Below are 144,179 nucleotides of genomic sequence, written 5' to 3'. Positions count from 1 at the left end.
TGCCGAGAGACAACTAAACCCATGCATCACGAATACTGCGCCCGCGCTGCCTAGAGCCCATGCTCCACAACAAGAGAAGTCACCAGGAGGGGAAGCCCTCGCATCGGCTCCAGAGAGTAGCCCCCACTCGCCGCAACTAGAGAAAGCCTTCGTGTAGCAACAAACACACAGCGCAGCCAAAAAAAATGATAAAACAAAATGAGTATATTAATAGTTCCTATCTCAAAGAGTTGTGAAAATCATATGATGCAGCAATTGTAAGAAATACTTAGAAAGCTAGTGGAAGTAAATGTTAGCTACGTAAGTGTTTGCTCTGATTAACTTTTGATATAGGTATATTCATTCATGCATTCCACAAACATTTCTGAATTGTCTATTCTGCACCAGATGCTGATCTAGGCACTGAACCTCGACAGCAAATAAGACAGACAAGGTCCCATAGGGTTTCTACTCTCACCTCAACAGAGTAATGGGCTCCTTTAGGAAAGAGAGTATCTAACACAATTTTGTATCTCCCATGGTGCTTTGCACAAGACAGACGATAGGTGTTTGGAAGGAAATTATAAGTGGAAGAAAAACAGACATAATTCAAAAATCTTGCACTCTTTGGCAAAGAAAATACCAATTATGTAGACACATCAATTCTATTCTTCTAAGAAAATCTGGAATCTAGTCACTTTACATTTCTTAAAAGGACTTCTTGGTAATTGAAAATGTAAAGGATTATATGAAGTTTCCACTGCAGCATGCCATGTTTTGCTCATGATACAGAGGGAAGCATGGCATGGAGCACACTTCAGCCAGGTGAGCCCAGATCACCTTGGGTTTTGTGGTTGTTCACTCTGGAGCACCTTCAATTAGCAGGCTTGGCTCAGCTCTCAGCCTTAGAGCCACAGGAGAAAATCACATGGCCAAAGTGACTGCAGAGGCCAGTGAGCCCCAGGAATGCTTAGCCAAGGAGTTTTGCTTCTCTAAGGCTGGAGTTACTAATAGAACACATGCCCATCCAAGACAGTAATTTATTTAATTTTGATTCACTCAACGTAAGTTCAGCTCAGTTGAGTCGCTCAGTTGTGTCCAACTCTTTGCAACCCCATGGACGGCAGTGCCCCCATGGACTGCAGGACACCAGGCCTCCCTGTCCATCACCAACTCCTGGAGTTTACTCAAACTCATGTCCATTGAGTTGGTGATGCCATCCAATCATCTCATCCTCTGTCATCCCCTTCTCCTCCCACCTTCAATCTTTCCCAGCATCAGGGTCTTTTCTAATGAGTATTCATATCAGGTGACCAAACTATTGGAGCTTCAGCTTCAGCATCAGTCCTTCCAGTGAATATTCAGGACTGATTTCCTTTAAGATGGACTGGTTGGATCTCCTTGCAGTCTAAGGGACTCTCAAGAGTCTTCTCCAACACCACAGTTCAAAAGCATCAATTCTCCTGAGCTCAACTCTCTTTATGGTCCAACTCTCACATCCATACATGACTACTGGAAAAATCATATCTTTGACTAGACGGACCTTTGTCGGCAAAGTAATGTCTCTATTTTTTAATATGCTGTCTAGGTTTGTCATAGTTTTTCTTCCAAGGGCAAGCATCTTTTAATTTCATGGCTGCAGTCACCATCTGCAGTGATTTTGGAGCCCAAGAAAATAAAGTGTGTCACTGTTTCCATCGTTTCCCCATCTATTAGCTATGAAGTGATGGGATTGGATGCCATGATCTTAGTTTTTTGAATGTTGAGTTTTAAGCCAGCTTTTTCACTCTCCTCTTTCACTTTCAAGAGGCTCTTGAGCTCCTCCTCCCTTTCTGCCAAAAGGGTGGTGTCATCTGCATATCTGAGGTTATTAATATTTCTCCTGGCAATCATGATTCCATCACTCTACATACTAAATAAGAATCAGATATTTTCTTTTCTTTAAAAAAAAGAACTTTAGGGGTTTTTACTCTAATTATAAAAATATGCTTTGTTCAATGAAAGAAATTGAAAACTACAATGTTGCACACCTACACAGAGTTTCTAAAGAGCAAGTTTGGGGACTTCCCTGCTGCTGCTGCTGCTGCTGCTAAGTCGCTTCAGTCGTGTCCGACTCTGTGCGACCCCATAGACGGCAGCCCAACAGGCTCCGCCGTCCCTGGGATTCTCCAGGCAAGAACACTGGAGTGGGTTGCCATTTCCTTCTCCAATGCATGAAAGTGAAAGGTGAAAGTGAAGTCGCTCAGTCGTGTCCAACTCTTAGCGACCCCATGGACTGCAGCCCACCAGGCTCCTCCATCCACGGGATTTTCCAGGCGAGAGTACTGGAGCGGGGTGCCATTGCCTTCTCCAATGCATGCACGCATGCTAAGCCACTTCAGTAGTGTCAGACTCTGTGCGACCCCATGGACAGCAGCCCACCAGGCTCCTCTATCCACAGGATTCTCTAGGCAAGAATACTGGAGTGGGTTGCCATTTCCTTCTCCCTGGTGGGTCAATGGTTAAGGATCCACACTTCCAATGCAGGGGTGTGGGTTCAATCCCTGGTTGGGGAACTAAGATCCCACATGCCAGATGGTACAGCAGGAAAAAAAAAAGAAAGAAACCCAATGGTAAAGAGCAAGTTTTGAGAATTTTGGAGAAACTTAGATGGCCTGGGAAATCGAGTGCCCTGGGTTCTAATTTTGATTGCACATTAAGTATCTGGTTAAACTTAAGCATGGAAAACTGGGCCACAGTTCCTACATCTATAAAATAAGAGCTCTTAGGTGCCCCTTCTACCTCTGATTTTTTAATTACTTATTAAATAATCATCTACCATGTACCTATTCTTTCACACAGTAGTAAAAACAACCTTGTATGATAGTTGCACTTTATGATGAGAAGGCTTAGAGAAGCTTGTTTATTTACCCAAGGCAAAGGATTCAGGTCAAAGATGTGATTTACGGGTATCTTCTAAGTCACACCGTTTTCTTACCAAACTACGGCTGCCTTTAATTTACTAGTGTGTAAAATGGCTCTGGGTTAGAGAAGAAAAAATGGGCCTGGAAATTCCCTGGCAGTCCAGTGGTTAGGACTCTGCACTTTCCCTGCCAAAAGAGAGAGAGACAGAGAGAGAGAGATGGACAGAGGGAGAAAGGGAGGGGAGGGAGGAAGAAAGGCCCTGATAACAAAACCTCTTGCCTACTTGACCCTTTTGCCCAATATTAGTTCTGCTCTGTCACTTCCCGGTAGGAAATACTCTAGGTTTTACATTTGTGAAGTGAATAGGTTAAAAAGTTGAGTCTGACCTAGAAACAATCTCTGAGTTTCATTAACTGGACATTCAGAAGGTGTGCTCTGAAATAGTCTTTCCCTTCTTTCTTCTTGTGCCCAAGTGATGGTAGAGACATGTAATCAGGAAACAAGAGAACATGCAGATCAAATCCAACCACAACAATCTCCCAGGAACCATTAGACATATCAGTCATTGCCAGTTATACCTACAGCCCCAGCAAAAGCAAGATATCCATCCATTTGACCTGTGAAAGGAATAGTCCCTTAATTACCACTAAAGTTTGGTTTTAAGGGCGAAGATCTGTCTTATGGCCCGTCCTTGTCATTGGACTACCATATGGCATGGCCATAATAAATGTTTACCCAAACAGACCAGAATGACAGTTCTAGGAATCTGAATAATGAAATACAGAAAAATCAGGTCATTTGGTAGCCAGAGAAGATACTGGATGTATACAGTATCTTCATATGGACTTCATATGGTGTCTTCATATAAAAGAAGCTTCCCAGGTGACTCAGTGGTAAAGAATTCACCTTTCAATACAGGAGACATGCAGGAGGCACCAGTTGGATCCCTGGGATGGGAAGGTCCCCTGGAGGAGAAAATGGCAACCTACTCCAGTCTTCTTGCTTGGAGAATCCCATAGACAGAGGAGACTGGCCGGCTACAGTCCATGGGTTGCAAAGAGTCGGACCCGACTGAGTGACTGAGCAACTGAGCATGTGTGCACGCACGTGCACACACACACACACACACACACACACACTTCATATTAAAGTTGGGCACCCAAAGCAAAATTAACAGATCCCTGTTTTGAGGATCCCAGACTTGTGCTAGACTCCAAGTCATTTCCCAGTTCCTGTTCCATTTCCTAAAGCACTTCTACTATGACCCCGGTACTTGAGTTTCTGAGACACTGTTTTTCCAAACAATATACGTATTGTTTGAAACTTTACATTAAAACTTTTAAAATTATTGGAAGAAATGATGCTCTAGTCTTTACAACCAAAAGAGGTGAATAAAACTACACAATTATTTTATTATATTCAGTTCAATTCAGTCGCTCAGTCGTGTCCAACTCTTTGCGACCCCATGAATCACAGCACGCCAGGCCTCCCTGTCCATCACCATCTCCAGGAGTTCACTCAAACTCACGTCCATCGAGTCGGTGATGCCATCCAGCCATCTCATCCTCTGTCGTCCCCTTTTCCTCCTGCCCCCAATCCCTCCCAGCATCAGAGTCTTTTCCAATGAGTTAACTCTTCGCATGAGGTGGCCAAAGTACTGGAGTTTCAGCTTTAGCATCATTCCTTCCAAAGAAATCCCAGGGCTGATCTCCTTCAGAAAGGACTGGTTGGATCTCCTTGCAGTCCAAGGGACTTGCAAGAGTCTTCTCTAACACCACAGTTCAAAAGCATACTACTAAATTCTATTTAGTACAATAAATAAAGTCTATTGGGTAGATGATCAAGCTATTTCGTTATACTATATGCTACTAAATTCTGTTATGTCAAATAAGACTGAAATTAATACGAATTTGGCACCTGGCCTGCTGCTCTCAAGGCCTAATTTATAATTGCTGTATTATACTGCCTGTCATTCTTTTGGCTAGTCAGACTGGCTCAATGATAATCATTGAGAATCTTAAAAATTCAGTAGGACATACCAGGAAGAAACATCTAGTACCATGTTTTATCTATCAGCCTAAAGATCACTTTTTTCTAAAGCCAATTCCATATTCTCTGGGAGCAAATTTTGGGCATTTGGTTTCAATCTGTCTATACCTTCTATACTAATAAGAACCTGGATTTTTTTCAATTGCAGTGAAACTATATATAAAAATATGTCTACTGACTATTTATGAAAGTAACAAATATTCTCACAGTAGGTCAAGCAATCTTCTCTTTAGAGAAATTTTTTGGCCAATAAAGTTGAGTCTAAGGGTTTCCAACCTCTGCAAGGCATTCAGCCCTGTAAATTTCATTTCCATCAACAACAATGAGTTCTGCATACCTTAGGAAAGAACAAAACACTTGGTTCCTTCCTTGTATTCTGACTCTGCATGCCCCTACTGCATCTAGCTTTTCTGACGCTCATCGGAACCTTCCTCACACGTTTTAATTTAATGTTACCATGTCGCTCATTGGCTCCTTAACTGCCAACCCCCAGTGCAGGTTAAACCCCGTAAGAGGTCTCCAGTTGCTTTACAAGGATGATGAGCAATTCTCACCCTGCACTACAGCCAACAAAAATGTTGGGCCTTTTTACAAGCAGCAGAAGTCCCAGAACGCCCCACGGTTCCATGGCATAATATATGCAGAAAGGTAATAAAAAGTTTTACGACTCTGCGTAAGCCAGCCGATCTCAGTAACGCCCCCAGGCAGGTAAACCTGGTGTGTCCTCACTCAGCCTCATGGCTTGCCAATGTTAACCGATGGCACTTAGACTCAAGCGCTATTTCAGATAACCGCTTGTGCCAGGCCCTACATGAGTGCATTTATATCTAATTGTTATCTTATCTAAGAAAGCAGGAGAATTCTGTATTTGAAACATGAAAGCTAAGTATTTTAATGAATGGGATGTTTTTAATACCCTTGGCAAACCCAGAAATATACATGCCACCTCTCACTGGGAAAGAAACAGGACTTTTTGCTTATAGATGTTCAACTGGATATTAGCTTCTGGTAGCTGTCTTCCATCCAATCTAAGTGTTCCTTAAGAAACTTTCCCTACGGGCTTCTCCAGTGGCTCAGAGTGGTAAAGAATCTGCCTGCCAATGCAGAAGACATGGGTTTGGTCCCTGGGCCAGGAAGATCCCACATGTCACAGAGCAACTAAGCCCATGGCCACAACTACTGAGCCTGTGCTCTACAGCTGCAAGTACAGAGCCCATGTGCCGCGATTACTAAAGCCCTTGCACCCTAGAGAGCATGCTCTGCAAGAAGAGAAGCCACTGCAATGAGAAGCCCTCACACCCAAAGAGCAGCCCCCACTCACAACTAGAGAAAAGCTGCACAGCAACAAAGACCCAGAACAGCCAGATATAAAAATTAATTTAAAAACTTTCCCTACTCCCTGAACATGTGATCAGTATACACAGGACTATTATCAGAAAGTGGGGAAATCTTTTCAAAGGTTACCATTTCATTATATACCCCTTTAGATGGTCAGTACTTACACCCAGCAGGAGAGGCTGGCTGTGGTAACTCCTCCAAAATAAAGTGGAGAACTGGAGGTGGGGAAACATGATCCAAATAATAGAAGGAGAAATTCACCCACTAAGGATAATTTACAACAGTCACTCACTTTTACTGAAATTTTAATGCTTGTATAAATTTCCTTAATAGGCAGATTTGCTCAGGTTGAGGGTCAAACCATGAACATCCTGTCCTAGACGTTCATCCCTGAAATGTCATGAAATGTCCAGAAGGGAAAGTCTTTATCTTTTATCAAACATTCATCATTTTGCTTTTGCATTTGTATAACTCTATATGCATGTAAAAGGAATATATTTGTGTGTGTATATATAATGTATATATATATATATACACATAGTATATGTATATATTACAAATATATTTTTTATGTTTTATACATATGATATATACATAATATATGAATATATGACATTTGTTATATATGCATAATTATGTACACATACACGTAATATTTATTACTGATATACTATATATACGTATGTATTTTTTCCTAATACAGTTTTTTCTTCACTGAACTCTAAGGTAATCACCATCCAAAATATAATTGCTCACAGATTCTGTTTAGTTTCCTAAGATTTCTTGATCCTACAAACATGAATCTGATCCAGGAAATTGTACTGCTTAGATGCCTTCATGAAACATTGACGGAATTTCAAAAGAAATTCTGTTTCTTCAGAAAAAGAAGGATGTGATGTACATGAGGTCTTTGTGAGAAGGTAAAAAGATCCAAGTGATTCACAACTATCCTTAACTGCCTGCAGGTAAAATGGCATATCTCTCCAAAATATTGAAGCTGTCATTTCCATGTTCCTAAACCACATAGAAATTCACCGAGGTCTAGGGAGCTCAGTCATTCATCTGATTACATGTTCTGTTGTCATCCAGATACATTTGTGTTAGTGAATCCATAAGTTTTAGATTTTTTCTAATGGCTTCGATTGAATGATTTCATCCAGGCATGCTGCCTCTTCTTTTTAATTCTAAGGCTTTACTGTGAGTATTCTGATAGCAGGGTAAAAAACATGTTTTTTTAATCTTACCCTAAAAATTACTTAAAGTTAAGATTTTCATAGTAACAGTGTCTTAGTAGTTATAGACCACCTTTCCTTTCTTGGAAATAAAGCAACAAAACACATGTAAAGAGCATGTTCACCCACTGCAGAAAGCACCACCTTTCTCCCTGCAAAAATGCCACCGTTAAGCTGCCAACAGTATTCCCCACAATCCCTTTGGCTTTTCCTCCAGATCTTCTTTCAAACTCTTACCACAGTTGAACTTGACATTATGGAGATCAGGCTCTAGGAGGATGTAACTATAAAAAAATGGAGATATTAATTTTAAAAAGCATTAAATGTATATAGATAAAACTGTTAACTTTTCTTGACTGCATTTGCATATTCATTATTCACTAGTATATTAACTGGCATGTAAATAATCTATATTTCGTTAACTGCATCATTAATAGCATTATCTAGAGCAGCGCTATCCAATACAAACATAATGTGACCCACTGATATCTGTAAGTTAAATGTTTTCATTTCACATTCAAAAAGTGAAAATAAATAGAAATTTAATACTATTTTGTTTTACCCAGGATGTCCAAAACAGTAACACTTCAACATGTGATCAATATTTTAAAATTATTAATGAGATATTTTATGGTCTTCTTTACAATTCACAGTATATTTTACACTTGCGGCATATCTCATTTCATAGACACTGAATTTTCAGGCCTCAGGAGCCCCAGGTGGGTGGATGGTGCAGGTCTAAAGGATGCTGGATTTTAAAAGAGCTGCACAAGCCCTGTATGCCCACTACCAGCTCCCTCAGCTTTCCACTGGGGGCCAGTACAAGTTAGCACTTCAAATTAGCCCACCTTTTACATCCGCCATGCTGTGCCTTTAGAGATTTGAAACTAGCACCCAAAGTTTAAATCGCTTTTCATTGGTATTAGTTGTACCATGTTAAGAAAATAAACTCAGTGATGATTAATGTATTATTCCCCTATTGCTACTTTAACAAATTACCACAAACTTAGTGGCTTAAAACAACATAAATCTACTCTTTTACAATTCAGGAGATCAGAAACCTAAAATGGGTTGGCAGGGCTGCATTCCTTCTGGAGTCTCCAGGGGAGAATCCATTTCCATTTCCAGCTTCTAGGGCTCACCTGTGTTCCTTGACTTGTTGACATCCTCCATTTAAATTTTTTTTTTTTTTTTTGCCCCACTGCTGGGCATGTAGAATCTTAGTTCCCCAACCAAGGATTGAACCTGCCCCTCCTGCATTGGAAGCATGGAGTCTTAACTACTGGGCTACCAGGGAAGTCCCTGTCCTCCATTTTCAAAACCAGCATCTTCAAATCTTTCTCTCAATCTGCTGCATCCATCACGACATTTCCTTTGCCTACTCTGACTCTGACCCCTCCCTCTTATAAAGAACTTTTTGACTATTTTGAATGCACTTGGATAATGTAAGATAATCTCCTAGTAGGAAGAACACTAATTTAATCACCTGTGTAAAGAATTGATATTTTTCAACTGTTGTGTTGAAGAAGATTCCTGAGAGTCCCTTGGAATGCAAGGAGATCCAACCAGTCCATCCTAAAGGAAATCAGTCCTAAATATTCATTGGAAGGACTGATGCTGAAGCTGAATCTCCAATACTTTGGCCACCTGATGCAAAGAACTGACTCATTGGGAAAGACCCTGATGCTGGGAAAGATTGAAGGCAGGAAGAGAAGGGGACAACAGAGGATGAGATGGTTGGATGGCATCACAGACACAATGAACATGAGTTTGAGTAGGCTCCGGAAGTTGGTGAGGGACCAGGAAGCCTGGCATTTTGCAGTCCATGGGGTCGCAAAGAGTCAGACATGACTGAACTGAACTGAAAGTCCCCTTTTGCCAGGTAAGTCCCCTTTTTCACAGATTCTGGGAAGTATAATGTGAACAGGCTTCCCTTGTAGCTCAGTTGGTAAAGAATCTGCCTGCAATGCAGGAATCTGCCTTCAATGCACGAGACCCAGGTTTGATTTGTGGGTTGGGAGGATCCCCTGGAGCAGGAAATGGCAACCCACTCCAGTATTCTTGCCTGGAAAATCCCATGGACAGAGGAGCCTGGTGGGCTACAGTCCAAGAGGTTGTAAGAGTCAGACACGACTTAGAGACTAAATCACCAACCACAGAATGTGGACATCTTTGGGGAACCGTTATCCTGTCCATGGGGTTGCTAAGAGTCGGACACAACTGAGCATCCCTTTCACTTTTCACTTTCATGCATTGGAGAAGGAAATGGCAACCCACTCCAGTGTTCTTGCCTGGAGAATCCCAGGGATGGGGGAGCCTGGTGGGCTGCCGTCTATGGGGTCGCGCAGAGTCAGACACGACTGAAGTGACTTAGCAGTAGCAGTATCCTGTCCACCACGATTAAATATGTGCAACTTAGGTCTACAGGTAAAATTCTTTCACAACACATTTAGTTATGACATCCATCTACATGGGCTTCCCGGGTGGCTCAGCAGCAAAGAATCTTCATGGAATGCAAGAGATACAGGAGACACGGGTTCAGTCCCTGGGTCAGGAAGATCCCCTGGAGGAGGAAATAGCAACCCACTCCAGTATTCTTGCCTGGAGAATCCCATGGACTGAGGAGCCTTGCAGTGGGCTATAGTCCGCAGAGTCTCAAAGAGTTGGGCATGACAGAAGCGACTCATAGATCTATATGTGACAAGAACTAGCTAGGTCCTAGATGAATCCTTACTGTTTCAAGCAATATTTCAAAAGCATAAATACATAGTACAATAAATGTTAGACATGTGCTCAGCATTTGTTTTTAATAAGGATTTGGCAGTCTAGAAGTAATTTAAGCTGGAAGCTTGTACTTTTTGATCACCTTCACCCAATTTAAAAGGTACAAAAGGTCAAAAGGTGCAAACTTCCACTTTAAATTACCTCTAAAACCTGCCAAATCCTACTTATTAAAAACATTACACAGAGTGAGGTAAGTCAGAAAGAGAAAGATACATATCGTATATGAACACATATACATAGAATCTAGAAAGATGGTACCAATGCGTTTATTTGCAGGGCAGCAGTGGAGAAACAGACATAGAGAACAGACATGGACATGGGGGAGAGGGAAGGAGAGGGTGAGATATATGCAGAGAGTAAATGGAAACTTACATTACCATATGTAAAATAGATAGCCAGGGGAATTTGCTGTGTGATTCAAGGAATAGGGGCTCTGTTACAACCTAGAGGAATTGGGTGGGGAGGGAGATGGGAGGGAGGTTCAAAAGGGAGGGGATATCTGTATACTTATGGCTGACTCATGTTGAGGTTTGACAGAAAACAACAAAATTCTGTAAAGCAATTATCCTTCAATTAAAAAATAAATTAATAGCAACCCACTCCAGTATTCTTGTCTAAGCAATCCCATGGACAGAGGAGCCTGCTGGGCTACAGTCTATGGGATTGCAAAGAGTCTGACACGACTAAGCAACTAACACTTTGACTTTTGAATGATTTTCACAAAACAGTGGGGTCCCAGATCCTTCTAGTGGCAACAAGGTAGTCACATCCAGAAAACATTTTCTCTCTTTCTTTTTTTTTTTTTTTGCTGCACCATGCAGCTTTTGGAGTCTTAGTTTCCTGACCAGGTACTGAACCCAGACCCTAGGCAATGAAAGCACAGAACCCCAACCACTGGACCGCCACAGAATTCCTCCAGTGAACATTTTCATGGTGCGGATTCAACTATATGCACACTCAGCAAAAAAAAGAACGTTAACAATTTTAATAGTGCATACCATTTTGCTTTCTGTTTTTCAGTTGTTTAGACGTACGTTCTGTGTGTATTAGGTAAGTGGTACAGGAAAGTTTGTGTTTCTGCATCCTCGTTTCAGTTCCCGTGTGCCCATCATGGTGTGCGCATCTCATCTTCTTGCGTGTGATTCTAGTGTCTGAAGATAAGTGTTATTCATACAAGTGGCCCTTTCAAAGCCAGTCACAGAATTCATCTGGTGTTTAACTGGAAAAAAAACAAACCAACCCTCAGTCTCTTCTACTGCTTCTGGAAAAACTGCCTCTGTTAGACTTACTGACAGATGATGTCTGGGTCTCGGTCACAACCCATGGCTGATGGAATCTGAAGGTAATTTTAACATTGGGCTAGTCCATCAATTGGGAAAGCAAACCACTCTAGATATTTCAGAGGATTTAAAATGGGGATTTAGGTTATGAAATTGTTCATAGGATGAAGGGGCAAATGGGAGAGGCTGAACTGCCCAGTGATGGGGAACTGAGGGGAAGCAGTTACAGCCGCCCGGAGCAGCTCAGATGCACACGCCCTGGTGCTGACTTGGCAGACTCTGGGCTGTCTGCTCCTGCAGGAGCCTGTGCACGTGTGTCTGCTTAGAACACAACGGCTTCCACCTCCCTCCTACTGCCTTGCCTCCCACAGGTGCCTCCCATGGACGGCCCCTTAGCAGAACCCTGCTGGCAAGGGAAATCAAGTCCCCAGGCTTCTAGCCTCTTCTGTACAGGGGGGAGCATAGAAAAGGAGGTGTGGGTGAACAACATCCCATGCCATGATGTCCCCCTCTGGGCCAAGATACAACACCCCCTCTCCTGAGTATTCTCTGATGTTGTTCATGTACCACCATGATGTGCGATGTTGGTTAATTCATCCACAAAGCTAGACATTCTCCCAAACTTGCCATCATGGGAGAAGGAAGAATACAGAGAACGAGTTTTAGGAGTCCTTGGTCACCTGGACCAAGTATATCCCCAGACCTATCACGGTGTTGTGCACATAATAGACACTCAATAAATATTCAGGAGACAAATGAGTATTTTCTTTTCAACAAGTGTTTTGCCCTAGTCACCTCCTTCTGTCTATCAGACATACCAATCTTCATACTGATGGGAATATGAATTACATGTTCCTTCTGGGAGACAAGGGCTTCTCTTGTGGCTCATCTGGTAAAGAATCCACCTGCCATGTGGGAAACCTGGGTTCAATCCCTGGGTTGGGAAGATCCCCTGGAGAAGGGAAAGGCTACCCACTCCAGTATTCTGGGCTAGAGAATTCCGTGGACTGTATGGTGCATAGGGTTGCAAAGAGTCGGACACACTGAGCGACTTTCACTTCTGGAGGACAACCTGATAGAATACATCAGAGCCTTCAGAATGTATATATTCTGAGTGTCTAAATAGGTCCTCTGGGGGCAGGATGCCTTCAAGGAGACCAAGAAAAGCCAGGTGGGATGTCCACTGTGCAGCAGACAAAGAATGTGAACTAATTGGAAGGCAAAGGCCAGTTCTGCTGTGTCCTCCAGAAACTGCAACACCAGGCAGTGCCACCCAAGACCATGTTTGCCCCCCAGGTCGTGGTGGGGCTGGAACCTTATAGACCAAAGTGGGACAAGGAGGCACCTCTCTGACTCCTCCCTGGTGCGGGCGTCTGAAGCGACCCAGGAAGTCACGGAGGCTCAGAGGAAGAGAAAGGATGAAGGAAGCAGAGTCAGAATGGAGCAACACCAGAAGGTCAGGGGCTGCGGTTGTCTTTGAAGATGAAGAGGCCACCAGCCAAGAAATACAGGAGGCCTCTAGGAACCAGGAAAGGGAGGAAGTGAATTCTTCCCCAGAATGCCAAGGAGGAACACAGCCTTGATGACACCTTGATTTTAGAGACCCATGTCAGACTGCCGACCTGCAGAACTGTAGCATAATAATTTGTGCCTTTTAAAGCCACTATGCTCACAGCAATCTGTGATGGCATCAACAGGAAACTCCTGCCCTGCCAGCTCTCTCCCCTGTCCCGGAAACCCCAGCGGACTCAGAGGCACAGGCTCTCCATGCCAGGCTTCAAGACCACCAGTGCTCCCTGTGCTGACCCTGCCCCTCTGTGGGTAATCGGGAAGAGGTTCCAGTCAGCCTATGGGGAGTTCAGAGTTCTACCCCGGGCCCCAGCAGGGAACAGGTCTGCCAGCTGCTGCGTGTGGAAAAGAGCACTTGTGCTTTGAAGTCTGAAGGGCCTGAATCCAAATCCTGAATTTTCCCTTTACTAAGTGCGTGACTGTGGACAAGACACATAACCTCTTGGTGCCTCAGTTTCCTTCTGTGTAAACTGGGGAGAGTGGTACACGCCTTAGAAGACTGTTCAATTAAACAAGTTCACACAGGTAAAGTGCTTAGAACAGTGCCTGGCAAAATATGCCCAAAAATGTGAAAAAAAGAAAATAATTAAAAATAAAGAGATAAAAATAAATGCCAGGCATTTAGGTTCTGGATGTAATATACAACACGATGACTATAGACAATCACACCATAGTGAATATTTGAAAGTCACTAAGAGAGTAGATCTTAAAAGTTCTCAATACAAGAAAAAAAGTGCGTGACTGTGAAGTGATCGATGTTAACTAGACTGATGGTGGTGATCATTTCCCAATACACACATATCTCAAATCATTAAGTCATTCATCTTAAACTTATACAATGTTATATGGCAATTATGTCTCAACAAAACTGGGAAAAAAGAAATAACTTATATTTATGCTCTGGCAACACAAGGAGAAGGCGATGGCACCCCACTCCAGTACTCTTGCCTGGAAAATCCCATGGACGGAGGGGCCTGGTGGGCTGCAGTCCATGGGGTCGCTAAAAGTCGGACATGACTGAGTGACTTCACTTTCACTTTTCACTTTCATGCATTGGAGAAGAAAATGGCAACTCACTCCAGTGTTCTTGCCTGGAGAATCCCAGGGATGGGGGAGCCTGGTGGGCTGCCGTCTATGGGGTTGCACAGAGTCAGACACGACTGAAGCGACACAGCAGCAGCAGCAACAACACAAGGAAAGTCAAGATAATAGGTACCTGAATCAAGGCTAGAGAGAAAAATCCTGCACATCTGTATTACCTATTTTTAAGCTGCTTTTCCAAATTTGCCAGGGCATATCTTCACTCACACTCTCAGTTAATTAGTGCCACTTCTAGCATAAGTGAGCCATAAAAGTATATTTTCCCACAAGAATGTAATAAAGTTTCTGATTGGCATCCTGTTCTTTGATAAATTTATGCCACAAAGGAGAAAACATTTAAAATCAAATCAACAAATAGTTGAGAATAATATGAGGAAGGCATAGAGTCCAGCTGAGAATACTTCATAACTTAAACTATAATTTCAACTTTCTTAAGAATAACAGCTACTTGAAGAATTTCATTAGCAATTATACAGGCAAATGATTTTACTTACAAACTGTTAATTGATCCTGCTGGAATGCAGTTCTTTGAAGGCTGTCTTTTCAGCTTAACCATCTTCTGAGATTCTATTAATACACTAAAAGAGGCAGTAATTGAAATTGTAAAACACGTGCTCCTGAGCAGCCTGGAACACCATCTGAACAATCTAGTCCTTGGGGGGTATATTGGTAAGCTAAGGCTACCATAACAAAATACCAGTGACTGAATGGCTTAAACATTTATTTCTCATAGTTCCAGAGAATGAAAGCCGGAGATCAGAGTGCCAGCCTGGTTAAGTTCCGGTGAGAGCTTTCTTCCTGACTTATGGCTGGCTGGCTTCTCAGGAGGCTTCCAGGTGGCACTAGTGATAAATAACCTGCCTGCCAATGCAGGAGATGGCAAGAGATGTGGTTCAGTCCCTGGATTGGGAAGATCCCCTGGAGGAGGGCATGGCAACCCACTCCAGTATTCTTGCCTGGAGAATCCCATGGACAGAGGAGCCTGGCGGGGCTACAGTCCATAGGGTTGCACAGAGTCGGACACGACTGAAGTGACTTAGCACGCATAACTAAAAACAAATCAAAATAGGGCTATTTCGAAACTATGACTTTACAGCTTGCTTACGCTCCCCTTTCTGGAGGAGGGCATGGCAACCCACTCCAGTGTTCTTGCCTGGAGAATCCCGTGGACATAGGAGCTTGGTGGGCTATGGTCCATAGGGTCGCAAAGAGTTGGACATGACAGAAGTGACTTGGCATGCACACACATCTTCTCAGGATATACTTACATGACAGGGGGAGAGTGGAAGACAGCAAACTCTCTGATGTCTCTTCTTGTTGTGTTTAGTTGCTAAGTTGTGTCTGACTCTTTTATGACCCTATGGACTTTAGCCCACCAGGCTTCTCTGTCCATGGGATTTTCCAGGCAAGAATAGTGGAGTGGGTTGCCATTTCCTTTTCCAGGGAATCTTCCTGACCCAGGGATTGAACCCACGTCTCTTATGTCACCTGCATTGGCAGGCGGGTTCTTTACCACTGAACCACCTGGGAAGCTGATGTCTCTTCTTATAAGGACGTTAATCCCATCATGAAGGCCTGCTCTCTCAAGACCTCCTCTGAACCTAATTACCTCCAAATACCATCACATCGAGGGTTATGGTTTCTTCGTGAGAACTGTGGGGAGGTGAGGATGCCACACTTTGGTCCACAGGCGGGCATACACAAGATGCAGGCAAAGAAGAGTCTTGGAGTGGCAGTGTATGTTTCGGCAACACCAAAGTCAGCCCTTTAGTCGACCTCGATGTCTTCCAGACCGGGATGAAGTAAATGTGATTACTGCTGAAAGCTCGTATGTCTAGATCTCTAAACATTGTTTCAATGTGCTACCTCCAAAGGGTGTTTTCTACCCAAAGGTGCAGCTTTGTAGTTAAACAATTACATCTTGAAATGATGTAACAGAGAAGAACAAACCTGACTCCATATTACATCTATTCCTTTAGCTCCAATCTTTGTGCTCTGTTGCCCGTGCTTAGTCCTGCTGGTTCTGCACCTTTAGCAAAAAGAAAAAAAAAAAAAGGTTGCCTATAGCCTGAAATGTGCTGCCCAGCTGGTGCTAGTGGTCAAGAACCTGCCAGCCAATGCAGGAGACTTAAGAGATGCAGGTTTGATCCCTGGGTCAGGAAAATCCCCTGCAGGAGGAAAAGACAACCCACTCCAGTATTCTTGCCTGGAGAAGTCCATGGACAGAGGAGCCTGGTGGGGTACAGTCCATAGAGTTGCAAAAAGTCAGTCACAAATAAAGCAACTTAGCATACAGGCTCCCATATCCTGAATTATACAGAACAGTCCATTCTCAAGGCTCTGACCTTTAAAGGTATAACACTTTCCCATTCATATAGAGATAAAATGCTGCAGAACAGAAAATAACATTTGTCTTGTTTATAGGAACATTGTGACCAGACCTTCCTGTGGACAGCTGCAAAAGCAAAGAATTCTAGCACCTAAGAGTTTGCAACTTTATAAAAGAGGCCTGAATTCTAACTCAGATAAGATGGTTCTTGGGTTCTAGTCCACCACCTTCTCAGATGGATGGCTTTCTGAGGAAAGTTGCTATTCCTTGAACTTGTCTCTAGATTTTTTTGGCTTGTTTTGCCGGAAGCGAAGGAGATGGGAATACCATACCACCTGACATGCTTCTTGAGAAAGCTGAATGCAGGTCAGGAAGCAACAGTTAGAACTAGACATGGAACAACAGACTAGTTCCAAATAGGAAAAGAAGTACGTCAAGACTGTATATTGTCACCCTGCTTATTTAACTTATATGCAGAGTACATCATGAGAAACACTGGGCTGGAGGAAGCACAAGCTGGAATCAAGATTGCCAGGAGAAATATCAGTAACCTCAGATGACACCAGAAGAAAGTGAAGAAGTGGCAGAAAGTGAAGAAGAACTAAAGAGCCTCTTGATGAAAGAGAAAGAGGAGGGTGAAAGAGTTGGCTTAAAGCTCAACATTCAGAAAACTAAGATCATGGCATCCGGTCCCATCACTTCATGGCAAATAGAGGGGGAAACAGTGGAAATAGTGGCTGACTTTATTTTGGGGGGCTCTAAAATCACTGCAGATGGTGATTGCAGCCATGAAATTAAAAGACGCTTACTCCTTGGAAGGAAAGTTATGACCAACCTAGACAGCATATTAAAAAGCAGAGACATTACTTTGCCAACAAAGGTCCGTCTAGTCAAGGCTATGGTTTTTCCAGTAGTCATATATGAATGTGAGAGTTGGACTGTGAAGAAAGCTGAGCGCCAAAGAATTGATGCTTTTGAACTGTGGTGTTGAAGAAGACTCTTGAGAAGTCCCTTGGACTGCAAGGAGATCCAACCAGTCCATTCTAAAGGAGATCAGTCCTGGGTGTTTAGTGGAAGGACTGATGCTGAAGCTGAAACTCCAATCCTTTGGCCACCTGATGCAAAGAGCTGACTCATTTGAAAAGACCCTGATGCTGGGAAAGATTGAGGGCAGGAGGAGAAGGGGATGAGAGAGGATGAGATGGTTGGATGGCATCACCGACTCAATAGACATGGATTTGGGTAAACTCCGGGAGTTGGTGATGGACAGGGAGGCTTGGTGTGCTGCGGTTCATGGGGTCACAAAGAGTCGGACACGACTGAGAGACTGATTTGAACTGATATAAGCTTGCTGTGTGCTAAACTGTTCATGGGATTCTCCAGGCAAGAATACTGGAGTGGGTTGCCATACCCTCTTCCAGGGGATCTTCCCGATCCAGGGATAGAACCCTTGTCTATTAGGCAGGTGGGTTCTTTACCACTAGAGCCACCTGGGAAGCCCTGTGTGAGCTTGGGACTTGGTTGAAAATGTCTGTAGAGATTGAGCTTTCTTGAATTGGTATCTCTACGGAGAAGCCAAAAGCTAGGTAGGAATATGACTTTCTTACCAAACTTCACTTTTTAAAATATTCTTATTTTTCTTGAAATGGAAAAGGATAAGATAAAGTTTCATAAGCCAGGGAAAGGATGCAGTTTATGATACCTGAACTAAAATATCACTGTACAGAAAAGAAAAAGTCAATGATGAATATCCACGATGATCACTTTTATGAAAACTTAGTTTCAAGAAGATACTGAATTTTACTCAGGATTAGTCTTTAAAAAAAAAAAAAAGGTAGTTATTAACCACAGAGATTAACTGGAAAGGTTTATTTCTGTGCTTTATTCTGTATAAACACAATGTGATTATGCTTTCTGTTGTGAATTTCAGTAAAACATTATTTAAGACTACAGCAAGGGTGCCATTAAAATGTGAATATTAACTTTCCAATAATTTCTAGAAATTGAAATGGAATCTGTTTGGCACTAACATGACATTTTGACACCAATGAAAATATTTTATGTAGTTATGTAAGCGATAAAAATAAATGTTTTATAAAAACTTATCCAGAAGGACTTACAACTAGGAAAAACAATCATAATTAACAAGATTTCATAAAGTACGCAGCAGCCAAAGATAACTTTTAGACCAGCTGAAGGTGATGAGGTCATTGCTTGTCCTAAGTTCATAAGATCTGAGCACCTGTAGCGATTCCTTTTAAAAGCACTTAAAAGAATTAATTTTCCAACCATGGACAGGCTGATGGTCTCCCTCTTTTATGTGACTTTGTATTGTGCCAAAGTAATGGAATTGAATGCATGCTTCAACTTTGCTAGCAGCCGTTCCTATGGTACAGAAGTAAACGTGTAAACCCTACCCGAAGCAGCTGGAAAAAAAGACATGAATCTACTATTTCTGAATTTATTATGGAGCTTAGATTTTGTTTCCAAGATAGAATGTGTCCAAAGCAACCAAATTTAAGAAGAGAGTTGTGAAATCATCCAGTAGATGAGTAACCATCTTGACAATTCAACTGGCTAACGCAAACAGAACTGTATTGGCAGGTAACCCACTGCTTACTGCGCTGGCTGTGCGGTATTGAATTTTTTTAAAAACATTTTTAACCAAGATTATTATAGCATGAGAATATTAACAACAGCAATGTCAGAAGGACAAAAACCAGTTTTGTCAAGCATACACGTGCTCAGTCATGTCTGAGTCTTTGTGACCCCATGGACTGTAGCCCACCAGGCTCCTTTGTCCATGGGATTTTCCAGGCAAGAATACTGGAGTGGATTGCCAATTCCTAAACTTACAAGGTATACTGAGGATTATTAAATCAATAATAATTATGATAATAGTAATATAACAGAAGGCATTTCATTAACATGCTTATCTTCTGATTCTACATTTAACTGTCATTTTCATAAAAATATTTAAAATTACACTTTTAAATCTAACCAAATACATACACACACACACACACATATATATATATATAGTTTCACATTTTGATTTTTTTTAAAGCGGTTTTAGATTCAGAGAAAATTGAGTAGGAAGTACACAATTTAAATATATGTAATGTATGAAACTGAAGCTGAAGCTCCAATACTTTGGCCATCTGATGCCAAGAACTGACTTGTTGGAAAAGACCCTGATGCTGGGAAAGACTGAAGGCAGGAGGAGAAGGGGATGACAGAGGATGAGATAGTTGGATGGCATCACCAACTCAATGGACATGAGTTTGAGCAAGCTCTGGGAGATGGTGAAGGACAGGGGAGCCTGGCATCCTGCAGTCAGTGGGGTCCCAAAGATTTGGACACGACTGAGCTACTGAACAAAAACCAAATGTATGTGTATACATTACAATCCTGCTGATCCAGTCTGGGTTGAATCCCAGGAAATTTCTGTAAAAGATCAGAAAAATCTATCTGTAAGAAAATTAATTACAGTGATTGCCGAGGTCCAGCCCCAGCTGATCCAGGGTATTCGAAGGGGAGACGGAGTAGGCGACCTATTTATTTATTTAGAGATATAAAGAATAATAGAAAGAGGATAGCTCAGTAGGAAAATTCAGTGGAGAAAAGAAGCTGAGTAGCTTGGTTTACGCGGAAAATCAAAATAACCCGTGACACCAGGTTAGCTCTGACCACGGAGGCCGCAGGCGCCCTCTCGAATAGCGGAAGGTGCTCCACCTTAGACACCTTCTCGAGTGGGTCTTAGAAGCCCAGGCAAATAAATGGTCACAGAGGATATCCGCGCTCCAGATGGATACTCAGCTGGAGGTTGAGGGGAAGAATGACATGGGGAGACCAAGCGTTGGTGAGCAAGGCCCATAGCTTTATTTTCAACAGGGGCTTTTATACGCTAAGTTACACATAGAGGATAATAGGGGATGCAAAGTCAGCAGTTTTTGATCCTTATCAAAAACCAGGGTTTCTTTCCTGCAAATTTATCGTATACAAATGGTTTAGGTGATTTACATCATCTTCTGGCCAGAAGGCCTATTAACATTTTATGACTCTTGACAAGGACTTATCAACAAAGACTTATTTTCTCTAAGAGTAATTATTTTAAGGTTTGGCGCCATCTTTCGAAGATAAAATTACATTCCTATAGGGCAGATGTGTAATGGGTTTACAAAGGAAAGAATTTATTACCTTAAGGGTCTAAAGTTACTAACACCAAGGCCACTACTTATTTTTTCTACATATCAACTATATTAATTAATACACATTCAAGGATACAGTTCAGGGGATGTGAAAACTTGGCAACAAGCATTGGCTCATCAATGAAATCTTTTACCAGTTTTATTCTGACAGTTTCTAACTCTCTGAGAGGTTCTAAGCTATTTGAATATCTTAAGCTTCCCATGCCTCTCGAGGCTGGGAGACTGTAAACAATCGTATGCATAGCTGTAGGTGTCCGGGTAAACTTGTCAGGCGAGTTAGAGAGCCATCTGAGGGGTTTGGATTTAAACACTCCTAATTGCCCAGGAACTTTATTATTGGAGCTGTAAGTTAGATCTTTGACAGAGAGAGCAAGATGGTGGTGGGGGACAGCCCCCAGTAAAATCAGAGGTGAGAGCACAAAGCAATAAAGTAGGCAGACTCTGGTTTTGGGGGGTAGATGCTCGAGAATATCCGGGGGGACTCCCGAGGCTCGATCCCGCCTTTGCGTATGCCGAGCCTCCTTCCTCATGACCTTTGTCACGAGTGGAATGTCTCTCGCCGGCTCCCGGCAAGTGATGTTCACAATAGTGAAAACCTGGAGAAAACTAAATGTTTACCAATTGATATGTATCCATTCCAGATAGAAACTGTTTTATATTTTCAAAGAATAAAAAAACTATATGGCAATTAAGAGGAATAAACTAAATTTATATATCTAAATTAAAATCTTAGTTAATGTTGAGTGAGAAAGAAATTTGAAGAAAAATATGTTCAACCTGTTACCAGTTATACAAATACGAAAAAACATAAACTAGATGTTGTCTATGAATGCATGAATAAAAGCTTAAAAAACGGGTTAGATGAATACTGAATCCACGAAAAGAAGTTACTTTGGGTTGAGGATTACAAAATGGAACTGAAGGTACAGAAAGAACACCCAATTCACTTGTAATATTTTAATTGTCATATTTCAAAACTATTTTAAGGAAACATGCACAAATACTATTATTTGTCAATTCTGGGTGGTGGATATTCAAGGTTTTTTAAAACATTATCCAGGTACTTTGTATTTTTATTTCTCAAATTTAAAACATTAGATGTCAATGTTTTATTGAGAAAGAAATTTCCAAAAGTTGACTCAAAAAGACTGCAAATACCTGAATAGTTTAAAATCTATAGAAGATTCCCCCAAAACACCAGAGAATACCCATTGAAAAAGGCACCAAGCCCTACTGGTCCTATAGGTAAGTTTTATATACTTCAGAAATAATGTCCTATGGAAATCTAACCCTGATACAAAACAGAACTAGTTCATTAGCACTCCAAATTCAGCAGTGCATTTAAAAAATACTTTATTTATTTACTTCTGACTGCACTAGGTCTTCATTGCAGTGTCTTGGCTTCCTGTGTAGTTGCAGTGGCTGCTTTCTGGCTGTGGCGCAAGGGGCTTCTCACTTCCCTTGGTGCAAGGGGCTTCTCACTTCCCTTGGTGCAAGGGGCTTCTCACTTCCCTTGGTGCAAGGGGCTTCTCACTTCCCTGGCTTCTCTTGTTGCAGATCAAGCACTCTAGAGCTCAGGCTCAGCAATTGTGGTGCTTGCTGGGGGGGGTGGGTTGTAGTCGTCACACACGTGGAATTGTCCCAGAGCAGAGATTCAATACAAGGAAGTCTCAGCAGTGTGTTAAATGAAAGAAAAATGCGAGGGGCGGTCCTAAGATGGCGGAGGAATAGGACGGGGAGACCACTTTCTCCAGCACAAAATCATCAAAAGAACATTTAAACGCTGAGTAAATTCCACAAAACAACTTCTGAGTGCTGGCAGAGGACACCAGGCACCCAGAAAAGCAGCCCATTGTCTTCAAAAGAAGGGCACTTTATTGCACTCCAGAGAGAAGAAATCCAGCTCCACCCACCAGAACACCGACACAAGCTTCCCTAACCAAGAAACCTTGACAAGCCACCCGTACAACCCCACCCACAGTGAAGAAACTCCACAATAAAGAGAACTCCACAAACTGCCAGAATACAGAAAGGCCACCCCAAACTCAGCAATATAAACAAGATGAACAGACAGAGGAATACCCAGCAGATAAAGGAACAGGATAAAGGCCCACCAAACCAAACAAAAGAGGAAGAGATAGGGAATCTACCTGATAAAGAATTCCAAATAATGATAATGAAAATTATCCAAAATCTTGAAATCAAAATGGAATCTCAGATAAATAACCTGGAGACAAGGATTGAGAAGATGCAAGAAAGGTTTAACAAGGACCTAGAAGAAATAAAAAAGAGTCAGTATATAATGAATAATGCAATAAATGAGATAAAAAACACTCTGGAGGCAACAAAGAGTAGACTAACAGAGGCAGAAGATAGGATTAGTGAATTAGAAGATAGAATGGTAGAAATAAATGAATCAGAGAGGAAAAAAGAAAAACAAATTAAAATAAATGAGAACAATCTCAGAGACCTCCAGGACAATATTAAATGCTCCAACATTCAAATCATAGGAGTCCCAGAAAAAGACAAAAAGAAAGACCATGAGAAAATACTTGAGGAGATAATAGTTGAAAACGTCCCTAAAATGGGGAAGGAAATAATCACCCAAGTCCAAGAAACCCAGAGAGTCCCAAACAGGATAAACCCAAGGTGAAACACTCCAAGACACATATTAATCAAATGAACAAAGATCAAACACAAAGAACAAATATTAAAAGCAGCAAGGGAAAAACAACAAATAACACACAAGGGGATTCCCATAGAACCTTCTCCAGGATAGATCACATCCTGAGCCATAAATCTAGCCTTGGTAAATGCAAAAAAATTGAAATCATTCCAAGCATCTTTTCTGACCACAATGCAGTAAGATTAGATCTCAATTACAGGAGAAAAACTATTAAAAATTCCAACATATGGAGGCTGAAAAACACGCTGCTGAATAACCAACAAATCACAGAAGAAATCAAAAAAAGAAATCAAAATATGCATAGAAACGAATGAAAATGAAAACACAACAACCCAAAACCTGTGGGACACTGTAAAAGCAGTGCTAAGGGGAAAGTTCATAGCAATACAGGCATACCTCAAGAAACAAGAAAAAAGTCAAATAAATAACGTAACTCTACACCTAAAGCAACTAGAAAAGGAAGAAATGAAGAACCCCAGGGTTAGTAGAAGGAAAGAAATCTTAAAAATTAGGGCAGAAATAAATGCAAAAGAAACAAAAGAGACCATAGCAAAAATCAACAAAGCCAAAAGCTGGTTCTTTGAAAGGATAAATAAAATTGACAAACCATTAGCCAGACTCATCAAGAAACAGAGAGAAAAATCAAATCAATAAAATTAGAAATGAAAAAGGAGAGATCACACAGACAACACAGAAATACAAAGGAACATAAGAGACTACTATCAGCAATTATATGCCAATAAAATGGACAATGTGGAAGAAACGGACAAATTCTTAGAAAAGTACAACTTTCTAAAACTGGACCAGGAAGAAATAGAAAATCTTAACAGACCCATCACAAGCACGGAAATTGAAACTGTAATCAGAAATCTTCCAGCAAACAAAAGCCCAGGTCCAGACGACTTCACAGCTGAATTCTACCAAAAATTCAGAGAAAAGCTAACACCTATCCTACTCAAACTCTTCCAGAAAATTGCAGAGGAGGGTAAACTTCCAAACTCATTCTATGAGGCCACCATCACCCTAATACCAAAACCTTGACAAAGATGCCACACACAAAAAAGAAAACTACAGGCCAATATTACTGATGAACATAGATGCAAAAATCCTTAACAAAATTCTAGCAGTCAGAATCCAACAACACATTAAAAAGATCATACACTATGACCAAGTGGGCTTTATCCCAGGGATGCAAGGATTCTTCAATATCCGCAAATCAATCAATGTGATACACCACATTAACAAATTGAAAAATAAAAGCCATATGATTATCTCAATAGATGCAGAGAAAGCCTTTGACAAAATTCAACATCCATTTGTGATAAAAACTCTCCAGAAAGCAGGACTAGAAGGAACATACCTCAACATAATAAAGGCTATATATGACAAACCCACAGCAAACAGTATCCTCAATGGTGAAAAATTGAAAGCATTTCCCCTAAAGCCAGGAACAAGACAAGTGTGCTCACTTTCACCACTACTATTCAACATAGTTTTGGAAGTTTTGGCCACAGCAATCAGAGCAGAAAAAGAAATAAAATGAATCCAAACTGGAAAAGAAGAAGCAAAACTCTCACTGTTTGCAGATGACATGATCCTCTACATTGAAAACCCTAAAGACTCCACCAGAAAATTGCTAGAGCTAATCAATGAATATAGTAAAGTTGCAGGATATAAACTCAACACACAGAAATCCCTTGCATTCCTATACACTAATAATGAGAAAATAGAGAAATTAAGGAAACAATTCCATTCACCATTGCAACGAAAAGAATAAAATACTTAGGAATATACCTACCTAAAGAAACTAAATACCTATATTTAGAAAACTATAAAACACTGGTGAAAGAAATCAAAGAGGACACTAATAGATGGAGAAATATACCATGTTCATGGATTGGAAGAATCAATATAGTGAAAATGAGTATACTACCCAAAGCAATCTATAGATTCAATGCAATCCCTATCAAGCTACCAACGGTATTTTTCACAAATTTCACAATTTGTATGGAAATACAAAAAACCTCCAATAGCCAAAGCAATCTTGAGAAAGAAGAATGGAACTGGAGGAATCAACCTGCCTGACTTCAGGCTCTACTACAACGCCACAGTCATCAAGACAGTATGGTACCTGCACAAAGACAGAAATATAGATCAATGGAACAAAATAGAAAGCCCAGAGATAAATCCACGCACATATGGACACCTTATCTTTGACAAAGGAGGCAAGAATATACAATGGATTAAAGACAATCTCTTTAACAAGTGGTGCTGGGAAAACTGGTCAACCACTTGTAAAAGAATGAAACTAGAACACTTTCTAACACCATACACAAAAATAAACTCAAAATGGATTAAAGATCTAAACATAAGACCGGAAACTATAAAACTCCTAGAGGAGAACATACGCAAAACACTCTCCGACATACATCACAGCAGGATCCTCTATGACCCACCTCCCAGAATACTGGAAATAAAAGCAAAAATAAACAAATGGGACCTAATTAAAATTAGAAGCTTCTGCACAACAAAGGAAACTATAAGCAAGGTGAAAAGACAGCCTTCAGAATGGGAGAAAATAATAGCAAATGAAGCAACTGACAAACAACTAATCTCAAAAATATACAAGCAAGTCCTGCAGCTCAATTCCAGAAAAATAAACGACCCAATCAAAAAATGGGCCAAAGAACTAAATAGATATTTCTCCAAAGAAGACATACAGATGGCTAACAAACACATGAAAAGATGCTCAACATCACTCATTATCAGAGAAATGCAAATCAAAACAAGGTACCATTTCACGCCAGTCAGAATGGCTGCGATCCAAAAGTCTACAAGTAATAAATGCTGGAGAGGGTGTGGAGAAAAGGGAACCCTCTTACACTGTTGGTGGGAATGCAATCGAGTACAGCGACTATGGAGAACAGTGTGGAGATTCCTTAAAAAACTGGAAATAGAACTGCCTTATGACCCAGCAATCCCACTGCTGGGCATACACACCAAGGAAACCAGAAGGGAAAGAGACACGTGTACCCCAATGTTCATCACAGCACTGTTAATTATTATAGCCAGGACATGGAAGCAACCTAGATGTCCATCAGCAGATGAATGGATAAGAAAGCAGTGGTACATATACACAATGGAGTATTACTCAGCCATTAAAAAGAATACATTTGAATCAGTTCTAATGAGGTGGATGAAACTGGAGCCTATTATACAGAGTGAAGTAAGCCAGAAAGAAAAACACCAATACAGTATACTAACGCATATATATGGAATTTAGAAAGATGGTAACAATAACCCTGCATGCGAGAGAGCAAAAGAGACACAGATGTATAGAACAGTCTTTTGGACTCTGTGGGAGAGGACAAGGGTGGGATGATTTGGGAGAATGGCGTTGAAACATTTATAATATCATGTAAGAAACAAATCGCCAGTCCAGGTTCGATGCATGATACAGGATGCTTGGGGCTGGTGCACTGGGATGACCCAGAGGGATGGTATGGGGAGGGAGGTGGGAGGGGGGGTTCAGGATGGGGAACACGTGTACACCGGTGGCGGATTCATGTTGATGTATGGCAAAACCAATACAATGCTGCTGCTGCTGCTAAGTAGCTTCAGTCGTCTGCGACCCCATAGACGGCAGCCCACCAGGCTCCCCCCCCATCCAATCCCTGGGATTCTCCAGGCAAGAACACTGGAGTGGGTTGCCATTTCCTCCTCCAATGCATGAAAGTGAAAAGTGAAAGTGAAGTCGCTGAGTCATGTCCTACTTTTAGCGACCCCCATGGACTGCAGCCCACCAGGCTCCTCTGTCCCTGGGATTTTCCAGGTAAGAGTACTGGAGTGGGTTGCCATTGCCTTCTCCGAAACCAATACAGTATTGTAAAGTAATTAGCCTCCAATTAAAATAAATAAATTTAAATTAAAAAAATAAATAATAGCAAAAAAAATGCATTCTCTTGCATGAGGTTTATAAAAAGAGAGCATTCATGATATAGCATCAAGAAGGCAATTTTTGTAATATTACTAAAAAATGAAATAAGGGAAAAAATCTTAATCTAAAGCCTCAAGGCTGAACGTTCAACTGGTGGAAATAAAAAAAATCGTTAAATTTGGTAACCATTCTATTATGGATTTTTTCGAATCCTTGCAAACTAGGAATAGAAGAAAACTTCTAAATATAAAGAGAGAAAACATTCTCCTTAGTCAAAAACAACAAAAGCTGCCTCTACCCAGCGCTAGTCCATAAACTAAAATAAAATTTAATATTCGAAAGAAGGAAACAAACGTGAGTAGTTGCAGATTATACAACTGTCAATTTAACAATGGTAAGACACCCGCGGACCAGCCCTATGGGCGGCTCCTCGCCGCCCCTGGTGCCCCGCCCCCACGGCCATGCCTTGCACGTACGCATGCGCAACTTTGGCGCACGCGCGCCGCCCGGAGGGGGGAAAAGATGGCGGCGCCCAGCTTCCCAACGCCGGTGCACGGGCATGTGGGCCGCGGCGCCTTCAGCGATGTGTACGAGCCCGCAGAGGACACTTTTCTGCTGCTGGACGCACTCGAAGCGGCGGCGGCCGAGCTCACGGGGTGCGAGGAGGGCGAGGGTCCCCGCGGGAGAGGGTTCGGGAGTCCTGGAGAGGCGGCGGCGCAGGACCAAGGCAAGGACTGTCGCCGCCCTCCCCGCGAGGAGGCAGTGTCGGCCCGCTTGGGGACAGCTGACACCAGAATACTGTAACTGAAGGTTTTCCCGTGGATGCACACTATCTGTGCGGCAGGGAGCTGTCCGCTTTCTTCCCAGGGTGGTGTTTTGGTTTCAGGGGCTCCGTGCTTCCTCACCACTTCAGGATGTATCGTTTCCTATCAGCTGTTAATCTGAAGAGCCTAAAAAGTAGCGATATTATAACACGTTCAAAAACAAAACGTCCTGAGAACGCTGCCTCTCAATATTACCGTTTTTAATAAATATCAGTGCCCCATGGCATTGTTGAATCTACGCAGTACATAAAAGCATCCTCCAGCAATGGAAGGGCACCAAAAAGAAATGAGGTTGTAAAATATTGGAGTAGAGGAGTGTGTTTAAACCCACTGGATAGCATACTCAGCTACCCAGCAAAAACCTGATCACGTGTGGTTACTGAGCGCTTGAAATGTGACTACCACTGAATTTTTAATTTGTTGTAAAAAATTTAAAGTTACATGCAGCTAGCTGCCTACAGAATATATCCTAGCTTATAATAAGTTTTAAAACTGATTTGTTGAAGCGCTCGTATAGATTTTAATTCAGTATTATAAAAAGCGAATACTTACAGTGTCATTTTTTAGATGAAAGCAATTTGGGTAGTTAGATTTAATTAATTTGGGCTTCCCGGGTAGCCCAGCTGGTAAAGAATCCGCCTGCAGTGCAAGATACCCCCTGCCTCAATTCCTGGGTTGGGAAGTTCCCCTGGAGAAGGGATTGGTTACCTGCTGCAGTATTCTTGGGCTTTCCTGGTGGTTCAGATGGTAAAGAATCCCCCTGCAAAGTGGGAGACCTGTACTCCATCCCTAGGTTGGGAAGATTCCCTAGAGGAGAATTCCCACTTCAGTATTCTTGCCTGGAAGATTGCCATGGGGCTACAGTCCATGGGGTCCCAAAAAGTCCATGCGACTAAGCACACAGCACGCACCGATTTAGTTAAAGATCAAAAGTTGAAATGGGGTTTTTCAGGGTGAAACAAACAGCTGTCAGGCTTAGAAGGTCCAAATTGTATTTGTTTCTCTCCCTTGGTCAGATTTTTCCGTGTATAAATTGCTCCAACTCTTATTAAACCAGTTTTTCATTGTAAGCATTGAAACTTTTGGATCTACTGAAATACAGAATGAAACAGTACTGTTTTATAACATATCTTTTATTATCAAGATATCCCAGAAAGATTTTAAAGCACAAATTGCCTTGCTGTAAAAGGAACTGTTTTTATTTTAAAGTCTTGGGTATTTCTGGTCATGGAATTCTAATTATTTATGAGGCCACAATAGTTATTTTCAAATAGAAGCCTCCTGGTAAGATTGACCAGACCTTCCTACAGCACAGTAAAAGCTTGTCAGATGTACAGAGTGGTTCCAGAAGTTAGAAACCCCTAGAGTCTGTTGTTTTTTGAATAGTTCATTTGGGAAGTTAGGTGCTAGTGAAGTTGCTCAGTTGTGTCCAACTTTTTGCTACCCTGTCGAGTATAGCCCACCAGGCTCCTCTGTCCATGGGATTTTCCAGGCAAGAATACTGGAGTGGATTGCCATTTTCTTCTCTAGGGGATCTTCCCAACCCAGGGATCAAACCCTCATCTCCTTAGGTGCTAGAGTGCCCCTTAAATACCATCAAACCTGTTTCTGGAATGGGGATGATTTGCACTTTTACTGTATATACAAGATTATGTTGTTGTTTAGTCACCAAGTCATGTCCAACTCTTTGCAACCCCCCTGGACTGTAGCCCGCCAGACTCCTCTGTCCATGGGATTTCCCAGGCAAGAATACTGGCATGGATTGCCATTTTCTTCTCTAGGGGATCTTCCCAACCCAGGGATCAAACCCTTATCTCCTGCATTGGCAGGTGGATTCTTTACCACTGGGTCACCAGGGACGCCCATATACCAGATTATAGGGAAGGATAAGTATGGTAGAATCAAGAATTTGTGTATTTAATTGCATTCTTAAGAGTATTATTAATATTCTAAGGTCAGATTACTTGGCTGTTTTCCCAATTCAGTGTAGAGATGTATAAATACAGGATTTCTCTGCTGCTCTAAATCTATTATTAGTAGAAGGGGGGGGGGGTGGTTCTTGTCTTCCCCTGGGATATGCTGATGGATTCATGAGTTACTTCAAAATGAGAGAAAACATCTTTTATTTTTTATTTTTTAATATAAATTTATCTATTTTAATTGGAGGCTAATTACTTTACAATAGTGTATTGGTTTTGCCATACATCAACATGAATCCGCCACGGTTGTACACGTGTTCCTCATCCTGAACCCCCCTCCCACCTCCCTCCCCATACCATCCCTCTACATCATCCCAGTGCACCAGCCCCAAGCATCCTGTATCATGCATCAAACCTGGGCTGGCGATTTGTTTCATATATGATGTTATACAAAAAACATCTTGTATAAATAAATGTTGTAATAATACCTTTTCATTTTTAGGAAACATCAAACTAGGAGCTCCTTCTGGCTAACCCTAAATTAACATTTCATTGTTTATGTAATGTTCTGTGAAAATCGAAAACTATTATTTTGCAGACTTCAATCACACACCCAAAATTTCAACAGTTTTGAACAGTAAATGAGCACTAAGTGATTGTTGGGAATTAGCTTATTTATCGGAGAAGGCAATGGCAACCCACTCCAGTACTCTTGCCTGGAACATGGATGGAGGAGCCTGGTAGGCTGCACTCCATGGGGTCTCGAAGAGTCCAACATGACTGAGCGACTTCACTTTCACTTTTCACTTTCATGCTTTGGAGAAGGAAATGGCAACCCACTCCAGTGTTCTTGCCTGGAGAATCCCAGGGACAGGGGAGCCTGGTGGGCTGCCGTCTATGGGGTCACACAGAGTCGGACACAACTGAAGCGACTTCGCAGCAGCAGCAGCAGCTTATTTATAAATTTCTTTTATATTTCCATGTATTTTCAGGTGAGGGATGATTCTGGGAAATAGACATTAAGAGTAGCATGAGTTAATTTCGATGATTGTGTATTTTAATACCACTGTGCTAATATTTATTTTATTTTGTTTTTTTAGAGTGGAAATATGCCTCGAGGTTGGCTCAGGGTCTGGAGTGGTATCTGCATTCCTAGCCTCTGTGATTGGTCCTCAAGCTTTGTATATGTAAGTATAAGTATACACATTCATCCACACCTTGGTCTAAGAGATTCAGGGTGACTATGACTGCTTGAATGAAACATTTTTGTAAGTGGATAATATGTATCTGATAGTGTCTATTTTAAGTGTACTTAGGACTCTGATTACAAATTATGCCTCCTTAAAAGTGACAAATGCTTGTTCAAAATTGTCCCATTATACTGCGTAATTATAGAAGCCACATAATAATTTTAAGTCATCTCTAAATTTGAATCATTTTTAGATAATTTATCAGGAAAAAATTGGAACATAATAAAATTTCTTTATAGAAGATTTGAGAATATAGAAAATATAAACAAGAAAATAATATCACCCATAAATTTTACCACATGTGGCCCAATTGTTTTCCTCTATTTCTTTCTTCACTTCCTATGTTTTTCATTTAATACTGTATGATGAGCATTTTCCTTTTAAATTTCATTTTTGGTAGCTGCATAGTATTTCTCCATTGGATTCATAATTTAATAAATTCCTTCAGATATGTTTGCATGTAGCTATATTCTACTCTTGGACTTTACATCAATATAACAATTTTTTTCATCAGTATGACAAATTGAATTTTTTTTTATTCACCATTATTAAAGTATTTCAATTTTTTTCTAAATCTACTTTATATAAAAGGAGTGGAACATTCTTTGAATTTTTATCCATGGACATAGGGGGTAGTTTTTTCTTTTCTGTTTATAGGTGCACCGATGTCAACCCTGACGCAGCAGCATGTACCCTGGAGACTGCACGCTGTAACAGAGTCCACATTCAACCAATAATTACAGATTTGGTAAGCTGATACTCTTTGCTCAGTAGTGTAATAATTAATTTTCTTTTCAATTAAGTTAAGGTCAAGATGATTTACATCAAAGAAACTTGAGTGATTAATTAAGTAACTTTTAACCCAGCACAGTACAGTGCAGTTCATTCAGTCATGTCTGACTCTTTTAACCCACTAGACAAAGTAAATTCTTTTTTTTTTAATTTATTTATTTTAATTAGAGTCTAATTACTTTTCAATATTGTATTGGTTTTGCCATTCTTCTTAACTGATCAGTTCAGTTCAGTTCTGTTGCTCAGTCATGTTTGACTCTTTGCGATCATGAACTGCAGCACGCCAGGCTTCCCTGTCCAACACCAACTCCTGGAGTTTACTCAAATTCATGTCCATTGAGTCAGTGATGCCATCCAACCATCTCATTCTCTGTTGTCCCCTTCTCCTCCTGCCTTCAGTCTTTCCCAGCATCAGGGTCTTTTCCAGTGAGTCAGCTCTTCGCATCAGGTGGCCAAAGTATTGGAGTTTCAGCTTCAACATCAGTCCTTCCAATGAATATTCAGGACTGATTTCCCTTAGGATGGACTGGTTGGATCTCCTTGCAGTCCAAGGAACTCTCAAGCATCTTCTCCAACAACACAATTCAAAAACATCAATTCTTCAGCACTCAGCTTTCTTTATAGTCCAACTCTCACATCCATACCTGACTACTGGAAAAACCATAGCCTTAACTAGACGACTGGTCATAACTTTTCTTCCAAGGAGTAAGCGTCTTTTTATTTTATGGCTGCAGTCACCATCTGCAGTGATTTTGGAGCCCAAAAGTGATTCTGGGCTCTTAAGCTAATACAATCCACCTTTCCCACAATCCAAAGGAAACTTCTGTTGGCTTGTACAGATCAGGTATCTTTCAGTCAGAAGTGAAGAAAATCCATCAAACCGGCTTTAATAAAAAGAATGGATGGCTTCAGGTATGGCTGGCTTCAGGAACTCAAATGATGTTACAGTCATCTTTTTCTTTGCTCTAAACTTCTTTCTAGTAGCTCTGTTCCTCTGCAGTCTTTGGCTGTGTGGTAGCAAGATGCTTGCATGTCCATATCTTATTTCTCAGCAACCCCACAGGGAAAGAAACAGTTTTTCTTTCTATTTGCAGTTACTCTAGCAGAAACCCCAGACTGAGTACCATTTGTATCAACTTTGGTCATATGCCCATCTCTCAGTCTGTTACTGTGATCCAGGGGGATTGGATATGCACGAGATTGACTTGAGCCTGAGTGGTAGTCCCACTCCCACAGCTGGGTTGAAATAAACCCTACCCATACCACTCCTATCGAGAAGGAGCGGAGGTAGAGTTTCCTCAACGAAAGTCAAGGAGACGTCATCAGAAGAAAGGCAGAACGGGTCCAAGGCAGGTAAAAAGAACAGATGACAACTCCAGAACCATTATTTTAAGTTACACGTCATACATTTCTTAATTCCAGTTTTCAGAATATTTTCGATTATACGAGTAAGATTTGGATAATTTTGAACCTTTTTTTACTTATAAATGTTAATGACTTTTTATAAGCAAAAATCATGATAGTATGTACAAGGTGGGCCTAAGACATATAATATGCTTTCATGCTGTTTGGCCTATATTACTCTTTTTTTTGTTGTTTTTTTCAAATCAAGAGTTTTTATTGTCTCTTTAATGCATCACAGCTGAGTCCATAGAACCATCTGCTATCTTGTTGTTTCTGCAGCAGGATCACTGAGATCTTATTCATCAGCCTGCTGAACTGTTCCTTTTTCAGAAACATAGATACCATCCAAAAATTTTCTGATATCCTTGTTTTTAACTGTGGTGGCTTGCTGAATCAAAGCAGCTGAATTTGACACAAGTTCAATGTCATTTCCTTCAAGAATCAACTCATCTTTCTGGGCTTGAGATACTGAACAGGCAACCCCTGGCCTCATTCGAACCCTGCGTATATATTTTTCACCCAAAAAATTTCGGATTTCCACAAGAGAACCATTCTCCTGAATAACAACGTTGATGGGGAAGTGGGCATACACCGACCTCATCTTGTAACGGAAACCCAGTGTAACACCCTTGATCATGTTCTGTACGTGACTACAGATTGTGCGAACAGTGGCCAGTTCCTTTCTGTTTCCCCACCATTTGTCAACATGGAGCCTCTTTTTCTTTCCAAGGAGACTGAGTTCTACATTGATGTGATTGAAGTCCCTCTGCAGGGTGCCTCTGGGGCCCTTCACAATAACTGTCCATCCCTTCAAGTTAATGTCGACATTTTCTGGGATGTCGACAGTCTGGTTGCTGAGAATGGTCTTCATTCTCGCAGTAGATGCGGCAAAAAGAGCTATATTACTCTTATACTGATAAGGTTTTGAGGTTTTTCTTCTTTTTTAAACTAACAAATGATTTAAGGAATCAAGCCAAAGATCTAAGAAATTTTGTATCACTAGAAGTTGTTAGTGCTATTATTAAAAATTTGACTATCAAGAAAGGTACTCAGTTGATTTACATGAAATCAGTATGGTGATTTTGCTCTTGAAATTTTTTAATATGTCCATAACTAGTATTAAATATATGTTTTCTTGGTATAATAATAAAACTTTAGAGATAGAAGAAATTTGGACTATCTATATTTGTTAACAGGTAAGGGACATTTTTGAAAGTCATTGAATTAATACAGTGATAAATCCAGAGTTTATGCCCAGATTTTCTGAATCAGAATCTAGAGGTCTCACAGCTTTTTAAAGGTGGAAGTCAGTTCTAAAGCTGTCAGAATCCATTTTGTCAATAGTGAAAGTTGACCATGATACTTAGTGCTGACTTGTGGCAAAGAAAATAAAAGACGTAGGTATGAAGTGAAGTGAAAGTTGCTCAGTCATGTCCAACTCTTTGTGACCCCATGGACTATTCAGTCCATGGAATTCTCTAGGCCAGAATACAGGAGTGGGTAGCCATTCTCTTCTCCAGGGGATCTTCTCAACCCAGGGATCGAACCCAGGCCTCCCGCTTTGTAGACGGATTCTTTACCAGCTGAGTCACAAGGGAAGCCCACTTTGCAAAACTTTACATTTGCTTGTATTCAGAACACTAGACATAGATTATCACAACTATCAAAAACTATTGTTTTGGATAATTGAGTTTGTTTACAAAGTTTGTATTTCGTTTTAGTTTTAGAAGGAAGTCTTCTTCAAATGTGTCTTATGCACTTCCTTACATTCTTAAACTGAACATAATTTTACCTTTTAGTGATTCAAGATCATTAATATGAATATCAGTCATCATTCTGTACTGCATGTGATGATGACAAAGCTTATTAGAGTCTAAGTTTTTATTTTCTGCAGTGATTCTGACGTTTTATTTTCTCTCCTCTTTGTCTTTTCACTTGCTTTATGTTGTCATATTTTACTGCTCCCCATAGATAGCACTTCCTCTCTCTTTTCATATGCTTTGTGCTAGAAATGCATGGGTGTGTGCTAAGTCAATTCAGTCGTGTCCAACCCTGCAACCCTGTGGACTGTAGCCTGCCAGGCTCCTCTCTCCATGGGATTCTCCAGACAAGAATCCTGGATTGGGTTGCCATGCCCTTCTCCAGGGGATCTTCCTGACCCAAGGATTGAACCCATGTCTCCTATGTTGCAGGCAGATTCTTTTACTGCTGAGCCACCAGGGAAGCCCTTGTGCTAGAATATCAAGCAATTAATTTAGTTAGAATTGTATTTAAACTAAGAGTTTAACAGTTCTGAATAATTCTATAGAAAGGTATATCAGTTCAAAGATTTATAAGATGCTGAACAACTTATGTTTTTAGTGTCTCTTCCCACTATTCTTAGTTCTTTTTTTCTTTGATATATAATTGTTTCAGCCAGTCCATTTACAAGTTACTAAAGAAGTACAAAGAAAAGTACAGCCCCATCATCTGGTATTTTTGTCATTAATATATGTTTTCTGTCATCTTATAAAACATTTCCCTTAGTTGTAGAAAATAAGTATTTAAGTTAGCAGCTATAAATTTAAAGTTGTGTACAAATCTATGTAGCATATATGAGAGCTTGCCTTCTTCTTATTTTATCTTCTAAAAGTGAGCCCAGAGTGTAGCTATTGAAGAGCGGAGTGTTCATTCTGATAAATAGTTTATTTTCCTTGTTTATAGGTGGAAACATGTTTTTTTTTTATCTGAATCAAAATACAAAAATATTTATCTCCATTTCTGTCTTAAATATGGCCTCTAACACACTTTTGTCTAAAAACGTGGGAGAATATATTTAAAGATTGATTGATTGATCCATCTATTCAGCCATCTACTTATTTATTTATTTCTGGGTCCAGCTTAAAATTCTGACTCTCTTGAACATTTTTTAGGTCAAAGGCTTGCTACCAAGATTGAAGGAAAGTGTTGATCTTCTTGTGTTTAATCCTCCTTATGTTGTGACTCCACCTGAAGAGGTAAGACGTACAGCAAAATTTAATTACTAATATTTTCAGCTGTTTTCTGTCTCAGATCAAATGTACTTCATCATATGACATCAGTCAGCTGCTAATAACAGACTGCTCTGATTTTACTCATGTGAAAGTGAAAGTCACTCAGTTGTGTCTGACTCTTTGTGACTACATGGACTGTATAGTCCATGGAATTATCCAGGTCAGAATACTGGAGTGGGTAGCCATTCCCTTCGCCAGGGGATCTTCCCAACCCAGAGATCGAACCCAGGTCTCCCGCATTACAGGTGGATTCTTTACCAGCTAGCTACAAGGGAAGCCTAAGAATACTGGAGTGGGTAGCCTATCCGTTCTCCATCAGATCTTCCCAACCCAGGAATCGAACCAAGATCTCCTGCATTGCACGCAGATTCTTTACCAACTGAGCTATCAAGGAAGCCTGGTTTTACTCATAATTGTCAATTATTGAATACTATTGGTAGACATAGGAAAGGAGCCTGAAATTAATGAAAATTCAAACTGTGATCCATATCTAGTCTTTAAAATCCCATTCATATCAGGCCATGGTATTTAAATCGTAAGTGTGTGTGTACCTTTGTCATGAATAACAAATCTGCAAAACAAAATATTTTAATCAGCCTTAAATTCACATAGGAATTATCTCTGAAAGGGTCAGGTTTCCTCCTTTCACAAGTATTGGGAAGTGGGGGAGGAGGAGAACCAATTCTCACTTCAGGTAGGAAAAGGTATAACCTTGAAATACGTAATTATAAAGTTTTCAGTCATGAAGAGGTAAACCATATTAGAAGTGTTAGAAAAAAAAAGAAGTGTTAGGCACTCAGTCATGTCTAACTCTTTGTGACCCCACGTACTGTAGCCTGTCAGGCTCCTCTGTCCATGGAATTTCCCAGGCAAGAATACTGGAGTGGGTTGCCATTTTCTTCTCCAGGGGATCTTCCTGATCCAGGGATCAGACCCCTGTCTCCTGTGCTTCTTGCATTGCAAGTAGATTCTTTACTCTCTGTGCCACCAAGGAAGCCAACCATATTAACCACTTCCCAATTTAAAGAAAGAATGGACAAAGCAGACAGAAGTGTAATAATGGACTAAAGCTTGCTTTCCTTTGAATTTTTATACCTATTTTATTCTTTGATTATCAGCAAGGCTGATAAATATTGCATTCATCTCCACCAAGAAGGGAGAGGTCTGCATTGCTGCTGCTGCTCCTACTGAGAAGCTGTTGCTCCCCTGACATATGAAATCATTTGAGAAGGAAAGTCATTGTCATAAGGTGAGCAGCAGTTGAGGGAAATGCAGCTAAATAAAATACATGCAGCTCAGGAAAGCACTATGGAAATAAATATCAAGAGTAACAAAAATGGTTTAGTCCAGTAATCTAGTCTTTTGGATGTAATTTAGGAAAATCATTAACAACAGAATAAAAGTTGTAATTTACAAAAATATGTTTATTGCACCTTTATGTATGATGGCAAATAATATGAACCTAAGATGTAACAGAAAGGAAACAAGTAAATCTTGGTTTATCAGGCCCACAAACTACTGGGAAGCCTAGTGAATGAAGAGGAGATTCTGGGAACATACTAATACGATTGGGCTTCCTTTCTGCCACATTCCTACTACTAAGCTATGCATGTAATTATGCAGATAATTGAGTGTGGGCAATGTCTTGGGCTTTGTCACTGTTCCAACAGAAAAAGCTAGTGTCTTCTGTTAGCAGAGCAGTTAGCAGGGTTAAAAGGCAGCATAACAAAGATTTCCTGGAGCTTAAGAACATGTTTTACAATGTAAAACATTAGGAAACAAATTGAGAGACTGTAGTCTCTGTCATGACCTGAGTCAGTGGTCTGGAAACCAAATAAAATATTTTGGTTTATGAAGATAAAAAGAATGAAATCATGAAGGTAAAAGTTAGGAAATTTAGAGGCTAGATCCAGGAGATGTAACATACAAATACCAGGAGTTTGCGCATATAAAAAGTTGTGTCTATAATTACTGTTCATCTCTAAACGTGAGGTTAGATATTGTGGTTTGAACCTGTGACCTGTCAAGGATTAGGAGCAGGTTAGTCAGCAGGCCACCAAAGGTGACCCTCCTTCCGAAGATGAGAACTCCCCTCTGTGGCCTGTGAGACTGTGGTTGGTGAAGGGCGGTCTCCAGTGCAAGCAGACAGAGCTGGCCGAGCATCCCCAGAAGGCAGGTAGAGAGGGTCCAGCACCGAGGGCTCCTAGTCCATGCTAAACAGGGCCATCACCATGCACGCTTTCCACAGAGCACCGTGCCCTGTGAAACATTCACAGAGTGGGCTCCTCCGAAACAAGGGAGGAAGCCAAGGAGGAGGAAGACATGAGCCCCAGAAAAAGGGAGTTCTGGGAATGCTAGGAAAGGAAGTCTCCAGGAGGGAAGTCTTGATTAAAACAGAGGAACTGATAAAGGCCCTTCTATGATTAACTTTGTGGGAAAGTATATGGAGAAGCTTATGACACGTATGAGAATAATTTAAATACAAAAAGTTAAGCAAATGGACATGCTGAATGCCCAGCAACAGCTAAATAAGACATGATACTTTTATACCATAAAATATTATGTAGCCATTAAAAAGGAAATTGAACTATACCTGATCACACGAAGAGATTTCTATAAGGTATTGTTGAGTGAGAAAAGTAAGATACAAGTAAGAATGTAGATACAATCTTATCTTTGTAGAACATGGACAAAAAAGAAAAACGTGTGTGTGTGTATAGAAGATGGGAGGGGAGCAGATGAACAAAACAGTAAAAGGGGGAAAGTACAGGTTTTTTTTTTAAGATGTATGAACATACTTCTTTTAATTATACATGAACATGGTTATAGGTATAAAGAAACTGCTTTTATGCCTTGACAAATGAAAGTAGAGTGTACAGCTGTACATAGATAATTTAAACTGAAATATGAACAAAAGCCATTAAAGGGATTAGGAAGAAAATTATTATATTAGAGTTTAAATAGTTTTTTGAGTGATTTCTTCAATATATTCCTTAGTTTTAGAAACAATATACAGTGGTAAGGCTCTAAAGATTTTTAATGCTATATAAACTCTCAAGGTTTTGTTTCTGTAATAAGATTGTTATAGGAGAAAGTGCTTCCTTGTACCTTTATATAATAAATGGGTTCCTAAGAAAGGGCTGTGATACTCGGAGTATCTAAGAGAGCCGGCTGCTGTGGGATGTTGTCAAGCTTTGTTGCTGTGAAGTAGACCTCTCATAATACAAGTTCTCCCATCTAGTTTCTTTCTGATTGTTCTGTTTTAAATAGAGGAATTTAAACATGTTGATGGTAACAGCTATTACTAAGTCACATTATTAAGTGCAGGGCATTGTTCTCAAACTTTAAATATACTTCCTCATTTGTTCCTAATAGATAAAAAGATTGTTTTTTGATCATTTTCCTAACTGTAGAAATAAAAGTGTTACTTTCCTAATGTTACAGATGAGAAAGGAAAGTAGTTCATCAAGATTAGAGACTTACATACAAGGTTACACATGCTAGGAAACAGTGGGTCACAGATTCAACTTTACCGCCACCTCCTCATCAGCCGTAAAATACAAAATACATACCTGTTTGGTCATCGTAGCTTGTCAAAAAGATTGCGTTTTTGTGTGTGTGTAACTTAGAACAGTCTTTCTAACAGGTTGGGAGTCGCGGGATACAGGCGGCTTGGGCTGGTGGCAGAAATGGTCGTGAAGTCATAGACAGATTCTTACCACTGGCTCCAGATCTCCTTTCACCAAGAGGATTGTTCTATTTAGTCACCATTAAAGAAAACAATCCAGGTAATACAGATCATTTTATCTTTTAACCATTTCCTTAGCTGAAATCAAGGTTAATTGTGTCAAAGACTATAATTAAGTAACCCAGAATGGTAATGAATGTAGTTGCTGACAGCTACTCATACAGACATAGCGTTCATGTTGAAGAGGAGAGAGATTTTAAGAGGGAGATTTTTCTGATTTTAAAGAGTATTGTGTTTTTGAGGGGTTTTCCCCTAATTTATAAACCAGTACTCAAATATAGAGTCTGTAATTTCTTCTTCTAACACCTGACCTTCAATACTGTGAATTTTCTATTTTCTAGTCTTTATGTCATTGGCAGTTCTGCTGTATATTCTTTAGTTAATCTGAAGTTTTATCATGAAAGCTATCTCCTGATAGTGATTTTTATATCCTGGCTTTCAGATTAGTTGGTAACTAAATTGACTGTAATCTTTCTTCTCTTTTCTGTACATCTCAGGTTTGATTTTTATGTGAATATATATATATATTTATGAGAATATATATATATTCTCAGTCCCTCAGATCACATCATAATTACTAGTGTTGGTGGTTTGAGGGGGAGGTGGGTTGTGTGTGTGTGTGTGTGGTTTTTTTTTTTGGTAACTCCAGTTTCCTGGTTTTGTCTTTGTAGTGTAAAATATTAACAAAGGGAAGGTTGTACTTTTTTCAATACTCCTGAAAATAATAAGCTACTTCGTTTACTGCCACTTTTTGACATCACCGTATGATTTGCCCATACCCTTGTTGGCTTTTTTCATCCAGAAGGAGGAACATAGGGCAGAGATTAGAGCCAGGCAACTCAAAAATGAATCATTTATTGTAATAGCAAGTATAACTCCTGTTTCTATTGAGTCCAGAGCAGGCTACCACCGCACCGTAGTCATTCACTCTTGACTAGAAGTTCTCAGCAACACCCTGAAAATACAGAGTGCGCTCATCTATCTGAAGTCCAAGTTCACTTTAATAGAAATTGCATGGTGTTCACTGTTTCCTCAGATGAGTGGAACTTGTAAATAGTCTGTTACTAAATAAACTGTGTAGTGATCGTGCATACTTCACCAAATGATTTAATTGGATTTTATCTTTTAATTTTCATTTTAGAAGAAATTTTGAAAATAATGAAGACAAAAGGTCTACAAGGGACAACTGCCCTTTCCAGGCAAGCAGGCCAAGAAATGCTTTCAGTCCTCAAGTTCACCAAGTCCTGATCTACAGTGTGTGCTACTTAAAGCTGAATGCTTTTGGCATATTTTGAAACTGAAAGTTTTTTCTTAGTTAACAAGTAAAATTGTCAGAAATTTGTTATCTAGAAAAAGGCAGGCAGGTAGGGCATTTCCTTTTACCCAGCAGTCACCTACAGGAATATTTGCACAAATGCAAGTAAATATATATATATTGAATTTCACATATTTATATGTATTATATGTGGAGAATATATAATGAAAAAGTTACACTTAATTATACATGAAGAGGATGCTCATTTCAGCATTACTTGTAACGGCAGAACAATGAAGTTAACTGTCCATCAGCAAAGGGATTGGTAAAATAAAGCACAATATATTCATGTTACTAAACATCTCCAGCCATTAAACATGAGTCACGTCTGTATATACTGAACCAGAAGGGGTTCGTTATGTACTACTGATCAGTGAAAAAAAGCAAGTTGTAAAATAATGTTAGCCTATATGTATATTTTTTAAAAACTAACCAAGAATGTTTGTGTGTATGTGTATATAAGAAATTCTCAAAAGGTACATGCTGCTGCTGCTGCTAAGTTGCTTCAGTCATGTCCGACTTTGTGCAACCCCATAGACGGCAGCCCACCAGGCTCCCCCATCCCTGGGATTCTCCAGGCAAGAACACTGGAGTGGGTTGCCATTTCCTCCTCCAATGCATAACAGGTGGGAATAGAGGAACCTTCATTCTTTTGTGTTGGCATTTGTACAGTGATAATCTATTCTATAATGAAGCAGTTTTTTATATAAAAAATTTTCAAGTTTACATGCTTATTGTCTCCATTCTCTTCTATTATTTAGAGTGGCTTCTGCTTCCATTCTTCTCTCTAGTCACATTTCTCCCACTTTTTATCCTCTATCATATATTTCTATTTTCTTCTTATATATTGCAAACTGATCTAATTTTTTTCTTAGATCAGGGAGAGTTGTATGTAAATAAACTCAACACTCAGATTAATCACATATTTAAGAGCCTAGGGACTTCCTTAGTGGACCAGTGGTTCAGAATCTGCCTTCCAGAGCAGGGGACACAGGTTCCATCTCTGTTGAGGGGGCAACTAAGCCTGCACACTGCAGCAAAAGAAGCCCGCACGCTGCAACTCTAGAAGCCCGTGCGCCGCAAGAAGCTGCCAGTGTGCTTGCCGCAGCAGGAGAAGCCCACGAACTGCGCCAGAGACCCAGTGCAGCCAACATGTAAATAATTAATAGATAAAAAGGTTTTTTGTTTTTTTCTTTTTAAAGAGTCCTCATGTATCTTTCAAGAAATGTCAAATTACCTTAACTAAGTTTGGGAACCTCTTCTGTAGTTCCCCCCCAAACCCCCATTTAAAATATGCAGTTGACCCTTGAACAACATGGGTTTGAACTGTACAGGTCCACTTACTTGTGCACAGATTTGTTTCAATAAAGACACTGCAGTACTTCACAGTCTGTGGTTGGTTGAATCCGTGGAGGCCATGGAGGGTCTGGCTGTAAAGTTACATGTGGATTATTGATGTGCAGAAGGGACCAGTGCCCTAACCCCCGTGTTGTTCAAGGGTCAACTGTATTTATGAAAGTCAATTAGCAGGACTGTAGGACCAGAGTGAGAGGAATCTAGAATTTATTTTTAGTTTGGTTACATTCAGAATCACCCGAGGAAGTTTCAGTTCAGTTCAGTCGCTCAGTTGTGTCCGACTCTTTGCAACCCCATGAACTGCAGCACACCAGGCTTCCCTGTCCATCACCAACTCGGAGTTTACCCAAACCCATGTCCCACATAACAGATTCACTTAAAATTCTCCATGCACAACAAGCATCTCTTGAAAAAGTCTTGTGTTCTATTTGCTAAACTCTGTTTTACCTAAACTTTACTCTCTCAACTCCCATGTACTCTCCAAAAATCAATCTTCCTGTTAATAGTCAGTTTTCATTCCAATCCCAAAGAAAGGCAATGCCAAAGAATGCTCAAACTACCGCACAATTGCACTCATCTCACATGCTAGTAAAGTAATGCTCAAAATTCTCCAAGCCAGGTTTCAGCAATATGTGAACCATGAACTTCCTGATGTTCAAGCTGGTTTTAGAAAAGGCAGAGGAACCAGAGATCAAATTGCCAACATCCACTGGATCATTGAAAAAGCAAGAGAGTTCCAGAAAAACATCTATTTCTGCTTTATTGACTATGCCAAAGCATTTGACTGTGTGGATCACAATAAACTGTGGAAAATTCTGAAAGAGATGGGAATACCAGACCACCTGATCTGCCTCTTGAGAAATCTGTATGTAGGTCAGGAAGCACCAGTTAGAACTGGACATGGAACAACAGACTGGTTCCAAATAGGAAAAGGAGTACATCAAGGCTGTATATTGTCACCCTGTTTAAACTTATATGCAGAGTACATCATGAGAAACGCTGGACTGGAAGAAACACAAGCTGGAATCAAGATTGCTGGGAGAAATATCAATAACCTCAGATATGCAGATGACACCACCCTTATGGCAGAAAGTGAAAAGGAACTCAAAAGCCTCTTGATGAAAGTGAAAGTGGAGAGTGAAAAAGTTGGCTTAAAGCTCAACATTTAGAAAATGAAGATCATGGCATCCGGTCCCATCACTTCATGGGAAATAGATGGGGAAACAGCGGAAACAGTGTCAGACTTTATTTTTCTGGGCTCCAAAATCACTACAGATGGTGACTGCAGCCATGCAATTAAAAGACGCTTACTCCTTGGAAGGAAAGTTATGACCAACCTAGATAGCATATTCAAAAGCAAAGACATTACTTTGCCAAGAAAGGTTCATCTAGTCAAGGCTATGGTTTTTCCTGTGGTCATGTATGGATGTGAGAGTTGGACTGTGAAGAAGGCTGAGAGCCAAAGAATTGATACTTTTGAACTGTGGTGTTGGAGAAGACTCTTGAGAGTCCCTTGGACTGCAAGGAGATCCAACCAGTCCATTCTGAAGGCGATCAGCCCTGGGATTTCTTTGGAAGGAATGATGCTAAAGCTGAAACTCCAGTACTTTGGCCACCTCATGCGACGAGTTGACTCATTGGAAAAGACTCTTATGCTAGGAGGGATTGGGGGCAAGAAGAGAAGGGGACGACAGAGGATGAAGTGGCTGGATGGCATCACTGACTCGATGGACATGAGTCTGAGTGAACTCCGGGAGTTGGTGATGGACAGGCAGGCCTGGCGTGCTGCGATTCATGGGGTCGCAAAGAGTTGGACACGACTGAGCGACTGATCTGATCTGATCTGAAGGGTATTTACTGTCTCACATTTAGGAGTAAATATAGTATCAATGAGGGTCTCTGCTTATGAATTAAAATGCAGTCACTTCTGCATATTGTCCAAAGTTATAGTGATGAATTTATCTGAAAGAGAGTTGGAGGGTGTGGACAGTGAGTCACCTATCATTCAGAAAGCCTTCACACTGGTGAGCATTTGGGAGAAGAAAAGAAACAAAGTTTAACTCAAGGATTGACTTGGTATATCTGTGTATGTTCTTACTCTGCAAAAGTCTGAATATTATATAGTCTCTTAATATGAGTCACTTTGTAGACACAGAATCTACAAAGTATCCAGATGAAAAGACTAACCTAAATTCAAACTAAAACACACAGTGAAAGTTCCTGAACCAAGACAGATCAGATTCTAGTTTGAGATCAAATAAAAAGGGAAAGTATGATCTGTAGCTCGCTTCACCAGTGCTTCTACCACACAGCCTCTCTCCATCCAAGCGTGAGATGGTGAAGGCGTGTGAAAGCTCTACATAGACCGAGACATGACAGAGCAATAAGGGGTCCTGAAAAGTGCTCAAGCAGAGATACCAAAATGCTACGTGTGTATATAGTATTGCTTTGAAGGTTATAAAGTTTCTAAAAGGAGAGGAGAAAATGAACAGAACTGATATTCTAGGAATAATCTAGGTAACTGCTTTCCCCTAGTGGGAGCTTTGGTCACGCAACAGATTGTGGGGACATCTGATTTTGGCTATTGTAGACTAACATTTTATCAGGCCAACTGCCCTGGCCAAATATTAGATGTAGTTATAGATACAAAATCCACCTGCAATGCAGGAGACCCAGCTTCAGTCCTTGGGTTGGCAAGATCCCCTGGAGAAGGAAATGGCAACTCACTCCAGAATTCTTGCTGGGGAAATCCCAAGGACGAAGGAGGCTGGCGAGCTACAATCCATGCGGTCGCAAGAGTCGGACATGACTTAGCAACTAAACCAGCACCATACATACCAATATAAAGATGGAGAGATCTTTATGGTCTACTTGAAAAGACCAGGGCTACCGAAGCAGTAAGGACTGAAGGCTCAAGACCATGCCCAGAAGGGAAGTACAGAAATTAGGCTATTTAGCATTTGTTTTCCCCTTATGGTAACTGCCAATTCATAAGCAGTGGCCCAAGACTGAAAAGTATGAAAAGGCAAAAAGATAGGACACTGAAAGATGAACTCCCCAGGTCAGTAGGTCCCAATATGCTACTGGAGAAGAGTGGAGAAATAGCTCCAGAAAGAATGAAGGGGCTCTGAGCCAAAGTGAAAACAACGCCCAGTTGTGGATGTGACAGGTGATGGAAGTAAAGTCTGATGCTGTAAAGAACAATACTGCATAGGAACCTGGAATGTTAGGCCCATAAACCAAGGTAAATTGGAAGTGGTCAAACAGGAAATGGCAAGAGGGAATATTGACATTTTAGGAATCAGTGAATTAAAATGGACTAGAATGGGTGAATTTAATTCAGATGACCATTACTTCTACTACTGTAGGCAAGAATCCCTTAGAGGAAATGGAGCAGCCCTCATAGTCAACAAAAGAGTTCAAAATGTGGTACTTGGATGCAATCTCAAAAACGACAGAATGATCTCTGTTCATTTCCAAGGCAAACCATTCAATATCATACTATGCCCCAACCACAAAGCTGAAGTTGAACGGTTCTATGAAGACCTACAGGACCTTCTAGAAAAAGATGTATTTTTCATCATAGGGGACTGGAATGCAAAAGTAGGAAGTCAAGAGAAACCTCGTGTAACAGGAAAATTTGGCCTTGGAGTACAAAATGAAGCAGGGCAAAGGCGAACAGTTTTGCCAAGGAACACACTGGTCATACCAAACACTCTTTTCTAACAGCATAAAGAACGACTCTACACGTGGACATCACCAGATGGTCAACACCAAAATCAGACTGATTATATTCTTTGTAGCCAAAGATGGAGAAGCTCTATACAGTGAGCAAAAACAAGACTGTGAGCTGACTGTGGCTCAGACCATGAACTCCTTATTGCAAAAGTCAGACTTAAATTGAAGAAAGGAAAACCACTAGATCATTCAGGTATGACCTAAATCCAATCCCTTACGATTATACAGTGGCAGTGAGAAATAGACTCAAGGGATTAGATCTGATCGGCAGAGTGCCTGATGAACTATGGACAGAGGTTCATAACACTGTACAAGAGGCGGTGATCAAAACCATTCCCAAGAAAAAGAAATGCAAAATGGCAAAATGGTTGTCTAAGGAGGCCTCACAAATAGCTCAGAAAAGAGAAGCAACACACAAAGGAGAAAAGGAAAGATATACCCATTTGAATACAGAGTTCCAAAGAATAGCAAGGAGAAATAAGAAAGCCTTCCTAAGTGATCAATGCAAAGAAACAGAGGAAAAACAATAGAATGGGAAAGACTAGAGATCTCTTCAAGAAAATAAGAGGTACCCAGGGAACATTTCATACAAAGATGGGCACAATAAAGGGCAGAAATGGTATGGACCTAACAGAAGCAGAAGATATTAGGAAGAGGTGGCAAGAATACACAGAACTATACAAAAAAGATCTTAATGACCCAAATAACCACGACAGTGTGATCACTCACCTAGAGTCAGACATCCTGAAGTGCGAAGTTAAGTGAGCCTTAAGAAGCATCACTACAAACAAAGCTAGTGGAGATGACAGAATTCCAGCTGAGGTATTTCAAATCCTAAAAGATGATGCTGTGAAAATGCTGTACTCAATATGCCCATAAACTTGGAAAACTCAGCAGTGGCCATGGGACTGGAAAAGGTCAGTTTTCATTCCAATTCCAAAGAAAGGCAATGCCAAAGAATGTTCCAACTACCACATGATTGCACTCATCTCACACGCTAGCAAAGTAATGGTCAAAATTCTCTAAGCCAGGCTTCAACAGTATGGGAACTGTGAACTTCCAGATGTTCAGGCTGGATTAAGAAAAGGCAGAGGAACCAGAGTTCCAATTGCCAACATCCATTGGATCACAAAAACAGAGAGTTCCAGAAAAACATCTATTTCTGCTTTATTGACTATGCCAAAGCCTTTGACTCTGTGGATCACAATAAACTGTGGAAAATTCTGAAAGAGATGAGAATACCAGACTATCTTGCCTGCCTCCTGAGATATCTGTATGCAGGTCAAGAAGCAACAGTTAGAACTGGACATGGAACAACGTACTGGTTTCAAATTGGGGAAAGAGTATGTCAATGCAGCATATTGCCACTCTGCTTATTTAACTTATATGCAGAGTACATCATGAGAAACGCTGGGCTGGATGAAGCACAAGCTGGAATCAAGATTGCCGGGAGACATATCAGTAACCTCAGATATGCAGATGACACCACCCTTATGGCAGAAAGTGAAGACTAAAGAGCCTCTTGATGAAAGTGAAAGAGGAGAGTGAAAAAGTTAGCTTAAAACTCAACATTCAGAAAACTAAGATCATTGGTATTGGGTCCCATCACTTCATGGCAAAGAGATGGGGAAATGATGGAAATAGTGACAGACTTTATTTTCTTGGGCTCCAAAATCACTGAAGATGGTGACTAGAGCCATGAAATTAAAAGATGCTTGCTCCTTGGAAGAAAAGCTATGACCAACCCAGAGAGCATATTGAAAAACGGAGACATTACTTTGCCAACAAAGGTCCGTCTAGTCAAAACTATCGTTTTTCCAGTAGTCATGTATGGATGTGAGAGTTGAACCATAAAGAAAGTTGAGCACCAAAGAGTTGATGCTTTTGAATTGTGGTGTTGGAGAAGACTCTTGAGAGTCCCTTGGACTGCAAGACGACCCAACCAATCCATCCTAAAGGAGATCAGTCCTGAGTGTTCATTGGAAGAACTGATGTTGAAGCCGAAGCTCCAATACTTTGGCCACCAGATGCGAAGAACTGACTCATTGGAAAAGACCCTGATGCTGGGAAAGATTGAAGGCAGGAGGAGAAGGGGACGACAGAGGATGAGACAGTTGGATGGTTATCACTGACTCGATGGACATGAGTTTGAGCAAGCTCCAGGAGTTGGTGATGGACAGGGAAGCCTGGCATGCTGCAGTCCATGAGGTCTCAAACAGTCTGATATGACTGAGCAACTGAACTGAATGGAACTGAAGACTGAAAAGCTAAAGGTGGGAAAAGCTGAGCAGAAAATGGTAGTCCAGAGGTTGATAAGGTAAATAGAGTTGAACGCAGTCTTATAGGTATGGGGATAAACCAAAACTGAAGTTCAAGATCAGCTGAGGTGAAAGAATGCTGGATGAAATGTAACTATACCAACCCTCAAAAGGACTGAAGATCAGTCATGAACCAGTTAATTCTCCCAGTGATCTGTTTTTATGCAAACTACCTGCTGCTGGAGTCAAAAAGTAAATCCTTTCTGGACTTCCCTGGTGGCACAGAGGATAAGAATCCTTCTGCCAAAGCAGGGGACATGGGTTCAATCCCTGGTCCAGGAACATTCCACATGCCACAGAGCAACAAAGCCTGTGTGCCACAACTACTGAGCCCACGTGCTAGAGCCCATGGTCTGCAGCAAGAGAAGCCGCCGCAGTGAGAAGCCTGTGCACTGCAACGAAGAGCTGGCCCTGGCTCACCACAACTAGAGAAAGCCCTCACAAAGCAAGGAGACTTGGTGCTGAGTGTAAAGTACCCAAAATGGCTGGAGCCTGAGTAGGCACCTTGGACCATGGAGTGGAGTCACATGTTGAGGATAGTGGAGCAATGACATAAGAAACCTAGGTCTATACACATACATAGGAAACCTAGGTCCATCTTCATACACAAGAAACCTAGGTCTATACACATACATAGGAAACCTAGGTCCATCTTCATACACAAGAAAGCTAGGGCCCCAAACTGCTTATATTTAGACTTCATTTACAAAAGAGAGAAATTTCTTTCTTGTGTAAACCACATTTATTTTGGATTTTTTGTCATGCAGAACCAAACCTAATCAATACTGAATTCACAAGAACTTCTCCTAAAACTGAGGAATATTAATATCCTTCTAATACTAAACTAGATCTTGTCTAGTATCCAGAGAATAATTTAAAAAAAAATGTTAACAGCAACAACAAAATTTTATCCCAATTTAAAAATGAGCAGGGCTTCCCAGGTGGTCCAGTGATTAAAGAATCCGCCTTGAAATGCAGGGGATACTGGTTCGATCCCTGGTCCGGGAAGATCCCACATGCCACAGGGCAACTAAGCCTGTGTGCCACGACTGCTGAGCCTGCGCCCTGGAGCCCATGCTCTGCAACGAGAAGCCACCGCAAAAAGAAGCCCTCACACTGCAACTCGAGTAGTCCCTGTGCACAACTACAGAAAGCCCACGTGCAGCAATGAAGACCCAACCGAGCACAGGCAAAAATGAATAAATTTGAAAAAAGGCTAGACAAGGGTTTAAATGAAATAAAAATGAATAAGATATTTCTCCAAAGAAGATACACAATCAACAAGTATATGAAAAGATGCTCAACATCATTAGTCACGTGAGAAATTCTATTCAAAACCACGAGATAATACTATCTACCCACTAGGACGGCTATAATGTTTAAAAATGCAAAATAACAAGTATTGGAGAGACTGTGAAGAGAGTGGATCCCTCAATGACCTTGTTCAAGCAGAATGTAAAATTTGGCAGCTGCTGTGGAAAACCGTTTGGTATTTCCTTAAAAAGTTAAATACAGAATTACCAGCAATTCTACTTCGATGTATGGACTTCCCTGGTGGCTCAGAGGTAAAGAATCTGCTCACAATGCAGGAGACCTGGGTTCGATCCCTGGGTCAGGAAGATCCCCTAGAGAAGGAAATGGCAACCCACTCCAGTATTCTTGCCTGGAAAATCCGATGGACAGAGGAGCCTGGCGGGCTATAGTTCATGGGGTCACCAAGAGTCAGACACGACTGAGCAACGAACACTTTACTTCACTTTCCTACTCCTATGTACATACCCCAAAGAACTGAAAACAGGTAATCATAAGAATAATTGAACACAAGTGTCCATAGATGAAGCACTATTCACAACAGTGAAAAAATAGAAACAACCCAAGTGTCCATCAAAGAAGATTGATAATCAAGTTGTGGTATATACATGCCATGGAATGTTATTCAGCCATAAAAAAAAAATGAAGTACTGATACATGGTACAACCTCAAAAGCATGCTAAGTCAAAGAAGACAGGCATAAAAGGTCACGTGTTGTACAATGCCATTTATATGAAATGCCCAGAATAGGTAAATCCATAGAGACAGAAAGCAGGTTGGTAGTCACCAGGGGCAGCGTGGGAGGTTGGGGAGTAATTGTTTAATGTACCAAATGCTACTAAACTGTTCATTTAAAATAGTTAATTTTATGTTACATGCATTTTGCTTTATTAGAAAAAGAAGTAAATTCAGCAAAAGCTATTTAACTAACAAATCCAGTAAGAATAAAAAAGCCTCTCTCTCCACAGTCCTGATAAAAGACTGTTCTACAGCCAGTAAAAAGTGAATTAGAACCAACTCAGAATCTATTTAATCAACAATAACTTGATCAAGTAACCTTGCCTCTGGAAGCCAATCATTCAGTGAGTCTCACACTTTTGAAAGTCAACCAGTCAACAAGCTTTTCAGTAAATCTTCTGACAGCCAGCTGGCCAATGTGTCTTGCCAGAATAACCATGTTTGTAAGGGTGACGTCAACCCACTCCACCTCTATAACCAACATAACACGAAAACAATACCCAAATCAAAAACCTTACGTAAAATTAGCAGTTGGATTTACTCAAAATGACAGGCCTAACCAGCATAACTTTCCCTTAAATAATACAGATTTTGTTTCAGATATCAAGTGGTAATCTTGACCTCTCCCTTGGACAACCCTCAAATCAAGATTTTTTTATAAGACCTCACTGACAGTATCCCAGGGGACCGTTGGACCAACAAGGAAGACCAGTGGCCTCTGGAATCCCAAACTCCAATAGTTCTCACATCTGTTGCCAGGTGAGTCCCTCAAAAACAATCTGAACTTTGACTAGGTTCTTCGAGATCCAACTGCTGAATTTATCTAAGAGTTTTAAACAAATAACAGATCTTCGTGTAAAGTTACTGAGTACATTTAGATATGAATTTATGATGATCAGACCCACTGCTTGGTTTGGTTTCACTTTCTTGTTGATCTATTTATATACATTCTTATCTTGTATATTCTTATTTTGTCCCTTACTGTCTTGTGTCCATTGAACATACAAGGAAGTGCTTCAGAGGGAACAGATGGAGGCGTAAGCTAGGTCTCCAAGTCAACACAAGTTGGCCCTGAAGACTAATGGTTCATTAGTTGGATGAAAACAGGCTGCTAAAATGACTGGGTCAAACTTTGCTTTGAGTCCCTGATGAGATCCCCTTAAGAGTACTCTGCAAGGCCTGGCAATTTGTGAAAGAAGTTCATTTTGTTTAGTCCGTATTTCAGGACCAATTGCTGGGATCCCTGATCACGTGGCTCCTTCCTATCCTCTGCTTCACTGAATTAACAAGCAGCGCTGTTAACTGGCAAACACACCTCGCTGTCATTAACAAACGCGCTTGACTGACATAGCGCCTATTCCTTGCTGTCGCTGAGTAGTCTACGTCAGAGGCATGGCGTTCTCCTGGCGGAATTCTCACAATAATCCAAGCCCCTGTGCTTACCTTGATAAAGGGAGATTTTTGCTAAAACTGTTTTAGAATTACAATAACCATTATAGGGAACTTCTGATAGGTCAAAGTTTATATATTTCAAAGGAGCTCTAGAAAAATCAGGGGGGAAAAGGCTAAAGCATTCAACAGTCAACTGCTGAGGCCTCAAATGAAACAAAGACTCTTAGAAAGCCTCTCTGAAAGAAATACCAGTTAATTCCTCTTTTAACCTTCTGAAACCCACCCTGCTTGCACCTTTCTCTCTACCCAGCTGTATCTCTACCACTAAAATCCGTTCTATCCTTCTGCACCTTCTTTTACCTCCCAAACAAGTAATCATTTCCTGCAAGTTTTTCTTAACACAGATCATTTACATTATACATATCCCTTCAAAACTAATACACCAGAATACAGATCTAAAGAAACTGATCTTTGAACCTTGATCTAGAATCAAGTTGAGAGCTTTCATCAAGGATTTTTCTTAACCTTAGAAAGAGAGGTTTATACAAAGTTCAGATTTTGTAAGCTTTTTATTGTCCTGGACTACTAAGTTTGTACCAAACAGTTCACTTAATTATCAGCCAGCCCCTAAGATGAGGGCAAAAGAGTCAAAACCAGCAAAAACAATGACAACAAAAACAACACAAAAAGCTAGGAGATGGCTTAAATATTCAGCTCTTCATAATTCAAGGAATAACCTGGAAGGAGAAAGCAAACAGGAAATGTATGATTAAGGCATTTCAGGTGCCTTTGCTTTAGGAAAAGTCTTAATGAAAAGCAAAACTATAAACAAACAAACATAAAACGATGAGGTGAGTAAGCAGTAGATTCCAAAACAAATCCAGAAAAAATTTCAAACAACATTCTAGAGTATCCTCAAAAGCAAACGTGAAGACGGGCTTGCCTATTTTTTGAAAATCGACTCCAGAAGTACCAACTGCGATGATCTTCAACATGTCACTAGCACGTCAAAAATCTAGAAATCAAAACAAACTTCTGACCTTCAAGATAAAGCAGATGATATACAAAACAAAAATAAGACCAAAAGGTTCTCTGTTCTATGAGAAATGGGCAGCTGTGTTAATAATACCATAAGCAGGAAGGCCAGGGGAAGAATTCACGTTCTGTAATGACTAAAAAACAGGACAACTGGCCAAAATCTCCCCAGTAACTTACTCCAGGAAACATTAGTTAGTGTTAATCGCTCAGTCGTGTCTGATTCTTTGCGACCCCATGGACTGTGGCCCACCAGGCTCCTCTGTCCATGGAATTCTCCAGGCAAGAATACTGGAGTGGGTTGCCATTCCCTTCTCCAGGGCCCTGGCCTTTTAAATATAGATGAACAACAATATACAGATATGGGTAACTTTACATACTAATAATTCTAGAACCACAGAACATCAGATCCCTCGGAGTACTAAAACCACTCAATAGTGGAAATGCCCAACAATCTTTAATGATTATTTTGGGACCGTTATCAGAATTTAGTACTTTCCTCATGATACAACAATTTAATAGGTAAGGTTTTGTTTCATAAATGAAACTGCCACGTAAAATTTACCACAGAATTATTTTTCAAAATTCTGGAAAATGCTACGTATGACCAAAGTATAGCTGGTTTTGACATACAACTACACTATGCATGATTCAAAAATTAACCAAGGATAAGCTACAATCCCAGAATTTTATGGGCAAAAGGCTCTCAAGACACAGGTAAAGTATTTGGAGGTGAATTTAAGGGTCTAGGCTGATTCTTTCTCGAGTATCATAAGCTGTTCTTTTTGTGCAGACATGTAAGCTTAAGCCTGTACTGTCCAATGCAATAGCCACTAGCAACATGTAGTTAGTGATCTCTTGAAATGTGGCAAATGTGATTGAAAAACAAAATTTCAAATTTTTATTTAATTAATGAAAATATCAAAAGGGACACCAGATCCAGTTATTGGAAGACCTTCAAGTGCATTTGGGAAAAACCTGGGCACGTGAATTTATTTTTTAACAGTAAATTTTCTGAAATCAAATAAAGGATTTCTGATGAAAATTTCCTATCTAAATTGGAATGTGCTATAAATTTAAAATACATTGAATTTCAAAGACAATGTGAGAAAAGAACATAAAGTACCTAATTCTTATTGATTAAATATTGAAATAGTACTATGGATAGCAAGTTAAACAAAATGTGTTTTTAAAATTTCACCTATTCTTAAATTTTAGGCTACAAGAGAACTGAAAATAGCATATGTGGCTCACACTGTATTTCTATTGAATGGTGCCTACTTAGTCCATGTTATAAGGCAATGACTGTCACCGAGGGACAATTTTACCACCTGGAGAACGTTTAGCAATGCCTGGACATTTTTGGTTCTCACAAGGATGGTGCACTGGCATTGAACAAATATAGAGGCCAGGGATGCAGATAAACATCCTACAATGCCCAGGACAGTCCCCGAAACAAAGAATTTTGCAGCCCAAAATGCTAACAGTAGTGAGGCTGAGAATTTCTGCTCTAATGGTTTTTCAAGAGCATGACAAAAATAAAAAATCTGTTGCCTCCTACAGCCCATCCTTTGAGCCACCAGCTTATTTTCTCTTGCACCAAAAAACTGCAGCCTAGATTAATTAGTTGAAGTATCTTCAGAACTTGTACTCAGGTCACCTTTAAGTTTGACTGTATCAACCACAGCTTAGCATCATAATGCTGAAAGACTGAAAGCTTACCCTCTAAGATCAGGAATGAAACAAATATTATCTGTTCTCCCCACTGCTATTCAATACTGGAGTTTCTAGTCAGATGTCTAATAAAAGGCATCCAGACTGGAGAAGAAATAAACCATCACTATTGCCAATGCTAAGACCTTATATATAGAAAATTCTAAGTTATAAACACACACACACACACACACACACACACACACACACACACACTATTAGAACTAGTAAACAAGTTCAGCAAGGTCGCAGGGTACAAGATCAATGTGCAAAAGTAAATCTGATGATACTATATAATGTATATCTTCACTTTCTCCTTCTCATTTTACTATCAACTATACACTAGAAATGTATGCCTTCTCATATTGAGAAATTCTCTTAACTTTAGCTGATGAAATAAATTCCCATGGTTATACATACACAGTTAAAGAAACCCACGCTCAGAATAGACGTGTTGAACGCTCCACTCCTAAGTTCTTATAGATAACCGATTGTTAATGGGTCTTAAAGAATGAAAAGGAGCAATACTCTCTGGCTATACAATAACTACACTAGAGTGTTTTAGTATCCAATACTTAACTAGGTAGACTCCAGTGGTCAAACTTATGGTCTTCTATAGGGTACATGATATTCCTAAATACAAAAGAGTAAATTGTATACTGCAGCCAGTATTTTTGAGATAACACGTCAATTTGGAATGCCATGGAAACTGAGGTTTCTTAACCTCCTCAGGTACCTCCATAAAATCTGGACAACAAATATACAAATTATTCATGCTTTTGTGCTACCCAAAGAAGTTGCTCTCTTTAAAAAGAAAATCAGTTTAAAAAAAAAAAAAAAAGACACTGTCAAAGCTACTGGAACTAGCTGACCCTCATGCTAAACACTCTCCTTGGCCCAAAAGTCCTTTTGCAGAAATTTGTGTAAAACAGGTATCAACCCACTCCAGTATTCTTGTCTGGGAAATCCCATGGACAGAAGAGCCTGGCAGGCTACAGTCCATGGCATTGCAAAGAGTCAGACACAACTAAGCGACTAAAACTTTCTTCTTATAAAACAGAAAGAAAAATTCATGGTGAGGTTCAAGGATTTCATTCATAAACATACAAAATTTTTGCCTAATTTTAAAAACCATACAGAGAATAACTGGACTGTAAAACCTTAAATATAAAATTTGGCAAAGCCAAAAGAGCCTCCTGGTCCCACCAGTTAAAGCCTAGGGTGGACACCTACCAGATTCTTCCATAAGATGACTCATTATAGTAAGGGCAAATTGGCCATGAGAGAACACAGCAGGGGAAAAGGGAGTTAAGAGAGTTCTTGGACAGTAGAGGACATGTCTATCTAAGAAAAGTCTTAAAGAAGAATAAGACTAGACTACTCGCCTACTCTGCAAGATTAACTGTAAAGCTATTTTTTAAAGAAAAAATATATATACATAGAATTAATACAGATAAATAGACCAATGGAATAGAATAGAGACTGGAAACTAATACACATACAAGATTTGGTACTGTAAATGAGGAGGCACTGTGAAGTCAAAGGGTAATGGATAGACTATTTAATAAATAATATTATGAAAACTGGCTACCAATATGGGATAGGATTTCTAGCTAACAGTCACAAAATTGCGTTTCAGGTAAATTAGGTATATGTTGAAATTCGTAACTTTTAGAACAAAATATGTAATATACACATATATATTTTTAAACCTCAGGGAAGGAACCAGTTTTTAAAAACTAACACAGAAAAGCCTCAGTCATAAAGGAAAAGAATGATCAATCTGACTAAATTTAACTGAAAAATTCTGTATAATTACAGACAGCCAAAGACCATGTTAATGTCAAGCCACCTGCCAGAATCCCTGTAAGAGATAAAACATTAGGATCCATAACGTGCAATCTGCAAGGAAAACAGGCATACAGATGATATATTCACAAAATAAGGACCAATAAACATATGGAATAAAGCTAAGATTCATGGTAGCCAGGGAAATACAAATGAAAACAAAGAGCTACTATCTCACAGCTCTGACTGGAAAACTTTAAAAGTGATAAGACTAAGTGTTTTGGTGATGACCTGGGAAAACCAGAATCCTCTTGTACTGCCTTTGAGAGCACAAACTTACACGCCACTTTGGAGAGCAATCTGTCAACATGTAAGAGTCAGACACAACTTAGCGACTGAACAACAACAAAGTCACAGAGCACATATCTAAAATCAGAATATCTATTACCTGAAATTCCATTTGGGGGCATGTGTTCAGAATACCTAGCACGTTTCATCTGCATAAGAAAATATTATCAAGAGTGTCCACTGGCAGCGCTGTTCAAAAGGGCAAAGAGTAACAACTGAAATGACCATCAGTGAGCGAAATGATAAGCAAACTGCCATAGTGATACAAAACAGCAGTAATGTTGAACGAAAAGGGAAACTACAAAAGAACACATCACAAAATTTTGAAAAACTGCTGTATTATTTATGGACAGAAACGTGGTAAAAATATAAAATCTTAAGCAGGAAGGAGTCATACCAACTTCAGGAGGGTGGGTGAGCACCAATGAGGGAAGGAGGAGATGGTCTCAGGGAAGAGTACAAAAGAGTAACATTTTATTTCTTTAAAAATCAGAAGCAAATATGGCAAAATAGTTTATGAAGAGTACAAGGGCATTTATATTATTATTAGTTATGTATATTTGAAATATTTTGCAATTAAAAAGAATTTTAATGGGCACATATGGTATTAACAATCAAATAATTATTCACACCACACAAACTCAAGTAATGACATTGCTTTAAGCCACAGAAACTTATATACATACATTACAGCATGTGATAAATAAGAGTTAAAAATAAATTCTAAAATTTGCAATTTACATCAGGGCTTTAAATTAACAATTTTACTAATGGGCTCTGAATTTCATGCAATTTTAAAATGTCCTTAATGCTAGAATTTTAAGGGATGCTCTCGAGTTGTCAAAGCTATATAAACAAACTTTAATTATAATGTGATATTCTGAATTTCAGTTTTATTTTGGAAAGCTTCTTCTTTAATGTATAAACAATAACAAGCTTTACATTTGTATTTACAAGTCTAAAAGAAATGTGCCAAGTGTCCTAAGTATGACGAGTAGGCATCTCACTTAATTATACTCTTTCACCGGAGAACCTGATGCCCTGAAGAATAATGTGGAAAAACAATGCTCCATTATTCCCTTTTCTTTTCTACTTGGGGTACGGGTCAGAAGCAAGATGTACCAATACTGGAAAAGTTATAAACAAAGCCTTACTATAAAACAATTTTAAAGGAAAAGTGTGTAATTTTCACAGAGGAGTAACACAATCTTTTGGGTTTACTATGTCAGAGAGAGACATAGGAAAAAGAGAGAATATTTTAAGAAAGGGGTGAAGAAGAGGTAGTAGAATTTTGCTATCTGTATTCCTTGAGCCTAAGGCTATAAGGTAATAAATACTACAGAGAAAATTTTAGGAGACAGATAAAACTGGGCAGGACACTGCATCTACAATACAACTCAAGATCTTTAACTCACGCAGAATACTTCAGTCTCCACTACAATGCTCTGACCACATTCATATTATTTCAATAATAACCGTTTTACCCAGCTGATAGTATACAGTAATTTTATTTAACATGAGTTGCTTTTTGCCAATTAAACATTTGCAATAGAGATGATTAGCTGAGTCTTCACGTAACCTTGCAATGAGATAGGTTAATTATTTCCCATGTGATGGAAGACTGCAATAAAATTATTCCAAGTTCCAAACTTTCACACTTTTATATTTTGGGCACAGTTTTTAAGGGCAGTAATGCTGTAGCAAAACTCAGGTCTTCACCTACCTCATTTCAGCCTGTTATACTGAATTATACTTAGTATTAAAATGTCTAACTCGCACTTATGAAGGCTAGAAAAAATTAGCTCCCCTCAACTCTCTCTAATTTAGTGTAATTCTGACCAGTAAGAATAGCAAAATTTGCTTACAAAATTTAAAGCCTCCTACAATGTTTTTATATTTTTTGCTTCTTCCACCACTCTTGAGTTTCAGAAATAACTATTTCTTTGCTCTTGACAGAAGAATAGAAACCACTCTGCTTCATGAATAAAATAAGGTGACTTCTGTTTCTCTCAAATTCTCACCCTCTGGAGACTCACTGCAACTGAGTAATAAATTCACTGACACGTCTGCAATCCAAATTTCACTAGCACAAGGAAATTCTTTTACAGTAAAAAGGTCAGTGTTCTGAATTTAATTTTCTGAATTTCAAAACCCTTAGTAAATGGAGGCACCTTAAAGTTCAGTTTATACTCTTTTACACAGGCTTTCAGAGCATGCTTTAAATAGCTTAAGATAAGCTATATTAATAGCTTAATGTCATTTTATCATTAAAATAATCTACAAATATCAGAATACTAATTACTTTTGTTGTTGTAACTAATAAATAAGTCTCAAAATATCTGTGGATGTAAATCAACCCTCTCAATTCATTACCTCACTCGGACTGTTCTAAACATAGATAAACTAACTGAATGAGTTTATCAGTATAATACACTTGTGCAATGCTTTCACCAATTCCCACTCTGTACTTTAGGGTTTTTCCACATTTATTTTTAAATGTACAAAGCGATTAAACTATTAATATAAATATTTTTCTCTCCAATATGTAATATTTTTATGTAAAAGAAAAGGTTTCCAAACATTTACAAAGCAATCTAAAGATAAGTAAACCTGATTTTAGGATCATTACATGAACAAAAATAATTTTCCAGAGAAGGCCCTATTTGAAAGTAATGCTCAGCTGCCTCCTCACATCAGCACTTCAAGATGAATCCAAATCCACCGCCTTTGCTTGAATTTCTTCAGGGATCAATTCCATTGAGGGGGAAAAAAAAAAATCTCAGAAAAAGGTCTCGCGACAAAGTGGACAAGTGGATTTGTTGCTGGATGTAAACCATTTGTACTGAAAAAGAAAAATCTAAGTGTTAAAAACTTTTTACACTGCCATTTTACATATACGTCTAAAGTAACAATTTTTTAATATAAAAATTTACTTTAGTAATTACACAAAATGGAAGTTAAAGCAAATGTTTCTTATCAAACTGGCCAAGTTGAAAAGACAATATTATCTTTTTTAAAAAATAAAACAAGATGAATACAGCAATCCTTTATTGAACAATGATGCTCAGCTTTGCATATTCCATTTAAATAGTGGTAGGTTTTACATAAATCTTCTTCTTTTAATCCTTTCAACAGCCTTCAGAAAAGTATTATTATCTCCATTTTACAGATGAGAAAACTGGAACTCAGGCCAGCAAGCTGGTGCTTTGCAGACTAAAGTAACTTTAAAATGATTAAAGTAAGAAAAGGGAGACTACTGAAATGTCTGTTCTTTACATTCATCTCCAAATCAACACGGCTCAGTGCTCCTTCCAAAGGCCAGTGGTTCTCTGCACTCAGGCTCACGCTCACAAAAACGGAGGAGTGTAAAGAAAGCTGCTGGGATGGACTGAGCACAGTGAGATTTCCTTTATGATGTCTGAACAGAGCAAAAAGCTCTGATGCCAGACAGCTCTCAGTTCCAATTTGTTCAGTCTCCTTTACCGTATACCTCTTACAAAGCCATCCATTTTTTAAGTGCCAAGAGCTATTTTAGAAACTTCCATTTATTAAAGTGCTTTGATGCCACCAGTCTCAGTAAATTACTAATTTTATTTTACAGATTTTGAAAAATCATTTTTAATATGTCTCCCATTAACCACAATTAAGAGTTTAACATCCACAGTTTTCTAAGGTTAGATATCATCCATATATAATATTAATATATGTAAGATATAAATAAGCTAGTTTCTCTTTAGACTTACCAAACAAGCTGAATGGAACTTTTTTTTGCATGTTCTACAGGCTTTTTTGGGAAGAGAATAGTTGAAACCGTGAATGACTGAGAAACAAATCATGCAATCTTCAACACCCTCAAAACGTTTGTCTACATTATTTTTCCATAATGCTAAGCCTTCCATAATACTTCCATTCTGTTAACAAGGAAAAAATAAATAAATAAATAAATACACACTTTAAATCACCAATATTATCTTTATTCAATTTCACAAATTTTAAAATTGTATTATAATCTGGAGAGAAGAGAATCAATCTGCTTGGCTATATCACAATTCTAAATTTTATGAATACTGGTTTTCAAAATGACCTCCCACGTTTTAGGAACCAGGTATGTTTCTTCCTTAAATGTCGACTTGAATGAAAGGCTTCTGACCCAATTTTCAATTTTTATAGTCTTAGCTTGTTATTTGATGAAACTTTTTAAATAATTAAGTTGTTTGGATCAGTTCTCCTAACTTTTAACTAAAAATGATGAGATTAACTATCTCACCTACTCAAATGCTGATTTGTTCCAGCTCTACAATACTAGTGAATAGACTTGTTTTAACATACTTTTCCTGTACTATAGAATGCCTGACAAACAAAAACTAGAGAAGGTGCAAACAAAACTAGAGAAGACTTAACAATTTGTTTAAAATGCAAAAAGGTCTTTGAAAGTACTGGGATTTCTCTAACCACAGGAGGAGAGGTGAAATGTTAAAAGTAAAAGTAGCTCAGAAGACATTCAGCTGTCCGAGACTTACAAAAAGATTCCCTCTCAACTTTAATACCAGGTATTGTTCTATAACACCTACAGGGTCAATGAAGAAGAGTCGATTCTTTTCAAACACCAAGGAAAAACGCTACAGAGCCTTAAAAATTAAAATAAGCTTGGCAGGGTCAAATAATTTAGACATATATCTGTTTCAGTCGTATCTGACTCTGTTAAACCGTGGACTGGAGCATGCCAGGCTTCCTTGTCCATCACCAACTCCTGGAGCTTGCTCAAACTCATGTCCATCGAGTCGGTGATGCCATCCAACCATCTCATCCTCTGTCGTCCCCTTCTCCTCCTGCCCTCAATCTTTCCCAGCATCAGGGTCTATTCAAATGAGTTGGTTCTTTGCATCAGGTGGCCAAAGTATGGGAGCGTCAGCTTCAGCATCAGTCCTTCCAATGAATATTCAGGACTGATTTCCTTTAGGATTGATTAGTTTGATCTCCTTGCAGTCCAAGGGAGTCTCAATAGTCTTCGCCAGGACCACAGTTCAAAAGCATCAATTCTTCAGTTCTCAACCTTTCTTATTGGTCCAACTCTCACATCCATAATGACTACTGGAAAAACCATAGCCTTGACTATATGGACCTTTGTCAGATTCAACAAAATATAGTATCCATTTCTACTTAAGCAGAAGAGAGAAAGTTTTACTGCCCTTTCACACAGTAAAGCAGCGACTTCTCTCTAGTTCATAAAGCCTAACAAGCATGTATGTGGACACTTACTTGATGGGTAAGGTAAGTGCTCAGCTGAAGCATCCAGTTTCGCCACTGCTGCACGGCCACTCCAACTCTTTTCCCACTTTCCACTGTTATTGAGCCCAATGGATAATTTGAAGGCAGCTGTATTATAAGTTCAATCACTATATCCTCAATACTGTAAGTGGCCATGACTTCTCGAGTAGTAGCTCGAGCTTTAACCTGCAACACATGAAAAGTAATTTTTTTTTTTGCCAATTTTCTTTTCTTCCCTTTTATTCAAAAACCATCTTGACAGGTTGACAGATAGCAGCCAGTCCTCATTCAAACAAAACACGGGTTAAACATATTCACTTATCTAATGTGAGATATTTAAGAAATAGATTCAAATAGCTGACATGTTTCATAGTGATGTTATGACAAAGATGTTTTAAAAAGAAATGCACTGAAAAAGTATGTTTTTATTATACTAGGTTTATCATATTGTAGTTTTTGAATAGAAGTGTATAGAATGGGTTATTATTAATTATCCCTTCTCTTCCAAAGTCAGTGTATCAAATATCACTTCTATTTAGATGTCTTCCAAGTCTATCCCTACCACAGAATTCCCCTGAGCTTTAGAACCAACCATCAACTGCCAGAATATTTATACCTGATCTTGATTTTCTTCCTAGCACTGCAAACTCAACAGAGAATACAAATCACCATCCTTTAAAAATTAATTCTTCTGACTTTAGTATTCTATGCTATAAAGTGTAGCATCATCTTAAATTTCTCTTTCAGATATTAATTAGCTGTAAGTTTGGTTAAATCACCACAGAATTTCTCACATCCCTCCCCTTTTAAGGACTAGTCTCACTGTTTCCCGCAGGCCCTCCTCATAATGTCTACACCTTATGAGCCTCTCTAACTACTCACGTGAACCCACGCCCCGCACCAGCAGCCCATGCTGTAGGACTTCAGTCAGAACAATTTCACTGTTTAACTCTGACACCGTCACTGCCTCAGAAGAAAAAATACAGTGGCTACACAGCACTAAATATTTTAGAATGTCAGTTGATGCCTTTTCCAGTATGGACTCAATTCATCACAGAAGCCATCTGTTCTCTATTTACCTTCATGAAAACTACTCTATATGAATACTGGGCTACTCATTATTTCTTAAGCAATCACAGAAATTATTAATACATTCTCATCTTCAAACTTTTTGCTTTTGCTGTGCTGTTTTCTCTATATTAAATGCTGTAACCCACAGCAGCATCCTGCCAACCTCAAAATAACCCCCACCTCCATCAAGTCTTACCTAGGCCCCCAAGCCGGATGACCTTTTCCCACCCTGACTGCAGAACACTCTTCCTCTTAATGTGCCACTTTCCAGTCTCCAATGCAAAATACATTACCAATATCACCCTCTTTCCTTTATCGGACTGTATGTTATTACACGACAGGAATGAGACCCTTCTAAGCTGTCTATTTTGCAGGTGACTGGCACAAAGCGCCTGGCATCTATAGGTATTCCAATGTATATTTTGAATTAACTAATGAATGTTCAAAAACTATTTAGCATAGGTAAATGAAATTATAACATCACTTCAATCGATGCATTACTTTGAGATCTGATGTCCAAGAATCAGAAAATAGACAATTTCTTTAATTTCTGAACCAAGAGCTACAATTGTGATCATACTGACTACAACGGATAGGCATAACCAATACTGAGACAACTTTTCTAGAAAAAAATTCAAGATAATACTAACCGTCATGCCATTAAACAGCTGTGTACTTGTTTGCACAGAAGATATTTCTTGAAAAGAAAGAACACTGCTAACATACTTGCTGGTAAATCTATCTACGATATTGAACACACGCTTCTCACTACTGTTCCACCACAGCCTAACCATGGCTGGCAAGTCTTTTAATGTCATGTGATAGACTGAACAAGCCAAGTGTGGAATATGGTAGGGAAGAGCTGAGGTATCTGAGGAAAAAACAAATTCTTCGTTAGTAACATGTATCTCTTACACAGAACACACTAATATGAGTACTTTCCTTGGAAAATCATTTTCAGTTCCTTAACACTAGCGCTAGAGCTCATAGAACAGACATGCCAAGGAAACCAGAACTCTGTAGAATATTAGCTTTTTCTCCCACATTCAAAATGAACAATTAGAATGGTAGAAAGAAGATCTTGAAGGATATGGAAAAATCTGCCCCCAAATAGCACTATTTTGCAGGGAAGATCACAAATAAAATGAAGCACACACACTTCAAAGAGGAGGAAAAATTAAAGATTTTTTTTCTTATGAAAGTGGAAGTGAAGTCGCTCAGTCATGTCCGACTCTTTGAGACCACATGCACTGCAGCCTACCAGGCTCTTCCATCCATGGGATTTTCCAGGCAAGAGTACTGGAGTGGGTTGCCATTCCCTTCTCCAGGGGATCTTCCCAACCCAGGGATCAAACCTGGGTCTCCTGCATTGCAGGCAGAGGCTTTACCATCTGGACTGCCAGGGAAGCCCCAAATTATGAAAAAAAAACTGGCGGCCTTTACTTTCCCCAGAGCTCACTGATGTGTTATGCAGAAGTTCTAGAGTCCTACTGTACTACCCACAAGACAAAGCTCCAACCTCAGATCTCCAAGGCATTTAAAACAATTCCTATTCTCAGGAAATCCTTTTTAACACTGAGGCGTAGCTAGATGCATGCACGTCTACCCCTTCAACTAAAATGTGAGCTCCCGGAGTGAAAAAATAATACATTTTACTCATCTTCGTTTCCCCAACAGAAGACCATCCACGGGCCTACAAAACATTATTGTCTACAGAGTAAAAGATAACAGTAATCTAGAAACTAAGCTTCAAACATGAATTAAATTCCTAAGAACTTTAACCATAAGATCTAATTACTTATTCTATGTAGAGAAATAGGGAAAATCTGGCACTTCAACAATGTCATAGAGGGGACCCACATTTGGGGTTACTCTCCATGTCCTCATGGTAAAGAGTCATACAACCTGAGTTGAGCCTCGTCCCCGGGAAGAAATACACACACACATCATACTGACCTCTAATACCCAACTGGAGCTCTTCTGTAAAGAAAGTTCGAGGGTCCTTATTGGAGAGCTCAACGGCTGTCTCTGCAAAGGCTGGATTTTCTGGCATAAGCCTGAACAGGTGATAAAGCAATTTATTCAAACTTTTTGTTTTTCGAAGGTACATTGAATACAGAGCTCGAAGCTGGTGGAAATGAGAGAATTTTTGTTAGTAAACCCAATTAAATAGGACATTCAGCAGACTTGGAACGAATTAAAGTATAAACAGATTGGGACTTCCCTGGGAGTGGTCCAGCGGCTGAGACTCCGTCCTCCCTATGCAGGGGGCCCAGGTGTGATCCCTGGTCGGGGAAACTAGATCCCACATGCTGCAACTAAGATCCAGCACAGCCAAATAAATAAATAAATATTTTAAAATATATATATATATATTACCTATATATATAGTACAATGTATATATGTGTGTGTGTATATACATATATAGTACAAGAACACAATGAATGGAGAAGGAAATGGCAACGCACTCCAGTGTTCTTGCCTGGAAAATCCCAGGGACAGGGGAGCCTGGTGGGCTGCCGTCTATGGGGTCGCACAGAGTCGGACATGACTGAAGTGACTTAGCAGCAGCAACACAATGAAAAAATGCATTTACCTGAACACTGAGAATGACATGGAAGAGTCCTACAAAATACATGGCACAGTGTCCCTCTCCAGGCGGGCCGTCTGATGACACTGCTCCCCCTCTCATACACTAGCAGAAGTTCTCACCACCCCTTCGTTACTAGACATATGCCTCTAACATCTTTCTCAAACTGTCTCCTGTTGGTAAGTTCACTGCCACTTGGGAGTCTGAGCTGAGAAAAATCTATTTGCCACTGCCCACAGATGCTTCACTCATTCTCCTCCCAAATCTTCCACACCACAATCTCTAATCTTTCAAATTCTGCTCAAAACTAATCCCATTGCTATGGCTGCTCTCACCCTATACCAAACATTCCAGCATCCCTTTATGACAGCACAATCCGCTGGCTCAAAACGTCCTGGAGTTGTTTTATAAATCAAGAAATTTCACATAATAATATGCCTTTTTTTTCTGCTTTCTTTCTTAAAAATAGGAAAAATCTGGCACCACTGGGTATACTACAGGTATCTACATGAGACATGTGCTTTAGAAACTCGTTCCTCAATAATGTAGTTTTCATTTGTTCATATTTACCTTGCAGTTCTTTGGTATTTGTACCTGTTTTAAAATTACTTTTTCCACTATGCCATATTGTCTCCTCAGAGTACACAGACACCATTTTCTGGACACAATGAATGCTCAAATACAAAGATCAAGCCATAGGATTTGGCATTTGGGATTCTTAAAAAATTGACCACGAAGAAATCTGGAGGACACTACTTTTACCAAGTAACCAAACTTAACATCGCCAAATAAGAGGACACACGATATTTTGTGCTCCTAAGGTGACCGTGAAAACACAGCACCCACCGTGCAATAAATCCCCTTGCTGAAAAATAACTAGAATATAACTACGAGAAAACTATCAGACAAATCCCAACTGGAAGACAGTTTACAAAATAACTGACTTGGTGAATGACAAGCAAGAAAAGCAGAGGAATTATAAGCTAAGGAAATATGATAGACAAATACAAACATAATCCTTGACTGAATTCTCAATAGAAAAGGAAATAAAACTATAAAGGACATTACTGGGAAAAATGGGAAATTTTTATTTTTTTAGGGGGCAAATTTTAAATACAAATTAGATAATATTATTGCATCAAAATTAAAGTGTAATATCTGTATTACATTTATGATAAACATGTTCTTATCTTAGGAGTTTATGTGTATGTAAATGTGTGCTCGGTTATGTCTGACTCTTTGTGACCCCATGGACTGTAGCTGGCCAGGCTCCTCTGTCCATGAGATTTCCCAGGTAAGAATACTGGAATGGGCTGCCATTTCCTACTCCAGTAGATCTTCCTGACCCAGGGATCAAACCCGAGTCTCTTGTGCCTCCTGTGTTGGCAGGCAGATTCTTTACCACTGCACCATCTGGGAAAGCCATTTCTAGGATATTCATGTTTAAATACTTTTGGCAAAGCATCATGATGTCTGCTGTCTACCATCTCTGTAAATCTGAATATTTTTCAAAATAAAAAGTTGGAAGGAAAGTAAAATTTTTTAAAAAATGTATTGCATATATCAATGGGCTTTTAAAAAACACATGTCTACTAGCCAGCAGTCCCACTCATAGGTATACAACACAAGAGAAATGAAAATAAACGTACACACAAAAACTAAGGCATAAGCCTTCATAGCAGCTTTATTCACAATAGGCAAAAAGTAGAAGCAACCTAAATGCCCATTGGATGACTTGATAAGCAAAATGTGTTATAGTCACACAATGAACTATTTTTCAGACATAAAAAACAATGCATAGTAACAGACGCTGCATTATGAACGAACCTTGAAACCATTGTGCTATAAGAAATAAGCCAGATACAAAAGGCCATGTATGTGAAAAGTCCACAGTGGGCAAATCATAGAGACAGAAAATAGACTAGTGGTTGCCAGTGGCCAGGGGGTTTGAAAGGAAAAGGGACAGCAGGTGGGTAAAGGGTGTTTTTTTTTGGGGGGGGGCGGGGTTGGGAGGGGAGCTGGGTGTTGATGTGTGTAGATACTGAAAATGTTCTAAAATTAGATGGCAGTGATGGTGTACAATTCTGTAAATACACTAGAAACACCAAACTGTACTCTTTATCTTTTTTTTTGGCCACACTGGGATCTGAAGTTCCCCGACCAGGGATCAAACGTGCACCTCCTGCAGTAGAGGCACAGAGCCTTAACCACTGGACCACCAGAGGAGTCCCCAAAACTGCATCCTTTAATTAAGCAAATTTGATGATATGTGAAATACATCTCAGCAAAACTATAAGACACAGACACAGACAGACACACACACACACACACACACACACACACACTTGTTTTCAATTCAATTTAATTCACTAATTCTTTTGAGACGAATGTTAAGAACAACCCAGATTAAGGGCCAAAAATTTATTTAAAAAACGGTCTGCTTTAGGATTCTTCTAATTACTGTTATTTACTGAGTTATGATGGTTTACTTGTTGACAGTTCAGTTCAACTTCTAGGCTCAATAAATGCTGATCTAATTGTGCCCCTCCCCCACCCTGGCTTAATGAAAAAGATGATGTATTCATAATTTCTGCGTATAAGAATTATATAATTATTCCTAATATCTGAGCATAACAAGACCAAAATTCTTAGATATAAGGCCTCAATATGCTGCAATTTTTTAGAGATCAACAATATTCTAAGAAACAAATGCAGAAGCCTAACAAGTAGTTCTTGAAATACATAATCAGTGAATTAAGACAACCTCAAATCACAAACCTAAGTGGTAAGACTGAAAATAAATACAACAATCTGAACATCTAGATCAGTGTTGCCTCTGTGATTTCATTTTCTCCTTAGATAAACAAATGCAAAAATGTATATGTTGATATATTTGTACCAAGAAACTAGATTATTGAGCTTTCCTGGTGGCTCCGGGGCAAAGAACCCACCTGCCATCGCAGGATACATGGGTTTGATCCCCAGTCAGGGAAGATCTCCTGGAGAAGGAAAGCAAAACCCACTCCAGTACTCTTGCCTAGAGAATCCCATGGGCTACAGTCCATGGGGTGGCAAAGAGTCAGGACTAAGTGACTAAACAACTACATGGGTTATTAGTAACAACGTAAGTTATAACTTAAGGATTCTGAAAAATCACATTGAAAATGAATGCCATGATATTTAGTCACACTTTAAATATGTAGCGATTTAAGTCTTGTTGTATTAACCTGACAAAGAAGTGACCTACTTTATTAAACTGATTCAATGTTTGAAACTTTTTTAAAAGCAGGCATCTGTCTAAAAGAATTTTTTAAACTGGAGCAGAGCTTTCCAGCTTCCTTGTTAAACGTGAGACAACAGAGACATCTAGTGGCTGCTAAAATAATTTGGGCAAAATAATTACTATAGGATATTTTCATTATTTAGTGATAACAGCTTGAATTACATATGGTAATATTTCATAGATCTTTCTCTAAACACTGATTTTCAAATAAGGTGAATTTCCATTGATATTCCCACAAGTCAGAAGTTGACCAAAGGGAAAAAGAAAATAGCAAGATCCGGTTCTTTAGAAACTGTTATGATAGCACAAAAGTAAATTATAGAAACCTGGTTTCCTGCAATAAACAGACTTGGTGGATACATTCAGTTAGAAAAAAACTGATCCAAGCATAGAGCTGTGGGAGGGTGACAAAGTAAAGACAGAAATAAATTTAGCAGAATGTCTGCAATGAGCCAGATAAGATCAGATTAAAATGTGAGGCATGTCCTCATTTTTCTGCAAAACGAGGGGAAGGAAAGGGTTTAAGATAGTAAGAGAGACATACTTTTGACAGAACTTTTTTTGGTCTCATTTTATTTACCTGAGATGAAGCAGCTTTGAAGAAAGTAAGTATTAATTTCCAAGTGAGGAGGTACCCCAGAACATAACAGAAGTCTTCACTCAGTGGCTTGATAGTAACTATCTGTCCAACAGGAATACATCCCAAAACATTTTCTAGTAAGTCCTCTTGCGTGCCAAGAAGAGACATCAGTGCAGCCGGTGGCGACCTAAGAATCAATGATTAAACACCACAGTTTTCTTCATAATTTGTCCCTTAACAAACTGACAGCATGTATAAATTTGAAGCATTTTAGAAAAATCTTTCTCTTCCTCTATTTTCCAAAAACCATTTTAAAAGTTCCCCTTTATAGGTTCAATTTTGACCCTTAATTTTATATAAAGGCAATTATAGAATCTGAAAGGCATAAAATGATATAGAAATATATACATGTTTTCATATTTATAAATATGTAAGATATGCTATAAAATTTACTCTAGAAATTAGTACTTAAAGGAAAAACTTTTCAGTTCAGTGTGGTCGCTCAGTCATGTTCAACTCTTTGCAACCCCATGGACCATGGCATACCAGGCCTCCCTGTCCATCACCAACTCCTGGAGTTTACCCAAACTCATGTCCATTAAGTCAGTGCCAGGCAACCATCTCATCCTCTGTCATCCCCTTCTCCTCACGCCTTCAGTCTTGCCCAGAATAATGGTCTTTTCAAATGAGTCAGCTCTTCACATCAGGTGGCCAAAGTGTTGGAGTTTCAGCTTCAACATCAGTCCTTCCAATGAATATTCAGGACTGATCTCCTTTAGGATGGACTGGTTGGATCTCCTTGCAGTTCAAGGGAATCTGAAGAGTCTTCTCCAATACCACAATTCAAAGGCATCAATTCTTCTGTGCTCAAATTTCTTTATAGTCCAACTCTCACATCCACACATGACAACTGGAAAAATCATAGCCTTGACTACACAGACCTGTTTTTTAATATGCTGTCTAGGTTGGTCATAACTTTCCTTCCAAGGAGTAAGCGTCTTTTAATTTCATGGCTGCAGTCACCATCTGCAGTGATTTTAGAGCCCCCCAAAATAAAGTCAGCCACTGTTTCCACTGTTTCCCCATCTATTTCCCATGAAGTGATGGGACCAGATGCCATGATCTTCGTTTTCTGAATGTTGAGCTTTAAGCCAACTTTTTCACTCTCCTCCTTCATCAAGAGGCTCTTCAGTTCTTCGCTTTCTGCCATAAGGGTGGTGTCATCTGCATATCTGAGGTTATTGATATTTCTTCCGGCAATCTTGATTCCAGCTTGTGCTTCATCCAGCCCAGCATTTCTCATGATGTACTGTGCATATAAGTTAAATACGCAGGATGACAATATACAGCTTTGATGTACTCCTTTTCCTATTTGGAACCAGTCTGTTGTTCCATGTCCAGTTCTAACCGTTGCTTCCTGACCTGCATACAGATTTTTCAAGAGGCAGGTCAGGTGGTCTGGTATTCCCATCTCTTTCAGAATTTTCCACAGTTTCTTGTGATCCACACAGTCAAAGGCTTTGGCATAGTCAATAAAGCAGAAATAGATGTTTTTCTGGAACTCTCTTGCCTTTTCAATGATCCAGCAGAAAACGTATATTTCTACCTTTCATTTTATAGATGAAAAAAAATCATACACCCAGAGAGGCTAACTGATTAGTCTGAAGTCCCTGCCTAGCCAGGGGAACAATTAGGGCTAACAAATCCTATCAGGTCCTTTATCAACCAACAAAGGGTTAGAAGATCATAAGACTATATTGTCTTTCAATACAGTTAAAGGAATGTTAAAGGAAATTTAACATTCATATTAACTCATGGCAATGTAAGGTAATTTTCTTCTTTATGGAAGCAGTGTACTTATTAACACTTTTAGACAAGCTTGTAAGAGTCTCAAGAAGTGAAATACTCGTGTGTGTTGTTGCTGTTCAGTTGCCAAGTCATGTCTGACTCCTGGACCCCATGAACTGCAGCATACCAGGCTTCCCTGTCCCTCATCATCTCCTGGAGTTTGCCCAAGTTCATGTCCACTGAATCAGTGATGCTGTCCAACCATCTCATCCTGTCACCCTCTTCTCTTGCCTTCAATCTCACCCAGCATCAGGGTCTTTTCCAAAGACTTGTGTGTATCTCCAGTCAAATTCTCTCTGACATTCTGACTTCAGTCTCTTCTTTTACTTCTGTGATCTTTCCTTCCTTGTGGTTTCCTACTACCAGCCCATAAGTAAAAGTTCTCTCCAACTTCTGTCCTTAAGTTTTTACCTTCAGCATCACCATCTCATGTACCAACCCTTCTCCATTCCATACCAACCATCAGCAGATTTTACAAAGAACAACTCTCCACTTTACACACTAACCTCCATGCACTTTGGAACTTCTAGAATGGCCTCCAGCTCTGCTTGCTACTTGTACAGTTTATGCTTCAGATTTCTGCCAGAATCAGATGATGGTATCCCACCTTCTACCAAACAATGCCCCGATCTCTAGAAAATGTCATTTTGAAGGCCCTTCATTACCCTCCAGCTTTATCTTTCACTCTACCCTCCCTGCCTACTCTGCACATACTCATTTATTTGGCTGCATTGGGTCACAGTTGCGGCACATGGAAACGTCACTGCATCTGGTGGATCGCTCATTGTGGCACAGGGACTCTCTAGTTGTGGCACGTGGGCTCAGCTGTTTCAGCACATAGGTTTAGCTGCTCCCCAGAATGTGGGATCTTAGTTCCCAAACCAGGGATCAAACTCACATCTCCTGCATTGCAAGGCAAATTCTTAACCACTGGATCACCAGGGGAGTCCCTCATTTATTCTTTTACTCAACAAATGAGGATTATTTATAACTATTTAAGGCCAACAACTGGGTGCTGGGGAAAAAAAAGTCAGAAATAAAAGACTGAAAGCCTCACAGAGCTTATATTCCAGTGGAAGAAGATCTAGAAAATTAAAAAATATGTCACATGGCAACAACTCGATATTCCCCAAGCATATCATGAGCAGTCATGCCTCAATGCCTTAGCACATGGTGTTCCTGTAACTTTCCCCTGCCTGCTGAAATGCTCCCTAATCTGAAAAGTCTTCCCTTTCATCAATGTCTTCCCTTCTTGGCACAGCAGTTGTGTCTCACTAACATCATCCTTTTTCTTAGCACTTGTCACACACTGTCTTCTATTATAGGGTGGTTGTTTAGTCACTTAATCGTGTCCCACTCTTTTGTGACCCTATGGACCATAGCCCACCAGGCGCCTCTGTCCATGAAATTTCCCAGACAAGAATACCAGAGCAAGCTGCCATTTCCTTCTCCAAGGGATATTCCCAACGTGGAGATCAAACCTACATCTCCTACATTGGCAGGTGGATTCTCTACTGCTGAGCCACCAGAGAAGCCCACTCAGTTTTAGGGCAATACATCTAAATTAGTTTATAAGCTCCTTAAGAAAACAGCTTACTTAACACTATATTCTCCCCTCACCATTTAATTAACACTTGCACAAAGGGGTGCTCAATACATTTCTGAACAGGTATACTCTTTCCCCAGTTACTATGTGGCCAAAGAAAGTTTTACTAAACAGTAGCAAACTGAAAATGACTTAGAAACAACTAGAAGAGAGAGTAACTATCTCTTCAAGTGAGCTCTAAAATTCATTTATATCTTACAGATAAACGTACAAGATTTGTGGAATGAATGTATTCACTAAATTTAGAGCTTTTGCATTGCCTCAGTCTTCTAAAGTCATCATGATGGATTATGAGAATTTAATGAAGCAATCCCAACTTATGATGGTTTGACTTTTAATTTTTCAACATTACAATAGTGTCAAAGCAATGAGTGTTCAGTAGAAACTATACTACAAATTGTGACCTTTTCCCAGACTGGCTATACGCAGAATGATACTCTCTCACAATGCTGGGCAGTGGTGGTGAAATGCAGCTCCCAGTCAGCCACGCAATCTCAAAGGTTTAACAACCAAATCACTCACAACCATTCTTACCCAGACAACCATTCTGCTTTTCACATTTGGTACAGTATTCAATAAATTACAGGAGACAGCTAACACTTTATCAATACAAATAGCTGTAAAAAGAAGAGAAGCAAAAAGCAAAGGAGAAAAGGAAAGATATAAGCATCTGAATGCAGAGTTCCAAAGAATAGCAAGAAGAGATAAGAAAGCCTTCCTCAGCGATCAATGCAAAGAAATAGTGGAAAACAACAGAATGGGAAAGACTAGAGATCTCTTCAAGAAAATTAGAGATACCAAGGGAACATTTCATGCAAAGATGGGCTTGATAAAGGACAGAAATGGTATGGACCTAACAGAAGCAGAAGATATTAAGAAGAGATGGCAAGAACACACAGAAGAACTGTACAAAAAAGATCTTCACGACCCAGATAATCATGATGGTGTGATCACTGACTCACCTAGAGCCAGACATCCTGGAATGTGAAGTCAAGTGGGCCTTAGAAAGCATTACTACAAACAAAGCTAGTGGAGGTGATGGGATTCCAGTTGAGCTAAAAGATGATGCTGTGAAAGTGCTGCACTCAATATGCCAGCAAATTTGGAAAACTCAGCAGTGGCCACAGGACTGGAAAAGGTCAGTTTTCATTCCAATCCCAAAGAAAGGCAATGCCAAAGAATGCTCAAACTACCGCACAATTGCACTCATCTCATACGCTAGTAAAGTAATGCTCAAAGTTCTCCAAGCCAGGCTTCAGCAATATGTGAACAGTGAACTTCCAGATGTTCAAGCTGGTTTTAGAAAAGGCAGAGGAACCAGAGATCAAATTGCCAACATCCGCTGGATCATCAAAAAAGCAAGAGAGTTCCAGAAAAACATCTATTTCTGCTTTATTGACTATGCCAAACCCTTTGACTGTGTGGATCATAATAAACTGTGGAAAATTCTGAAAGAAATGAGAATACCAGACCACCTGACCCTGCCTCTTGAGAAACCTATATGCAGGTCAGGAAGCAACAGTTAGAACTGGACATGGAACAACAGACTGGTTCCAAATAGGAAAGGCAGTACATCAAGGCTGTATATTGTCACCCCGCTTATTTAACTTATATGCAGAGTACATCATGAGAAACGCTGGGCTGGAAGAAGCACAAGCTGGAATCAAGATTGCTAGGAGAAATATCAATAACCTCAGATATGCAGATGACACCACCCTTATGGCAGAAAGTGAAGAGGAACTCAAAAGCCTCTTGATGAAAGTGAAAGAAGGGAGTGAAAAAGTTGGCTTAAAGCTCAACATTCAGAAAACGAAGATCATGGCATCTGGTCCCATCACTTCATGGGAAATAGATGGGGAAACAGTGTCAGACTTTATTTTTCTGGGCTCCAAAATCACTGCAGATGGTGACTGCAGCCATGAAATTAAAAGATGCTTACTCCTTGGAAGGAAAGTTATGACCAACTAGATAGCATATTCAAAAGCAGAGACATTAATTTGCAACAAAGGTCCGTCTAGTCAGGCTATGGTTTTTCCTGTGGTCATGTATGGATGTGAGAGTTGGACTGTGAAGAAGGCTGAGTACCGAAGAATTGATGCTTTTGAACTGTGGTGTTGGAGAAGACTCTTGAGAGTCCCTTGGACTGCAAGGAGATCCAACCAGTCCATTCTGAAGGAGATCAGCCCTGGGATTTCTTTGGAAGGAATGATGCTAAAGCTGAAACTCCAGTACTTTGGCCACCTCATGCGAAGAGTTGATTCATTGGAAAAGACTCTGATGCTGGGAGGGATTGGGGGCAGGAGGAGAAGGGGACGACAGAGGATGAGATGGCTGGATGGCATCACTGAGTCGATGGATGTGAGTCTGAGTGAACTCCGGGAGTTGGTGATGGACAGGGAGGCCTGGCATGCTGCGATTCATGGGGTCGCAAAGAGTCGGACATGACTGAGCAACTGAACTGAACTGAACTGAACACTTTATCATAAAACAGACTTTGTGCTGGATGACTTTGCCCAACTGTAGGCTGATGGAAATGTTCTGAACACGCTTTGGTAGGCTAGGATAAACTGATGTTCAGCAGGTTACATGTATCAAATGTATCTTTGACTCAACATGTGTTCAACTTACAATGAAGATGTAACCCTGTAAATTGAGGAAGACTTGTATTAAAAATAACTTACAAGGCTGGTTCTTCTTCTTCATCTCCATATGACTTTAGATTATCTTGATCATATTGTGGGAATTCAGGCATCAATCTGAAAGTCAGAATATTAAGTTACATGAAATGGTTCACTGTTAAGTCATGCTTAGCAATAGAAAGTCCAATACTGATTTTGTAATGAGTATATCCTTTTACTGAGCTTATTCTGAAATAATCCACTATGGCCAGGACTATATAAATGTAAACTGTGCATGGAGAACTGTGACCATTCCTGTTACTGAAACGCTTAGTCAAGCTTACTCTGTTGCTTTGACTTTTTTTTTTTTTTTTAATTTTTGGTAACTTCTTTCTTTTTGACTTTTTTTTAATGACCAAAAATTAAAACTACATATGTGAAAGTGAAAGTCACTCAGTCTTGTCCAATTCTTTGCAACCACATGGACTATACAGTCCATGGAATTCCCCAGGCTAGAATACTGGAGTGCACAGTCTTTCCCTTCTCCAGGAGATCTTCCCAACCCAGGGATTGAACCCAAGTCTCCAGCATTGCAGGCAGATTCTTTACCAACTTAGCTATCAGGGAAGGCCAAAACTATATTTCATTTTTTAAAAAACCACCACAATACTGATTCAAGTGAAAGAATTCTTACTTGTATAGCATATGATAGACAGCAATTTGCACAGGCCGAGCTCTATAAAGGAGTAATGGAGCTAATGTATTTAACAAAGTCTGGAGGTATTCTGGCAAGTTTGTTTTCTGACCAGCAATCAATCTTGCAGGGAGTTTCTGACTCAATAGCTGATCCTTTGGGATATAAGTTAATGTTTCACACATGGGCTTCAGCATTGCATTCTGAAATGATGTTTCAGATGTATCTCTGTTTTCTCCTAATGACAAAAAGGAAAAAAAGAGTCATACCCCAAACAAAGTGAGTAATACAACTTGACCGATTCACAGACAACCAAATGTTATTTAAGAAAATGAAATAAAAACTTGACAAACATTAAAGCAGTCCAAACTAGAAGCATGAACTGTATATATATTTCAGATAATCTCAACTATTTAATGACTTCTATTATCTTATCCTTTTAAAAAAAAGAAGTTTGAGTTAAAATAATTTATTCATATTCTCTGAATTAGTATGATTCTAATTTTCAGTGGTCTTTAGGTATCTTGTGATGTTTCAATTCTTGTCTGTAAAGCAGAAGAATATACGATGATTCTGAGTTGCTAAACTTTCTCTCTGGCTCTTTTACTATTTTGTGTTGTGTGACCTAAACATCCAAAGTTGATTTTGGGGTGTTTTGTGTTTTGTTTTGTTTTTTAATTTTTCAAAACAAGTTCCTTTCAATGACTCTCACTATTACTCCCTTTTTCACTTGCCTGTAGCAGTCACCAAAAGAGGTAAAAGCAAACTGTGGATGCCAGGAGAAAAAAATTCTTTCCATTCGCTGATTAGATTTACAGGAAGGCTGCCAGTGGTGACCAGAGTTGTGGAATCAAAAAACGCGCTGAGTTCACAGGCCAAATCACAGCTGACACAGGCAAACAGTTGTACAAGTGGAACAGAATACAGTGCCTGATTCTCATTTGTTGTCTGAGGAAACAAAAATTAAATAGGTAAGCAGACCTCCTGTAGAATATTACAAGTCAAGGCAATAAAGAGAAGTCCCTTTCATTTCTCTAAATTTGAAAATAAGAAACAGTTTGAATGTATAGTCTCAGGAGACATTTATATCAAAATAACTTATTTTCAGAATTAAATGTTAGGAATTAGAATTAACCCACTTATTGTGAACTGTTCTTTTTTATTTCTGCAACCATGAAGGAAAATAATATCAATTTACCATATACCAAGTTAAATACATTAAAAGCACATTTATAATCTTCTCAGGAGCCCTACTAATTGGGCATTATTAAGTTATTTTAAAATGAGGGAACTGAGGCTCAATTAGATAAACTTTAATACCCTAAGCCACACAGTAAACAGCAGGCAGAGTAGAGCTTCAGACCAATTCAACACTGACTGACTTGCTGCATGACTTGCTACCTAATACCCATAGGTATTACACAGCTGGTTGCTTGGGGTCATAAAAAGAACCCTAATTCCCTCTGAATTTGTTTAACCTTTACTGCACTGGTCTGGCAATAATGAAACAGCACACTGTAAGAATAGAAGCAAAAGACCAAAAACCTTGTCATGAAAAGATAAAACCTTAGGACTATGCTACAAATATTACATTAAAATGAGCTAACGGAGAGACCATTTTAAAAGCAGTTAGCAGAATGGCTGCTGAATGATATCGGCAAACATTAAACCTCAGTCATTTTACTGATCTGTCAAGCAGCAGTCGGCAAGGACTATATCTATAAAGTGTTCAAATGTTTGCAAAGGAGCTAACTACAATCATTACTTAAAGAGGATGAGAAAATACTTCTGGCACACAGATATGCACAAAAACCCAACAGCAGGGATGATGCAGAAGGTTAATTTACCTCCAACCAAGCCAACATGGAACACATGATGAAGTCCCATTCGCTCTCTGCCAAAGGAGATGAGCAGTATTTCAGAAACAGGGAAAGGAAACGGATTATTTCTATATTTACAGCCAGTATCTCTGGACTTACTTCTGACAGATTACTGTGATAAAGACAAAAACAAAACATTGACGAATTATACAGACATTCAATGAGAAAAATTTAAATCTTATATACTTATAACAGACTGACTTAAATGCCTACCATCCTATTACTCTAAGAAATAGTGACTATAAGATACATAATCTGAGTCCACATCATACACAGAGGGAAAAATATAAAGTATTACCTACCAACTGAAAAGAAAAATATCTTCGTGATCTTTTTTCCACGTTATCAGAATTTTTAATAGACCATGTAATAGCTCTCCATCATCTATGCTTTTGGTCTGCAGACAAGAATTGAAAATGGCAAGATGTCCAAAACCTCCTATAGCAAAATTAAAACATTTTTAAATTGTATTGCTACTATAAGAAAAGAAAGCCTATGCTGAGATAGGTTAAAAACTTTCTTCAAAAGTGTCCAGGATGATAATTCTAAAATTAGGGCTTGTAAGAAAGAGTCAACAAATGAGCTTATAAACTCCATAGGCAGGGACCTGCCAATATACTCAGCACCCAGCACAGAGAAGAAAGTGTGGCAGGGCAGGCAGAGGGAAGCAAGTGAATGACACTGCATTAAACTAGCCTATGCCGTTATTTTCTTTGTTTCCTTATGTATAGGACATATTCAGCATACCCACCTCTCAAAAAACAGACAAATCTCTAGCTAGAGTACAAAGTTAAATAAAGTTGGAAAATAGAGCATACTGTTTTATAATTCATACGTTCACTCAGTAAGCATCTATGTTGGGAAAGCTCCTGTGGGTTCCCTACTCTTTAGACTCCCTGATTCCTCCTTATTCTTCAATTCTCAGCTTAAATACTGCCTCCACTCTGAAATTCCCAAGTACATAAAGTACGCCCCTCCTCATTCCTCTAGTATCACTTGTTTGTTGCCTTTACAGCACTAATGTTTGTTATTATCTCATCAGGAAGTAAGCTCCATGAAAGCAGGAACCTTGTCAGTTCTACCCATCACTGTATATGGCCCCCTAACACAGTGCCCGAGATACATTTATTTTGACTGACTAAATAAAGAACGAATAAATGAATGCATACAAGGTACACTGCTAGACAGATACCAGGGAGAAAGCTGGACAAAATTCAGTCCCTGAAGGGTCTTATTCAGCAGTACTGGTAGACTTAAAAACAAATTAGAATAATATGGACAAAAACTGAGAACCCAGAGCAGGAAACTATACTGAGTTAGAAAAGGCTTCCCAAAGTTGGTGTGTGAACGGGGATTTATCAAAAGATGAAAGTCTGCAAGACTAGAAAAGGGATGCTCCAAGGAGTGCTAAGGCACAAAGCGGTAAGAAAGTATGGACTGATCAAAATTCATGACAATTTAGCATGGTCAGGGTCCAGAGTGGAAGCAAAAGAGGTGAAACTGGAGAAATTGGTTGCAATAAAATTTTAAAACATCTTACAGGCCAAACTAAGGACTTAGGTTTTTATCCTGTAGGCAAAAGAGAACCAACAAAGCAAGCAAAAATTAATTAACTAATAACAATGTAGTCTTCCTTTAAAGGCAGAGGAAGAATTTTTTTTAAATCTTCCTGACAAAATATCAATAGAAGAGGCTTCAAGTTTAATCAGAAACAACTCATGTTCTAATAACTGAAAAGTATTCGTTAGCTAATTCTGCTTCATTACTTGGGCTAGAAGAGAAAAACCGATTGTCAAACCTTAACAAAACACTCCTCTTCCTGGGCCTCTGCACAGCTGGGTACCTTGTGACCTGTGTGAACACAGTCCTGTCTTCAGCCACCTTTCAGTTGTAACCTGTGCTGGAGATACCACCTACTCTCCCATTAGGTAATCCTCTCTTCCATGAACAATCCGTTCAACTGCATCCCTTTCCTGCAAATCCCATCCCAAGCCCACAGTTTAACTATGCAAGTGAACTCAACAGTAAAGCTTAATGCCACAAAAATTTATTTTGATATCATGCTATCAAGGCAATTGTTTCACTGCGTTTGCTAATGGCATATTCTTCTTCCACTATCTCAAACTTTCACTACCTTTCTTAAAAAACACAATCCCATTGCCACTCATCAGACAACCTAAAGAGACATGATTCCATGAAGTTCCCAACCCCTTCTATACTCTCTGTATCTACATCTGCATCCGCCCAACAGCTCTCCTTACCTAAGCTCCACTTATACATGGTTGATATCTTCTTTTTTCCCTTTATTTATTTAACATTGTATGTCACATTGGACTACAGTTGATTAACAATGTTGTGTGAGTTTCGGGTGTACAGCAAAGTGCTTTAGTTGTACATGTTACATACGTCTATTCTTTTTCACATCCTTTTCCCTTCTAGGTTGCTACATAATACTGAGCAGAGTTCCCTGTGCTTTACAGTAGGTCCTTGATGGTTATCCATTTTACATACAGTGGTGTGTTTACGTCAGCCCTAAACTCTCTCCCTCCCCACCTTTCCCCCTGGTAGCCATAAGTTTGCTCTCTAAATCTGTTTTCGTCATGGTGATTTTTTTCTAACTGCTCTCGATCCAATCCTACACGCCCTCCTCTCTTCTTCTCAGTGGGAACTACCATACATTATTCTGTCTTCTATTCCTCCCTCTCCCTCTTTGACTGTATTCATGTCCAGCTTTCACTTCTTTCCACTTCCCCTCCTTTTTTTTTCTTCAAATTTTATTTGTTGCTGTGCTGGGTCTTCATTGGGGCACAGGCTTTTCTCTAGTTGCAGTGACTGAAGGCTTCTAATTGCTGTGTGTGGGCTTCTCAGTGGGTTGGCTTCTCTTGTTGTGGAGCAGGGGCTCTAGGGCACACAAGCTTCAGCAGTTGCAGCTCCCAGCTCAAGAGCACAGGCTCAACAGCTGTGGCACATGGGCTTAGTTGCTCCGCAGCATGTGGGATCTTCCAGGATCAGGGATTGAACCCGTGTCTCCTGCACTGGCAGGCGGATCCTTTACCACTGAGCCACCAGGGAAGCCCCCTATGTCCCTTTCTACCAAACCCTTAAGAACAGACATGTGGCCCTACTTTTTCACCACTGTTCATTCCACATTTCAGTCTCTAATTTCATCTGAGCTGTGGCATTTAACAGGTGATGAATATTACCTAAACTCTTGCTTCCATTTTTTTAACCTTCAGTCCTTATTCTCAAGTGTCCCTTTACCTACATACCTCTTAAATCTACATACTGGTGTTCCCTTGATATTCTTTTCATGCTTCACTCTCCCCAACAAGCTCATCTTCATTTACAGATTATACTACCCCCTACCTGGCATGGACTCTGAAAGCAGTATTTCCATCTAGCCAACAGCCTACTGCTTACTGACAATCCCCATTTGAGTACTTATTCCATAGCGATCTTAATCATAATCTCATGCGTCCAAACCTTAACATCAGCTCCCTTCACACTCCTTTGCCACCCTGCATCCAGCCCTGAAGTCTCCTGGCAGGGTTTCCTATAAGGCCTCATGGTACTTCCATCTGCCCAATCGAGAAATATAACTACAGAACCCCAGCAATTCTACTTCCTACCTCTCTCAATTCCATCTCCACTCTTCCATCTGTGCCTTGACTCAAGAGTTCTTATCTCTCATTTTGATTATTCGAATGGCTCTCTATCTATATAGTCTTCTAACCCTAATTTCTCTCTTCTCCCATATCCACCCTTCACACAGCTGTCAAGATAATCTTTCTAATGTGAATATGATAGTCTGACTACTTTCCTACCTAATTTGGGCCAATAGTTCCTTACCTCCTACCGCTTAAAGTCCAAACTCCTTAACTGACAAAAGGAGGCCTTTATGATCTGTGCCCTACCATTCTCAAGATCCATATTCTTGTGCACCCTAATACTCTTTGTCCCAACTTTCTACCTTAAATGCAACCAAAATGAAGCTACCCGCACTCTTCTAGTTTCTGTGAACCTGGAATGCCTTTCTCTAACTTTAAGGAAAAGTACCTTTTACCACTACTAAAATATTTCTTTTTGTGAAATAGCCACTGCTATCTCAAAACAAAGTGGAAAATCCTTTTCTGCACTTCTGCACATAAGATATATTTTTGCTATATCAGTTATCATATAAGTTTACATCTATCTTCTTCTCTACAAAAGAGACTGCCACATGGTCAGGGCTCAATAAGTGCTTGTTAAATTAGCAAGTAAAGGAACTAACGAGAGTACAGAATGTCCGAAAAGTTTAAAACACAACAAAAGCTGTTTCCTCTTTTGCTTTTGTAAGTTCACTCATCGATTGACTAGGGGGAAATGACGTATAGCTAAGAAGAGCTACACACAACACAGAAATCATGAGACGGTACCTGTGGTTATACACCTTCCCTTAGGCTGCAGCATTTCCATACTGCAAAGTAACAGTCACTCTCCAATGAACGACACTTACCCTATTGAGTCAACTTGTTCTGTAGCAAGAATATTAACTAGGAAAAAAATAAGCTATAATTTATCTCTGTCAGATTTGGATTTAGATGTTAAGAAACACTTCTTTCATCTCAAGCAATAATTAAATTAATGAAATGTTTATTACCAAGTAACTAACCATTAATATGGCAAACATCTTCCTTGGTCCAGGCCAAAAGGGCAGGTATACACTGAGCAATGAATTCTTTCTTGTCTTCTTTTGACAAAAATGGACAGAGACTTTGAATAGTATGCATATTACCTTCTGTTAGTGGAAAAAAACTGTTTAAAGAGGGGAAAAAAAGGTGTGAATTATATTTATCTTAAATATTTAGTTATTTCAGAAAATTCCTTATTCATACAATTTAAAAAGACTAAAATTTCCACTATATAAAATAACTGAATAGAAAAAGAATAAAAGAAACTATGAAAGAGGTTGACACTTGCTGATTCTGTTTGATGAAACTGTGGACAATTATTTTTTTCTGCTTCTCTTTTTCACGTTTCTGATTTTCAAAAAATAAGCATATATAACTTTCCCCAAAGATGATTTTTTAAAATTATACAAACAGTACATGATTATGCTGTCATTAAGAGCCAACTGATTCAAAGAGGACCAGTTACATATTGCTCATATGAAATGATACTCATATGTATGCATATATATACTTGGGTTTTATGTATCTAAATTTTATATTACCTGATACTTATATACTTTCTAGACCACTTTACAGCAGAACATATAGGTACAAAGTATTCTATTTTAAAACTACATATCTAAATAAAAAACAAAACCAAAATATTTCATACAATCATAATTTAACTATTTTTCTATTAGTGAACATTTAGGTTTTTTCCATCAAATTTTTGCTCTTACAAATAACACTATAATAACTGTCCTTGAACAAGTACTATTCTGTATATGTGCAAACACCTCTTTAGGCTAGATTCCCGGAAGTAGAACTTCAAAATCAAAGGATCTGCATGTATTATATTTTGATAATCTCAAGTTTTTCTTCAAAGAAGAATAATCAATTCACATTTTCACCAAAAATGTACAAGTTTGACTTTTCTGCTGCACACCTAATAATCCTTTTTAATTCCTGGCAGTAAGGTAGATAAACTATATACTCCTTTGTATTTGTCATTATCAACAAAGCAAATCCTTTCCTATTCCACATTTCATAAATGAATTACCTTTGACTATTTCATCTATGAATTACTTGTTCAAGTCCTTGACACATTCTTCAGTTTGACTAGTTTAATTACTAGAAGCTATTTATATTATGAACATTAATTCTTTATTAATTAACAAGTATTTTCCTCTATTTTTCCACCTATCCTTTATACTGTATTTTTATCATACAGAAGTTTTCTTTTTTAACTGTGGTAAAATATGTAAAATTATGTAAAATTTACCATACTATATGAATTTAAAAAAAAATTCTTTTTGGTCATGCTGTGCAGCATGAGGGATCAGTTCCCCGACCAGGGGTAGAACACATGCCTCCTGCATTGGAAGCATGGAGTCTTAACCACTGGACCATCAGGGAAGTCCCCCAGATTAACTATTTTTAAGTCTACAGTTCAGTGATGTTAAGTTCATTCACACTGTGGTGCAACCAACCTCCAGAACTTTTTCATTTTACAAAACTGAAACTCTGTCCATTAAATAAGAACTCCCCATCTTCCTTCCATTCAGCCCCTGACAACCACCATTTGACTTTCCGTCTCTATGAATATGCCTAAGTACCTCATATAAGTGGAATCACACAATATTTGTCTTTTCGTGACTGCTTTATTTCACTTAACATAATGTCCTCAAGGTTCACCTACATTTCAGTATGTCAAAATTTCCTTCCTTTTTAAGGCAGAATAATACTTCATTATAACGCATACATTTTTGTTTATCCATTCATCTGTTGATGGACACAAAGGTTTTTGTTTTACAAAGTCAGGTACCTACTATTTCTTCTATGGATTCTGGGTTTGTGCTATCCTTAAGATCTTCCCTGTGCCAAGGCTATAGTTTCTTATTTTCCCAAAAACTTTTATAAGATTTAATTTTCATCTGGACCTTACTTTAATGTATAATGTAAGGGACTGGGTCTCACTTTTTTTTTCAAACATAGGTCCAATTTTCCTATCTCATTCATCTGAAAGACCACCTGTATCAAAAACTAAATTTTCATTTATGTGTGCATTGGTTTTTGGACTCCATACTTTGATCCAAGGATATATCTATTCACCAATTTCATACTGCTTAATCACTGTGTTGGTAGGGCAAGTCCTTTTCACTTTTCTGTTTCATAAATTTCCTAGCTATTCTTGAGCATTTTTTCCTTTAAATGCATACCATGTTTAGAAGAGTTTGTGAAGTTTTTCAAAAATTGCTGCTGAAATTTTGACTAACATTACACTGAAATTAGATACAACAATTTTTACAATTTATCTTCCCACTTTGTTTTGTGATCTTTATTTAAGTTTTACAGTTGTAATTTTTCGTTAAATTTATTTCTAAATATTTACAGTTTTGTTGTCAATGTGAAAAGAATCTCTTTTTCCCTATGGCATTTTTAAATTGATTATAACTGGTGAATAAGAAAGATACTGACTTTTGTATGTCAAGTATATATCCATCTCACTTGTAATTAGTTCCAGCAGTTCTTTAGTTAATTCCCTAAGACTCATGTAAACAGAAAAAAATTTTTAATTATGCTGAATAAAAAAAGCTAAATATCAAAAGATCATATGCTGTATGACTCCATTTATATAACATTCCTAAAATGGTAAAAATTATAGAAAGAATAGATTACTGGTTGCCAGAGAGGAAGAGAATGGCAGGAGGGCAGGTGGCTGTGGCAAGAAAGGGTACCACAAGGGATCCTTACGATACAACTATTCTGTGTCTTGGAATGTGGTGGTAACACGTGTGTGCTCTGATCTACAGAGCACACACGTGGGTGCAAGTTGACCCAGTCAATGAACTATATCAATGTCATTTCTTGGTTGTGAAATTGCACGAAAGTTATTCAAAATGGCACCGTTTGGAAGAAACTAAGTGAAAGGTACACAGAATTTCTTTGTGTTTCTTATAATTGCATGTAAACCTATAATCCACATTAACTGAACTCAAAACAGTAAATTTCAAAAAGTTAAGACTTAAAAATCAAAATTTAGCTTACAATTTTACTGTGCCAGAACATATATATATATATATATATACACACACACACACACATACATATATGTATACACACACACACACACACACACACACACACGTATAAACATATATATAGTTTCCAAATTCTTTTTGATAAATCTGTAAATTCAAAATGCCTCTAGGTAAATTTCAGGTAAGTGTTTAATCTGAATGCTCAGCTTCTCTAATATAATCAACTCTAGTAAATCTCTAGTATGTCCAACCTCACTATTTCTTTGCCTTAGGAATATATTTATTGTCTTTTTAGAATTCACTTCAGTGGGATGATCGTTCTTTTGAAGAGTAAGTAACTTTCCTTATCACTTCCCTTTAGCTAAATAAAGGGATAGAAGGATGTTAGAGAGAGGGAAAAAGATTCTACCCGATAGATTTCCGAGTAAAAGAGAATAAGCTATCAAACGCTAATTATTTAAAGCACATATTAAATTCTTCAACAAAATGTTTTAAGGTTAAAAACACCTATTAAAAAAGTATGGGTCCTAAACCTAAAATGATTGGAACTGTTTTATACTCTTTAAGTCTCATATTTTTTCATTTAATTTCCTCATGTCCTAAAACCTGTTTTCCTGATTCATTACACACTGTTTGTTAGTCAAGGGTTGGCAGAGTGACCAATCATAATAAATTTCAAAGTAAAAGCATTTAAAACAAAAATACCCGTCTTTTCTCCTATAATGCTGTTTTACTTCATCAGATGAAACACTTCGGGAAAGGATCAACTTAGCAATAATAAGAGACCAAAGGGTGCCGTTTTTTCTGGATCTAAAAAAGAAAAAAAAATTCTGTTTTGAAAGTATACTTAATGTTTTGACACAGTTGCTTACCTGGAGTCCTTTTACAGAACTAAATAAAACACCTTGTCAGGGTATCAATCCACACAGTACTTTTGCACGTAAATAACTGCCGTTACCAAAAGGACTGGCAACTTAGGCTTCTGAAACTCCTTTACTGAGCTCTCATCAAGGCAATCCCAAAGCCCCTTCGTCCCAAAAGGGGAAAGGACCTTAAGGATTAAGCTGGAGCATCAGAAGCTGCAGCCGGAAAGAGGACAGAGAAGACCCAGAGGAGACCAAGGATTGCTGAAGCTGAGGAACCGAGGAGGGTATTAACATCCACTGAGGAAAGTTCTGCGAGTCAAGTAAGTGGAGGGGGACTGGAGAAGAAGACCTGTTCAGTCTGAGGCTTCTGATACTGCAAAGCATACAAAAAATACTACAGGCAAATGTAAAACTCTTCAGGAGAAAGCAGTTCAACAGGATAATTTCAACCAACTAAACATCAGACCACTATAACCTCTGGCGACTCTGTTTTCATACCTATTTCCTCATCGAGGGGCAAGGGTTTTGTGGTTATGATATTAAGCCAAACCTGCAGGAAATAACATACAAGGTAAAAGGCTAAATTTTACCTTGGAAATTTTAAGTGGAAGGATGGGTCACATATGACAAATTAAAACAACTTCTACAGGACTCTCTCTTTCACTGTCATCTGCCCCTTGCATCATATTCATGGATTTAATAACACAGGCAAAGTACAAATATCTCCCAGAGGCAGAAATCAAGTACTTAGTACCCATAAAGTATTTATCATCAACAACTGGGATTAATTTACAACAACCCTCTGATTCAAAGATTAGCATGAAGTGGGCTTACATTTTACAGACACAAAACCATAAACTAGCAAAATACTCATGAAATAGAAATTGAAAAGAGGTTCCCACCTGTCAAATAACAGCTGCAGAAGGCCAGAAGTATTACCAAGTCCACGTAAGTTATCATACGTGATATTCATTTTCTGAAGCATTTCACAAAATCCAGTTAGGAAAATAGGTGGATTGTCTAATTCTTCATACCACTGCAATGAATAGAGCAGTTCTGCAACTAACAGAATGGACAGCACATTATTGGGTGCACTTTGTGAACAGCACTTCCAGTTGCCCTCACTTGTCTACTGTTCTCTAACACCGCTGTGCCCACCAATTCTAAAATATCTATGAACTGATTTCCAGCTCCTTGATATACAATTATAATGAAAACTGAGCATATCGGATACAAAATACCACTCCTCTCCCAAACCTTACTTGGTCCCTTTTCTGGCAAGTTAAGAAAGTGACAGGAACCGAAGTTATCAGAGATGCTACAAGAATCTTCCTACTGTTTTTGCCACAAATGGTAAGAAGCTGCATCCAGGATAAACAACTACAGGACCCAAGACCTGAGAAGTTCAAGTCAATGTGTTAAGGAAGAGAGCATGACCCAGTACACAGGGAAGGGCCTCGGTGACAGACCAGTCTGGATTCAAAAGAGCTGCATACACTGTTATCAACCAGGATAAGATAAATCTACCTCAGGGGACTGCTGCGAGAATGACTGAGTCTCACGAAATCTGGCCATACCACAGGTTCTTAATACATAATCAGTCACAACTCTCCAGGTATGGATTTTGGAGTCGAGAGACTTGAAACCTGGTTCAAAATCTAACCCTGTCCCTTGAAAGCTCCAGACTAAGAAAAACAACAAAAATTATTACCCTAATTCCCAGTGTTGTTTTTGGACAAATTCACTGAGTAAACAGAAGGCTAAGCTCCTTGACCTTAACTGCACGTGGAGCTGGCTCACCATAAAAGGTGTTTCCAGCTTTCTTTCATAGGCATATATTCTCTTCTGCTAGCAACCATACTCCACTGAGGGCTTACAACCAAGCTTGACACAGGAATTATTCAAGTCCTCCACCTTTCAAATTATTTTGTACAGGTCACATGGCTACCTACAATGCTATACCATTTCCTAGAATGGGGGGGATTTTCCAAATCCTTTTGAAATTCAACATCTGAATGACCACTTGCCAGGGAAAAAATTTTAGCCCTATACAAAAGGACTGATCCAAAAATTAACTGAAAAAAAATTAACTGAAAATTCAGAATCCCTGATGAAACACCAGACTTGTTTAACCATTTTCCTCAGGGTTATGTGCTACAGGGTCTGCTTTTATTGACCTCATGCCAGCTAAAGGAACTGTGGTGGTGGTGTACTTGCTCAGTCGTGTCCGCCTCTTTGCGACCCCATGGGCTGCAGCCTGCCAGCTCCTCTGTCCATGGGATTTTCCAGGAAAGAATACTGGAGTGGGTTGCCGTTTCTTTCTCTAGGGGATCTTACCCACCCACAGATCGAACCTGGGTCTCCCGTATTGCAGGCGGATTCTGTACCGACTGAGCCACCAAATTCTGCTCTACTGATAACAAGACTGTAGCAAGATTTTTTGGTATGATTTCATCTGATTTGCAATTTAACATTCATCTCTTGAGAGGCCTCAATTTCTCATCACTGAAATAATTAAAAGGAGCTGAAGATTTTTCATTCTTTAAAAACTTAAAGTATAATCAAAATTATTTCAAAATTTTAATTAATTTTAATTAAATTCAAGATTTTAATTAATTTAATTTTAACTAATTCGACTTATATGTATTTATCTGAATGCTCATATATACTTACTTATTTTCTCAAGTTCATTATTTTCTAGGACTGTTTCCTTTTTCAGTGCAACTAATATCATTTTGCTTAATAATGCTGAAGTACACAAATGGCTGGGAAGTTTCTTTGTATCTTGCTCTTTAAAATCTGTTTTGAAACCCTCATAATTCAAACTCAATCTTCCTTCTAAAAGAGGCCTATGCAACCACTGTAAAAAAAAAAAACAACAAACATTAAATTATATACAAAATCATTCAACAATCTAAATTATTTACTACCTACACAATTAAGGCAGGGAACAACAATGAAGTTAGTAGACTATCTTCAAAATGTTCTTAGAATAATTTCAAAAAGGAAGCTATTGTTAGTTTACTAGTAAAAGCACAGAAGCCTAGAAATTCGGTTTCTACTAGCAGAAATTATCAACGTGTATATTTTAGGGTACCTTCAGGACAGAACTATGTCCTATTCACTGTCAACTGTCAACTGTCGTGTCAACTGCTGTCTTGTAAAGATCAAATGTCCAATATACGAGCATTCAAAGGCAGAAAGGGAAAGTAAGATACGCATTTCATTTACATTTTTTCTTTCCCAGAATAAAAATAAAATATTTAAGCCTGCATGAAATACAAACTTCAGAATGATATGAGCACTCTCCAATATCAAACACACCTGTACGGGAAGAGACTGTCTCATTTTTTCCCATTCGCTGTTGTCTGGCATTACACTTCCAATATAAGCTCCCAGGAGATTAGCATCTTTACTCTCTAGAAGAGCATTTAGCAAATCATCAACAGCAGACAAAAGCACCTGAAGACTGAAAATAAAGCAAGGAACTTAACTGCTGTGGTTATGCTACAACCAATCGGAACACCCAGGTAAACATTAAATACCCTATCAGATAACAGTTTACCTTAGCAAAAAGACAAATAAAAATAAAGGTAAGTGACACCTCCACCCTCCTGTTGTGAATGACACACAATCGAACAGGGGATTTCATCCAACATTCATAATTTGAAATTAAGTGCTGTTTCTATTTCAGAATGAAGGAGACCTATTTCAGATCAGGTATTTCTGAAATACAGATACTTCATTTCATGAAAAGAGCATGATACTCAGAGAAAGAGTTAACCCAACCATGGCAGCTCTGGACGTGTTCTCTTAATTTTCATTTTTTTATATATTTGTGGATTTAAGTACGAGATGTGAAAAACACCTGCAATTTCAATTACTTACAACAGTGTCTATCAGACCCCCCCAAGAAACCAACAATGAAGGACAATCAGTGTCCGTGGTGGCCATGAGAAGTTACAGAGTTACAGTCCACACCAGTGCAAGCCCAGGACAGAAACCTATCACATCAGTGACCGTAAGTCAGGAGTTCGGCAGGTAAGTGAAAACAAATCATTCTTCAATTACTTGAGTTCAAATGGATGTTCATTAAAACAAAATCCTTTTGGAAAAACCTATTTGGATCTTCTCTTAGAATCCTGTAGGTTTCTTACGTAACAAGTCATTTTTCACAGGTACTCACACTAATCATGAAAACTTATTTAAGGACAATGATCAGTTATTAAAGAGATATTCTGCAAATGAGCATCAAAAAAAGGTTACCTTATGACATCCAAAGTCGAAGACTGAACTTGGTTCTTCAGCCACAGAGCAGATAAATGTAGGAAGGTGCTCTGTTTAAATGTGTCACCAGTTCGATGAACCAATAAATTCACACCAGAGAGCCAAGTATTTTTCAGTTTACTGATGATAAAGTCTAAAATCAAGATGTCAACAGTAATTTGTAGTCCCTCTAAACTAACTATAAGCAATACAAAATGCTTTAAAGCACTCACTGCAGATCTGAGATTTTTAAGGTACCATTAAGAAAACATAAAACTATTATTTGCTTGCCAAAACAAAATAACTATGTCATAAATATGTGATGATACAAGCTAGTTCATGCCATACAAATGTAAAAATGGTAAGAACCTCAATTTCATTTTAATATATACCAAGATTCAATGTTTCTAAATATTAAGAGAATGAGATATTAATACATCCCTTTATGAATATGGAAACTGAGGCATCAAGAAATTAGCAACTTGCCAGAGATACTGAGTGAAGGGGTAAGGACTAATTCATCTATCACAGCTGCTTCTAAACGGTTCCCTCAACATCAAGTCAGAACTTGAGACAAAAGGTCTACATTCATCTTGGTTTAGAAACCTGGGTTTCTAAAGCTCAAAATGTTTTAAGATTTGTAGCCCTTTACTCGAAATGCTTTCAACTCGCAAACACATTATTATTCAATTAATAAAGCCTGGGCACTTACACTATGAAGGTCAGAGCCGGAGAATCCCAACAAAACATTTGAGCAGTAGGCTATTACCTGGCAAATGTGTTTTTTCTTTGCTCTCAGCACATAACTGAAAGAGAGTTAATAATAAATCTTCAGATGATGGCATTAGCAAGCATCCTTTCGCTGAGCTGAAATAGTTATAGGCCACATCACAGATAAAAGACACTGATGAGTCATTATTTTCAGCTTCTGACAATTTCTTTGCTTTGGATAAAGTTTCATGAAGTTTAACAATAATTCTTTCAACATAAACTTCTCCAATCAAGTAATCTAGGGAAAAAAATTCAGACAGACAAAATAAATAATATGAACAGTGAATTTTCTTTTTTTCAATTTTCATTTTTAATTTTCCAATCGGTGTATTTTAGTACTTTACTTTGGGTTAACATTCCACCTTGTCTTTCCATGTGTTTTTTAAAAAACACATCGTTGTTTTAAAAAACAAGGTATTTATGTATTAGATAGAATAAAATTACATCAATAAATCAATCTGTTCCATCACACATAAAAGCCTTCACATAAAAGTTTTAAATTAAGGAAAAAATACAAAATTAGAGTGAACAGTTAAATTCAAATCCCTTTAAAATATAAAAGTAAAAGCATTAAACACCTCAAATCATGTTACAAAGGAGAAAGGGACGACAGAGGACAGATGGTTGGATGGCATCCCTGATTCAACAGACATGAGTTTGAGCAAACTCCTGGAGATGGTGAAGGACAGGGAAGCCTGGCGTGCTGCAGTCCACAGGGTTGCAAAGAGCCGGGCACAACTGAGCGACTGAACAACAACAGGGTGTTTACAAGATTAAGATATCTGAATGAACTAAATCCTGCTATTCTCAACTAAAACTATGCTAACTAAAAACATGGAATCCCCCAAAAAAGGTGAAAAAGAATGACTCCCTTCCTACTGAAAAAACAAGCCATACTTTTACCTACCGTTTTTAACATGTTGGGATAACACCATGCTTAAAAGAGTCCATCTTTCTGAGAAGTAAGGTTCAGAAGATACTGTGGATTCCAAGTCTTTGTTACAAAGATGCTCTGCCATGGTTACCAATTTCTCTCCAAGGATATCTCCTTTGAGCCAAGGTGTTACTAAAGCATGATTATCTGAACTAGAGCATGCCTAAAACCATAAAAATTGTACCAAAGATTAGGATCAAGATTAAAAAAACAAAGTGCACCTGCCCAAAATATTACCTGCAACTTAGTACCTCCCTTCATCAGCATGGCCCCAACTTTATCCCCCACTCCTCCTCCTCAAGTGCTTAAGAAAGCTGGTATCTTCCCTACTCCCCACTACGTCTCGCTTATGTACACTTCCATGCTTTGTTCATGCTAGCTTCCCAACCATAAATATTCCCTCTCTCTTTTATTTATCAAAATTACATCCGTTACTATATTCAGTATAAATCCCACCTGCTTTGTGAAGTCTCCCATAACAGCCCACACTCATCATTGCTTTTCTCTGAATTTCTAAAGCAAATAATGTTTCATCTGTGTATGTCTTGTTTCCAATGAAACTGTAAGTTCCTTGAGAGCAGAGACTGTCTTAAACTTCTTTGATACCTGCTATCAACACTGTAGATATGTTCAACGAATAATGAATGGATGAACTTTAAAAACAGATTTTAAAATGCTTTACAAATATTAAACTGTTGTTCATTAATTTTGTTAAAATTAAAGAATAATTAACATATAATAGTGGCAAATTAATTCAATATGAACAATGGGACTTATTATTTGCCCAAATTTTATGAAATAGTTACTGAGGCCAGATATCTGACAGCAACTGGTTTATTTTCAGGGGGTGAGGAAGGCAAGAAAAAAAACTGTAAATCCACCCCCAAAAGCATGGTGATCCATGTTCCCAGAGCTTCTTTTGGTATAAGGGCTGAGAAGAAAGGAATTTGCAACCTGGTTCATTTCAAAGCAATCTGGAAAAAAAAAATCCAAATGCAGATTGGGTAGTGTCTGAAAAACTATTTTATCTCCTTATTTAAAATATTGTAGGTAACGAGAGCTTTTATTTTATCCCAAGCTTTATCACTATTCTGGCTTTATGACCTTATACAAAGCTCTTAACCTATTTCTTAATTTAAAGCCGGACCTATTTCTTAATTTAAAAAATAAACATTAACTTAGAAAATCTCTAAGGTCCTTTCCAGTTACAAAATTCAGGTTTGTTTTTAAAGAAGCTGGCTTTAGGATTCTGCTCATAAAGTATGAGATTGCATAAAAACATAAGAAAAACTAGAATTTAGATGGATATTAATATTGGCTTTCCTAAGATAGCTTACCAAATAAAACCAATCTATAGAATTCTATAGAATCCAGAAAGTAAAATCCTGAATAAAAAGTCTCTCAGGTTATCAAGACATGAAGTCCAACTTCTCAATGTTTTAACACTTTCACAGAAAGAATCTGACCAGAGGATAGGGAAGCTAGTCAGGCATGGAAGTACAGAGGTTAACACTGGCTATGAACTCCCAAACCCTGCCCAAGCCTTCCAAATAGAGATATCTGAACTATGCCGCAGGTACCTCCCTAAGTTGGAAACGGATGTATCAATCTTCTCTTATCAAATTATTAACTACTTTTGCTCTGATTTTAGACTTATCCAGAAGCTTTATCATAATTTGGCTTTTCATGTCGCCTACCTATAGGGAAAGAGGTAATGGATAAAGTAATTCAAATGGTGTGCCTAATAAATTATATTTCTCATTGAAAAAGAGTAAATCAACACTCAGTGTTTATTTTGTACAAAATAAACTGTGGGGGAAATGGGGAGTTTTTGCTTAATGGGTATAGAGTTTCAATGTTGCAAGGTGAAAAAGTACTAGAGATTAGTTGCACAATAACGTAAATATTAACACTTAACACTTCTAATATTCACTTAATATTAACACAACACTTCTAACACTACTAAACTGTACTTAGAAATGGTTAAAGATGATAGAGTTTATGTGTTTTTTTACCGTAACTTTAAAAGACAGGAAAAAAGAAAAATTTTCATAAACTAGAGTTATGTATGTAAAATTTTAAAATAATGGAAAAATGCTTTTAAAAAAGGAAAACTTTTAGGTAACTAGTCATAATATTTCTTTGGTTGGAAAATGTTACATCATATAATTTACAACTTCATTAGGAAAGAATACTTAAGTCATTTAGAAAATTTTCTAAATTGTTTATGTTCCTTGACTTCTTTTTATTATTCTCATCACTCATTTTCTTCCTTAGTCAAATGGCAATTAAATAAAAGTGGGAAGACTTTAGTTTGCCTGTATAGTACTCTAGGACAAAACAAACTTCATTTACTGGTGCGTTCTACTTAAAGCTAGAAACACTCAATCCATCTCTATAGACGAAAAAATAACTAGGGCAACAAGAGAAAACCTTAGCTTAAAATATAAACTAAGATAAAAGATAAAGCATTTAACTCTTCCTTTGTTACCCACTAGGGAAGAAACATTCGATTTTCAGGAATCTGATCATTCTTCCCTGATATTCCTAACCAGAAAAATAATTCTATAGAAAGGTGAACACCGTTAAGTCTTCCCAAATTATGAGAAGAAAGTTACAATAATAAGCAAGTTCTTTAACAGAGACACCTAATCACATATTAGTACATGAATATGGCTGTAGTGTTTGTTTTTTTTTCCCCCTACACCTATAAATACAGAAAAAGGAGAGTATTTCTAAGGTACCTTTTCAATGATCTGAAGAATAGAGTTCCATTTCAGCTCCACCTAAAAGAAGAAAAAGAGAAACAATCTGCTAGAACAAACAGTAACTGGTAAAACTTTTTACAAGTTAAGTGAATGTGGAATCACTACAAAACTAAAATGCTTTTTAGCTAGTCCAAACTAAGAGTCCAACTTTAAAGACTCCAAGAACCTACCCTTTCATTTACAAGTTTTTGTCTTCCTAACATATTTACTCTTAACTGGACAGCGACCCAGAAGTCTCACATACTTCTTAATCCCAATCAAGAATACACTGTCGGCAAACTGACATTCACAGTCAAGAAACGATTCCAAATACCCCCATCCGGGCCTCACCTACTCACACGCTATCAGCGCGCCAGTGTAAACCACCACAGTTTAAAGAGAACAGGAGCTTCCCAGGTGACTCGGCGGGAAAGAATCCACCTGCCAATGCAGGAGACACGGGTTCCCTCCCATCTAGGACTCCACACGCCGTGGAGCAACTAAGCCCTTGCACCACAACTACTGAGCCTGTGCTCTAGAGCCTGGGAGCCACAACTGTTGGGCCCGTGAGCCACAGCTACTGAGGCCCGAGTGCCTAGAGCCTGTGCTCCTCCAGAGAAGCCGCTGCAGTGAGAAGCCCGCGCACCACCAGAGAGTAGCCCCCCCTCGCCGCAACTAGAGAGAAGTCCGCGCAGCAATGAAGACCCAGCACAGCCAAAAATAAATAAAATTTTTTAAATGGTACAGAACAGTAATACCTCAATAAGATCATCCAGAATAGCTTTTCTTTCCACATGACTATCACAGCAACAGAGGGCACTGTACAGAATGTCCACCAAGAAACCGGCATCCTTCCTTTGATCTTCATTTAGCCAACCTGTTATTTTCTGGTATAGAAATTGTACCGCGGGATTTTTTTGTACAAGTTTGGCTATTTCAAGACGCTTGCCTTTGACAGTGCTCTGTTTTTCATCACCTAGCAGCACTTTAAACACTTGGGTTGACGAGAACGAGTTGAGCAGGGTGGAAAGAAACCTGAGATGTTGCTCCGACTTTTGTTCATTGACGTAATTAATGCTCATCTCGGCCAGTTTACAGACTAAGTCTTCCAAAGGTTTTTTCCTCAGCGGGGATATAACGTCGGAGCAACTCGGAGAGACAGAAGATTCAGCCATTAACTCAGAGCCTTCACTGTTCTCTCCCTCTGAGGAGACACATTTTTCATTCTCCTTATTATTTTCAGGCATCTCATCAGCAAATCTAACCTTGCCAACTTTTTTTTTATTCAACTTCAAGGAGCTCTTTGGCTTTTGAAGGACCTGCAATAGGTTAGAAACACCCAAAACTGACTTAACATCGGCTTCCGGCTCATTGATTTTCTCAACACAGATCTCTGATAGTTTTTCCCAGAAATTCAGCAGCACTTTCTCCAAGTTGCAGGCTGTTTTATCATCTTTTTCCAAATCGGCTCTGGCTTCCCAGGAACTTAAAGTTTCTGCCAAATGGTTAAACAGCTGCACATCTTGCAACTTTGGGTCTTTGAGAACTGCATCAATAAAAGGAATCAACTGAAAGAGAGGGCAGAAATATAGAAGTTCACTTTTCAGGAGAAATAAAATGTGAACCGTATTTGTAAAGCATTATAAATTTTCTTATTTAATAACTGAAAAACATGATTTTCCCCCCAAACTCTGACAAGAGTTAAGCTGAACTGGAAAATAATTTTCACATCATTCAAAGAGCCTAATGATTTCACTGTTTCTCCTGTGAATTGCTTTTTATGATATAACTGACCAAAATTATTAGTCATCAACAAGTAATACAGTTTTCTTTGTATCTTCTGATTTTACTTAAGTTTTTTGCTTTTTTCTAAACCAATATGAAAGAAATATAGGACCTACAGAATTCAGAATGCTTTCCATTAAATTACAAAGGTAAGGAAAATTAAATATCTGAGATCAACTAGAACTGGGCTTCTATAATCACAGTAATTAATTTCCTGCCTTAAAGAACCTTATTCCAGAGCCTGCTCTTATCACTAGTTCTAAAAGCTAAGCACAATTATTCACAAAAGGATAGATGTACTACATATTTTAGAAGGAACAAGATGATTATTATATAATTTAAACTAAAACACAAAAGACTGAAAATCAAATCTTCTGAATTGTTTTGCATTTCAGCTCTCTAAAACAGGGTTTGCACAACCAGAGAATAACTAGCCCTTAGACATTATGGTATTATGCTTGTAACTAATAATACAGAAATTTTTATTTATCTGGTCAGTAATACACATTACTGTATAAAAATATGCAAATCATAAAAAATGAAATCTTTACAAGGAAGGCTAATTAATAAAAAGGACAGAAACACACACAATGAGCTTGATTCTTTACACGTAGTGTGCAAAGGCACTGATGAGTTTTACAATATAAATACCTGATCATTGACGAGCATCTCTTCTATCTCTTCCTCCCCTAAGTTTTGTTGCATTATAAAACGTAAGCATTCAAAAAAAGCAGATATCACTGCTGAGCACTCTGAAAAGCTGGTTTTGGTTCTTTCTGTTGATAGCCTAAGAAATAATAAATATGTGTGGCTTATTCTTTCATGAAAAAGAAAATAAGCAATTCAAAAACACCAAACTAAAGACATGGAAAACAATTTCCAAAAAATAAAATTCTTAAATGAAAAACTAAGGCCAACCAACCAAAATATAGCCCAACTAGAATATAAACTTAAACTGAAAAAAAGCATATTTTCAAAAATAGGTCAACAGAAGATAACATTTATTTTCTATTCATGAACCAACCCACCTGCAAATTGCAAAGAGAAGACTTAACCAAATAAAGATAGTAGTATTGTGAAAAAAAAAATGTTTAATCATGAATAAAACTGGGTATCTTTTACTAATTTCAATAAATACACTGAAATGACATTTTAAGTGTGAGTTTAAAGAGCTATTATATTTAAGTTAATGAAAAACCTGTCACCGGTTGATTTTCGGCATTTGGGCATTTGTATTTATCAATATACAAAAAAACGGGTCATTGACAAAGCGCCTATTCCACCTAAAGGGTCTTACAATACTTCACCTCACTTTCTGCTATAGTCTATCACTGAAGACTTGAAAGCATCACAAAAAAGAATTCCAATTATAACTGTCTGAAAACTTTAGAAGTGTTTAATGAACAGCAAAACAATTTGAGAAAATTTAAGTATGACAATAACTACGTCATTCTGTCCATTTATAAAAATAAGAAAAAAAAAATCTATTCAGCTTTAAAGGTCAAGAATTTAAATTCCTGGGGCTTCCCTGGTAGCTCAGTGGTAAAGTATCTACCTGTCAATGTAGGAGACACAAGTTCGATCCCTGATCCGGGAAGATCCCACATGTCGCAGAGCAATTAGCTTGTACGCCACAACTGCTGAGCCTATGTGCTACAACTGCTGAAGCTGGTGCTCCCGAGAGCCCACGCTCCGCAAGGACAGAAGCCACTGCAATAAGAAACCCACGCACCACGACTAGAGAGTGGCCCCCACAACTAGAGAAAAGCCTGAGCAGCAATGAAGACCCAGCACAGCCAAAACGAACTACATAAACAAAATTATTAAAAAAACACAGACACACACACAAAACTTAAATTCCTTACCCTGCAACTAGGGAGGTGAGAAAATTCTTGAAGAAATCCAACTTTGGATCTGTAATGGACTGAGGGAGTTTGCTGATGAAGGGCAGAAGATAAGGATATATGACAGTAGCCAGACCCCGACCTCCTTCACGAACCACAGCTGACAGCTTGGGAAACACACTTTTTTTTGCATTTACATGAAGCCAACAGTCCTTACCAAATTAAAAAAAAAAAAAAAAGATTATAATAGTAATTAGATATCATAAACAGAGAGAAAAGACACAGAGACTCTCAAAAATAAAATTCAAGTATTTTACCTAAAGGGGGTAAAAAAATCTATCCTACAAACTAAAAATTTGAAATTATATAAGAAATTTATTATATATGGTAATCAGGTATCCAACATGCTTCCAGGACAATATGGATCAAAAATAATTATTTAACTTGAAAGATTCCTAAAAAAGCTACTTTCTAAACAACGTAAGAAAAAAAAGAAGCTGCTTTCTAAAAGTGACAGCAATTATTGTTGCTGTTTAGCCTCTAAGTTGTGCCCAACTTTTGCGACCTCATGGACTGTCGCAAAACAGGCTGCCCCGTCCTTCACTATCTCCTAGAGTCTTAAATGTAAGATTCAGATATGTTGACTTCGTTAAGCCGTATAAGAATTGATATTGACTAAACTAAAAATAAAATAAAAACTCTATTTCATTTTATACTCAGTTTAAGATTTACACCAAGTTTTGGATTAAAGTATTTGATGTCCAAAAAAGCACTTTTCTAGCAAGTTTAAAAAATTATAACCTGATAGGCTCTCTTGCATGGTATGTAAGGCTTCTAAAACACAATTAAAGGAACTTCCCCGGCGGTCCAGTGGTTAAGACTCTATGCTCCCAAAGCCAAGGACCCAGGGTCCCATCCCTGGTCAGGGGACTAGATCCCACAAGAGGCAACTAAGAGTTCATGTGCCTCAACTCAAGATCCCAACTAAAGCACCTCACATGCTGCAACTGAAGATCCAGCGTGCACAACAAAGGTCAAAGATCCTGCATGCTGCAACCAAGACCCAGCGCAGCCAAATAACTATATGAAAAAAAAATATAATTAAGAAGACAAGTATTCCCGGATATACTAAACGTACCTCTCTTACTTACCTCAACGGTTGTAAGTGTATAAAGTACAGCTTCCCAGAGAGCTGGGCATACAATGGGGTCACTGTCATCGATGCTAAGAAGAACGGACGGGCTCACTTTGGATGCTTCATCTTTCATCAACTGTGGAATACGCTGGCACAAAGCAGAAACCAACTCAAAATAGGCTGAGCGGATCTGAAAGAAAAAGTGGAAAGCTGACTTAAAGTCTAGTAAAGATATGACAAAAAATTTTTTTATTTACGGCCATGGCAGGTAGGTTATTTATACTAACCTTCCATATATAAAACTAAAAGGGTTAGAAAAAACTTTTTAAGAATCTTAACATTAAAAAAAAAAGCCTTAAGGACACCACATGGCTGAAAAGACATTAGGATTTACCAAGCCAAAAGTGAAGGCACAAAGAATTCAACTTTCTTTTTCGTTGGCTCAAGCAAATAAAAATCTTCTCCAGTCTCAGAAGCCTTCATTTGGGGACTCATATCCTACGAATATACTAGTCAGCAAAAAGTTGAATACAGCCAAACGAAAAATAAGATACTATAAGCCACTATGAGCAGAAACAAAAGATAACACAGAGACCTGAGACTTTAAAGTTTAGAATTATCTGTCAGCTACAAACTTCGTATCAACAACCTTTGTTACATTTAAAGAAACAAAAGTTTAAAGAAATTTGAGGGGAAAAGGATCTTAGAAAAAGCACAGCAGATCTGGAAAAGAACCAAGTACAATTTCTAAACTAAAAGTAAATACACAAATAAATAGAGCATAATTCAGTTTAAGAGCATCATGCCACCACCACTTCTATTCAACACAGCACTGAGAACACAATAAATACAGAGGAAAAAAGGGGGCGGGGGGAAGAACTGGAAAGCAACCCAAGTTACTATCTATAATCATAGTAAAATAATAGGCTATAAAAATATCTAAAAAAAGAATTTAAAGGCAAGAGTTGCTGGATACAAAATTAACAAAACCACAGCATTCCTATACAACAGTAGAAACAAAACAGAATATGGAATTAAAAAAAAATTCACAATAGTAACAAAAACCACATTCAGTAAGCAGCGTATTATAAAATATTATTCCAGGATGCCAAGGGCCTTATATAGCCTAAAGAATTCTGAAAAAGAAGAGCAAAGTTGGAGGGTTTCAAGACTTACCATAAAACAATAATAAGAGTATGGTACTGGTATAAAGACAGGCATAAGATGTAATGGGAGAAGAGCCCAAAATTAAAATCCCACACATATGTTCAATTTAATTTTGACAAAGAAGCCAGGGCTGGGGTGGGGGGAAGCAGGGAGTTACTAGTCTTTCAACAAATACATATCTATACAAAAATAAATCTGACTCTCACCTTTATGCCTATACAAAAATTAACCCTAAATGGACCTAAACTATAAAACTTCTCGAATAAAATATTAAAAAATCTTTGTAACTTCCAAGTAGGCAAAGATTCCTTAGATAAGACATCAAAAGTATGACGTGTAAAAGGAAAAAAATTGATAAAAGGACTTCAAAATCATCTACTCTACAAAACCATGAAAAAAGTGAAAAGGCAAGCTATATACTAGAAGAAAACATTCATGATGTTTTATCTGACATAATACTTGTATACAGGATAAATAAAGCACATTCATAACTCAAAAATAAAGACCAAAAACCCAACTTACAAATAGGCAAAAGAATATGGAATAGTGAAATTGATATGATCTTCCTGCAAAGAACAACTACAGACTCTGTGAACCAGACCCAAAAAACTATCTGAGGTCTCTGAAGACTGAAATACACATTTTGGAGGAGGAGACATCACTTGGAGGAAGCAGTCCACACATACTGAGTTCCCATTTTGTTCAGCTTTGCCCTGAAGGTGGTACAGTCACGAGCACAGAGGCACAAGGGCAGCTACAGCTGCCTGAATCCCTCTGGGTGGAGGAACTGAAGGAACTAGGAAAAGGAGCCCAGGGCAAACAAGACGCCAAGAGAGCGGCAGGGAACTGCAGAGAGAAGACAACCCCCTCATTCTGTGTTTAAACAGCCTGAATCTACAGCTGACGCTTGAACCACGCCCACTGCAGGCAGGAGTTTGCTGTTGAGTCTGACCAGGTTGATTGCCCACTAACACAAACGTATCAACACCCTTTGGAGCAATGTAACATAATCCTGTCTCCAAAACATAATATTCAAGGCTATAATCTAAATATTTATATCCAAGATAAAATCTAACATCACTCAACATACAAAAGTCAAGAAAATGCGATCCCATCTCAAAGCATAAGATAATTAACTGATGCTAATCCCAAGATGATCCCTATGTTATTATCAGACAGGGACTTTAAAGCAGCTATTATAACTATACTCAGCAAGGTAAAGGAAACTCTAACAATGAACGGAAAAACACGAGGTAAATGTCATTATACATCTGTCCAAACCTACAGAACATTCAGCATCAACATGAACCTTAATGTAAATTATAGATTCTGGATAATAGGTTCATCAGTTGTGGGAAAAAAAACAACAACAAAGGTTTCACTCTGGTAAGGGGATGTTGATAATGGGGGAAACTATGTATGTGAGGGTCAGGAGGTATATTTGAAATATCTGCACTTTTCCCTCAATTTTGCTGTGAACCTAAAACTGCTCTTTAAAAAGTATAAAATTTCATCAAAGAAACAATATACAGAAATCAAGTAGAAATTTTAGGTATAAAAGATACAACATATTAAATTTAAAATGAGCAAAAGGGTTAAAGAGACACCTCAAAAAAAAAAAAAAAAAAGTGGAGGCGGGAATTTCCTGGAAATCCAGTGGTAAGGACTCAGCACTTTCACCGCAGGGGCCTGGGTTTGATCTCTGGTTACAGAACTAAGATTCTGTAATTCTTTCCCACTTGCCACATGATATGGCCAAAAAAAAAAAAAAAGATATACAATGGCCAATAAGCACATTAAAAGATGTTCAATATCATTAGCCCTGAAGGAAATGCAAATTAAAACCACAATGAAAAGTCTCTACTCCAGAGGTCAGCAAACATTTTCTTTAAAGAGCCAGAAAAGAAACATTTAAAACTGTGCAAACCATATGGTCTCTGTTACTACTTTGCTCTGCCATGGTAGCATAAAGCAGCCACAAACAATACAAAAATGATTCACAAAAACAGGTCAGCTGTACCAGATTTTGATCCATGAGCTCTAAGTTGCTGATCCCCAATACCACATCTGAGAGCATGACTTAAAATAATGGACAATATCAAAGTAAGGAGATAGAACTAAAAACCTCATACACTGCTGATTAGAGTGGAAACAGTACAACTACTTTGAAATACTGATATAAACAACAACAAAGAATCTTCAAAACGTTATGCTGAGCAAAAGAAGCCAGATAGAGGGAACTCCCTGGTGGTCTAGTGGTTAGGAACAAAGTGCTCACTGCCAAGGGCCCGGGTTCAGTCCCTGGCCGGGGGAACTAAAATCCAACAAGCTGTGTGGCATGGTCCAAAAAAACCCTAGCCAAATACAAAGCAATAAATAAATAATTAAAAAAAATTTTTTTAAGTGAGAAAGGACTTCATAAGGCAAAACCAGTGGTTTTGATTATATCGAAATTAAGATTTTTAAATAAAAGAGGACACATGAAAGGTAACAGGATGGGAGATAATTTACAATGCCTGAAAGTGACAAAAGGACTAATACTGAAAATATACAAGGAACTCCTGTAGAATAAGAAAAAGAGAATTCTAGTAGAAAAAAGGGGAGAAAGATATGAACAAGGAGTTTACAGAAGATACACAAACATTTCAAAAGCTTATGAGAGATGGTAAGTCACCAGTCAGCAGAGTAATGAAAATTAAAGACAGCTTCATTTGAGACTGATAAAAAAAATAAGAAGTTGAATGATGCCTAGCCCTGGCTACAATATAAGATACACATTAATAGTATTCATCATGTATTGCTGGTTGAGCCTAGAGCAATGCAGCCCATTAGGTGAGCACTCTGGTGCTACTTTAGAAAATTAAGTATGCATATACTCTCTGACTCAGCAATTTAAAAATTAAGAGGATTTCAGAAAAAGAAATTCTCACAGATCCGGGGATACATAAATTAAGATGCTAACTGCTGCCTTATTTGTGGGAGCAGGGAGTCCGAGGCAACCAGGGTGTCTATCACTGCGGAAGTGAATAGGTGTAAAATGGAACAAATGCAAACTTCTGAGTACTTCCCATCAGTGAGAAGCCACAGACCAACTATACACATACAGGAATGTGAAATAGTCCAGTACTTTAAAAAAAATTACTAAGTAAAAAGCAATAAACGAGATGAAATATAACACAGAAATCGTTCATGTGAATTAAAAACACATAGGTTGGGACATGCCTAACAAAGATTAGATAAACTTCATTCAGGCATGAATGCTGTGAGGGAGTTCAAAGTTAGCAAACTAACAATGTATATTAATTAAGGTGTCTTTAAACAGACAAATATAAAATAAGGTAATGTACTGAACAATTACCAAAACTTTTGTGACCAGAGACTCACAGGAACCCTAAGACCAATACTTCAGTATTCAGGGTTTGTGCACTTCACAGAATGTAATTATCATAAACAATGAGACAACTACCCAAGCAAAAGCACACAGATTAATCACAGTTAGAATGGTCAGCTGGTGGAGGCGGAGAATGGAGAAAGACAAAAAGGAAAAAAAAAATACATTAAATGAAAAAGCCTTACACACACACACATAAAAGTTTTAAGGTGCCATGAACAGAGGAAAACGATGATTCAACTCTGCATCTGAGGTCCAAATAACTAAGTAAAAAAATGAAAATACAATTAACATTCTAGTAAGAGAGGCGATTCAGTCCCAGCACAAAAATGTGTTTGCAGAGTTTTAAACATAAACAATAAACATTAAGCATAAATAAAAACTAACAAGATCAGGGGAGAAAAAGGAATCAGAGAAATGTCTTAAAACCAAAAGTTTAAGATACCTGAGGTATACTATGTTTTCCATACTTCCAAAACTTATTCTGTGATAAAAGAGACTTAAATTTCTCCTCCAGAGAGTCAAGCTCATTATCAGGTAACAGGCAAAGCAATTTCTTTAACGCCAGTAAGGAACAAGTTACGACTCGATAGAATTTAGCATCTCTCTCTTCCTCTGGAACAGTTCTTAATGTAAAAAGAAAATAAATATACATAAGGACTGAGGATAAGACAAGCTATGTATGCAGCACTTCTATTTTAAATGTTTTATCACTGAATATCTACCAAAGTTACTTTATTTCTATATTCATTCTCCCTGTGTCAAACCCCCACACAAAATACAAATACACATGCAATTTTAATCACATATTTTTTTAATAATACCAGGTTAAAGCAGATGAAAAGGAGTGGCCTGATATAAGTGTATATGTATATATCACTCTCAGCAGCAGTTAACTGGATGTTTCTGGAGAATAAATAATACTGTATCTAAGGTTGCTCTCCCTTACAGACTCTTAATAGCTTGATTAGAACACAAGAGTAAAAAGTAAATGGAACATCTCAGTATCCTTTCAATAGAACTATTCACAGTTCTTCAGTTATTTTCATCCAGACCTTAAAATGATTCCTGCTATGACTGTCAAAAGGCAGATGTGGAAAAAAAAAAAAAATCTAAAAACATCTCTTCGTAAAAGAACCAAACGTGTGAGCTCCCAGATAATTCAAATTAAATAGAGGGACAACTTGCAAGTAAAAACACTTAAAATTGCACCTGACAAATAGTATTGCATTAAGTATCTTCATCTCTACATTCCGAATCCTTTTTCTTTTTTTAAAGAATCCCTTTTTTCAACTTCACATTGAAATTATCCTCGTGTTACCTATGAGTGCAACAGAGTTTCACTTAACCTGAGTCACACAGACACAATACAACTTACTGTGGGTCACTGAGGGTAGCAGGTGTTTCTTTGATAAGATGATCCTGTAGCACCTACAGAGGGGGATTGAGATCTTATTGAACTGTCGATGGTGAAGAGACAAGAGTATAAACCACATCTTACATAAAAGTTCTTAATCCTCTTCCTCACAAAAGAAGCAAAACTAAAAGGTCTGAATTTCACCAATTTTTTCCCCTTACTAATTCCCAAGGTTGGCAGCTGTTAGGGTGAAGAAGGATAAGGTACTTCTTTCAAACATCTCTAGTTTCTGCCAAGAGGACTTTCTCCCTAAATACTCTTGTCCTCTTGCGTTTTCATTCCTCTCTGCACGGAGCAGTGAGGTGAAAGGACCCCCGATGAGCAGGTCTGGGACAGAATCAGGCTTTGCTTCCCTCGCCCCGCTTTTTTGAACACCTCCCTCCTCCCAGGAAAGAACACACATCGTGTCCTGCTCCATCACAGAGGAAGACCTAAGGTTCTATTTGAAATGCAGAGGAAGGCTGCTTATTTCTGGGGTGGAGTACAGGCAAGTCCACTGCTCCAGTATCAGTTTTATCAGCAATAACAATAGCCAGCTAAATTTACTGAGGTTTTCCACCCACCTTGTAGCCCACGCATTAACTAAATGAATCCTCACAGCAACTCAGTGAAGTACCAGTGAATTCCTACTTTAACAGATGAGGAAATGGAGGCACAGACACTTGCTCGTGGCCAAACACCCCAGCTAACGGCAGAGAGGGGCAGGGCCCAATGGTGTGAGCCAGAGCCCATGACCTCTGCCAGACACTGTCTTACTCCTCTCTAATACACTGATTCTGAACTCAGAAAAGTTCAAACCAATATCCGTATAGCTGTGACACAACCAACTAAAGGTGAAATAATACAGGAGCTAATCCACATATTCAATGATCAGTTATCCAATCATAACAAAGCCAAGGAAAAAAAAAACTATGAAGAGCCAAATTAATTGTCTCAAAACCCATTTTCTAAAACTCTTAAGTGTCCAAACTCATGATACTTCACTCATAACATTTATGCTTGATATTTTAAATAAACCAATGATTCCTAACTTACAGTTGGGTCAGAGAACTCCCTTTGAGAATATGATTAAAGCTACAAACCCTCATCCTAAAAAAAGAACTTTGGTACCCCAGAAAAATAAACAATGGAAGAACCAAGAATAAGGAACTAGAATGCATATGTGTGCCTGTGTAGAGATATGCTGGGTGAAGAGAACAGATATGTAATAAGAGATCATGCAGAATCCTGTAGGCCAAGAGAAGCAATTTCAATTTGTAAGGGTACTGGGAACCACAGAAAGGCTGATTAAAGAAGGCAGGAAGGGAAGGAGGGAGGGAGGTAAGGAGAGGGGGGATGTTTAAGTAGGATTATACACAGGGTGCTAAACAAGAGTACTAAATAGGGGAATGAATGAAAGCACGATTTTTTTTTTAAACATCATCTCTCCTCAATGGACTCACAGCTCATTCTTACTTCTTGCTATAAAACTAACAAGTCTGGAATTTACTTTTTCTAGTTCATATTTTAGGAATGGCAAATGAGGGAAAAAATGAAAAAAGGGACAGTATTACACACGAACTGGAAGTCACAAAAGCTATAGCCATTATCAATTTGGTAAAGGTGTTGGCCAAGTGTTGGAGAAATGTATACCTGTTAATGGGAGTATAAATTTGGATGGCCTTTTGAAGGGCAGTTTATCCATATCCATAAAAAATTCTAAATGTTCTCATCCTTTGACCCAACATATTGAATTACTAGAAGTTCTTGTAACTCCCATCCCTACAGAGTATGAAGAGATCTATTAGAAAATGTTCACTGAAGCAGTGTTCGCTACCATAAAAAACTGGGGAAAAACCCCAAATGTATACTAATGTGAAAGATGTTAAATAAACTGTAGTATATTAATACAAAGGATTATCAGGATTAAATATATCTGTATACATGTACTGATTTGAAAATATGGGAGAAAAGAAGTTTAGTTTTTAGATGGATTCTTTTTTTAGTTTATATATTACAAAGCACATACCTCAAGTTTTTTAGACGTGGTAAGTTAGATATTAAAATAAAGAAGGGAAAACCTAAATAATATAAGAATGGTCCAATCTGAAAAGTTAATTAAGTTTAAAAAGCCAAAATGGTCAATTTTGTTATACACCATTTAAAAAAGGCAATATTCCACTGAAAATGTTTTCATTTCTCATTCCTTCACAATGCTGGGTGAAAGAGGTACCTTTGTAATATGCCTCATATCCCTTAAATACTTTGAAAAACAGGTATGGAATGGTTCCCAGGACTTACACTTGTGATTTCATCCTTACAAAATGCTATGGCTTCAGGTTGCTTGCTCGGAGGGAAAGCTGCTTCAAAGGCATCTTTTGCTGCAGAGGCAGCTGGTGTGTAAGTATCACACTGAGCCATCAGCCAATAACCCATTAAACTTTTTAAATAAGGAGCCAAGTGTTTCTTTACTTTAAGGATAAGTTTTTCAAAAGCTTGCTGTGTGGCTTCTCGAACCCGGCGGTCATGATCCTATTGAAAACACAGTAAGGTTTAAAACAGTTCTAACCCATAAAAACAAATACAGACATTTCTGGGTATGCTATGAAGACCCATTAATAAGAATTCACCTATGTGCAGAGCTAAAGGAAAATCCATAATTATATAGAAAAATTGATTAATTCTTCCTTTTTCCCAATGAGATAAAAAGAACTACATTCAAGATGGAGTCAAGGCTACTCCGGGGATAATGAAATAATTCATTCTCATTCTTCCAGAGCAAGTACACAAAGAAATTACATTGTCAAAATTTGTTGCTGTTTAGTCACTAAGTTGCCTCCAACTCTTTTGAACCCTGTGGACTATAGCCCACTATTCTCCTGTCCTTGGGATTTCCCAAGCATGAATACTGGATAAGGTTGCCATTCTCCAGGGGATCTTTCAGACCCAGAGATCTAACCTGAGTCTCCTTCATTAGCAGGCGGATTCTTTACTGCTGAGCCACCAGGGAAGCCCTGTCAAAATTTACTATGACTTAAAAGTGTCTAGGGGGGCTTCCCTGATAGCTCAGTTGGTAAAGAATCCACCTGCAATGCAGGATACCCTAGTTTGATGCCAGGGTTGGGAAGATCCGCTGGAGAAGGGTTAGGCTATCCACTCCAGTATTCTTGGACCCCCTTGTGGCTCAGTTGGTAAAGAATCCGCCTGGAATGCAGGAGACCTGGGCTCGACCCCTAAGCTGGGAAGATCCCTTGGAGAAGGGAAAGGCTACCCACTCTAGTATTCTGGCCTGGAGAACAAAGATTTGGACATGACTTACATTTTCAAAAGTATCCAGGTAATTCTATAGTAACGACCTATTTTCTGAAAACACATACTCCTTTGCACAACCTACATAATCTAATCTGTTTAACCATACTGACATAACAATCCATAACCCTCAGCAAAAATGAATCATATAAATTTGACAGTCCTCATAACTTCAAACAAAAACAAAACATCAACACAACAGAAATAAAATAGGAAAGTCTGAATACTTACAAGAGAAATTTTGCAGAAAATTCTTGGCCAGTATGGAAGAACTCCTTTTACAATTTCTGTGTCTCTCTCTGTACACATGGTTCCAAATTCCTGCATAGCCTAAAAGTAAATTATTAAAATCATTAGCCAATGAATCAACAGCCATAATATTAACTACTGATTATATTTCTGGTTTTTAAAATTGCAAAAATATTTTATGTAACATGAGAATACTTTGTTTGTTTGTGCCATATAATACTAATCTTAGGACTTCCATCACAGATTACTGTGAGAGAAACTTCATTTTTTTTTCCTCTTTTTAAAAAATATAAAACATATACAAACAAAAAAACCCATTTACAATTATGGGGTCAAAATTACATTATCTAATAGGAAAAAATGTAAAGCCAGAATTCCAAAGTGATTCTAAGTGCAGAACAAGAAACTAACTTATAATCCAGAAGACAAGTATAAAATGTGTCAGAAAAAAAGTACAATTGTAGAAGTATTTATTAGTGGTAAATGATTTCGCTGTTCTTTATATAACATATGCTAATGATGGGAATTCCCTGGCGGTTCAGTGGTTAGGACTCCATGCTTCCAATACAGGGGTCACAGGTTAGATGTCTGGTTGTGCAATTTGACCAGGGGGAAAAAAAAAAAAACCAATGCCATCTTAACAAAAAGATTTTCTTGATCATTTTAATGAAAACAAAACTTGCTTTTAGTTTTGTTGTGACATCTTTCTTAGAAAGTTTCCGCAGCACCATTCGGAAATCAGAATCCACAAGACTGTCTATTTCTTCAGCTCCTTGAATAGCAGGAACATAGCCTAGGTCACTGTGAAATGTTCCAAAACCAATAAATCCAGGCACCGTTCCCTGTTCCTTGGCAAGGAGTTCTGCAGCTCGGCCACTGTTTGAAGGCTGGTAAGAGAGTAGGGAGAAAAACAGAGTTCAGGAAGAGTTCAAAATTTAACTTTGAGTTCTTTAGAATAATTCCCTGACAATTCCCACAAGGAAGCAAACTCATTTGAGGACATTTTCCCCCTGGCCTATGCCTCTATTGTAATGTCCCCCAAAGAGGAATACTTCTGTCACAAGTACTTAATGATCCTAGGAGCTATTTCCCGGTTTCCTAAACATCAGAACAATGTTTTTTAAGTTATGACTACAAGCCATTAGGGGCTTCCCAGATGGCTCAGTGGGTAAAGGATCCGCCTGCAATGCAAGAGACATGGGTAGACATGAGTTTGATCCCTGGACTGGGAATATCCCCTGGAGGAGGGCATAGCAACCCACTCCAGTATTCTCGTCTGAAGAATCCCATGGGCAGAGGAGCCTGGTGGGCTACAGTCCATAGGGTCGTAAAGAGTCAGAAACACTAAAGTGACTCAGCATGCACACATACCCAAGTCATTAGAGGTTCCCGATATCAACTTAACAGCCCGTACGTCATTTTAAAGAAACAGAACAAAATTTTAAAAATCAGAACACATCACATGTGGTAAGGATAAGTACTATTTTGTGAAATTTTTTATTTCAAATTTTTTTATAAATAGTATGTATACACATCTATGTGTGCTGTGTAGTGATGCAAAACTAACTCATAAATGGATTATATCTTTTCATTCATTCACTCATTCAAGAAATTACTAAGCAACTATCACAGGACAAGTCTAATGACAGCAACTTCTAGACCAGGAGTTCCCTGTGGGCAGACACAGGCATTTCCACATACCAAAGCCTAGCCTAATGGGCTAAAATGGTTACAAAGTACATTAGTTATGGACATAAAAATAAATACAGTGGTCAGGATATAAGATACATTCTTTCATTCTGAATGATAGTCAGTGGTTTGTTGGAAGCTACATAGTATGGTAGCTTCCAGTAGGATTCTTTGTACAGATACAGAAAATATCTAAACTGATGAAAGAAATTAATATATTCACTGTCATCTAATAAGAAAATGCCTCAGTTCAATGTCCAGGATGACATCACAACCCATCTAAACTCATCTGTGTATTTCTCTGTTAAGAATGGCTGAAAATACAAATATGTGATTTAGTTTGCTGATACCCAGAAAAACTGTGTTTGGGAAACTCATTTATCAAGAAATTATTATCTGGACTACTTTCTGAACTGAAATGAGTGACCAGAAATGAAAATGATGGACTCATTTTTTTCCCCCAAACAGAAGCATTTAAGACTAATTTCAAAAAGGTTCTCTATTTTGAGACTTTATTAAAATGAACTAACATTATTCAGTCCACCTTTCTCAATACTGATACATGAATAAAGAGCTACAGAGAAGGACTTAAGCATCCACCTGCCAGTGCAGGGCACATGCGTGCGTTCAAGCCCTGGTCCAGCAAAAGCCCACATCCTGCAGGGCAACCCAGCCTGAGCGCCACAACTGACCCTCCGGTGAGAAGTCCACCTGGGAGAACTGGGAAAAGCCCATGTGTAGCAGCGAAGCCCCAGCACAGCCAAAAAGAAAACACAAGTAATTAATTTTTTAAAAGACCTACAGAGGAGGTCAGTGAAGTACAATTCTGAAAACCAACAGTGATGACACTAAGACACTGGAATTTTCTCTATTATCTCATGAGTGAAGTTTCATTGTGAAACACAATAATGAAGTAGTATAAAAAGCTGAAGGAGTCAAGGCTGAACTGACCTTAAGGTCAGAGCTGACAGTGCAGAAGGAAAGGTATCAGATGTCTAGTTTCAAAAATAACAAACTATTCTTAACTAACTATATCTTTTTCAAGGTCTACTTTGAATTTAAAATGTAGTTACTGTTTCTCATTACTTTCTCCATTGTGGATTAGCTACTTGTACCCACAGTTCAAAAATTAAGAACTGGGATTCTATTTCTGGCAGTTCATTTTCTTATACCACACCTACTTCATTCTTTTGTGCCCGGCTTCTAGAGGCATTTGAGGTGGCAACCTGGAGTCTACCGTTTAAAGACCAAATTCAAGATGACTTTCAAGATTTTCACCATCTGGACCCAACCTCTCCAGTCACCTTCTTGCCACTCTTTTCTTCCCTCGTCCCACTTCCGTCCTCCCCTCTCTTAATTTTGTTCCCACCATGTGTGTTCCAGTCCCAAATTCAATACAAAGGTCCCTGCATATGTCATGCCTTTTCACAATTTGATCTTTTTTTTTCTTAACAGCAACCTTAAAAAAAAAATTCTTTTTTATTGGAGTATAGATGATTTACAATGTTTTGCCATTTTCAGGTATACAGCAAAGGAAATCGGTTATCCAGTTTACTCGCTCAGTCGTGTCCTACTCTTTGCGGCCCCAAGGACTGCAGCATGCCAGGCTTTCCTGTTCATCACCAACTCCGGGAGCTTGCTCAAACTCATGTCCATCAAGTCGGTGATGCCATCCATCTCATGCTCTGTTTTCCCCTTCTCCTTCTCCCTTCAATCTTTCCAATGAGTCAGTTCTTCACATCAGGTGGCCAAAGTATAGGAGCTTCAGCTTCAGCATCAGTCCTTCCAATGAATATTCAGGACTGATTTCCTTGAGGACTGACTGGTTTGATCTCCTTGCAGTCTAAGGGTCTCTCAAGCGTCTTCTCCAACACCGCAGTTCAAAAGCATCAATTCTTCGGCGCTCAGCTTTCTTTATGGTCCAACTCCCACATCCATACATGACTACTAGAAAAACTATAGCTTTGACTCAACTCTTCGAGACCCAATGGACTGTAGCCTGCCAGGCTCCTCCATCCATGGGCTTTTCCAGCCAAGCATACTGGAGTGGGTTGCCATTTCCTTCTCCAGGGCATCTTCCCGACTTAGGGATCAAAGCCAGGTCATCTGAATTGCAGGCAGACTCTTTACCTTCTGAGCCACCAGGGAATGTGGCTTAAAATGAGGTAACAGTAACTAAATCATTACTTAGGGTGACCATGGACGGAGGAGCCTGGTAGGCTGCAGTCCATGGGGTCACTAAGAGTTGGACACAACTGAGCGACTTCACTTCACTCCATGATTAAACATAAAGTTTTCAAACTACCATAATAATAATTGATTCCAGCAAGAATCATCAAAGGATGCTCAAAACCATTAAGTGAAATTCTGTAAGAGGTTAGTCCTAATCTCAAACTACCATTCCACAGATTATTTGTTGTTAGTCAGTGGAAAAAGAAACCTATACAATGAACATCAGCTTAATCAAGTGACTAAACATATACCACCCATAATGGGACAGGCAGGCACCATGTGTCTCCACAGTGTGAGAGGCACTAAGAAAGACACATCACCAAGGAAGTATTTCTGTCAAAAACTGTTTAACCTGAATCTAATTATGAGGAACAATTAGACAAATCTAAGTTAAACAAGTCAATTGCCTACATTCTGCCAAATTGTTCATACTATGAAAGAATGCTCCTCCAAAAAAACAAACCAAAAAAAGGCACTAAGAAAATGCCTAGATCTAAATGGAATGAATGATCCTTCAATGGATCTCCAATGTTTTTAAAAGTGTTGTATCTAAAATAAAAGTTATAGAGAACAATACTGAGATGACTACAGAAACGTGAATATATTATTGTATATTATTAGATAATAGTATTATATTGAAATTAAATTTTCTGCATGTGATAATTTCTCATGGCTATGAAGAAGAATGTTGCTGTTTTTAGAATGTACACGCTGAAGTATTTAGGAATTAAGGGTCATGATTTCTGCCCCTAATTGTCATATGGTTAGGCAAAATACATATATTTAGAAAGAGAAAGCAATCGTGACCAGATTACCAACTGGTTCGTGTGTGTGTCTTAAGCTGCTTCAGTTGTGTCCGACTCTGCAACCCTATGGACTGCAGTCCGCCAGGCTCCTCTGTTCATGGGATCACAGGCCAGAATAATGGAGTGGGTTGCCATGCCCTCCTCCAGGGGATCTTTCCTACCCAGAAATCGAACCCGCATCTCTTGTGGCTCCTGCATTGGAAGGCCGGTTCTTTACCACCAGTGGCACCTGGGAAGCCCTACCAATTGGTATTTCTAGGTAAAGAATTTATGAGTTGTTGCTCCAATATTCTTGCAACTTTTCCTCATATTTGGAATACTTCAAAACTAAACATTGAGAAAAAAATTTAAATAAAAAATTAAAATTAAATGAGGATGCAAGTAAAGTATATAAGAGTACTGACACAGGCTAGTTACTGTTATTATTGTTGATATTATTAACCACGAAAGAAGACTGACAGATCTAAAGAAACCGTGGTACTGAAATCACTAGAACTGGATCAGAAAGAAGCATCTTCATGAAATTAGGCTGCGCCATTAAAAACCTAAAGTACCATAAAAAAATCTTTATAAAAAATACACCATTATGACATTCTCAGTCTTGTATCTTTAGTCCACTCTGGAGTTTAAACAAGTATTTAGAGAACTTCTGCTATATGCCAGTCCTTGTTCTAGGTTCCAAAGATAATAAATAGCAGCAGATAAAAACACCTACCTTCATAAAATACTTATGTCCTATACTAATATTCTAACGAAGCAAGACAGTAAATGAAGCAGGACAATCAACAAATAGTATGTGAGAAGTCAGATATGCAATGGGATAAAATAAAGCAGGAAAAGAGAACAGGGAGCGGTGGAGGGGGTGGGGGTGGAGGGGAAGGCTATAGCTGAAAATAGGGTGATCATGGGAGACCTCACTAAGCTGTCTCGGGCAAAGAGCGTCGGGAGCCTGCCATGCAAGGTCAAGGTTCTGGAAGAGATCAGTGTGGCCTGATGGAGTGAGAGACAAGGAAGCTGAAGATGGGGTCGGAGATGGAAAGGGGACGGAGCAGACTCCATATCCCGTATATATATCATCGTAAGAGCTTTGCCTATACCCTGATGGATGTGGGGAGCCACAGCAGATTTTTGAGCGAAGAAGCGACGTGATCCGAGACTCCGTGCACTCCAGGCTCACCTTAACTATCTCCCACTCCACTCCCTTGTTCACGATGCTACCCGCTGCTACCCTGGCCAGGTAACCTTCCAGGGGAAGCTGACACTGAACCAATTCTTAATGAAAACGGGGGGGAGTGGGGGGTGGCTAGGAAGTGTGCTCAGCTAGGGACAGCTGGGCACGGTAACATCTTTCCTCTCTGCTTAACATCCCCATTCTGCTCAGAGATATCCCACCCCGCCCGCAGGGACGCACACACAACAGAGAGGTCACACTGGACACGCAAACACATGCCACTCCACAGTCGCGCTCCACACAACCTCCGGCCACGCGCCGGGCAGACAGAGCCAGCCGCAGCGATGAGAGGATTCCCGCGCCGACTGGCTCACCCTGCACTCACCCTCAGATTCCCCTTGGTCCTCTGCTTGTTCTTCCCGCCCATGGTCGCGGTCTCAGCCGCACTCTCAGCCCGCAGCCCCCGAGTTGACACAGCCGGGCCACAACTTCCGGCCCCTGGCACCGGAAAAGGGTTCACAGGAACAACCTCCCCCGGCCCGCCCCTTCCGCCACCCACCCCGCCCATCTCCCGCCCTACTCCACCCCCGCCACCTCCAGCCGCTTCCGGGACCATCCGCTGCGGGATACGTCACACTTGGAGCCACGCCCATCCTAGTGACGTAATTCCTGCGCAGTAGGAAGCCACGCCTTGGAGACCCAAGGCTCCAAATGCTGCTATTCTCGCTTTGCTAAGACAAGATTGGTTCCCTCCTTAGCGGTAGGAGAATTTCTAAAATTCCTGCATGTTCCCAACTCCTCTGATTCTAGTCAGTTCTGCATTTAATTTTGCTTTCTCTTATCCCCACCAGCTTCCTGCTTATTTAGAACTTGAAAACACGTGTTTCATACCAGTAGTCATATATGGATGTGAGAGTTGGACCATAAAGAAAGCTGAGCGCTGAAGAATTGATGCTTTTGAACTGTGGTGTTGGAGAAGACTCTTGAGAGTCCCTTGGACTACAAGGAGATCCAATCAGTCCATCCTAAAGGAAATCAGTCCTGAATATTCATTGGAAGGACTGGTGCTAAAGCTGAAGCTCCAATCCTTTGGCCGCCTGATGCGAAGAGCTGACACATTTGAAAAGACCCTGATGCTGGGAAAGATTGAAGGCGGGAGGAGAAGGGGACGACAGAGGATGAGATGGTTGGATGGCATCACTGACTGGATGGACCTGAGTTTGAGTAAATTCTGGGAGTTGGTGATGGACAGGGAGGCCATGGGGTCACAAAGAGTCGAACACGACTGAGCGACTGAACTGAACTGAACACTAAAGCTAGGTACCATTTATTGAAGGCCTGCTGAGTGCCGTGTGTGTACAGTTTTAGGACATTTGCAAACGTCTCGTTTAATCTTTCCAGCGTCCTTTGAGATAAGCACGATCCCATCCATGTTTATAAACGGAGCGAGGGTCAGCAGAGTAAAGCCTCTTGCCCTGGCTCCTGCTGCCAATGCACAGTGTAGACAGGACTCGAATGCAGCTTTTTCTGACTCTGCTCCTAGATGTTAACTACCTGCGCCCTGTCCCAAGCAACGCAGGGCTGAGAGCCACTCGGGCTTACTTGTATTTCCAAGTGGCCTCACATCACAGTGGCGGAGTTCACTCTGGTGACGTCCACTCTGTAAGGATGTGTTCCTTCCCTTTTCCCCTTTTGCTTAAGCAAAGGAAGCTGCTAGAGGAGAGTCTGAGCCCTTGATCCTCCATAACTGCTCACTTATAAGTAAAATGAGGGCTTCCCTCGTGGCTCAGCTGGTAAAGAATCTGTCTATAATGCGGGAGACCTGGGTTCGATCCTTGGGTTGGGAAGGTCCCCTGGAGAAGGTAATGGCTACCCATTCCAGTATTGTGACCTGGAGAATTTCATGGACTGAATAGTCCCCGGGGTTGCAAAGAGTTGGACATGACTAAGCAACTTTTCACTAGCAGTAGGAGCCAAACGGGAGGTATTTGCACACAAGGGTAGCAATAGAATGACATGGTAGTGGCTGAAGGAAGATGGGAAAATGTTCAGTTCAGTTCAGTCACCCAGTCATGTCCGATTTTGAGACCCCATGGACTGCAGCACACCAAGCTTCCCTGTCCATCACCAACTCCCAGAACTTGCTCAAACTCATGTCCATCAAGTCGGTGATGCCATCCAACCATCTCATCCTCTGTCATCCCCTTCTGCCTTCAATCTTTCCAGCATCAGGGTCTTTTCCAATGAAAATTTTCCATTTTGAAAATGTTAGACCTTTCAAAATGCAATTATCACCATCTCATCTGGATGTTTTTAGAAATGAAGACTGTCAGGCCCACTTTGGGGCTATTAAATGAGATTTTGCATTTTTAACAATGTTCCCAGGTCTTGTTCAAATTTGAAAAGGACCAGAGTGATTAGCTATGTTTACTAAATTCTACTTATTCTTACTTCAAAATAACTAATGATTTTATTTCTATTTCCTTGACACTATCCACATTTCATAACAAGGATCCATACCTCTTGATGTGGACCTTCAAACTATTCCAACCAACACAGGACAGGTCTCTGTTTGATTTTCCTAAAGCACCATTTTATTATTGATTTGAGCGTTTGAAAAGAGTTTACATTATGTAACAGTTCCCAGTGCTCGTCTTTTTCAGCATTACCTAATCTTTTTAAGAAAAGACCCTTTTAAAAAAGAGTTCTCTAAACAGTCCCTACCAAAAGAGGTAATATTATGTCATGGTCAATCATTTCAATCATGTCCAACTCTTTGCGACCCCGTGGACTGTAGTTGCCCAGGCTCCCCAGAGTCCATGAGATTCTCCAAGCAAGAATACTGGAGTGGGTCGCCATTGCCTTCTCCAAATATTATGTCAATTCCAATCAAAATATCCATAACTAATGTAATCCAAAGAATTAATGAACTTTGGAAATATGATTTAAAAGTTTACTTGGAAGAATAAAAGAATTAAAAGGATATTTTTTGTAAGTAACAGAAGTTTGCCATGTCAGATTATAACATCTATTTTGACATTATCAAATAATAAACAAGTTTTAAAGTAAAAGACCTAATTAAAAATAATTGTCTAATCCAAAATGCATAAAAATTAAAACAATGTAGATGCAGTACCTAGGGGAAAAAGGCTACAAAAACTTAGGCTCATAAGTAGAAAGAGGATGGGAAATTACAGTAGCGGAGATGTCAACTCTCAAAAGCTAAGTTTGAAACCTGTATACTCCCAACAGCATTCTCAGTGAGATTTTTGTTTTCAGATATCTCAAAACTATCTCAAAAGCTCATATGAAAGAATAAGGAAAGATACTTTGGAAATCAGGCATAATAACGGTTTGTCCTAATAAACTTCAAAACTCAAGATATTGCCAATACAATCCTAATGGTGTTGTTAGGACTAAACTGAAATAGAATAGCAAATCTGGAACTCACACTCAGGCTCTGATGAAAGTGGCATGTCCTATGTCTGAAGAATATAGATTATTCAAAAAAAAATATCACTGAAACAACTGCTTACCTTTTGAAGAAATAATTTGAGTACGTACTTCATGAAAGTGTTAGTTGTTCAGTCCTGTCTGACTATTTGCGACCCCATGGACTGTTTTGTAGCCTGCCAGTCTCCTCTGTCCACGAGATTCTCCAGGCAAGAATACTGGAGTGGGTTGCTGTTCCCTTCAACAGGGGATCTTCCCAACCCAGGAATCAAACCCAGGTCTCCTGCATTGTAGGCAGATTCATCACCTACTTCATGCAGCACTCTAAAATGAATTGCTGATGACTGAATGTTAAACATAAAGCCATAGGGACTTCCCTGGGGGCCCAGTGGCTATGATTCCGAGCTCCCAATGCGGGGGCCCAGGTTCGATCCCTGGTCAGGGAATTAGATTCACATGCTGCAGGTGAGACGTGATGGAGCTAAATAAATAATTTTTTAAAAATGAAGCCATAAGATATGGCATAGGAACACATACATTATAGAAGTACAAAGAGATATATGGGAATGATAAATTCCTTAGGGTGGGGTTAATATTGCCAAGGAATATGATTGTAATCAGCAAAAGTACACAAGAGGCTTTCATCCACACTTGTGTAATAGAATGGTAAAGTTTTGCTTGTCGGCAAAGTTCTCTTAAAGGAGTTGGTGACTATGACTTCATTTTTTACTTCTTTTTACCTTTTTCAATAAGGTAAATGTTCATAGTAAAATAAATAGTGTGGATGTTACATATCAAATTCACAATAAGATTTTTTAAAACAAACAAAAAATTATGAGGTTCTATAGACACATTTTCAAATTATCCTGGAGTAGGGAAGTATTCTTCCCAGTCAATGTGCCAAAGACAGAAGACCATAAAGAAAATGAATGATACATTTTAGTAACATTAATTTGAAAGTTTTTTTTTTCTATGTCAGAAAAAAAAAATAGACAAACTTGGAGGAATATCTGTAACATTAACTAGTTGTTAATAGGCTTACCATTAAAAAAATTCTTACAGGGAGCTCCCTGGTGGTCCAGGCTTAAGACTTGGCCTCCCAACACAGAGGCTCTGGGTTCAATCCCTGGTTGGGGAGCTAAGATACTTGTAGGCTAAAAAACCAAAACATAAAACAGAAGCAATATTGTAGTGAATTCAATAAAGACTTGAAAAAACAAATGGTCCACATGTAAAAAGAAAATCTGAAAGAGAAGGAAATAACTAAGGTTAAAATAGTTCTATTTTTAAAATTCTTACAAAAAATATTTTAAGGCTGTCCATTTAAATAAAAATTAAGTAAGGCATAAACGGGCAATTCACAGCAAAAGAAATATAACTGACCAGTACACATATAAAAAGTTATTAACTCACACTAAAAGTCAAATGAGGTGAAGTGCTAAGTCACTTCCTTCGTGTCTGACTCTGCGACCCTATGGGCTGCAGTCTTCCAGGTTCCTCTGTCCATGGGATTCTCCAGGCAAGAATATATGTACCTTACCTGGGGGCATATGTATACCTATTGCTGAATCATGTTGATGTTTGACAGAAAACAACAAAATTATGTAAGGCAATTATCCTTAAATTTAAAAATAAGAAATTTTTTAAAAAACTAAAAAAAAGGAATACTGAAGTGGGTTACCATGGCCTACTCCAGGTGATCTTCCTGACCAAGATCAAGTGTCAAATCAGTTCAGTTCAGTTCAGTCACTCAGTCATGTCTGACTCTTTGGGACCTCATGAATCACAGCACTCCAGGCCTCCCTGTCCATCACCAACTCCCAGAGTTCATTCAAACTCACATCCCTCGAGTCGGTGATACCATACCCAGCCATCTCATCCTCTGTTGTCCCCTTTTCCTCCTGCCCCCAATCCCTCCCAGCATCAGAGTCTTTCCCAATGAGTTAACTTTTCACACGAGGTGGCCAAAGTACTGGAGTTTCAGCTTTAGTATCATTCCTTCCAAAGAACACCCAGGGCTGATCTCCTTTAGAATGGACTGTTTGGATCTCCTTGAAGTCCAAGGGACTCTCAAGAGTCTTCTCCAACACCACAGTTGAAAAGCATCAATTCTTCAGTGCTCAGCTTTCTTCACAGTCCAACTCTCACATCCATACATTACCACTGGAAAAACCATAGCCTCGACTAGATGGACCTTTGTTGGCAAAGTAATGTCTCTGCTTTTCAATATGCTATCTGCTGCTGCTGCTGCTAAGTCGCTTCAGTCGTGTCCAACTCTGTGCGACCACATAGACGGCAGCCCACCAGGCTCCCCCGTCCCTGGGATTCTCCAGGCAAGAACATTGGAGTGGGTTGCCATTTCCTTCTCCAAAGCATGAAAGTGAAAAGTGAAAGTGAAGTTGCTCGGTTGTGTCTGACTCTTCGAGAACCCATGGACTGCAGCCTACCAGGCTCCTATATCCACGGGATTTTCCAGGCAAGAGTACTGGAGTGGGTTGCCATTGCCTAGGTTGGTCATAACTTTTCTTTCAAGGAGTAAGCGTCTTTTAATTTCATGGCTGCAGTCACCATCTGCAGTGATTTTGGAGCACAAAAAATAAAGTTTGACACTGTTTCCACTGTTTCCCCATCTACTTCTCATGAAGTGATGGGACCGGATGCCATGATCTTCGTTTTCTGAATGTTGAACTTTAAGCCAACTTTTTCACTCTCCTCTTTCACTTTCATCAAGAGGCTTTTGAGTTCCTCTTCACTTTCTGCCATAACGGTGGTGTCATCTGCATATCTGAGGTTACTGATATTTCTCCCGGCAATCTTGATTCCAGCTTGTGTTTCTTCCAGTCCAGCGTTTCTCATGATGTATTCTGCATATAAGTTAAATAAGCAGTGTGACAATATACAGCCTTGATGTACTCCTTTTCCTATTTGGAACCAGTCTGTTGTTTCATGTCCAGTTCTCACTTTGCTTCCTGACCTGCATACAATTTCTCAAGAGGCTGGTCAGGTGGTCTGGTATTCCCATCTCTTTCAGAATTTTCCACAGTTTATTATGATCCATATAGTCAAAGGCTTTGGCATAGTAAATAAAGCAGAAATACATGTTTTTCTGGAACTCTTTTGCTTTTTCCATGATCCAGTGGATGTTGGGAATTTGATCTCTGGTTCCTCTGCCTTTTCTAAAATCAGCTTGAACATCTGGAAGTTCACGGTTCACGTATTGCTGAGGCCTGGCCTGGAAAATTTTGAGCATTACTTTACTAGCGTGTGAGATGAGTGCAATTGTGCAGCAGTTTGAGCATTCTTTGGCATTGCCTTTCTTTGGGATTGGAATGAAAATAGACCTTTTCCAGTCCTGTGGCCACTGCTGAGTTTTCCAAATTTGCTGGCGTATTGAGTGCAGCACTTTCACAGCATCATCTTTCAGGATTTGAAATAGCTCCACTGGAATTCCATCACCTCCACTAGCTTTGTTCATAGTGATGCTTTCTAAGGCCCACTAGACTTCACATTCCAGGATGTCTGGCTTTAGGTGAAATAAAGATAACATAAAACAATATAGATTTTTTTCCATCTATTGGCAAAAGGATAATAACCAGTGTTGGTAAAAATCTAGGGCAAAGGAAATTTTATGTCTTTGCAATTTTCATTTCTCAACCTTTCACAAGTACAATTGGCAAGACAAATCCAGAATTTCAGAGTGAAATTCCACTTCTTGAAATCTAACTTGAAAAGATAATAATGGATGCTCAAAGCAGCTTTGTTTTTGAAACTACACCAAACCAGTGAACTGCTGAAATCAATTACAGTACACTCAGACAACTGAATACAATTCTTGAAAATATTTAATTTCATGGGAATGTTTATAACTGATTGTTTTATCAAAGAAGGCATATAACAAAGCAACACACAGACACTATGACTTTTGTAAATAAAACAAAGACCACATATACAAAAATAATATACTAAAAAAACAAAACAAAAATTTTTCTTCCTGGGCACAAGGTTCGGAGAAGGCAATGGCAACCCACTCCAGTACTCTTGCCTGGAAAATCCCATGGACGGAGGAGCCTGGTAGGCTACAGTCCATGGGGTCGCTAAGAGTTGGGCATGACTGAGTGACTTCACTTTCACTTTTCACTTTCATGCATTGGAGAAGGAAATGGCAACCCACTCCAGTATTCTTGCCGGAGAATCCCATGGACAGAGGAGCCTGATAGGCTGCAGTCCATGGGGTCGCTAAGAGTCGGGCACGACTGAGCGACTTCACTTTCACTTTTCACTATCATGCATTGGAGAAGGAAATGGCAACTCGCTCCAGTGTTCTTGCCTGGAAAATTCCATGGACGGAGGAGCCTAGTGGGCTGCCGTCTATGGGGTCGCACAGAGTCGGACACAACTGAAGCGACTTAGCGGTAGCTGCAGGGCACAAGGTTATGGGTGAGTTTTATATCCAGTTAGTTGTACGTTTTATACAATGGTCACATTTCCAGTAAAAATGTATTGCACAGATTTACTTGCATATATTTTGGGATGTGGGGAGAAAAGAAAACAAGTTTACAAAACTCAAAATGCCAAATACCCCAGAGGAAAAAAATTAAGTCTCCATATTGCATGAGCAAAACTTGTATATGTAATCATCCAAAGCAAATGATTCTTCAGGGACTATTTGAAAATAGATAGTCTGAAAATATTTTAAGAAAAGTGATGGTCTATCAAAATTTACTTTTTCTAAGAAAGTATATATTTGTATAATTGTATCACTTTACTGTAATAGAGTTCACACATTGTAAATCAATTATATTTTGATAAATTTTTAAAAAAGAACTCCAATAAAACAAACTTTAGGTCAATAAACAAGAATTTTTTTTCTAAATAAATTACTTTTTTCTATCATATTTTAGTTTTGATTAAATTTCGTGTTATTTAAAGAATCATTAATTCAAACTTCAAAATATCTCAAGACGACAATATTGTTGAACACTCGGGTCATTTAAATTTCTCTGAAACGACTTCGATTTGTTTCAAACAATAGAGTATTAGTTTAAAACGAAATAAAAATATTTTTAATATTAAAAAAATAGTTAAGCCTCCATTTCAGTAATCCCTTGGTTAAGATCTAGGGACACCCTGGTCCTCGAAGACCCCATTCAGGTCCCTGGAGCATCATGCCTCCAATTATTCCAGCTGTTAGCAACACCTGGGTAATCCCAAGAGAATGTGGATCGATGCCATTTTTTTCCCCCAAAAGATAAATACTAAAAAGAAAAAAAGCGCATCTCAACATCAGAGAAGCCGCTGGCAGGGTTAGAGGATGCCCGCCTGAAGGACGAGCCCACAGGCAGGACAGGAGCCAGGGTCAGCACCCTGCCGACAGATCAGAAACCAGCGACCCCTGCCAGACAGCCTCAATACGCCTTTGCCCCTAAGAGGCAGCGTGCTTCCGGGGCGCATGCGTGAAGTCACCGTAGGGGCAGCTGCACAGGCAGAGGTCCGGTGACTGAACGCTGCGAGCGTGTGAGCGAAGCGCGTGAACTCTGTCCAGGTGCACTTGGGAGCATCTCGGGACCCTGGTGTCCGTAGGTAGCCAGTCACCTGCTTTACGCCGATGAGCAGGAGTCTTCCCTCCCCGGGTTCTGCTCCTCCAAGGAGCAGATGTCTGCCTTTGACATTTCGTAGAGATGGCAGAGGCAGAGGACTTGAAGGCGTACATCCCTTCTACGACACGGTGGGGTCAGATTGCCAGATGGTGCTAAAGGGGAAGGCTCCTGGTGATCCTTTGCAGAATTTTTGTGGGCTTGGCTCTTCCCTGGTGGCTCAGGAGGTAAAACGTTTGCCTATAATGCGGGTAGAGCCGGGTTCAATCCCTGGGTCGGGAAGATCCCCTGGAGAAGGAACTGGCAACCCACTCCAGTATTCTTGCCTGGAAAATCCCATGGACGGAGGAGCCTGAAGGGCTACAGTCCATGGGGTCGCAACGAGTCGGACACGACTAAGCGACTTCACTTTCTTTTTTAAAGTAGTTGTGATCATTGTTTCAGGGGGACAGGGGACTGGCAAGTAATGTGCCTGTCCTTCAGTTCAGTTCAGTCGCTCAGTCGTGTCCGACTCTTTGCAATTCCCTGTCCATCACCAACTCCTGGAGTTCACCCAAACTCATGTCCATTGAGTCGTTGATGCCATCCAACCATCTCATTCTCTGTTGTTCCCTTCTCCTCCCGCCTTCAATCTTTCCCAGCATCACGGTCTTTTCAAATGAGTCAGCTCTTCCCATCAGGTGGCCAAAGTATTGGAATTTCAGCTTCAGCATCAGTCCTTCGACTGAATATTCGGGACTGATCTTCTTTAGGATGGACTGGTTGGATTTCCTTGCAGTCCAAGGGACTCTCAAGAGTTTTCTCCAACACCACAGTTCAAAAGCATCAATACTTTGGCGCTCAGCTTTCTTTATAGTCCAACTCTCACATCCATACATGACCACTGGAAAAACCATAGCCTTGACTAGACAGACCTTTGTTGGCAAAGTAATGTCTCTGCTTTTTAATATGCTGTCTAGGTTGGTCATAACTTTCCTTCCAAGGAGTAAGCGTCTTTTAATTTCATGGCTGTAGTCACCATCTACAGTCATTTTGGAGCCCCAAATAACAAAGTCTGACACTGTTTCCACTGTTTCCCCATCTATTTACCATGAAGTGATGGGACCAGATGCCATGATCTTCGTTTTCTGAATACTGGGCTTTAAGCCAACTTTTTCACTCTCCACTTTCACTTTCATCAAGAGGCTCTTTAGTTCTTCTTCACTTTCTACCATAAGGGTGGTGTCATCTGCATATCTAGGGTTACTGATATTTCTCCCAGCAATCTTGATTCCAGCTTGTGCTTCTTCCAGCCCAGTGTTTCTCATGATGTACTCTGCACAGAAGTCAAATAAGCAGGGTGACAATATACAGCCTTGACATACTCCTTTTCCTAATTGGAACCATTCTGTTGTTCCATGTCCAGTTGCTTCCTGATCTGCATACAGATTTCTCAAGAGGCCGGTCAGGTGTTCTGGTATTCCCATCTCTTTCAGAATTTTCCACAGTTTCGGTGATTCACACAAAGGCTTTGGCATAGTCAATAAAGCAGAAATAGATGTTTTTCTGGAATTCTTGCTTTTTTGATGATCCAGCGGATGTTGGCAATTTGATCTCTGGTTCCTCTGCCTTTTCTAAAATCAGCTTGAACATCTGCAAGTTCACAGTTCACGTATTGCTGAGGCCTGGCTTGGAGAGTTTGAGCATTACTTTACTGGCGTGTGAGATGAGTGCAATTGTGCGGTAGTTTGAGCATTCTTTGGCATTGCATCAGTTCCTTTTATGTTCTATTAACTCTTGGCTGCCTGGTAGCTTTAGTGGAATTTCACGAATGATACATTGTTAGGTTTCCCTGATATACATTTTCTTTAAAAAAGAAATCTGTGCTTGTTACTTTTATATAGGTGCCAAAAGTAATCATCAGTTCTGCTGGATAGCAGATAAGTTTTTTGCTTTTTTAATGTACTCTGTGAAATTTCCCTGATATACAACTTCCTTTAAGAAAAAAATCTGTGCTTGTTACTTCTATATAAGTGCCAAAAGTAATCATCAGTTCTGTTGGACAGCAGATAAGTTTTGTTTTTTTTTAATGCACTCTGTCAAATTAATATACAGGGGGTAGGGCTGGCTTTGACTTTGTTAATCCAAACTTAGTTTGGTTTTATGAGGTTAAATTTAGAATTTTTGATTCTGTTTTGACTTAAGAAAACTATTGTTTGTACCAGAATTACTTTTACAAATAAAAATGGCTATGTAGCCAATGTTTCCTGCCAACACTGGTGCTTTCTATAGAGTCTACCGATTATGTTAAACATAACTTGAGACTAAGACTTTGTTTTAAAGATTTATCATTTCTTTATAGATGATTTCAGTTCAAGATATTTTTCAGATTAATACATTGACAAACTCTTATTATGGAATAAACATCATGCAATCATACTGAATAATTTTATGTTTGCTGCTGCTACTGCCAAGTCACTTCAGTCGTGTCCAACTCTGTGCGACCCCAGAGATGGCAGCCGGCCAGGCTCCCCCGTCCCTGGGATTCTCCAGGCAAGAACACTGGAGTGGGTTGCCAGTTCCTTCTCCAATGCATGAAAGTGAAAAGTGAAAGTGAAGTCGCTCAGTCGTGTCCGACTCCTAGCAACCTCATGGACTGCAGCCTACCAGGCTCCTCCGTCCATGGGATTTTCCAGGCAAGAGTACTGGAGTGGGGTTCCATTGCGTTTAAGGATGTCTATATACATAGTACATTGGTTTGGTTGATTAGTCACTAAGTCATGTCTGACTCTTGTGACCCCATGGACTGTATCCTGCCAGGCTCCTCTGTCCATGAGACTTCCCAGGCAAGAACACTGGAGTAGGTTGCCATCTCATTCTCCAGTGAATCCTTCCAACCCAGGGATCACACCTCTGTCTTGGCATTGGCAGGCAGGTTCTTTACCACTGAGCCACCCAGGGAAGCCTGTAATCATTGGTAAAAGTCTAAAAAACCTATATTGCCTATTACATTTAACTTTAGTTTCTTAAGTTTTTACTGTGTCTTTTACATAATATAATGTAGGCAGACTATCTAACTTGCTGTTTTCTTTATTGATGACTAATACTTCGATTCATTTTCAAAGAAAATTTCTTACTTATGAGGTTGAAAACTCTGTACTTCTCTTGGCCACTGTGTTAATAGTTCAATGTCTAAATTTGACAGTTGTCTGTGAAGAAAGCTTATAAAGCTACATTATTGTAGTCTATGTTTTTATATTACACTTGAGATCTATATATTTATATACAATGTGTTTTTCATTAAAATAATATACAACGATTAAAGAAGTTTTAGCAGTTTGGCCCTGCTGAAAGTAACATGGGCATCAGCTGGCCCCCTTGGGGCAACAGACAAAGCCTGTTGCCATGTCGGTATCACGTTTGGTGGGGTACTGCATCCAAATCTGGAAGTGGCTGGGGAAGTCAGAAACTAAGGTACAGCTGGCCCATCCGGCTGTGTGGTGGCAACAGAGGAGGGCCTGGCATTTTCCAGGCAGCTGACAGGGCACCAGGGAGGTGGGCAGCAGGGAGGGAACCTGAGAAGGCACGTAAGACTTGTATCCATGCATACATTTGGATTCTTCCTTGTGTGTATATCCAAGATCTATCCACGTTTCCTTGTAGTTCTACTTTATCCCTTTTGTCTTCTACCTAGCACTGAGTAATATGTAGCATAATGTACTTATTGATTGGCTTAGTGATGGCCACATAAGTTGCCTCCGACTGTTTTACTAAGATAAACAATGTATTGTGCCCCCAACTCCCACCCGTTCCTCTATCCGAGTCTGACTCCTCAAGGAACACCCAACACACAGGATCAACCTGAGTGGTAGCAATTAGTAAATATTTAATCATCACTTTTGAAACTGGTTTATGCAGGGTCTCGAAAACCAGGTTGTGTGTTTATTTGAGTGGGTCAACTTGCTGAAAGTAGATTTACAGAAAGCCACTTGCAGAATGAAAAAAATTTGTCAAAATCAAATTTGCCAAAAATGAATGCTCTAAATTACCAATTCCATGCACGCTTGAGACCTATTAAAAAGTCTTTAAAGCCTTCTGTGAGGTAAGCCAAGGAGCAGGGGCAGAGCGTGAGCATACAGAAATAGAGATGAACTGCAAACTCTGTTTAAGAAAAATCCCCCCTGTCTTTGTACCAAATGGCTGGGGTACATGCAAAACTAATGCTCTGAAAAAAATCTAACTGGCAAACTCACTTTCAGCTGCTAGTAACAGGCACAGAAATACAAATAAAACTGGTTTTATTTCCTAATAAGCTGTCTAGAGATAGGCAGGCGCTCGTGTTGGATCAGTGGTTCAACTGCTTGAGGACTGGCATCTCTGTGGCTCTCTTCAGCCCTCCTTCCTTCATGGCTGAGGACTACTGCAGCTCCAGTGATCACTTTGGTGCCTGTGACAGAGGAGAGGGAAGAGGTGCCCTAGTTGTACCTATCACTTTAATCAGGGAAGCAAAAGTCTTCCCAGAGGTTCCATGCTCAAAGCTGTGTCCCCCGGCCACCCTAGCTGCAAGAGAGTCTGAGACAGTGAGCATTTATAGCTTTTCCAGGTTCTTTAGTGGAGACAGATACAGGGGATAGGGGTTGGGAATGGGTGGCAAGTTGGACCACCAATGTTATAATTAAATATAATTAACTTCTCTTTCAAAATAGGTAGCTTGTAAGTCAAGAAATGTCTATCAACAATTTTAAGATTATAACTTAAAACAGTTCTAATCATGACATATTTTTAACAGATGCGTTTCCACTACATTGCTTTTCCTTTTTTTCCTCCCTAACATTCTAGAGTGGGACTAAAGTCAAATTAATCTTTCAAGCAAAAGAGAGGAAAAATCAAAAGACCAACAGTGGCAAAACGCTTTCAGCCACTCCCCTGCTCACTGTCCTTCCACACCAAACAACATCTGGAAAACATTCCCACATTCGTTGGCATTCAAAAACTGATACAGCTGACCAAAGTCCATGTGGTTTCCTCTGGCTCCATTGACACTGAATACTTTTTCTTCAAAACCTGAAAATTTTCTTTGTCTCTCCATGTCCTCACTTGTACCATCAAAAGGAGTGTCTTCTCGATGGCGAATTAAAATTCTCTTCCAGTTTAATTTTCTGAGCCTGAAAAGAAATTTTCAGAGTAGAAATTGTGAAGATGTGTATTCTAAAGCCCTGAAAGTACAAGTTATAAAATAGATTTATCAATGCTTTTTCCTAGAAGAAATGTCCTTTAATCTCACATGGATTTTATTTTAATCTAATATGATTCCAGTAATGCATGATCAGTCATGTCTGTTTTGCAATGCTATGGACTGTAAGCCCGTCAGGCTCCTCTGTCCAAGGGCTTTTCCAGGCAAGAATACTGGAGTGGGTTGCCATTTCCTCCATATCCCATCCCCAAACTCATTTACTGCTATTATCACTGCCTGGTATCAGCATTTTACAAATGTACGAATTCCTGAATCTCAACCTCTTGAAGGGGCTTGTCATTTAGGGCATCAGTAGAGAAATAAGGTTCCCTGGTGGCTCAGACAGTAAAGAATTTGCTGCAATGCAGGAGACCCGGATTCAGTTTCTGGGTCAGGAAGATTCCCTGGAGAAGGGAATGGCAACCCACTCCAGTATTCTTGCCTGGAGAATTCCATGGACGCAGAAGCCTGGCAGGCTACAGCCCATGGGGTCGCTAAGAGTCGGACATGACTGAGCGACCGATACTTTTCATTTCTCACTTTCAGAGAAATAAAATTAGAAATCTTGTTCCACAGGGTACACACAACTTACAGCATCGCTAAGATGAGAGAAGAATCAGATCCATAGAAATGGAGGGGACAGTAGACAGTGTTGTGGGCAGGGGCGGGATTTAATGTCTATCTACAGAACATCTTCTCTGTGCCATGTGTCAGGTGAGGTGAGTACGCTGACCAAATGTGAGTGCTGTTTTAGACTAAATCCTGTTATGACTTCAGGGACACACAGATTTCCACATCTCTAGTATCATGTGATACATGACACAGTGACAGACTTTTTTCCTGGGCTCCAAAATCACTGCAGATGGTGACTGCAGGCATGAAATTAAGAGACACTTACTCTTTGGAAGGAAAGCTATGACCAACCTAGATAGCATATTGAAAAGCAGAGACGTTACTTTGCCAACAAAGGTCCGTCTAGTCAAAGCTATGGTTTTTCCAGTAGTCATGTATGAATGTGAGAGTTGGACCATAAAGAAAACTGAGTGCTGAAGAATTGATGCTTTGGAACTGCGGTGCTGGAGAAGACTCTTGAGAGTCCCTTGGACTGCAAGGAGATCCAACCAGTCTATCTTAAAGGAAATCAGTCCTGAATATTCATTGGAAGGATGGATGCTGAAGCTGAAGCTCCAATACTTCGGCCAACAGATGCAAAGAACTGACTCATTGAAAAAGACCCTGATGCTGGGAAAGATTGAAGGAAGGAGGAGAAGGGGACGACAGAGGATGAGAGGGCTGGATGGCATCACCAGCTCTATAAACGTGAGTTTGAGTAGATTCTAGGAGTTGGTGATGGACAGAGAAGCCTGGCGTGCTACAGTCCATGGGGTCGCAAAGAGTCAGACATGACTGAGCGACTGAACTAAACTGAACTGAGTATCATGTTGCATACTGTAATAATTGACAAGGCATACAGAAGTTGTGAAAACCTTGGACTTCTCTGGTGATACAGTGGATAAGAATCCACCTGCCAGTGCAGGAGACATGGGTTTGATTGCTGGTCCAGTGAGATTCCACGTACTGTGAAGCCACTAAGCCCATGAGGCACAACTCCAGAAGCCTGCATGCTTTAGGGCCTGCAAACCACAACTCCTGAAGCCCCTGCCTGGCGCCCTAGAGCCAGCAAGTCACAACTCCTGAGCCCGTGTGTCTAAAGCCTGTGCTCTGCTACAAGAGAGCAGACCACAACTAGAGAGTAGTGCCCACTCGCTATAAGAGGAGAGAAAGCCCGCACATAGCAACGAAGACCCAGCGCAACAACAACAAAAAAGGTTGTGATAGCCAACCTTGACCAGAATTCTTCACAGGTGCTCTGTGGGCCTTCCACACAAACAACACCAGGTTTCCCAGGCATGCTGAACCCAGAGAGGGAAAGCTCCTTTGCCCACTCGAGAATACTCTTTCTTTTGTATTTGTTGTAGATGTGATGGCTGTAGATCCAGAGCCTTGTGAGAACGCAGTCGCCTGGCTGGACTATACTTCCTGGAGCAGGGGATGGGGTGACGTCTTTGCTGATGTAGCCAGAAGCATGTTCTCGAACCCACTCTGTGGCATTCAGGATGCAGACATCTCCGAGACAGTTCTTTTGTAGGTATGTAGTCAGATCCATATTCAGCCGAGCCTGCTCGGATCTACTTAATAATTCTGACCTGATGGAAGACATATGGGATTAAACATTAAATCAATTTTCTCAGAACAAACTTGAGAAGTGCTTTTGTTCTCAGATTAGTTTTTCCTCTAAAGTTGGCCAGGGTCTGTAACGTACCTGACAGTAATTTCAGGCAGAACTGCAGGGTATTTAAAAGGAAGAATACAGGCCAGAGAAAACATCACCTGATTAAAAAAACAGAGAGAAAAATTGCCCTAAGTGCTGTTTTAAGTTGAGACATATTTCAGTGCTTCCAAAAGTAACACTGAATTACCATTGCTTCCTCAGATACGTCCAGGTTCATACTGATTGTAAAGTAAACTTTTGAAGATCGTCCTTCCATGGTCCTCTTTTCAATGCATTCTTTCAGTTCTGCTAAAGCCAGCTGGTCATTCACGATGAGCTCGTTCTCACTGGGGAACATACTGGCCAGCAGGTCTAACTCAGAGAGTTGGGCCTCTGCCTGTTCAATCTCAGTCATTTCGGGGTACCTGTAAGTTTCTAAGAAGGTAAGGATAAGAGAGACATTTATAAATACAGTCTTGGGAGAACTCACCATCGGTACATATTGAATATGGGTACTTAATGAAAATCTGATTTCTTAATAAAATATGACATTTAATCAGAATACCTTCTGTGTTACTTTCAGATGTAATATACTAAGGATCAAAAGGGGTTTCCCTGGTAGCTCAGTGGGTGAAGAATCTGCCTGCAATGCGGGAGACCCAGGTTTGATCCTTGGGTCAGGAAGATCCCCTGGAGAAAGGAATAGCAATCTACTCCAGTATTCCTGCCTGGGAAATCCCATGGATAGAGGAGCCTGGCGGGCTACAATCCATGAGGTGGCAAAAAGTTGGATGCGATTGAGTGACTAAACCACCTCCAAGGATCCAAACTATAGGACAACCCAATGACAGTGATAAAACTCCAAAGAAACCCAGGCACCAAATTTCTCTATATGTAGATAGTTGATGTGGCATCTTGAGATACCACAATGAGCAATTACATGGAAGTAAACATGGAACAACAGACTGGTCCCAAATAGGAAAAGGAGTACATCAAGGCTGTATATTGTCACCCTGCTTATTTAACTTATATGCAGACTACATCATGAGAAACGCTGGGCTGGAAGAAGCACAAGCTGGAATCAAGATTGCTGGGAGAAATATCAGTACCCCTAGATATGCAGATGACACCACCCTTATGGTAGAAAGTGAAGAGGAACTCAAAAGCCTCTTGATGAAAGTGAAAGTGGAGAGTGAAAAAGTTGGCTTAAAGCTCAACATTCAGAAAACGAAGATCATGGCATCCGGTCCCATCACTTCATGGGAAATAGATGGGGAAACAGTGGAAACAGTGTCAGACTTTATTTTTTGGGGCTCCAAAATCACTGCAGATGGTGACTGCAGCCATTAAATTAAAAGACACTTACTCCTTGGAAGAAAAGTTATGACCAACCTAGATAGCATATTCTAAAGCAGAGATATTACTTTGCCAACAAAGGTTTGTCTAGTCAAGGCTATGGTTTTTCCTGTGGTCATATATGGATGTGAGAGTTGGACTGTGAAGAAGGCTGAGCACTGAAGAACTGATGCTTTTGAACTGTGGTGTTGGAGAGGACTCTTGAGAGTCCCTTGGACTGCAAGGAGATCCAACCAGTCCATTCTAAGAGATTAGTTCTGGGTGTTCTTTGGAAGGAATGATGCTAAAGCTGAAACTGCAGTACTTTGGCCACCTCATGCGAAGAGTTGACTCATTGGAAAAGACTCTGATGCTGGGAGGGATTGGGGGCAAGAGGAGAAGGGGACGACAGAGGATGAGATGGCTGGATGGCATCATTGACTTGATGGACATGAATCTGAGTGAACTCCGGGAGTTGGTGATGGACAGGGAGGCCTGGCGTGCTGCGATTCATGGGGTCGCAAAGAGTCAGACACGACTGAGCGACTGAACTGAACTGAACTGAACTGAAACTAATTGTGTAGTCAAAAGTCATATCAATGATATAACCAGTAGAGAGGCTCTGATTGGTTACCTTGGAAACTCAGAATTAAAAGAATAAGGAAGAAAGTTAGATGTGTGGTCATTTTTTTCTCTTCATATTCATTAGTTTTTTAAAAATAGAAGAATGTGAAAAACAGAAAATAAAGGCTAATTATCCCACAGCTCAAGTAACACAGGTCAACAACAGCAAAAAATTTACAAGATTATAAAATTCAAATGACGGAGAAAGGTTTAAAAAGTGAAGACACAGTTTGCTGCTGGTGACTGCTTCCCCTAGCTAGTCCCCTATCCAAGGCAGAGATTTTGGTGTTTCAGAAACATTTTAGGTATTACACATATACATATATGGAACACACATGGTGGTATAATGTGTAAATAAAGGTAGAGAATGAAATATATAATTAAAATGTATCTACAAGGGGTGATATTTACAAATCTTTTGTCCTTACTTCCTAACTCTCTCCCCACCAAATATATTTTGGAGATCTATTCACTGTCAGCACATGGATTGATCTATCTCATTCTTTCTGGTGGTTGACTATCATAGTGAATCAGATAGATATGTCATAATTTATTGCATTCCTTATCTACTGATGGCCACTGGGTTTTTTCCCACAGTTTTGCTATTACGAACACTTCTGTAATGGAATTTTATGTATACACACACCCACACAAACACACACCAGTTTGGTGAGCTGTGAATAATATATACACAAGAATAAGTTTGCAGAGGTGGCTGACTGGTACAGCATTTTAAAAGTTTTAGGCATTTAAAAGTTTTAGACAATATTTAGAATATTGTCAAGTTGCCTTCCAGAAAGTTGCTACATGGAAGTTTAAAATTTTCACACAGTCCCCTGCTTTAAAAAAAATTCTTGGCATAAAGTCTTTATATGGTGTTCCATATCTGTGTGAGCCATTCATTAGTTTTTATTTTTAAGGAGGCAGACTCACCAGCCTTTCCTTTCACAGCTTCTGGACTTTGAGTCTTTGTTGGAAAAGATTCTTCCCCACTCCAAGGTTATAAAGATTACAAGATGCTAACCAAAATAGGATTTTAAAACATTTTTTAGAATTTAATAACTTGATTTTCATTTGCAAGAAAGTGCTGCTGCTGCTGCTAAGTCACTTCAGTCGTGTCCGACTCTATGTGACCCCATAGACGGCAGCCCACCAGGCTCCCCTGTCCCTGGGATTCTCCAGGCAAGAACACTGGAGTGGCTTGCCATTTTCTTCTCCGCAAGAAAGTGCAGGGCCATCTAATAAAACATGGAGGCTGAGCACATGTATTTGTTTCTCTTTCTCTCTTTTCCCTCCATTAAAATTAGAGTAAAGGAATAGATTCTTAAATATAAAGGGACAGGAAATGACAGATAAAAGCTGTCAACAAAATACGGGAAGATGGAAAAGGGGTGAATGAATCACAGCTAACTTAGATTTCAGCTTTCTTCCCTTTATTAACTGCTTGGTTGGGTGGGGAAGGGAACTGCAGAACTTCAGAAGGGCTCAGAACTGTCAACTCCAGCTACTTTGGAAAGCTGCTCTGTGTATGCCATAGAAAACATGAATTTGTTGAAACTCTAGAGTCTAGGCTTTAGACTCTCTTTCAGGGTTTCTTAATATTGGCACTACATATCTGATGGCTGAATCACAAATTATAAGACTGTTGTTCTAAATGTATGTAGAAGAAAAATTTAAGATTATTATATCATTGAATTAAAAGTGACAAGGTTTCTGTATTTTACTGACACCGGTAAAATATGACACCAGCAGACTATAGTGGGTTGCTACTTCTTCAGTGTCAAGTCTGGGCTATTTGAGGCAAAAAAAAAAATCCAAAGGAGTGATCATCATGTCCTTTCTTGGGTCCTGAGGTCCTTCGCTGATCTGCCACCCTCTCTCCACCTTTCAGAATATTTTTGTGTTTTATATATATATATATATATATATATATATATATATATCACGATTCTTTTGGGGAAGACTAGGAAAAATATCCTGAAAAGTGGAAGTCCCTCTAACACAATATTTTTAATTTATCAAGTTGGCATTAAAAAAAAAGAAAAAGGGGGAAATGTTGTTATAAGGAAAGCTGATCTAAAAATGCCAATCTTATGAAGCTGACCTGAAGAAAAACAAACACATAAATATGTGTTTCTAAGGATGGTCACTGTTAATAATAATAAAAAATTTCAGAAATGGCTTAATTGTTCAGCAACAGTACAGTAGTTAAGTAAATACATAGGCATACCTTGGAGATACTGCAGGTTTAATTCTAGAACACCATAATAAAGTGAGTATCACAATAAAGTGAATGACACAAATATTTTGATTTCTCAGTGCATATAAGTCATGTTTATACTACACTGTATTCTGTTAAGTATGCAATAGAATTATGTCTGAAAAAAAAAAAACAATGCACGTACCTTAATGATAATCTTTTTGTAATAATGACATCAAAGATCACTGGTCACAGATCACTATAACCAATATAGTAATAATGAAAAGTTTTAAATATTGTGAGAATTACCAAAATGTGAGAGCAAGACATAAAGGGAGCAGATGCTGTGGGAAAAATACCACCAGGAGATGTGCTCAGGAGTTGCAACAAACCTTCAATTTGTAAAGAACAAAAAAACATACTATCTGCAAAGTGCAATAAAATGAGATATGCCTGTACACCCAAACAGTAGAATATTATGAAATAACTTAAAAAATGGGTATTGACATTGATGTTCATGATGTATGGTTACTTAAAATAGTATATTGTAAAAATAAAAAAAAATGAAAATAGTAGATTGTAGAACAATATAAATAATCTTAATCAATAAATAATATTACTGTTCCTTCTTATACCATCACACATACATGAAAAAAAAAATCACAAAGAGAATTCACAAAACAATTAACAATTGGCTAATGTGGGTTGACAGAAGAAGAGAAGGATTTTCACCTTTTAATTTGTATGCTTCTATATTGCTTGAAGTTCATGATTAGCATGTAGTACCTCTAAATTCACTAGAAAGGAATAAGAGTTATGCTTCTGAATGGCAACCTGAAACCCACTGATGCAGAGGAAACACGGCTTACCTTCTCAACAAGAATTTACTCTGGGGAATCAAACACCATTATTTCAGTTGGTGGTGTCTTCATGGACTTCCTTTTCATCTTTGGTAAAGGTTGTTTGGGCAGCTATTATCTGTAGAGCTTCATCCTTCCTTCCTTCCTGGAACTATTTAGTTTGAAGATCAGGACTTATATCTAATAAAATATAGAAGAGTGAAGGTAAAAAGGCCAAGTGTTCAGTGACCAGTATTATCACAAGGATTAAAATGAGGACATGATCAATAAAATGGGTCATCAAAAAAAGATTTGAGGAAAGTGGCACAATTTGACTTGAGTCTTAAAGGAAGGGTAAGACTTAGACACGGAGAAGGCAATGGCACCCCACTCCAGTACTCTTGCCTGGAAAATCCCATGGGTGGAGGAGCCTGGTGGGCTGCAGTCCATGAGGTTGCCAAGAGTCGGACACGACTGAGCGACTTCACTTTCACTTTTCACTTTCATGCATTGGAGAAGGAACTGGCAACCCACTCCAGTGTTCTTGCCTGGAGAATCCCAGGGACGGGGGAGCCTGGTGGGCTGCCATCCATGGGGTCGCACAGAGTCAGACACGACTGAAGTGACTTAGCAGTAGCAGCAGCAAGACTTAGACAAGGGAGGAGGAGGCATAATGTGGTAAGGGAAGAAAGGTGTGCAGGGCAAGAAAGCACAAGAAAAACAGCAAGAGCCTGAACCTGTCCCTTCTTCCCAAGTCCAACTGCCCAGGTATAATTCAGGGAGTCATCGTTTGGAATATTTTCCCTTATGCTACTTACTGTTTGTCCTCTAAACCCATCCTTGGTCCTTCTTTACCCTTCCCTGGACTCTGGACAGCTGACCTCCACAGCCTATAGCACCCAAGTCTTCTGCATTTCTTGTGGTTGGCCAATGCTCTGGCTGGAAGTGGGAGGATGAGAGGAGAAAGAGGCCAGGGTATTTCTTCATTATTCTTTCCCTGCTTTGGTGGGATTCTGACAATGACCTATGACCAAGCTCCTGCAAGCAGCCCTTCACTTCTTTAGCTTCAGTAGAGCTTTCAGCCTAGAGAAAGTCAGAGTTCCTTTAAATCTGGCCATACCTTGGGACCTCCCCTGGTGGTCTAGTGGTTAAGACTCTGTGTTTCCACTGCAGGGGGTGTACGTTTGATCCCTGGTCAGGGAACTAAGATCCCCTTGTACCGTGCTGCTGCTGCTGCTGCTGCTAAGTCGCTTCAGTCGTGTCCAACTCTGTGCGACCCCATGGACAGCAGCCCACCCAGCTCCCCTGACCCTGGGATTCTCCAGGCAAGAACACTGGAGTGGGTTGCCATTTCCTTCTCCAGTGCATGAAAGTGAAAAGTGAAAGTGAAGTCGCTCAGTCGTGTCTGACTCTTTGTGACCCCATGGACTGCAGCCCACCAGGCTCCTCTGTCCACGGGATTTTCCAGGCAAGAGTGCTGGAGTGGGGTGCCATTGCCTTCTCTGCTCGTACCATGTGATAAGGCCAAAAGATATATATGTAGGTGTGTGTGTGTGTCTGTGTGCACTTAGTCGCTCAGTCATGTCTGACTCTTTGTGACCCCATGGACTGTGGCCCACCAGGCTCCTTTGTCCATGGAATTTTCCATGCAAGAATAGTGGAGTGGGTTGCCATTCCCTTCTCCAGGAAATACACACACACATATATCTTCAGAATATATATATATATCTTCAGAAATATTTAAAATCCCTGGATTATTAGAATTCCTTATCTTTTCTAGTCCTGTTGGAGTTGGGGAACTAGGAAACAACTCGTTAGATGGTTATTAGAGGAGGTGAATTTACTTTGGATTTATCATAGTGGTTAAGTATACTCTGTTGCCAGACTGCCAAGATGCAACTCCTGGCTCTGCCACTTTCCAACTGTGTGACCTGAGGCAGGTGGCTTAATTTTCTGTGCCTTACTCTTCCCATCTCCAGAATGGGCATGACAGGGCTGCTGTAAGTTATTAAGTGAGGATGTGTGGGAAGTACTTAAAATGATGCCTGGCAACAGAGTAAGTGCCATAAAGAGCTTGCTATTTTTATATTCAATCAACAAATATTTCTTGAGCACCTATTGTATGTCAAGCACTAAGACTGCAATGATGGACTAAAGTAACAACAACAAAAAAATCTCTGCTGTCAGAGATTTAACCTAGTGGGAGCAGCCTATGTTAACAGAACACACACACACATTGCCATGCTCTCTTCCTCTTCCTGGGGATCTTCCCGACCCAGGGATTGAACATACGTCTCCTGCAGCTCCTGCATTGCAGGTTGATCCTTTACCACTGAGGCACTGGGGAAGCACCACATACATCGCTCCCCCACACCCCACATATATGTCCAGTGAATAACTGTTATGAAGAAGATAAATAAGAGAAGGTGCAAGTTGCTGGGAGCGGTTCAATTATACACAGGCTGGCCAGGGACAGCCTTTTTGCTAAGGTGACTGTGGGGGAACGAGACCTGAAGGCACTGAAGGAGAAAGCCATGTGTTGAAATGAGCAAAAAGTCTTCCAGGCAAAAGGAACAGCATGTCCATAGGCCAGGAAGCAGGATGATGCTACACGAGGTGTCTGGAGCAGTGAGCCAGGGGCAGGGTTTTAGGACAAAACGTTAGAGAGGAAATCAGGGGCAGTCATGTTGGAACTCAGGGAATGGCTAGGATTTAGGATTTTTTTAAAATATATATCTATTATTTATTCAGCTGTGCCAGGTCTTAATTGCAGCACTGGGGATCTTGTAGCATTTGATCACCAAGGAAGTCCCAGGATTTGGGGTTTTATCCTGACTGATATGGAAGGCCATTGAAGGGGTCTGACTTATTAAAGGCCCACACTCACTGCTGGGAAGAAGGATGGAAGCAGAGTTAGCAGGTAGGCACTACGATGATAGGAGAGATGATGGTGGCTTGGATTAGGGTATGGTGGAAATGGTGAGCAACTGTTCGTGTTCTAGACATGTATTAAGAGTAGACACAACAGGATCATTTTTGAATTATATGTGATATGTAAGAATAACTCCGAGGCTTCGAGAAAACTCGAAGAATGGACCTACCATTTACTTGGATGGGGAAGATGGTGTAAATCTGAAGCTTGGTCTTAGACATTCTAGGTAATGAAATGTCTGTCAAGTCACCTAGTAAGTACAGACGTCCAGCAGGCAGCTAGATGAACAACTACGGTGTTTATAAGAGATCTGGCTGAAGATGTAATTTGGGGAGTACTGAGCATTTCTCTAAAAGCACGTTTGTTTAGTCAGTGAGGGAGTGAGTTAATTCGGGAACAGGCCTCATTGAGTTTAGAGGTCTGGGTCTCAGCGACACATGGGTGGACAGCTACCGGAGTGATGTCACAAATAAGTGATTTGTCCAGTTGTTTTCGTAGACGAGGCTTCAGTCCCAGAAACACCTTGAACAGGATATTCTGACTCAAGGTTTTAGTGAATATCACTGTAAGAACGTAGAATGACACGACCTTCCTTTTTCCCTTGCAGTTTTTTTTCTTTTTATTTTGACTATTAACTTACTTAGAAAGTTTCCCCTGACCCCAACCTTAACGACAGACCATGTTCAGGATGCGTGTGGTGTGTTTGTGTTTGGGGGGGGGGGGGGGCGGGGCGGGTGTTTGGAGGGGGGGGCGGGTGCGGAATGGGGATTACGGGGGGTTGGGGGCGGTGGGGCGCGCGGTGGAGAGGAGACGAGGGTGGGCGGGGCCAGGAAACGCGAAGCTAGTTCTAACCAATGAGCGGTGAGAAGTTGGTGGGAAGTCGGGGCCACCAAGTCGCCGAGTTACCGAGCGACGGACTGGGCCGCCGCAGCCCAGGAACTCCCGGTCCGCAGGTGCCACCGGTGGACAGAAGACTCACCTCGAGCCATGGACCCACTCAGTGCTGTAACCCCGCGTTTCCTGGCTGCACAAACGTCTCGATTCTTATTCGGAGACACCCTCAAGGATCCCAGGGCTAGCGAACCGGAATCCGACAAACAGCCTAGGTCCGGCCGCCTGAGTAGAGTGAGACACCTCCCTCCCGGACGGCCGCATGCGCGTTCTCAAGCCCGCGCGTCCCGGAAGTCGGAGCTGAGAAAACCGGGATCCCTGGGCCTGGTTTCGTTTCTGTCAGCCGGATAGTTTTTGTTTTTGCCTATTCGCGTTTCCCAGCTGCTGCCACTGTCAGTGAGAAGCATGGCCGGCAAGTTTCCTGGGTTAGGATATGGTCCATTGAAGTAACGCTCCTCAAATTCGAACTTGCGGCGGAGTCCTTCGGGGATCTTGGTATAACGCAGATGGGATTCGCAAGGTAGCCTTGGAGTCCCACGTTTTGCATTCCTAAGATCTTCCCAGGTAGTAGCGGTCCTGCTGGCCCCTGAACGACGCTGAGTAGCTAGGCAGTAGGGACAGGTGAGCGTGGATGGTGGCCGTGGCGACTCTAGAAAGGACCCTGTGCCAACACAGAAATTTATCTCCGCGAATCAAGGACAGTTTTAAGCTGACTCCCCAACACGAGAGTAATTAAAAGATGTTTTTCTTAACCAACTAAATGTACGCAATGTACCTTTTCCTCTATGTTACACATTCATTGTAGAAATCTCATAAATAAGATTTATCGCCTGATATTGGGTCTTCCCTGGTGGCTCAAACGGCAAAGAATTTGCCTGCAATACTGGGGACCTGAGTTTGATCCCTGGGATGGGAAGATACCCTGGAGGAGGGCTTGGCAACGAGCTCCAGTATTCTTGCCTGGAGAGACCACATAGACAGAGATGCTTGGCGGGCTACAGTCCATAAGGTCGCAGAGTTGGACACGACAGCGACTAAGCCCAGTACAGCACAAGCTGGTATTGATATTAGGTACTATCATTGCTGAATTTTTTTTTTCTTTTTACAAAAATGTGTTTAAAGGTCTTAATAGCTGCATCTTCTACATGGTGTTTTGTGAGCATTTTTCAGTGTCAATAATCTTTCTCCAACTTTTATGGGACATTTCAAGCATTACAGCAAAGTTGAGAGAATTTCACAGTGAAGCAATTCACAAAGAAAGGAGAAGGAGGAAGTTGATTTTGCTCCCCAAAGGATTTTTGGAATGTCTGAAGACGTTTTGAGTTGTAACAACTGGAAGCGTGTGTGCTTTGGGCACCTAATGGGTAGAATGTGAGTGATAGGGTAGCCATGTTACCTATGTTTTTCAGACAATTTCTTTATGTCAAAGTGACTTTTAAAGTGTGAACAGAATTAAAAGATCAAAAGTGAATGGCATTCTAGGTGTGGTACAATGGCCCTAAGGCCATTTTAGAAAAGAGGGGAAAAAAACAAGGCCTTTGTGCTAAATGATGAAAACTTAAAAAATTATATAAGCAGTATAGAGCAGGAGAGCCATTTACCCTCCAAATTTAACCATCATTACTCTGGCCAATTCGACAGGTTAGGGTGCCACTTTCTTAACCTACTTTTATCAGATTACTAATAACGATGACTATTTATTTGTATCATGTTTTTATTGTGAATTACTTGTTTATATCCTTTGCCTGCTTTTGTATTGGGACCTGCATCTTTTCCCCTAGCGATTATTGTGTCTTCTGCATAGGACTAAACTCCAAGGCGACGAAAGCCTATGTTTATTTCACTTTACAGAGGGCTTGGCACTTAACCTATTTCTAACGCATAAACAGTAAATATTTGTAAATTTTACCTTGTCAGCAAGGTTAGTTCAAGACTATATACTTAACTTTAGAAGTCGGCTGGTCAGAATTCGAGAAAATGAGTAAAATATAAACGTCCCCCTTCAAATGTGACGTGTTTGAGTAAGGTAACCATCCAGGAGACTACAAATGTCTGACCACGCCCAGGTACCCATACTTTGCTGCTAAGTCGCTTCAGTCGTGTCCGACTCTGTGCGACCCCATAGACGGCAGCCCATCAGGCTCCCCCGTCCCTGGGATTCTCCAGGCAAGAACGCTGGAGTGGGTTGCCATTTCCTTCTCCAATGCATGAAAGTGAAAAGTGAAAGTGAAGTCGCTCAGTCGTGTCCGACTCCTAGCGACCCCATGGACTGCAGCCTACCAGGCTCCTCCGTCCATGGGATTTTCCAGACAAGAGTACTGGAGTGGGGTGCCATTGCCTTCTCCGACCCATACTTTAGAACTATTTAAATAACTCAATAACCACAGTGGGGCCAGTGGTAAAGAACCCGCCTGCCAATGCCGGAGACACAAGAGACATGGGTTTGATTCCTTGATTGGGAAGATCCCTTGAGTAGGAAATGGCAACCACTTCGGTATTCTTGCCTGGAAAATTCCATGG

At 39.5% G+C, this 144,179-nt stretch overlaps 4 protein-coding genes across 7 annotated transcripts; 1 reads left to right on the top strand and 3 right to left on the bottom strand.

Moving 5' to 3' along the window:
- The first annotated feature begins 27,880 nt into the window (after positions 1 to 27,880).
- On the top strand, positions 27,881 to 42,409 carry N6AMT1 (N-6 adenine-specific DNA methyltransferase 1). Its single transcript, XM_006056358.4, has 6 exons — positions 27,881 to 28,055; positions 31,243 to 31,329; positions 32,050 to 32,140; positions 36,501 to 36,584; positions 40,267 to 40,408; positions 41,510 to 42,409. The coding sequence occupies exons 1-6, from the start codon at positions 27,922 to 27,924 to the stop codon at positions 41,614 to 41,616; spliced, it is 645 nt and encodes a 214-aa protein (XP_006056420.3). The 5' UTR covers positions 27,881 to 27,921; the 3' UTR covers positions 41,617 to 42,409.
- On the bottom strand, positions 33,864 to 34,494 carry LOC102389431 (60S ribosomal protein L9-like). Its single transcript, XM_044939781.2, has one exon. The coding sequence runs from the start codon at positions 34,457 to 34,459 to the stop codon at positions 33,884 to 33,886; it is 576 nt and encodes a 191-aa protein (XP_044795716.2). The 5' UTR covers positions 34,460 to 34,494; the 3' UTR covers positions 33,864 to 33,883.
- Positions 42,410 to 57,872: 15,463 nt separating the features above from the next.
- LTN1 (listerin E3 ubiquitin protein ligase 1) lies at positions 57,873 to 116,834 on the bottom strand. The gene is made up of 30 exons (XM_006056356.4): positions 116,693 to 116,834; positions 111,093 to 111,296; positions 110,392 to 110,490; positions 109,153 to 109,383; positions 106,834 to 106,886; positions 105,901 to 106,081; positions 100,914 to 101,087; positions 99,784 to 99,974; positions 98,570 to 98,705; positions 96,892 to 97,701; positions 96,131 to 96,172; positions 93,360 to 93,549; positions 92,451 to 92,690; positions 91,682 to 91,835; positions 90,740 to 90,884; positions 90,089 to 90,275; positions 88,318 to 88,477; positions 87,255 to 87,359; positions 83,511 to 83,653; positions 79,162 to 79,297; positions 78,827 to 78,971; positions 77,714 to 77,927; positions 76,980 to 77,217; positions 76,349 to 76,423; positions 70,214 to 70,400; positions 65,716 to 65,887; positions 64,410 to 64,630; positions 62,680 to 62,874; positions 61,164 to 61,331; positions 57,873 to 60,262 (listed from the first exon to the last, which is right to left on the bottom strand). The coding sequence occupies exons 1-30, from the start codon at positions 116,732 to 116,734 to the stop codon at positions 60,200 to 60,202; spliced, it is 5,301 nt and encodes a 1,766-aa protein (XP_006056418.3). The 5' UTR covers positions 116,735 to 116,834; the 3' UTR covers positions 57,873 to 60,199.
- A 12,365-nt stretch (positions 116,835 to 129,199) lies between these two features.
- Positions 129,200 to 141,928, bottom strand: RWDD2B (RWD domain containing 2B). 4 transcript variants are annotated; one of them, XM_025281895.3, is made up of 8 exons: positions 141,748 to 141,928; positions 137,867 to 138,037; positions 137,730 to 137,794; positions 137,203 to 137,256; positions 133,047 to 133,273; positions 132,890 to 132,957; positions 132,411 to 132,773; positions 129,200 to 130,498 (listed from the first exon to the last, which is right to left on the bottom strand). In XM_025281895.3, the coding sequence occupies exons 5-8, from the start codon at positions 133,251 to 133,253 to the stop codon at positions 130,264 to 130,266; spliced, it is 873 nt and encodes a 290-aa protein (XP_025137680.3). In that variant the 5' UTR covers positions 133,254 to 133,273; positions 137,203 to 137,256; positions 137,730 to 137,794; positions 137,867 to 138,037; positions 141,748 to 141,928; the 3' UTR covers positions 129,200 to 130,263. The 4 variants fall into 4 exon arrangements, with proteins under 4 accessions (XP_025137680.3, XP_006056417.4, XP_006056416.4 ...); XM_006056355.4 differs by lacking the exon at positions 137,730 to 137,794; XM_006056354.4 differs by lacking the exons at positions 137,203 to 137,256; positions 137,730 to 137,794 and adding an exon at positions 138,655 to 138,775 and having other exon boundaries at positions 141,748 to 141,927.
- Between the last annotated feature and the right edge of the window lie 2,251 nt (positions 141,929 to 144,179).

The sequence above is a fragment of the Bubalus bubalis genome, chromosome 1 (genome assembly GCF_019923935.1).
Source record: "Bubalus bubalis isolate 160015118507 breed Murrah chromosome 1, NDDB_SH_1, whole genome shotgun sequence".
Classification (NCBI taxonomy): Eukaryota; Metazoa; Chordata; class Mammalia; order Artiodactyla; family Bovidae; genus Bubalus; species Bubalus bubalis.
This window is presented reverse-complemented; position numbering and strand designations above follow the sequence as displayed.

Excerpts from the sequence above, each read along its gene's own strand:
- N6AMT1 (XM_006056358.4), top strand. The coding sequence starts at position 27,922 with ATGGCGGCGCCCAGCTTCCCAACGCCGGTGCACGGGCATGTGGGCCGC. Across the intron at positions 32,141-36,500 it reads AACCAATAATTACAGATTTG|GTCAAAGGCTTGCTACCAAG; the intron begins GTAAGCTGATAC and ends AACATTTTTTAG. Across the intron at positions 36,585-40,266 it reads TTGTGACTCCACCTGAAGAG|GTTGGGAGTCGCGGGATACA; the intron begins GTAAGACGTACA and ends TCTTTCTAACAG.
- LOC102389431 (XM_044939781.2), bottom strand. The coding sequence starts at position 34,459 with ATGAAGACCATTCTCAGCAACCAGACTGTCGACATCCCAGAAAATGTC.
- LTN1 (XM_006056356.4), bottom strand. The coding sequence starts at position 116,734 with ATGGGCGGGAAGAACAAGCAGAGGACCAAGGGGAATCTGAGG. Across the intron at positions 106,082-106,833 it reads GCTACCCTCAGTGACCCACA|AACTGTTCCAGAGGAAGAGA; the intron begins GTAAGTTGTATT and ends TTTTACATTAAG. Across the intron at positions 88,478-90,088 it reads TAATGAACTTGAGAAAATAA|TTGCAGAACTGCTCTATTCA; the intron begins GTAAGTATATAT and ends CCATTCTGTTAG.
- RWDD2B (XM_025281895.3), bottom strand. The coding sequence starts at position 133,253 with ATGACTGAGATTGAACAGGCAGAGGCCCAACTCTCTGAGTTAGACCTG. Across the intron at positions 132,774-132,889 it reads CTGCCTGAAATTACTGTCAG|GTCAGAATTATTAAGTAGAT; the intron begins GTACGTTACAGA and ends GTCTTCCATCAG. Across the intron at positions 130,499-132,410 it reads TGTGAAGAATTCTGGTCAAG|GCTCAGAAAATTAAACTGGA; the intron begins GTTGGCTATCAC and ends ATTTCTTTTCAG.